This window comes from Haliotis rufescens, unplaced genomic scaffold (genome assembly GCF_023055435.1).
Source record: "Haliotis rufescens isolate VD_foot unplaced genomic scaffold, xgHalRufe1.0.p SCAF_13, whole genome shotgun sequence".
Taxonomy (NCBI): Eukaryota; Metazoa; Mollusca; class Gastropoda; order Lepetellida; family Haliotidae; genus Haliotis; species Haliotis rufescens.
This window is the reverse complement of record NW_025963813.1, coordinates 25,908,660-26,052,838: the sequence shown is the minus strand read 5'-3', so window position 1 is coordinate 26,052,838 and position 144,179 is coordinate 25,908,660. Positions and strand designations below refer to the sequence as shown.

The 144,179-nt window shown below is 42.3% G+C and overlaps 5 protein-coding genes across 9 annotated transcripts; 3 read left to right on the top strand and 2 right to left on the bottom strand.

The window, feature by feature from the left end:
* The first annotated feature begins 3,724 nt into the window (after positions 1-3,724).
* LOC124110758 (toll-like receptor 4) lies at positions 3,725-7,758 on the top strand. Its single transcript, XM_046470148.2, has one exon. It carries the CDS (start codon positions 3,725-3,727, stop codon positions 6,419-6,421), a length of 2,697 nt encoding a protein of 898 aa, XP_046326104.2. The 3' UTR covers positions 6,422-7,758.
* Positions 7,759-11,468: 3,710 nt separating this feature from the next.
* Positions 11,469-20,897, top strand: LOC124110771. 5 transcript variants are annotated; one of them, XR_006857329.2, is made up of 5 exons: positions 11,469-11,545; positions 14,217-14,267; positions 15,579-16,933; positions 18,686-18,817; positions 19,379-20,896. XR_006857329.2 is itself a non-coding variant. In XM_046470167.2 (5 exons), exons 3-5 carry the CDS (start codon positions 16,891-16,893, stop codon positions 19,981-19,983), a joined length of 780 nt encoding a protein of 259 aa, XP_046326123.2. In that variant the 5' UTR covers positions 11,469-11,545; positions 14,217-14,267; positions 15,579-16,890; the 3' UTR covers positions 19,984-20,877. The 5 variants fall into 5 exon arrangements, 3 of the variants coding, with proteins under 3 accessions (XP_046326123.2, XP_046326124.2, XP_046326125.2); XM_046470167.2 differs by having other exon boundaries at positions 19,379-20,877; XR_007220410.1 differs by lacking the exon at positions 11,469-11,545 and adding an exon at positions 12,113-12,226 and having other exon boundaries at positions 19,379-20,897.
* Positions 20,898-32,736: 11,839 nt separating this feature from the next.
* On the bottom strand, positions 32,737-42,189 carry LOC124110759. The gene is made up of 5 exons (XM_046470149.2): positions 41,864-42,189; positions 41,049-41,417; positions 40,250-40,615; positions 39,635-39,763; positions 32,737-33,220 (listed from the first exon to the last, which is right to left on the bottom strand). The coding sequence occupies exons 1-5, from the start codon at positions 41,937-41,939 to the stop codon at positions 33,096-33,098; spliced, it is 1,065 nt and encodes a 354-aa protein (XP_046326105.2). The 5' UTR covers positions 41,940-42,189; the 3' UTR covers positions 32,737-33,095.
* A 1,743-nt stretch (positions 42,190-43,932) lies between these two features.
* On the bottom strand, positions 43,933-100,588 carry LOC124110772 (ubiquitin conjugation factor E4 B-like). Its single transcript, XM_048394350.1, has 24 exons — positions 100,388-100,588; positions 99,187-99,398; positions 96,106-96,193; positions 94,769-95,061; positions 91,339-91,483; positions 89,305-89,405; positions 88,309-88,423; positions 86,015-86,155; positions 85,577-85,693; positions 83,899-83,997; positions 80,356-80,469; positions 79,665-79,754; positions 72,148-72,253; positions 70,428-70,669; positions 68,981-69,108; positions 68,420-68,518; positions 67,334-67,569; positions 59,192-59,318; positions 58,676-58,820; positions 53,328-53,462; positions 53,000-53,191; positions 49,777-49,951; positions 49,387-49,533; positions 43,933-44,871 (listed from the first exon to the last, which is right to left on the bottom strand). The coding sequence occupies exons 1-24, from the start codon at positions 100,409-100,411 to the stop codon at positions 44,810-44,812; spliced, it is 3,333 nt and encodes a 1,110-aa protein (XP_048250307.1). The 5' UTR covers positions 100,412-100,588; the 3' UTR covers positions 43,933-44,809.
* Positions 100,589-103,434: 2,846 nt separating this feature from the next.
* Positions 103,435-132,719, top strand: LOC124110773 (solute carrier family 35 member E2A-like). Its single transcript, XM_046470171.2, has 7 exons — positions 103,435-103,525; positions 106,051-106,395; positions 110,857-110,992; positions 118,280-118,528; positions 123,145-123,198; positions 123,888-124,091; positions 131,605-132,719. The coding sequence occupies exons 2-7, from the start codon at positions 106,146-106,148 to the stop codon at positions 131,810-131,812; spliced, it is 1,101 nt and encodes a 366-aa protein (XP_046326127.1). The 5' UTR covers positions 103,435-103,525; positions 106,051-106,145; the 3' UTR covers positions 131,813-132,719.
* Positions 132,720-144,179: the final 11,460 nt, after the last annotated feature.

The following is a 144,179-nucleotide window of genomic DNA, read 5'->3' as shown; positions in this document are numbered from 1 at the left end:
GACCAGTATACATGCATTACATGTTCAGACACGGTTTACACACCAATGGAAGTATTACCGACTAGTTTACATGTGTTACAAATTCCTACACAAACTGGTTTACAAACCAATGGACGTATTATCGACCAGTATACATGTGTTACAAATTCCTACACAAACTGGTTTACAACTCAATGGAAGTATTCTCGACCAGTATACATGTGTTACAAATTCCTACACAAACTGGTTTACAACTCAATGGAAGTATTCTCGACCAGTATACATGTGTTACAAATTCCTACACAAACTGGTGACAACTCAATGGAAGTATTCTCGACCAGTATACATGTGTTACAAATTCCTACACAAACTGGTTTACAACTCAATGGAAGTATTCTCGACCAGTATACATGTGTTACAAATTCCTACACAAACTGGTGACAACTCAATGGAAATCTGTACGACAGTTTACGAACCGGATTTTGATTTCGGTGCGCAATTTTGATTGGACTATGCATAGACTCGTTAGTCCAGACAAAATGCAACTCCATAATACCAGCCTAGTTCGGTAAGGGTGGGAACTGGACTTTTATAGTCAGTTAACTCTCTTGCCTCGGGAAGATGGGGGGGGGGGGGGGAAATGTGATATATTCTTCATATAGTGCCATGTCATTATGTAAGCGATTTACTTTTAAAGACTCATTTCCCGCCTCAAGAGTTTGCATAAACTCTTGTTACGCTTACAAATATTCAAACGAGGTTCTCCCAGTTTGGGTGGCACTCTGAGTGATAGAGTAAAGCTTAAATCCTAAACAAAGGGACAAACTACAATATTATTGCACATACTGATTTATTACCATTTTCAAGTGTTTTGTAAATGATATACAAGAATTTCCAGTTCAGAACCCACTAAATATAAAACCACGGAAGTATTACCGACCAGTATACATGCATTACATGTTCAGACACGGTTTACACACCAATGGAAGTATTACCGACTAGTTTACATGTGTTACAAATTCCTACACAAACTGGTTTACAAACCAATGGACGTATTATCGACCAGTATACATGTGTTACAAATTCCTACACAAACTGGTTTACAACTCAATGGAAGTATTCTCGACCAGTATACATGTGTTACAAATTCCTACACAAACTGGTTTACAACTCAATGGAAGTATTCTCGACCAGTATACATGTGTTACAAATTCCTACACAAACTGGTGACAACTCAATGGAAGTATTCTCGACCAGTATACATGTGTTACATGTTCAGACAACGGTTTACACACCAATGGAAGTATTACCGATTAGTTTACATGTGTTACACATTCCTACACAAACTGGTTTACAACTCAATGGAAGTATTCTCGACCAGTATACATGTGTTACAAATTCCTACACAAACTGGTGACAACTCAATGGAAGTATTCTCGACCAGTATACATGTGTTACATGTTCAGACACAAACTGGTTGTTACAAACCAATGGAAGTATTCTCAATATCGAACGATAGACACGGAGGCGTCAACCGCTTTCACTATTCACAGTTCTCGAACATATCGAACACACTCGGTCGAACTATAGACACAGGCGTCAACCGCTTTCACTATTCACAGTTCTCGAACATATCGAACACACTCGGTCGAACGATAGACACAGAGGCGTCAAACGCTTTCACTATTCACAGTCCTCGAACATATCTAACCCACTCGGTCGAACGATAGACACAGAGGCGTCAAACGCTTTCACTATTCACAGTCCTCGAACATATCTAATACACTCTCGGTTGACACACCGGGTCCAAAGTTTTGAAACTTCTTTAGCCTAACCAACACTGGCACACAATTTCCAGCAGAAAATATTACAAAGCTACGTGCTAAATCTATCCCATTATAACAAACATGATAACCTACTCATAAAGAAAAAATGGTGTGACTGGGCAAATAAAAAGAACAAACTACTACTAATACATTATCTTACCATACCGAACGCACGTGTGCACAGATTCCGGCAAGCCTGTCCCCGGAGCCAGACGCTGACTGAAGCTCGTGCGGCACGCACGAGCTTAAATATCCCTTTTCCAAAACCCGGATGTTCGAAACACCCGTATGAACCAAGGTAACTTCCTGTTCCGGTTGTGGCGAGTGTAGCGTGTAAACTTCCGTTACAATTATTTCTTGGTTTATTCTTCATTTGGTGCCATGTCATTATTTCTTGGACCCTCATACGAAAGAAATTATATAGATCCGGGGTAGAATAGGTCTTTAGCAACCCATGCTTGCCGTAAAAGGCGACTAACGGGATCAGGTGGTCAGGTTCGCTGACTTGGTTGATGCATGTCGTTGTATCCAAATTACATGGATCGATGCTCATGATGTCAATCACTGGATTGTCTGGTCCAGACTCGATTATTTACAGATCGCCGTCATTATATATTGGTTATTTTTCATATGGTGCCATGTCATTATTTCTTTGTAGTTCTGTTGAAAAGGGTGCCCCAAAACAATATACCTTACACAGTATTTATCGATGTACAATAAATTGGCTAAATATTACTAGATTTTTCTTTTTGCGTAAAACACACTCAACAATGACTGTTTTATAATTTGTTATAATTGCAAATCATTTTTCACCATCAATTAGGAAATTTATATTCTGTATCTCTACTCTACGTATTTGCATTGTAAGAGGTAAATGCAGTCCCACAAGAGCGGAATTGCATAATATTCATTTTCAAAAACTTCTATTTGTGTTAAAAAATAAACTCAGCACGGTGAAAGATATTTATTTTATAATGCTCATTCGTGTACTAAACACGATTTGATACTTCTAGATTGCAGGATTTGAGCATGGGATGGTAGAACATTGCTATAAAAACATCCAACTTTTACGACGATTATGCTTATGAGGAAGATTCATGTTCAACTGTTTGTTCACCGAAATGCTCTGACTGTAGAATTCCTTTGTAAACTTGTATCCCCCAATTTTTTCAAATATTATGTGCTGCTTAATCAGAAGCATTATACAAATATTTTCAACAGGTACCCTATTGATACTTGTGGACCATTTCTGGAACTAGGAGATATTAAAAGTGACAGCACCCTTTCAATAATTATTAAAGTATCTGCTAAAAGTCCATTGTACAATTCCGACTTTATCATAAGCTAAATAGGGAATTACATCAGACCTTAATTTGGTCTTTGATGCATTAAATTTGGAAAGGGCATACTCTTCTGTAACTCAAAAAGTAGTGAAATGTAAACACAAAAGGATGGAGTTCCTGGAATAGTGTTTAATATAAAGGGAAAGTTGACGGGTGAAGTCATCCCCTTTGCCATACGAACTTGTGGATAATGTTTTGTCACTATGAATCTTTATGCATGGACCTAAATATGAAATGTATGAGGCATTTTCACTGATATCATTCTCATATGTAGTAATAGTATTTCATGTTATAGTTTTGTGCATGATTTTGATATTTGTCTCCTCCTACTGATCTATTTAAAGGATGTTCATGAAGATGTTTGTTGTCGTTTGACTGGGCCAGGGATTAGGGAAAACGTAATTATTAGGCCTCACATAAAAAAACGCCCATGGTACATTTTAATAACAACGTAATAATTACTTATTTCCTAATTCCTAGCCCAGTCGGTTCATCATCACTTTACATATAACCGAGCCAATATGCCCTACTCAGCAACACATGTATCATACCTGTTCATGTTATTTCTTTACAGAAATGGAGATAAGACATTGGACAATTGTGATTTTAATCACTGTCGGGATTGGTTTCTCCGAAAGTTGCTGGGCCTCTTTCAGCTGTACCCCTTGTCTCTGTCGTGATGACGCGAAGGGTGGTATAACTGCCAACTGTTCCAACCAAGGACTAAACAAAATCCCTATCACCATTCCAGATAACGTAACCTCGTTGTTGCTAAGCCACAACATCTTCAGCCAGGTTGAGCCCGGAGCCGTTAAACGTTTTCGCAGCTTACAGCATCTGGATCTGTCTTTCAATAAAATCACCTCATTACACAGGGACTCTCTGGTCGGTGTCGAGATGTTGAAGACACTGAGTTTTCATGGGAATAACATTAACCTCACACAAACAACCTATCCCAAAGATGTATTCCTCCATCAGAAGCAATTGGTCATGCTGGACATTAGCAAAAATGATAACTCCTATTCAGGATCCGACTACCCTGACAAGACACTAATGGGTTTGACGTCTCTGCAAACACTCATTGTAGATGGACTATTGAATGCCACTTTTGGAGAGGGTTTTGCATCTCTTACAAAACTTACCCATTTGAATCTCTCTGGACAGAAAGGTTATTGCGGGATCAGACACTTGTCCAATAATGCCTTCACCAATCTGCCTTCTCTTCGGCTCCTGAATATCAGCTCCTGTAGACTCAACATTATTGACAGATCGACTTTCTCTCCTTTGAAAAGTATTTCTATCTTGGATGTATCAGATAATGAATATCTTGGATTTGATAGACTCGGAGAATCCTTTTATGGCCTTAGACATTCTTCTATTCGTGTTCTTAATGCTAATCATATCGTACCAACGTTTGCCATTGCTATAACATTGAAAGCAAAGCATGTGCAATACCTGAATGGCACAGGTATCAAACATATGGATTTTGCTTCAGACAGGATTGAACTGATTGAAACTGAAGTTTTGTCAATATTGTCATCATTGGAAACTATTAACGTGGGTGGAAACCGATTCACTTTTGGGACGTATCTTCTAGGCTTTGACAGGATGGTAACTCTGACAGAACTTCATGCTGCGAACCAATATGGTTCACATGTTCCACCTATAATAACAGACTTTCCTTACCAAAACAAAGGCATCAAGTTCCCAAAACGTATTGATGATACTAATAACATTTCACAACATACTGGGCATCTTTCCAGTTTGAACAAAATTACTTTAGATAACTCTGAAACGAACTTCATATCTGAGGACGTCAAGCGAAACATATATTGGTACAGTTTTCCTTCAACAACAGAATATTTTAAGTTGATGGATGCACAACAAAAGGGATACACATGTCTGAAAAACGTTTTGGACTTTCATATAAAAATTCCAATGCCTCCAATCTTGACATATATCAATGTGTCCAATAGTAGACTAGCTTTCGAAATCCCACAGATTGATTTATACCACAATAAAGTGAAGACACTTGACTTCTCAAAAAATCTCCTGACAAAATGGCATGGTCCCGTGTCTCCCATTGACAGATTAGAGTTCTTAGACTTGTCTCAGAACTTTTGCAATTTCATGTCCAGTCATTTTCTCAGTAAGGCCTACGCACTTCGTCAACTTAACATCAGCCACAATTACCTCGCTTTATCCTTACAGAATGACACCGTTGGCAAATTGTTTCAAAATGTAACTAATCTGCTGGTTCTAAACATTGCTTATAATTTGGCAGGAATTCTACCCTTTTCCCTCTTTAAACATCAACATCGACTAGAATATCTAGATCTCAGCTGGAATCTTATCACATCATGGACGGTCCAGATAAGTCACATGAAGAACCTTTCCTACTTGGACATGTCGAACAATCGGTTTGTAGACCTACCAATTACACTTCGAAGCCAAATTGATGAAATCATGAAGAACAGAAATGAAGACTTTCATCTGAAGATCAGTGGAAACTTGTTCAAATGTGACTGTTCAAGTTTAGATTATTTCCAGTGGATGTTGAAGAAAGATGTACTGGTGGAAGATATCAATACAACACAGTGCCAGATGGATGACGGGACATACGTCAGCCTGAAAAACCTAGAGGACATTGTGCTGAACCTTCAACTAAGATGTCACACAATACTGCCGATCATAGGTGGGTCGGTAGCAGGGATGGTGGTGTTCTTCACTATTGTAATAGCTGGCATCATCTACCGTTACCGATGGAAGCTGAGATACATGTACTACTCCACCCGGAGAAGGTACAGAGGCTACCAGAGATTGACTGGAGAGGAAGACAACTTCACTTATGATGCCTTTGTCTCATATGCTGACGAGGACAGGGACTTCGTGGTGCAGGATATGCGCAACGTTCTTGAGAGGATACATGGAGTGCGACTGTGCATACATCACCGAGATTTCATGGTTGGAGAGGCCATCACTGCCAATATCTTAAACGCCATACAATCAAGCCGTAAAACCATTGTTATTTTGTCTCCAAGTTTCCTCAAGAGTTCCTGGTGTGATTATGAAGTCCACATGGCCAAACTTGAGAGTATCCACACTGGAAGGGATGTTCTGTGCGTCGTGTGGTATATTGATGTGCCTGACAACAAAGCTTTAACTGAAGACATCTCCTTTGAAATTGAACATGGTACCTATCTCAGATACCCAAATAATGGCGAGGACGTGGAATCGTTTTGGCAAAATCTTAAAGAAGCAATAGTCCAATAAGGACAGTCGGAGATAATACACGAACTCTGATATTGTGAACTGTCTTTAATAAATGTCCTAATGTATTCTAATTAAATTTGATGTTGATATGCGTTTGATAATTGTCATGTATTCTGATCAGATTTGATGTTGACAGATGTGTTTGATATCATTATGTGATCTGACAATGCTTGATCTCGATGAGTGTTTGATGTCATTATGTCACCTAAAAAGGTTTGATGTTGACAGATGTGTTTGATATCAATATGTGATCTGACAATGCTTGATCTCGATGGGTGTTTGATATCATTATGTAACCTAACAAGGCTTGATGTTGATATGTGTTTGCCATCAATATGTGATCTGACAATGCTTGATCTCGATGAGTGTTTGATATCATTATGTCACCTAACAAGGCTTGATGTTGACAGATGTGTTTGATATCAATGCTTGATCTCGATGGGTGTTTTATGTCATTATGTCACCTAACAAGGCTTGATGTTGATATGTGTTTGCCATCAATATGTGATCTGACAATGCTTGATCTCGATGGGTGTTTGATATCATATGTAACCTAACAAGGCTTGATGTTGACAGATGTGTTTGATATCAATATGTGATCTGACAATGCTTGATCTCGATGAGTGTTTGATGTCATTATGTCACCTAACGAGGCTTGATGTTGATATGTGTTTGATATCAATATGTGATCTGACAATGCTTGATCTCGATGAGTGTTTGATATCATATGTAACCTAACAAGGCTTGATTTTGATATGTAATCCATATAGGCGAGCTGTACACGATTGCTTGGTGTACTTCCCTAGCGAGTTTTACGCAGAAGTGCTTGGTATTCTTACCTAGATTTGTCCTATAGACGAATTGTACGCAGATGCACATGGTTTACTTTCCTAGCTATGTCTTATGGGCAAGCTGTATACGGGTGCACCTGGTACAACTTTACTAGCTATGTCTAATGGGCAAGCTGTATACGGGTGCACCTGGTACAACTTTACTAGCTATGTCTTATGGGCAAGCTGTATACGGGTGCACCTGGTACAACTTTACTAGCTGTGTCTTATGGGCAAGCTGTATACGGGTGCACCTGGTACAACTTTACTAGCTGTGTCTTATGGGCAAGCTGTACACTGATGGAATACATTAGTCAGTATTATTTCTGTACTAAAATATGCTTGTTAAATTGCTTTTTTATGTAGCTTTTATGTACTGTTGACATATGTTCTTTGATTATAAATTCATAGGCTGTTACCGTCGTTGAAACAATACCGACGAATTGTTGAATAGGAATTCACTCACATTATTCAGAATTGTGTCATAATTTTGATATAGAATAACATTTTGAGCGCATTAGGACTTGTTATCATTTATCGCTTATGTTAATAAAGCTCCTAAAACATTTCGTTGATGTCTGTCAAGTACTGATGAACATTTAGCTGCACAGGTTAAGTAAAAGTAGGCCTCTCTTTTCGTCACTGTCTATATGAGTAAAATAGTCATACCTAATTAAATTCCCTTGGTCCATTTACCTATTCTGAGCAAGAAGCAAAATTCGTATGTTTGTTTACTGTTGTATTGTCTCACACAATGTATCGCACTTCAACACAAAGTAGAGAGAGTTGAGGATAATTTGACTAAGGCTTACACTCACATCGAAGAACTAGAACAATATATACACGAGACGCAGTTGATTGCGTTTCGTGAATGCTTCTATCGATGATGTCAAAACCTCAACTGATGACACAGCCATTTATTGACAGATTAGGTATTAAAATTTAGGGGAATGACCAAGGAATGACTGTGGGTAGGGTCATCAATGTCAGAGACGAAGTACTCGTCAAATTTGTATCCTACAATACGTAAAGTTATGTGAACATGTCCAAATGTAAGCTTAAGCCCAAACCTGACGAGATCTTTATAACTGAAGATCTGACAAAACATCGCCATTCACTGATTCAAAGGCTCCCAGATCCAAAGAATGCCATCTCAATGTATTCATTTTGAACCTTTGATAATATGACATCTGTATGCAAACAAGGAGGAGGGCGACTTAAGGTCAACTATCAGATAAACTCATTTGTGTATGGTTACCTCTTGACCTGTACCGTTAAGGTCTGTTACCAATGTCACCTTTATATTCTAAATATGACCTTCTTACTATTTCACAGCAACCTATTTTGTCCTATTATACACATTAGAAATGATCATCTGCCGTTACATCTTGATCACAGATATTGCTGTATTTGCCCAAAGACATCAAATGCGTTTGTTCATTTTGAACAAGGCAAAATTAAATCTGAATTGTTTTATGTTACTTGAAAATAATCTTATGTCGCTATGCAGGCCGTTATCGAAAAAAGGTATTACGAACTGGTAAAAATAAGCAATTTCGTCACTTACAAAAGGCAAAGAAACAAATTTAATAATATGAAAAAATAGCCAAAGAATTAGTTTAAAGCAACTTAGCCGAGTGGTGGTGCTAACTTGTTTTTAATTCTTAAATGTTTTTCATGTAGATATATTTCTGTTTGTTCAAAACTCAAAACAAGGAAAAAAGTTATTTATCCAAAATCAGTCTTTTGAAATTGTCCCTAAAGAAAGTTAAGTCCGACAGTTATTCACTTCCACTTGTAGATAGTACATACGCTCTACCGAAAAGAAACGAAACAGATAAGGAACACTTTATATTAATATCAGAAACACCATACACATCATGAACATTATGAACATCGTGAACATCGGTCAAATATAACCAAACTTACTCACTGGTTTACTTTATTCCCATGTGATTATTGTCTTCAGACAAATGATTACGTTCATTTACACAGTGTAGTGATTTGTAGCATTTAAACAATGGACATGAAATGACACGCATCGACAAAGTCTCCATGGACGACAATAATAGATCAAGATCAACGCCACCTTTACATTACCCCTACTATACCACAACACCTGTTTATTGTGAGCCAATACGCCATCAGGCTCCTCATGGGGGATGGAAAACATTGTATTTGCTGTTATATGAACATGTGCATTTTAGCAATCGCCAATGTTGATTGGTCAATTGACGTCGCATTGTTTCATTGTTGAAAGCAGTACAATGTCATCTATTGTTCGTGACGTCACAATATGATAGCCGTATGGTCATCTGAATAATGGCTTGACTTGGGGATGAGACATGTCGGCAAGTAGTAAACATCCCCATGGGCATCAGTTTACCTACCTGATTTACCCACCTGCAAAGAAGTTCTTGGTTTAAAATATTACAAAGAAGTTCTTGGTTTAAAGTATTACAAAGAAGTTCTTGGTTAAAAGAATTGCAAAGAACTTCCTGATTTAAAGTATTACAAAGAAGTTCTTGGTTTACAGTATTACAAAGAAGTTCTTAGTTTAAAGTATTACAAAGAAGTTCTTGGTTTAAAGAATTACAAAAAAGTTCTTGGTTTAATGTATTACAAAGATGTTCTTGATTTAAGATATAACAAAGAATTTATTGATTTAAAGAATTACAAGGAAGCTCTTTAAATTGCACAGAAGTTCTTGGTTTAAGGTATTACAAAGAAGTTCTTGGTTTAATGTTTTACAAAGAAGTTCTTGGTGTAAAGTATTACAAACATTGAAAAACGAAATATAGATTAATTGCAAAAACATTATCATAACAACGGTGCAATTGAGATATTATATAGAAGAATTTTTGTTCATCATGATTTTGGATACGTTTCGCTCAATCCAGCTGTTTATCCAAAAAACATTTTGTACGTCTTTTAAGCAAAGACAAATAGAAATATTTGTCCAAAACGGGTTTGATGACATATCTAACAACAAAACGCCTACTTTCAAAATTCAATGTAAAATCTTTTTACTTCCTATACATGATTGAAAAATTAAATTTAGAATTATCCAATTATTAGTACCATTTTTTTAACCATTTCAAACATTATATTATTTAACTCCAATCATGAGTAATTTAAAAAACATTAGATAATTTAACTCTTGTAATGAGTACTTCAAAACATTAGATAATTTAACTCTTGTGATGAGTAATTTAAAACATTAGATAATTTAACTCTTGTAATGAGTAATTTAAAACATTAGATAATTTAACTCTTGTAATGAGTAATTTAAAACATTAGATAATTTAACTCTTGTAATGAGTAATTTAAAACATTAGATAATTTAACTCTTGTAATGAGTAACCCTAAACATTAGATAATTTAACTCTTGTAATGAGTAATTTAAAACATAAGTTAATTTAACTCTTGTAATGAGTAATTTAAAACATAAGTTAATTTAACTCTTGTAACGAGTAATGTAAAACATAAGTTAATTTAACTCTTGTAATGAGTAATTTAAAACATTAGATAACTTAACTCTTGTATGACTAATTTAAAACATTAGATAATTTAACTCTTGTAATGAGAAATTTAAAACATTAGATACTTTAACTCTAGCCATGAGTAATAAAATCATAAATGATTTAGAATTAAGCATATATATTAAAGTCAAGGGTTAGTTTCCGTTATTTCCCTAAGAAAATATATACTTGGCTTCCACAATAAGTTGCTTAGTTTCTTTCAGCTGCAAAGATATCGTTCCAAAATGTCTGCCAGGTAGGAAGCAGAGGACTAAAGGTACATTCACCCATACACAATGTTGTTTTAAGGCGTCTAAAAATTGTACTTTGACCACTAGGCTGTTCCACCTTCCAATTACCTGCATAACTAAATATTTTACTACTTAGTAATATGCTTAATACTAGTATTCCATGAGATGTGTTCAGTGATATAGGTTGAGGCTACATATGCTAACTCTTTAAGTCAGATATGGATTACATTAAATGTACCTTTGAAATCTCTCAAAACAATAGATTTTTACAATTAGTATATCATACTTGTATACAACACAGGGAGATTAAACCATTTTTTATTCCAGATAAACCGAATACCTTGTCACTGAAATCGTCAGCATAGCTACTCTGTTCAGAATCAATACTCGAAGTCAATAGTGATGTCATGTCTAGCTGACTGACCAATCAAAATCCTTGTCTTCGGTCAGGCTGCAGCTGACCACGATATTCCACTGGAGCCAGTGTTTTGAGCTTACAGCCCTGGAGCAGCAGGACATCTGGTAGGTGGGACCATACAGTGTGTGTGTTTTACTGTACGTGTGTCTCCACACATCCCCAGTAGCAGTCGGGTGTACGTGTGTCTCCACACATCCCCAGTAGCAGTCGGGTGGGATGTTAGTTGATATAATCCCAATACGTATTTACCATCTATGTTGTTTTGACAGTCATGTTATACTACAGATGTACACAGCATATACAGTTCGATATGGATAATTCTGACGCCGTCCCAACATAAACCGTTGTTACAATATTTGCAAGAAACACTTTTTGGGCTACAGGTGATCTGTGAGCCAATTCCTCCTATGGTGCAGATTCCAGATTAACAAGGTTCCCGTGTTGTCCAATATGCCATAATGATATACTGGGCCACATAACTGATGCACCAACGGGAATACATGCATAAGATATTAGAAATGCAAGTTATCTCGATATAATCACTTCTTCAGAAGCTTATCCCATTCAATATTGTGTCAAGATGGCAAATTTTCAAAATTGTACCCCATGTTGCTGGCTTTAAAAGAATGACGCAGTGTCTGGAAGTTAACCAATCAGAAGTAAGCATGACGCATTAATTCAAGACTGAAACGCAATTTGTTAGTTCCATCTACATGTTCAGTCTTTGGAGGAAGTGTGATACCACATATGTTCACAGCCTGAGCGCTAACGTCTTGTGCACATAGGTATGATTTAATCAATGTTAAAGTAGCATATTTTATATGCCTTTTTTTAAGACCACTGGATAAAGAAACATGGGGTATCATGCTTAGCGTTCTTTATTCCAGCTCTCTCAAGGTCATGATTATCGGTAAGCCTTCCCAAAGAGTACTTATGGATGTCACACACTCGTGGCATTCTGTTTTGTCATATGGTTCTTCTAATGATATCCCTTAGGCATGTATGTTTCAGTTTGACAACAGTCACAGACTACTATGGTTCGCCAATGATAGGATTTGCTTTATTGTGCCAGGTGAAATCAATACTGTGTTCCAGCATATAAGCTGGTTTTTATGGGAAAAGACAATCTGTCAAATGATCAACAAATGATCAACAAATGATCAAATATGCTGTTCCGAATGAAGAATTAAAGAGACAGGTTTTTAGTGGCGTTCGTTTCTTCCTGTCTATTGGGTATAATACACAACCGTCATCGATATGATACATGTAAATGTCAGGCTCAGAGAACACTATATGGTGACACTAATTTCATATTCCCAAGTAAACATTAATCAGTTGGAGTGTTTGTCATGGTTCATATAATGTATAATCCATTTTAAATCACAAGACAAACCGAATCTCTTTTCATTAAGCAAAAACATTCGAGTTACCAAACGTTTGCCAGTGAATGTTCCAACTGCAAAATATTTACTATTTGAAATCTAAACATGGTAAGAATTAATAGTGTATATATTTCCTACACTATAATGACAATGTCATATATTATTACAAGGGTAATTACAATAACAGTGAGTGAGTGAATATTTATAGTCTACAATATTTCAGCCATATTGTGAGAAAATCAAGTTATACAGTAATAATACATACAGTTTGATTATAAAAACTGTCGACAAAGGACTGTAAAACACAACTAGGTTATCACAGATCTATATTTCACAACTAGTATGAAACCATAAAAAGATATCACGATAAATAACAATATGTCAAAAAACGGGCTATAGATCGCATTAGGCCACCTTACTAGGGACCGTGTGGACTGACGGTACATCTGCTACCTGGACGGTTCTCCAGCAGGATTTACACCAATCTCTCTAGCTGCTAGTGATTAGCATCAAGTATTGATAACCCTTTAAAGGGGAAGCTCCTACTTGCCACTTTGATCCAGAACGTCTCAGACACTCGTTGGTCAGTCAGACAGTTTACACACTGTTTACCGTTGATGAACATTGACAACTATAAATGTTACAGGGTCATACTTTTATTCCAAGTGCATCAGTATACGTGTGCGTATAAACGCAGCTATATATATGGTAACTGGAGGTAAAAACATGGACTCAAGAAGTATATATGTATACCATTCACTACTCCAACATTAGTTTGTAATGTATGGAAAGCATCTTGTATCAACATGAGTTGAATTCAATAAAGAACGTGACTTGTATGTGTGTGCGCCCAAACAACTATGATCTAAGTTGGCAAAAATATCAATGACTACTGTCTCATCTTATTTATTTTAAAAAAAATATTTATTATTAATTCAGAATAAATATACATCATCTGAGTTTCAGTAGAATATTTTAATTCAATTCATGTTTAATCATCATCGAAGCCATATTTACCTGGTATTATAAACTAAAGGACTTCCTTTTCGCGAGACCGATCAGAAGGTCTTCCCACCATCGAGATCGATATCTGTGACCTACATCACCACCCATGTTATCTTGCTGCAGACACTTGTAGTCGCCGTTTGCATGGTGGCCGCCAGGGGAATACTCACACCATAGACCATGTATTATTCATATGTCAACCATGGCATGGACAGCGGAATGTAAACTTAGGTGCTAGATTATTGTTATATGCCTATGAATTGATCACAAGCTGGAATTAATCATAAACATGTACAATGGTGTTTGATGTTCATACACTAAACACTAATTTTAGTTTATGTATCATGTGTTCTATGTTTTTATTTTATCATTGTTTATCTTGTTTCAGATCCCGGTTGACGTACACCAAACATAACAAGACAATCGCCAAACATGACAGGTATAGTGAAAGGTAAACTGCCGGGCAAAAGAAACATACACCATATTTGAGAGTGTCTAACAAGAAAACAAACAAGTAATCGCTATTTGATAGAATATCCTCCTTGTGTTTTGGACTTAAGTTTGCAGTGTTTTCAGCATAGATACGTTTTGATGACGTTTGTATATTGGTCAAATCCAATTTTCAAGTGTCTACTTTCTTTTGCCCGGTAGTTTATTTGATTTTTCTCTTTTTTAATAAACCATGAAATGTGTAGTGACGGAAACAAATCATATAAGACACACCATTAGATCATTATGTTGGTTCATCACTTGGTAATTGAAATGAAAATGGCACGTGTTATATTATTAGCATCGATATTTAACTGGACTTTGAAACCTTTGTGAGTGAGTGAGTGAGTGAGTGAGTGAGTATGGTTTTACGCCGCTTTTAGCAATATTCCAGCAATATCACGGCGGGGGACACCAGAAATGGGCTTCACACATTGTACCCATGTCGGGAATCGAACCCGGGTCTTCGGCGTGGCGAGCGAACACTTTAACCACTAGGCTACCCGACCGCCCCTTTGAAACCTTTGTGTTGGTTGTGTTCTATAATGACAGAAACCAGTTTATGACATACGACAAAGGTTTCCCTAGACCAGTGTGTACAGATATCCATCAAATCTGGAAGTGACTGAGTGATTTTTGTTTTACCCCCCATCAATAATTGTAAAACTATATCAGGACGACATGCAAATAATCGAGTCTGACCCAGGTAAACTAGTGGACGATAGCATGAGCAACGATTACACGCCGTCGGGGTACGATGGCACACATTCATCCTGGTCTTATTGTAACCACTCGATCCTCATCAGCCGGCACTTACCACGAGTAGGAATGCAAGAGGCATGGTTTATTGGCTATTGTGGTAGTCATCTGGGATCTTCACATACATAATTAATTCTCATAAAATCACAAACGGTTCATTCAACTTATAAGATATGTAAACTGAAGGATGTGGCCAATACCGTGACCACTGAGCCGACTTCAGTTTACAAAGTGTGTCGTGAACCCCAATCGGACACTGAAGAAAAGAATAAGTTTGTGAAAATATAAGTTTCCTCTACGTAGCTTGCAAACACGTTGGTCTGAAATACCATGTGTGTAATTCCATATAACAATTTTATCAATTTTAACTTCAACATAATAATGATTACCAGTTACTTTAACGACATGTATGAACTCAGATTTCTCCTAGTGGTGTTACGAAGTTGTTTGGTTTCGACAGACATGGCCACGTGAAGTACATGGTGCCCAATGTTTGTTCCAGACGAATGCCAGGTTTGTCTGCATGCTGCGCGTGACGTCACTACGGCAGAGACAGTTACAACATTTGACATGGAGAAGGCCGTAGTATATGGATCTGGGCGCAGAGTGACCAACTTGAAGACCCGGAGGAGAGAGCTATTGGCGAAATTCTGTAACCGTGTCTGTGCTCTAAGAAACTCTGGCGGAGGTATTTTGTTGATTCACTTCCAGGGAAACAACGAGACCCAAAGTAAAGATCTGAATGCATTTGATGAGTTGGTCGACTTGAAGCTCAACGCCATGATAGAAGATGACACATTATTTGTAGACAATTATGAAAGAAGCTGGCTTGACGATAATGTTGTAATCCTGAAGGTTAAGTCCTCGCCGTCTTGCTCAACATCAGACTTCAAGACAAAGATCCCCCTGGACAACTGCCTTAGTGACCCCTCAGCTAGGAACATCCCGCAGTTGTATAATCTCACGCCTGAAGACAGGAGCTCTCAGATGCAACCGCAACCGCAGGTCTTCATAGACTGGTCAACGAATTTTGTTCCTTTGCATGAAAGTCGGAATACTGAATTGAAGAGTTTTGGAATAGGATTTGTTGTGCCAACAGATATTCAAGAAAAAGCACTCCTGATCTGGGAAGCACTTAAGTTAAGAGAAAATGTAACAGCTATGACAAAACTTCTTAGTGGTGGTTCATTTTTTTGTGGAATAGAGGAAGAACTGGTAGATACGGGTGACTATAAGGTGAAGAGGTCAAAGGTATGTGGTATGACCCTTGCTGAAGATGAACTGGAAGAACTTAGACGTTTTCTACTGGAAAAGGTGCGAACAGACATGATGTGGACCAACCGAACCAACGAGAGCATTGAGCCCCCAATTGATGCCGTAGATATACTATTCCATAAGGTTAGAGAGGAGACATTCGTGATGGAGGTTGTAATCAAGTTCTTTGATGGTTTGGTATTTTATGATAAAGATGGGCCAGAATGTTATGTAGTAAACAGTGACCTGAAACTGAGACGGGTAGAATTCGCAGAGTGGATACAGCGCGTGAGACCAGAATAAATCACTCATGGGTATCCTAAACCAATGTCTACATTTCCCATCATGATGTTTACGTATTACAGAGACTATGTTATTATGATTCAGCATCCTGACAATCAGAGACTTTCTGCAGCAGGGACGTTGTGATTCATTGTTGGCTTGATCATGCATTACTTCCTACATTATGACGGAGATCCAATGCTTCTAGTGTTATATGGTGTCATTTGTGTGTGCATGCTGGAGACGTGTGGAGGAATACACTACATGTATATGTGTTCATGAAACTGATGACAGTAGCGGTGATCAACATTTATCGATCATGTAAGAAGACCTAATTTTGTCAGTCTTTAAATAGTATTCAATTATGTATAGATTACAGATAGTTAACTGGTCAATGGCGTCGCTTTCAACAGTGCAGATTCTTTTACCTTTTGCCCTACAAGGATGCGCCTGTTCTGGGTTCAAATCTCGGATTCGCCCTTATTATTATCTTTGGTCTGTCATCACCATATCCTTTGTCTTCCTCACACATTAGGGGCTTCGGGGAAGCCTAGTGGTAAAAGATCCGGGTTCGATTCCCGACATGGGTACAATGTGTGAAGCCCATTTCTGGTATCCCCCAACCGTGATATTGCTGGAATATTGCTAAAAGCGGCGTAAAACATACCCACTCACTCCTCACACATTAAGCTGGCACGCGTAGACATAACTGATATAATGTTAAAAGTTGTATTAAATCCAATCATCCACCCATTCACTCAACCAGAAGGGTCTTTGTCTAAGTAGTAGAATCACCATTGAAAGAAGGAATACTGGTTTGCTAGAGAGTCAGCCTATCATATCTCTGAACACCGGGTCATCAAAAAATATTCTTATCTATTGAAGCCTTCTTGGGGATTTAAACAATACTGTAATAGGATGAAAAACACGATGACAATTCTTTGTTAATCGATCGTCTTAAAGTATATCTTCAGCTCCTACATAACAGATGACGTCAAACGTGACTGCTTCATATCGCGTTTTGGAGGAGGGTCACTAGACCATGATGTTCGTCGTCCTCTTTACAAGTCCCCAGTATTCCATATCATATCGGGTGGTCTGGGTCGATGAGTGGGTTGATTGTTTGATAGTTGCTCATACATTCAGTCACTGGCTTGCATGGTACAGACTCCATTATTTAATAAGCGGAATATTGGTGATTGCGTCCTTCAGCAACATTCACTCATTTGCTCACTTTGGACACTCGTGTTATGACCATAATATGACGTCATCGTCGCTAAAACATGGATTCTGATCATGAGGTGTGCTATATCTAAGCAGTAACTTATCGTCAAAGGCTATTGCAAAAATGAATCATTGTCTCACACACACTCGATAATACATCAACCGTGAATACTAACACTCTGGATACGCAAGGTTAAGGGTAAACGCGTTAGATGCATATATGCTTGACTCAGCGTCTAAAGTAAATTTCCTTTCATTTTCCTATTGCATATATTTTGATTTTAGAAGCAAACAATACACGTCTTATATCTTTTTCCTTCCACATTTGAAGTGTTCTGTCTTTTCATTGAGCAGAATACGCTTTATAAAGAACAGTTTAATTGTTTTCAAATTCAAATTCAAATTTTCATTACATTTACGCCTCCTTTATAACAAAATGAAATGTTTGGTTATCTTAATTCCGGGAGTACAGCAATTTGAAAATGAAATAAAAACAAACATCTTACTTTTTCCCTTCCTTCCCAACATAATAGCGCCGGACTACACGGGTTTGTCTTGATAAACGCCTTACACAAATGACTGGTAAATCTGGAAATCAATATACGCCATATCATTACGATGTATCATTTTCAGTACTCAATAAATGTAAATGACTATACAGCTACTACATTTGACTAACATCTTGTCTTAATAAAAATTTAATAAAAGGGAGCACAGAGAATCTCTTCATTTTGATACAGCAGTAATCTAGACTTGCCAAACATTATAGACTTGCATGGGCTGTATTTGATATATTTGTATCAGGGTATGTAAGACAACTACTACTATATATACTGTTATCTGTTCCAGACACCACGAGGATGGGAGAAGAGTCCACTTTGACTTGCCTGCGAGGCTGCTACAGTTTCGGACCGGCCATCAAACACTCCGGGGAGTCCTTCATGGAAATTCTAGACTACTTCAAATCCCTCCAAGAAGAAGGTAACAATATTGCCTCATTTGAAGTGTATGTCCCTTGCAGAAAGGACACAGTGAAACATTAAAAAAGGTCTGACTTTTTCCTTAACTACAGCCTTGCTATCATGTTACATACAATCGTATTATTGTTGAACGTAGTATTTTCAGTCGCAGTTTGGACCCACGAAGATCCGGGGTATGCTTGCCGTAAAAGGCGACTACGCTTGTCGTAAGAGGCGACTAACGGGATCGAATGGTCAGGCTCGCTGACTTGGTTTGATGCCTGTCATCGATCTCAATTACGTGGATCGATGCTCATGATGTCAATCGCTGGATTTTCTGGTCCAGACTCGATTATTTTGCAGACCGCCGCCATATAGCTGGAATATTGCTGAACAAACAAACAAACAAACAAACAGTAACAGTTTGACCCCTACTATTATTTTGAGGTATTTCACATGAGTTCGCGTTACATGTACATACACTTGTGACTAATCTCAATAAAACATGCACTATTTTTATAAGACCTTTGCTATATTTCGACTACACTATACGTTTTACACATGGATCCGTTTTCTGCTTCAGAAAAGGGGATCAACTTCACCTTGTTTCCCCCGTCATTTGAACAAGAGCTTCAGGAGGACCAGCTGCACATCACCGACACTGTCAGGCAATACCTTGTAGCGAACAAAGGAGGGGTTGCGTTCTTTCACAAATCTCTTTCCAACCTCGTGGCTCTGAAGACTCCGACTGACGTCATCTGTGACGTCATCATTCTCACTCCCACTGACGTCCCGTACCTGTTGACCATCGCGAAGGACAAGAAAGCGTCCCGGTCGTACAACCAAGCCATGGCTAAACATGTTCTACGCAATCTAAGGCTCTTTGTTAGCGTGGACTTCACTCTAGCGTTTGGAGTAGTTGGTCTGGAGAGCAATATTGTAGATTTGAAACTGTTCTCCGAACAGCTGAAGCTTGTTAAGTCAGCCTCCACGGCGTTCGCTCTAAAAACATACAAGATCATGACTAATTCCAAGTATGAGAGCCTTGTGCGCGGATTGATTGCCATGTTTGCCATTGCCAAAACACCGACTGAAAACGGTTTCCATGGCAACAATTGCAAACATAATTCTAAAGTCATCTGGTTAATGCAGAAAGATGCCTTTAAAACTATGTTTGCAGTTGGATAAATCGCAGGAACGAAATTCTGACTACAGCTTCTAAAATATGTTGTATATCTCGCTCAAGTGTTATGACAGTTTAAACTTAAGTATAGACCTTCCAGATAGTAATAACGGAGTTACTCGGTTAAATGTTTTGGAGTGAATGACCGTCCAATCTAAACCAAATGGGTGGTAATTTGACTGTACGTATCACACAGCAAGTAAGTTTCCAAGTATGAACCGTAAAATGTACATTATTTAGTTAACGTTATCAATGAATGAAACATCACTACGAAATATACAAAATGGTTGACGGGAAATGGTTGACTCTATGTAGTTACTTCTACAGCCGACTGTAGCCGAGGAGATCCAATGATACAGGTACATATTTACGGTAGGATAACAGTCACTTCGCCTTGATGATATGGCCTAATTATGTCTGAATCATATGTCTTTGAGATCAACAGAAAAGTGAAGTGACAATAACGTAATTTGATTGGACAGTCATGCAGGCTCTCAAAACATTTTCAGCCTGACCAGGAAGTGAGACAACTGACACATTTAATGTCATGTTACTTGTATCTTTGTTCTAATACTTGGTATTAACATTTATAGTTCATGATCTCCTGCTTGTTTTAGGAGTTTATAATATTATGGTACATGTTATCTTTGTCCCGACAGTATTGATCTGACAAGAAAGGTTCTCACGCTACCTCCGATAATTTACTGTTGTAACTGCTTCTGCCAGACTGCGCGTGATGTTTGTTCCATGTTTGTATTGAAATAATCCGCTGAATAAATAGTTCGTCTGGTCACACAGTCCTGTTTTTGAAGAATGTGGGAATGGGTAGGCAAGTTAGCACTAGTATGACGGTGCTAAACGCATTTCCACAGGCCAACCCGCGGTCGGCAGGGTCATCTAAACGTTAGAAGGGTGAACAGTTTTTATAGACATTAGGATGCACGGGTGGCCCAGTCTTCTAAGGCGCCGCTTTGCTGAGTTACGTCGCTTGGGTACGCCAGAAACCAGTTCGCCCTGATTATGTATCTAGCTTTGTCAGCACCATACACGTGCACGTGGGTTTCACCAAAGTTGTTAAACGTTGAAGACCTGCATCACTTCAGGTTTTTCTCCCACATCAAGCTGACTGGAATACGGTTCAAAGCGGCGTTAACCAAACTCACTGAAGAACCTTCATACATATATATCATTGCCTACTGTGAGTGTGTATATATATAGCACACGAGGAAACGCCTTGCCTCGTAGTCTTTGTGTTCTGGTATTGGGTAGTTCACGACAATGTGAATGTGTATTCATTACAGTAAGTAGGACTACGCCCTCTCTTACATATGTTGCATATTGTTCATGTTTTACACATGTTAAGTACTACTTTTTAAACGTCTCACAGAAATAATCATGAGCGCATTTGGACATGACTATTTGTTGCCTGTTGTTAATCCATAGAATACAAATATTTCCAGGCAATTCACAATAAAAGGATTCCTCGTAGTAAACAGCGTACATAGTTTTCAATAGAATATGTGAAGTGTTGTCTCTCAGGTCAGCGTTAACTGGACTCCGTAACATAAAATGAGATCCACACTATTGTGGCCACCATTAGCATTGATCACTGTCACACATCTCCTGTACATTGAGTGGATCAGACGATTTGTGAAGGCCCTTGGGATCCTCCTGCCCACATCCAGAGCAGCTGTTCGTAGTTCATCGGCAGTTGTAGGGACTGGTCGCACATTGTGCAGACGCCTTTGAACCTCATCCCACAAGTGTTCGATGGGGTTCAGATCCGGGCTGAGGGCTGGCCACGGTAGAACACAGATGTTGTGTTGTTGCAGAAAGGCCATGATAGCTCTGGCAATATGGGAACGAGCGTTGTCCTGCTGGAAAATGTGTTGTTGTTGTTGTGCAAAAAATGGAACAACGTGGGGTCTGATCACTTGGTCGATATACCGCTGAGCAGTGACGCCGTGTCCCCGACCTTGACCAACATTAAGAAAGCACATGGGTCCAAGTCTCGCATTGAGTCCAATCCCTGCCCATATCATGACGCTAGGTCCACCCCATGGATCCCTTTCCACAATGTTTCTGTCAGCGAAACGATCACCTCGACTCTACCGACTCTTCCGTCTGCATGGGAGACACAAAAGCGACTTTCATCAGAGAAGATGACACGCCTCCACTCACGATGACGCCAATTGCGATGACCCTGTTCCCACTGAAGTCGTGCTTGTCGATGCCGTGGTTGGAGAACAGGACTACGTGCTGGTCGGTGACATCTGAGGTTGTTGGAACGGAGACGGCGGATCATAGTTAATGTGTCGATTATGTGTTCCTATGGTCTGTCAAGCACTTTCACTTGCAGTTAGGAACGGATGTCGCTGGTGTTGACGGGTAATCTGCCGATCTTGTCGAGGTGTGGTGACCCTAGGACGACCGCTCAGAGAAAGGTCATCTGTGGTCTGTGTAGCATTGTAACGATGCAGGAGACGGTAAATTGTGGTTATGTTAACGTTGAAATGACGGGCAACATCTTCCAAACGTCCGATAGACTGGTTTCTCTGAATTTGAGTTAGGCGTGGCATTGTTGACCAAGGAGTGGTAGGTCCAAGAATCGGCCACAGTTTTATACCCACTACAGTTCGTGACAGTTCGTGCATTTTCGATTTCGCGAGAAATGGGTGCATGATACCCACATATTCAATGAAATGGCGATTCGTTTTTTATGTTGCGTTTTTACTCGGGGCTTCCAAAATGCAACCAAAAATATTGATAACACCATCAGGCTTCACTACATGCTAAAACTCGTATCAATTTATGGTTCCGTGTTTGTTACCTATTTGCGTTTCTTTTGCGTGTGAGTATATGTACTTACATCAGTGCCAATTGCTTATCCCTTTACGAATTGCGAAATGTGTTTTATGCAATTTTTATACAGTATGTTACTCTATGCATTCTAGCATTTGTACAGTACTTGTGGTTTTGAAGCTTTTCGTTCAACGAAACGAACAGACAGAACAAAATACTGTTATCTTGATCAGGATTATATTTGCTCATAATAGGCCCATCGACATGGGCAAGTAATAGGAGGTTGATAAATGTGCTCGAGTTGGTCCAAAATGAATGGTATACTTGCCCCGGGACATGCATTTCATAACCCAAATCGGCTAAGTACGAGGTGCACGTGCAAAAGGCTCGAGGAACACATTTCACGTGCTTCACGCAGAGCTGACTCACACAGTTTTCTCACATTTGAACATAGAGTTCCTGAATATCTTTGGCTTCCGTTGAATCAAGTATACATTCTTATAAATTAATAAGATAGGTTTTCAGTCTGAAACGATATTGCTCCTATGTACAGTAGGCTAGGGAGAGTCGCGTGGTTTATCATCACCATGTGATAGTGATTCATAACCACATGCGCATGATACAGTCGGCATTGTACAATGGACTCTGCTTTTAGCAGAGATTTGTTGTGGCTATCGAAGGGGTCTTGTCGCTTTTATTAACACTGACTTAATGCAGTTTGGAACAGTATCCGTTATATCATGGCCAGCCCAGTCTTTATAATCAGATCTTAGTTCTCGCTCCTGACAATATTTAATCTCAATGTAACTTCGCAGGCTTATGAACTCAATAAGCTTGATGAGAGGCATGGACGTTTCCAGCAGGTCTACTCTCGTCACAATATTTCTATCAACCCGATAAAGGGTGCTGGGTAAACGTCTCCACAGGGCATGCAATCACGCTTTGTTCAAGCGAGATGTGGCGGTCCCTGTGGGATACCACTGTGTTTCTGTAAGTGTTGAACCGCAAATTCATATCTGGATAATATCGGCCAACCCAAACACATTAAATACGTGCTTCTCTGAAAATTGTATTGATAAATACAGCAGCGTGCAAGAGTCACGGATTGTAGAGACACACTTCTGGAGACTGACATGTATTAACTTGGAAGCCCTTGGTGTTGATGTGGTGCTTTTGTAACCATCGCAGCGCAGCATATACAAAGTTGGGTGAAACTGACAGACAGTTCCATCATGAACATAGATAAACATTTGATTCTAAACACGTTTATTATGAACATGTTTTGAATCTAAAATGTACATTCTATACAATGTATGCTATGTTTTGTCAATATGGCAATCTTCCATTTACCTATGACAGAACATTTCGGAGCATACACGATTTCAAGGGTACTGAAATCTGGGTCCCATATGTATGGAATCTTAGAAGGGACATTGTCGCGTTGTCGCATTGTCGCCCTTACAAAAACAAGCAAAAAGTGTCGCGTTGGCGCGCATTTTAACGCCTTTTTTTTACACATTTGTGATAGGGCGACAACGCGACATATTTTGACCTTGAAAAATGTCGCGTTGTCGCCATTTGGTAAAATAAAAAAGATTATTCAAAGCGCGACAATTCGACAAAATGGCCTAAATGTCGCGTTGTCGCATTGTCGCGCTTTGGTTTATTTTGACTGTTTTTGATTGTCTTTGTAAGGGCGGCAATGCGACAACGCGATAATGTCCCTTCTAGGATGTCATTCATATGTACAACAGTTACGAGTATTGCATACGCAAGAAACTACATGAAAACAATGACCATATTTACACACCACTGTAATATGTGTTCATAGTGACTTGAATATTCTCCTATTTCAAGACCAGCGTTAACATGTATATGCGTTAACATCAATTTCATGATGAACGGACAGAGGCATGCAGTCATGGCAGAATTAATGTAAACATATTCAAATTTAGGTATTCCCCTTACTTAAGATACTTCAATCTGAGGTCAGTATACAATGGACAGACTGCAAATATATGGAGCTCATATTCTATCAAGCATACTTATTTCTGGAAACAATATAAACAACATCTCCGGTAGAATGGAATGCCTTTAAATATCTCAATTTGACGTATTATCTTTTAAAGTGGAGATCCTTATCAAATTTTGGGTGGTATAACTAAAAGCACAAACAAAATGAACAATTTTCCGGCTTCTACGATAGAGCATAGACAACGTTTCCACATATGGCCTTTATGTAAGAGTGGTTCTTAAGATCGGCGACGTAACAAGGTGTTGATTGACATTAATAGACAGCCCTGGAGGTTATGGGCCCTACCAAAAGGAGGCTTATGATTAGAGGTAATATGCTGAATGTTTGCTCGATATGTTAAACACCACACCGACCCCCTCTCTCACACACATACACACACCCCTAACCTCCGAATACGGGTGTTCCAATCGTTTTAGGCGCGGAAGAGAATGTATCACATTTCTCGGCAAGCTGGTCAAGATTGTAATGCGGAGTGACGGGTGTGAGGCAATGCCCTTACTGTACCAACGTGGACCAATCTTCCTTTGGCAACCATACAGACACTTACTGGGAGCATGAGACGACGGTGCCTGGGTGTGATCGTATTATGTGGTACACGACAATGGACTTTTGTTCATGGAATATGTCAAGCATTGTTGACGGCGGCTATTTCAAGAGATTCAGCCAATTTGACGTACTGCGTTTTAAAAAAGTGATCCTAGCAACTTTTGAGTAGTATATACTGTAGATCTGTAATTGTTCGTGCCATGTAATTATTGCGAGTTGGAGGCAAAAGCCGGGGAAAAACGAAAGCCGTTGTGGATAAAAGCCTCATAGGTCAAAAGCCCACCCGGATATAATCCCTATAGGATAAAAGCCCCACTAGGACAAAAGCCCACCCGGATATAATCCCTAGAGGATAAAAGCCTCATAGGTCAAAAGCCCACCCGGGTATAATCCCTATAGGATAAAAGCCTCATAGGTCAAAAGCCCACCCGGGTATAATCCCTATAGGATAAAAGCCTCATAGATCAAAAGCCCACCTGGGTATAATCTTTATGGGATAAAAGCCCCACTAGGACAAAAGTCGTGTATTTGTTAAGGAAAACATGAAATATGTTGAAATCAAATACTAGTATAATATTGTATTTTTCAACAACAATCATTGACAATGTTGCATGAACATTCAATCATCAACACAAACAAATGTTGTGCCCCACACCATTCAGAACGTCCTCTGCAATGTCACTGTAGCTGTGGTCTGCGCGCAGGTGTTGCCGTCTCTTCCTTGTGAGTTCTCTGTGCTTCCTTGATCTTTTGGTTGGTCTGATGCCTCTGGCATTCTGATGTAGCATAGTGCTGACCAAGGTTCCATCGTGCTGAAAGCCTTGCCCAAGAGTCCAAACTGTGAGGTCATGTGGCCAATCAGACCTTTTCAGATGGTTTTTTTTATGAGTAGGAAGCAGCGTGGTGCAAGGTGTCAGTGAGTGGGTATGTGTTTTTCCTATAGATGTGTTGTTTTAGTTCACAAGGAAGGTTGGAGTAGCGTGTTTATATAAACGTACTTAGTTTTATAAGGCTTACACATATTCTGACTATTCAATGTCATGTAAGGAGATTGACGAGCTTACCTGATTAAACTTAGTGGCAATGTGACAACTATATTTGTATTGCAGGCCTCGTGGCCCAAAGGACTGCATACACAAAGCATTAACAGTGCCAGTGGGTAATATAGTAACAGGATGCGAGGGAGTATATACTTATTCACGTTCCAGCTTGGTTAACAGTATGAGAAAGTGAATAAACGAGTGAGTGAGTATGGTTTTACGCCGCTTTTAGCAATATTCCAGCAATATCACGGCGGGTGACACCAGAAATGGGCTTCACACGTTCTACCAATGTTGGGAATCGAGCCCGGGTCTTCGGCATGACGAGGGAACGCTTTTTCCACTAGGCTACCCGACCGCCACGAATAAACGAAATATACCTCCTTATATTATTTTGTTGTTGTTATGCAAACATAACAGCGTCATGAAAATATTCCAAGAGTGTGCTGCTCGCAGTTTTCGCAGGACTTTGAAGAAACCCATTGAGGTTGTTTCAACTAAGACACAACAAAGAGTTAGTAAATGTGTCAAACGATCTTCTACAGACATTATGAAATGCCACGACAGCTGCTATACTTACACTATATGAGATACTGAGATATCTATAATCATGATTATGGCTTGACTGTCCATAGTCGTGATGCCTCTATAAGTATATGGCTTTACTGTCCATAGTCGTGACGCCTCTATCAGTATACGGCTTTATTGTCCATAGTTGTGACGCCTCTATAAGTATACGGCTTTACTGTCCATAGTTGTGACGCCTCTATAAGTATATGGCTTTACTGTCCATAGTTGTGACGCCTCTATAAGTATATGGCTTTACTGTCCACAGTCGTGACGCCTCTTTAAGTATATGGCTGGACTGTCCATAGTTGTGACGCCTCTATAAGTATATGGCTGGACTGTCCATAGTTGTGACGCCTCTATAAGTATATGGCTGGACTGTCCACAGTTGTGACGCCTCTATAAGTATATGGCTTTACTGTCCATAGTTGTGACGCCTCTATAAGTATATGGCTTTACTGTCCATAGTTGTGACGCCTCTATAAGTATATGGCTTTACTGTCCATAGTTGTGACGCCTCTATAAGTATATGGCTTTACTGCCCACAGTTGTGACGCCTCTATAAGTATATGGCTTTACTGCCCACAGTTGTGACGCCTCTATAAGTATACGGCCATCAACAAGCAACCTACAAGCATCAGCTAGCAACCTACAACTATAAACTAGCAACCTACAACCATTAGCTAGCAACCTACAACCATCAGCTAGCAACCTACAACCATTATTTAGCAACCTACAACCATCAGCTAGCAACCTACAACATTCAGCTAGCATCCTACAACCATAAACTAGCAACCTACAACCATTAGCTAGCAACCTACAACCATCAACTAGCAACCTACAACCATCAGCTAGCAACCTACAACCATCAGCTAGCAACCTACAACCATCAGCTAACAACCTACAACCATTATTTAGCAACCTACAACCATCAGCTAGCAACCTACAACCATTAGCTAGCAACCTACAACCACCAGCTAGCAACAACTAGCAACCTACAACCATCAACTAGCAACCTACAACCATCAACTAGCAACCTACAACCATCAACTAGCAACCTACAACGATCAGCTAGCAACAACTAGCAACCTACAACCATCAACTAGCAACCTACAACGATCAGCTAGCAACCTACAACCATCAGCTAGCAACCTACAACCATCAGCTAGCAACCTACAACCATCAGCCAGCAACCTGGAGCCATCAACTAGCATCAATTAGCAACCCCAAATCATATAGTAGCAACCTGCAAGTATGAATAAGCAACGTGCAGTGACTGTTTATCAAGTGGATTTGACTGCAGTATTTCTTCGGCTGAAACTGCACCATGCCGGTTTTACTCTGTACCACGGTGACGTGCATAAAGCTGGTGATGTACTGGAGCTTCATCCATGTATGTTCCATTCCATCTCAAAGAATATGTTTCCTAAGGATTCAAAAGACTGTTTTGGTTCTATTCAAACTGATAACGACGTGATATGACGATACTCGGATTGTATAGTATCCAGAAGTTTGTTTATGTCAACCCAACACTCTCGTGCATCTTGTAGTAGTTAGGTTGCGAAGGGCACTACCAATTGTAATGTGTTTAAATCAACTGTCGATATGCACAGATTAACATTTACTTTCTCAGTATCTTTGTGTAAACTGTAAACATGGAGGCTATACTTTTGTTTCGGCTGTTTGTGAAGTTTGTGCTGTTTTTGTAAACATCTTTGGTGCATTTTCATTATACCTAACGTTATATGTTTACTTAGATTTCCCTTTGTTTAGATAATACTCAGGTCACAACCTCTTGGTAATAGTCTATTAATTATATAATTATAAGTACAGATTTTCTTTGTGTTTCGAAGATATACGAAGATGAAACCACAAACCTATCCGCAAGGATACCTGAACCACGATGTACGTTTGTTACAAAATCCATTTATGATGCTTCAGTGTATAGTTTTTTTCTCTTCTCTCCTATTACCATGCTACGTATGCTCATAATAGAAAAGTGTCGGCAGTAATGTTTTGTACTGTTGTTGTTTAAGTCATCAGCGTATGCCGAATGACAGGCAGTTGTGCATAATCATGTTGACATCTGACACTAGCTATCTCAGAGGGTTCACACAACTAGAACACAACCTCCCAGGCTATAGATCCTTGACACAAGCTGCATACGTTCTGGTCAGAGAGGTCACTATTTACAATAAAACAAAGCGGAGGATTCCGTGGTCAGTGAGGTCACCCTTTCGAGGAAGATGCCGGTCTATGTGTACAGCCTTAAGCCAACTGGTTGTTTGTTGTTTAACGCCGCACTCAGCAATATTCCAGCTATATGACGGCGGTCTGTAAATAATCGAGTCTGGACCAGACAATCCAGTAATTGACATCATGAGCATCGATCCACGCAATTGGGATACGATGACATGCATCCACCTAGTCAGTGAGCCTGACCACTCGATCCCGTTAGTCGCCTGTTACGACAAGCATAGTCGCCTTTTACGGCAAGCATGGGTTGCTGAAGATCTATTCTACCCCGGAATCTAATTGCTGTATACTGGCTATGATAATTAAACTACAATGGAAATATCAATATCCAGATGGATCAGATAGATAAGTGGGGCGTCAACTATAATCTAATTTATTATATTTCCATTCGAATATTATAAATATCCTAGGCCAAACCCCAACCATAGCTTCGTCTCAAGTCGCCCCACTAATATAAATCAGTCCAATCATTTCAAACTCAAGTGCGATAGAAAAACTCTGCGGGAAAGGGCTGATAAGCTAAATTGATACGGTGAATGCATGAAGCTGTGGAAGAGAATGGGTCCTGGCTATTTATCATAAACGAAAAGAGAGGAGTACACGAAGTTCTCACGAATTAATATCCCAGCTACGCCACACGACTGTGTGTCCCTGGACTGGTGCTAAATAATAGTCACGGCATCAAGAAAAGTGTAGGTGGTGGATGTAATAATGTACTCAAAAATAAAAGCAAGGGATCATTAAAGATGTATGTCAAAAGAAAGATCAGAACAATGACTTCCAGAACCAACACCTAACGCCCCAACACACACGAAACATGGTACGTGAACCATGCAATTCTTCGTGCACGTGTGTTGGGGAGACATTCTTGCTTTTATGCAGTATTTGTGATCAGAATGGGAATGCGGCGTCTACAGCGTGATGAACGCCTACAGGTTATGGCATACTTAAAACTAGTACAGCTCAGCCAATAAGTTTAAAGTGTTACAGTCTGTGATTTGCAGGCTTTGGAACAGGTTTCTGCAGACACAAGTTCATGATCAGCCCCGCACACGGCGCCCGAGGTATAGATGATAGATTAATCAGAAACCAGGCTTTAAGGGATCGAGCTCAAACAGACAATGTAATTGCTGTTCACTTGCGCCTGGACACCGGAGTTTAAGTTACTGACCGGACGATTTCGGCAACCACGTGTTGTATCGCCGTTAACAAATCGACACATTTTAGCCAGACGCCAGTGGTGTCTTGAGCGTAGAAACTTGGGAAATCGCCGAACGAACTCGGAAGGTCAACGTAAGGCAACATGACAGATTTGGGTTGGGTCTGTAATGATATGGTTCGGGATCCATGACTGCCAGAATGCAACTGTATATTGTGTCACTTGACAGTACTACCGAGACAACATACTGGCGCGAACAGACGTGCCGTCTGCGCGCCATTTCCTTGTATTGTCTTCCCAGACGATAACGCTCGTGGCCACCGTTCAGGCCAGCCATGGTCGCCGTGCCAACCTGTAGTGCTAAGGTCGCAATCGTAAGGCAATCTGACCTCGTCTGCTGAAAGTGTTACTCGACAACTGTGCTAAAACACGACAGTTTAAGATGTTACTGCCTATTTCTATCATAATTTGTTGGTGCCGATTTTTCAAAATCGTCAAACCGAATTTCTGAACATAAACGGTTACGAAACTACAGTTATCTTCCAGCACATTCTAACCTACATTCATTGCATGACTACATGCATCTTCCCGAGGCAAGAGAGTTAACTGACTGAAAATATCCAGTTTCCACCTTTGCCGAACTCGACTGGAGTTTCTGGGCTCGATCGTAGCTCCACCAGTGGCTATTACGAGTTATTAATTGTGTTTATCTATTTCTGTATAATGGGCCTCATGGCCTACAGTACAAAAGATCCATTCATATTTTATAGAACAAATGTGAAATTGCATCCATAACAACATACATGCATGCATGTGTGGAACAAAATGTCATACAATGAAAAGTTTGTTCAGTTTCAAACTATAAAGAAATTAAATTTCTCTTAAGGAACAGAGCAATTCCTTTTTGTACATGTACATCACTAATTGCCATTAACAATTTAAACTTATCCTCTGAAGGAAATTTATGAAAATATGATGGAATAAATTGTTGGCGACTATTTCTGTATGCCGGGCATAAAAAATGATACTCATCTTCTTTAACTGCCAAATCACATTTTTCACATAAACTTTCTAATACATTTGAGGAATTAAAATCGTTTGAGGATCGTAAATTTTGAATATTCAAGTGGTGAGAAGAGCATCTAAATTTACACAAAATCCTAATCAAATCCTTGTGTTCTAAATGTAGAGTATGGGATTCGGGAGTTAACAGTGTCTTAAAACTAGAATAACTTTCTTAAAAAAGAGAATTTTCTACTTTACTATGCCAATTTTGAATTCCAATATCCTTACACCATTGTTTGAACTGCTGCAGAAATGCATCCACATCCCTATACGATTGCATAACCCAAACATATAAAAAACCTGTATTGAACAAAAGTTCCCGAACGTGACTGACCCAGTTTCCTCTTCCTAACTCATCATATGATTTCAACATGGCATAACAAGCCCTGGGATATCTACCACAATCTAAGGTTAAAAGTTTACACCAATATTTAATAACTTTTGTGAAACACTCAACATATATATAATTTCTTCCACAGTCTCCGAGAACCGCATTGCTGGAAGAATATTTAGATAAACCTATGAATTTTTTAAAATACCAACTTTGAACCTTTTCTATTTTATCGTTATAGTTGAATCCCAAAATCTCGGAACCATATGTCAAAATCGGTAATATTTTAGTAACAAAAATTCTACATGCAACAGAAAAGGAAATATTTGGAAACTTTACGAGTTATGTCCCTTTCTTTGTCCCTCCTATTGACTGATCAGATTCCACCTCTTATATCACTTGCATTTGCTTCAAAATGGCGGCGCCCAGTCAAGACGATCTAATCGATAATCAAGATCTATAATGTAACATAAAGGGTGTTACTTCACGAGGTGCATCAATTTACGCGGGCACCTTAATTAAAACATAAAAAGATTTGGAAAATATCCGTTGACGCCCAGTTGGCGTACACATGCTTTGCAAATCCTGAAATCGACCGAAATATCGGCACGGCAGCTTACGAACCGGATGTCGATTTTGTAACGCGATTTTGATTGGACTATGCATAGACTCGTTAGTCCAGCCAAAATATTACTCCATAATTCCAGCCTAGTTCGACAAGTGTGGATACTGGACTTTATAGTCAGTTAACTCACTTGCCTCGGGAAGATTCACTACGTGTTGCTTGATATCAATGTATGCATATGATAATGAGCTCTGTGTAATTCATCGTAAGGACAAACACAAAGCACAACACATTCTAGATAAATAAGACGTTAACAAATTAGAGTAGTTCCCCTTGATGTACCAAACTACGAACCCAATAATGGAAAGAATATCAAGACAAAAACGAAACGCTTCAACTGAAAATATATATAAGTATAATCATCACAGATTTCTTGATAGTGTTGATTTTCTTTGTGTATGGGTTGATAATTCTCAAACATGGATAGCAATGTCGGTTGTTGTCATGTTCTATGTGGGTCACGAAGAAATACATTGCAAATTAATGTAGAACATGATCTCGAACGATGTCGTCCCAGTAGCTGCCGTGACAACCATATTAAATATCGGATCCAAATGCCCCAAAATATTTCAGAAATATAATCCTAAATTTATTAAGCGGGCGCTTTTCTTTGCTTCTGACATGTACATCTACATTTATCAAACGCATTGCATTTGTTAACATCATGAGCAATAAAATTTCCGTAAGTCATCTAAATGATAGAATCTGACACGGGAGCTTTCAGACTGTCCCCATACATCGCAGTGTCAACGCTGGGGTACGATATAAACTGCAGCCCTGTCTCCTGGGGTCCCGTGTAGCGAGCCACCACGGCATCTGCAGAACAGACAAACAAACGTCTTATTTGTAATCTGATCCGGTTGTTTAAACTCCTGGAAATAAACATAACAGTTTGTAGAATTTAATACAAACATATCAACGCACTTTCAGTATATTCACAACAGTAAAACTTTAAAACAATTAATCGTGACTAAACACTTGGATAATTGATTGCAGTCCACTTTGCTCACAAATAATTAACTGAAGGCCGCAGGTAATGCCTATTTGATATATAATAATTATTACTTAACATTACCATCAAATCAACAGACGATGTACAAACAGGCCATACATTAACTCTGGGAAATTGAGCTGAAGAGCCGATATTTAGGGCTCAAAGCCTGAAAGACTAAGAGCCCTATTGTAATTGTTGTGTTCATTATCATTATTCTTCTTTTTCCGCCGTTTTTTGTAACAGACCTACAAAAACAACCAGTGGCCAGAATGGCTTCAAAATCGACAGCAACATCGGCACCAACGTGACGCAGTAACCAGCAAAACCCCAATGACTAAGGGCAGATAACTCATCAAAGTTTCAACTTCAGCAGCAATATTCTTCGACATAATTGTCAAATGACTTCCAGATTTGCCATGCGGCAGCGCAATCAGATCCCCATCATTTTGTACTGCAGGACCATGGTAGCTACAACGCACCGTTTGGCAGCCATATTGGATTTAAAGGTTTTGGCACTTCTTTTCACCATTTTTCTCAGTACTTGTCTCTCCAAATCTGCTCAGCTCAAACTACCAGCTCAAAAGCTTCCAAACTTTCCATACTTTGTGTCCAAGTACCTGATACCTCATGTCCTGGCGATTCCAGAACACCAAACCGTTTGACTGTCGCTAAACGGACAACGAAACTACAGCGTTTTAAAGAGGGAACTCTTTGGCACCGTCCATAAACTTGCCATATAGCAGAACTCGAAACACTAATATTTCGACTAATACTGGTCCGATTTCGACCAAATTTCGTGTGTGTATGTATACCAGCCTCGCATGAAGCTTCTCATTCATAAATTGTGTGACCAGTGTCCCGTATTTATGATATGTTAGGGAAGATGTGTTGTACATTTGTTATTTTAAAAGGGAGTTATTTCAGAGAGGATATATATGGGTATTCCCCTCATTAAACCTTTCTTTCGTTGGTGTCTATTAAACGTATCCGGTATTTAATACATTTGAATGATGTAGGAAAGTATGTGCGTGTAGATGTTGTACCTATATCCGAACACGAATGTATGACACCTTTCAATAGATCAATTACGGTTCTAACCACGACACGCAACATGACTATGACCGTGGTTAGCAGTTCATATTTATAAAAACATCGTAAATGACAGATTTCTGATGAATGAACTCGCCCGCACACATGTCTATAGGGTTATGTTCGCCCGAACTGTAAACAGTGACACATTGGATAACAGGAAGGGTGTGTGGAATGCACTCGTCCTTGTAAGGGAAAAAATACGCGTTTAAACTCACCATTTAAATGATGATGACATTACTTTTTAGATGTATTGGTATCAGTGAGTGAGTGAATTTAGTTTTACTCGTCATTATTCCAGCTCTAGGACGGTGGTCTGTCAATAAACGAGCTTGGACCAGACAATCCAGTTGATCAACAGCATGAGCAGCGATCTGTGCAACTAGGAACCGATGGCACGTGTCATCCGAGTCGGCGAGACTGACCAACCGATCCCCGTCAGTCGCCGATAAGCATGGGTTACTGAAGGTCGATTCTATAACCCGGACCTTCACGGGTGTAGTATGACGAAGACTATATACTAATATGATTGCTTTTTTAACATACTCACAAGTGTGCTGTGAGGAAAAGAGTGTCTTCCAAGATTCCCTGCACGTGTAAGACAGTATAAACTCTACTGTAGTGTAGCCCGACAAACAGTTTTACTCTCGCAAGCAAACGGATTGGACGTGAACAACATGAAGAAAGCATCAGAGATTAGACTTGACCCTAGAGATATATTTAGGAAGACTACGTTGAGAAATTCACAACAGAGAAAGAAACCACAAGCAGCCAAGAAGAGACAGGTAACACCTAAAATGAAAACGATGACAACCAAACAGGGATCAAAGACAACACCCCAACCCGTGAAAATACAACATGTGTCGGAGGTGAAGGCTGTGGTGGAACGGGCACTTGCTGCCTTGAAGCGTCAACAGAGTCAAGGGTATAAAAGAAAGCTTCATACCCTCTAATTGCACACCGTATTGGATCCGGACTGTGAAAAAGTGTTTTCAAGGAGAGATGTCATGTTACGACACAGGAGAAATAAACATAGCATACCGCCGCCGTTACAAGCACACCTGCCGCCGCAAGTCCACTCGCCATTACAAGCCCACCCGCTAACGCCGCCGCCGCAAGCCCATCCGCTACCGCCGCCGCCGCCGCAAATCCACCGGCCATTACAGGTCCACCCGCTAACGCCGCCGCCGCGGCTACGTCAAGCCAACCCGCTGTTACAAGCACATCCGCCGCCGCCGCCGCCGCCGCCGCCATCGCAAGTCCACTCATGGCTGCCTCATTTACCATGTATATCTGATCTTCGAGAACAATTCAAGTTCCTGATTCCCTCAAATGCGCTCGTTGTGGGACCCAGTGGTTGTGGAAAGTCTGTGTTTATGTCTCATGTACTCCGGCATGGCCTGATCCAACCCCAACCTACCCGCATCGTTTGGTGTTATACTCAATGGCAGCCATTATATAAGGACCTCGGTGAGCAGCTGCCTCAGCTGACCTTTGTAAAAGGAATTCCCTACGATATCTTGGACGAGGATTACTTTGATGCTCGTCAACAGAACGTGTTGGTCCTGGATGATTTCCTGGCCGAAGCAAAGCACGACAAGCGTATTTCGCGGCTGTTTACTCAAACCTCACATCACAAGAATGTATTGATCTTTCTCTTGATACAAAATCTGTTTCCGAGAGGTAAGGAATCGAGAGACATTGCTTTGAACGTGCATTATGTCACCCTGTTTCATTCCCCCATAGATAAACAGCAAATCAAACTCTTCGCTCGTAGAATTTTCCCCGAACATATGGAACACTTTATGGCTATGTATGAAAAGGTTGCTGAAACACCCTATGGACAACTAACCAACGATCTAAAACCTACCACCAAAGATAAGGATCGACTGCATGTTAACCTCATAAATGAGGAAAACAGGAGAACAACAGCACAGTCTGAACCTGATCTGCGTAGGGAGAAGTTGACTACGACAGAATCTCTGGATAGTCCTCTGACACAAGAAGAGAGATTGCCCCAACATCAGCTCACTCCAATTGAAACCGATTCAGACACGAGTAGTGAGACATCATTGACTATGGCCACGGCTTGCGCAGATTGCGGGGTGCTGATAGATAACATGCACGATCTACAGCGACATATCAAACACTGGTGTCCGGCCAATAGCCTTCAACCTAAGAGAAAGCGTGCCAGACTCGAGAGTGATGACGATGACAGTGACTTTGACGACCTAGCCTCTTCCCAGAAAGGCAGTGGTCTTGCCGTCAAACTTCCACGTGGGAAGTCAACATTCACTAATATGGAAGCCGAGGAGTGGCAAAATGTAGGCTTACAACGCATCTGGAAGCAGGTGTACGATACGTTTCATGACAAGATGAAACTGCAGAAAAAACAGTACAAGCGACAGGGACGAACGCAAGAATGGATAGAGAGAAGATTGAAACTGAGGTGGGAGGATCTAGTGCGTAGTACTCTCAACTATGCGATGGAATATACCACGTACTTTAAAGAGGCACCTCTGTTTCAAAACATGCTATACAACCTGGGAGACATGAATCCTTCCACGGAACAATTCGTTCTCAAAAATAAAATAAAACTCCTCCTAAAACCCAAGATGAAAGAGATTCTGCCTTTGATGGATATGCCGGAAATAGAAAGTGAGTCTGAATCTGATAGCGTTGCAGAGGATAACGACGGTGATGACGAGGAGGAGGATGATGATCGTGAGCAGAACGATTAGGCATAAATACCCATCACTACTCTATCAGTCTTACAGTCAGAAGAGAATGCCGAGTCAACGCCACGCGTCTAGTTTGATTCATATTTTGAAAACACCTCGTAAACTGAGGCGTTTGAACGATAAGAAACGCCGAATTTCCCTCTACGTGAGAGGAATTGTGAAACTGGGACCTCCTGGACGGAAATCGTTACAAGCAATGGATAAAGCATAGACTATAGACAACCATTCAACCTTAAAACAGCGTAGGAAAGGAAACATTCAACAGTGCGAAATGTGTTTCAAAACATGGACTCGCTGTTTAAACAATAGGGCCTTCGAGCAGCAGCAGCAGCATGTGTATATGAGTGACTAAATAATGTTCCAGAGTGAATACTATTGTCCATTCGTATATCACGGCTTTGTATGGAACCGATTGACTCGAATCAATAAATGATACGAATGAATTGTTTGTTTTTTCTAAGTTTTCGATCATATTAGTATAAAGGCTTCGTCATACTACACCCGTGAAGGTCCGGGTTACAGAATCGACCTTCAGTAACCCATGCTTATCGGCGACTGACGGGGATCGGTTGGTCAGTCTCGCCGACTCGGATGACACGTGCCATCGGTTCCTAGTTGCACAGATCGCTGCTCATGCTGTTGATCAACTGGATTGTCTGGTCCAAGCTCGTTTATTGACAGACCACCGTCCTAGAGCTGGAATAATGACGAGTGTGGCGTAAAACTAAATTCACTCACTCACTGATACCAATACATCTAAAAAGTAATGTCATCATCATTTAAATGGTGAGTTTAAACGCGTATTTTTTCCCTTACAAGGACGAGTGCATTCCACACACCCTTCCTGTTATCCAATGTGTCACTGTTTACAGTTCGGGCGAACATAACCCTATAGACATGTGTGCGGGCGAGTTCATTCATCAGAAATCTGTCATTTACGATGTGTTTATAAATATGAACTGCTAACCACGGTCATAGTCATGTTGCGTGTCGTGGTTAGAACCGTAATTGATCTATTGAAAGGTGTCATACATTCGTGTTCGGATATAGGTACAACATCTACACGCACATACTTTCCTACATCATTCAAATGTATTAAATACCGGATACGTTTAATAGACACCAACGAAAGAAAGGTTTAATGAGGGGAATACCCATATATATCCTCTCTGAAATAACTCCCTTTTAAAATAACAAATGTACAACACATCTTCCCTAACATATCATAAATACGGGACACTGGTCACACAATTTATGAATGGGAAGCTTCAGGCGAGGCTGGTATGTTGACATTAATTGTAAGGCCGGGGTATGTTGACATTGTTATGGGCGGTCGGTCGCTTAGTTCCCCATCGTCTAACTTCTTCAATCTCAGGAAGACACTTACAACAACCATCCTTAGTCGCAAAAACCAACAGACGACTATCCTAAAGCAGACGAACTATTTTCTTATTCGCAACTAACCCGTTGAAGACGGGGGAACCGGTAGCAGACGACGAACGGGAAACCGCTAGCAGACGACGAGCACCTGTGTCAACACCTTCACTCCGCTTGTATCAATACCATCCTTTGTTACCACATCTTTAGGGAGGTTGCAACGGTCTAACGCACATTCAAGTGCCCCCCTCCATTGTACACTCGCTCGCGCTTCATGGCTTTCCTTTGAAATTGGGAGGCAAATGCTATTGCTGTCATGGACTACTAAGTTTTCCTCTACTAATACTTATTACATGAAACTTCACCATCGCATCAACTGACGACCACACTTGGAGGTCAAGGCCACTGAAGGCCGTGAGACATTGAATGACGTGATAGAAGAGGTTGGAGCAGAGAAACCCGGATGAAGATTATACGATAGCATGGAAATAATATCTCCGTTAAAAAATAAATATTTTACCTTGTATAAATGAATTATGAATAGTTGTACTTTTAATGAATAAATGATAGTTAGTTATACCTTGAACAAATAATAAATAAATAGGTATACCTTGAATGAATAAATAATGAATAGTTATACCTTGAATAAAAAATGCAGAACAGCTAACTTCTTTAAGTGGCACTGGAAGTTAGTATGATGAGCAAAGGAGATAGTTCTATGGATATATACAACTTCTATATGACAATTAATGCGACGTTTCGGTGTAGATACTAACATCGTTATCAAGCAAGTCAATAGACAATCAACAAATAATGAATAGTTAAACCTAAAATAAATAGTGTTTGTTTGTTTGTTGTTTAACGCCACTCTCAGCAATATTCAAGCTATATGACGACGGTCTGTAAATAATCGAGTCTGGATCAGACAATCCAGTGATTGACACCATAAGCATCGACCGACGCAATTGGGATACGATGGCATGCATCAACCAAGACAGCGAACTTTAAATACATAATGAAAAGCGATACCTTGCAGTTTTGACCGACGCCGTCTCAACGTCAGACAGAGTGCTGTCACACCAAGCCCAGTGACCAGGAGACTGCACACAGTACACACGAGGAGAGTTAACGTGGCATGATGTAGGCTTGGCTGACCATCTGCAATATAAACAGTACTCTGTAGCCTACTATGGTGTTTTCAGCAAAATATATGTTTACCAGTCAGAGGGAGTTCCTGTGAAAATGTTAAAGCTTTAAGGGACTGATACAGGAATTAACTTTCAATCAACAGAATGATTATCGATCACAAAACTCGGTAATGTTTTTGAATGCAAGATGGCGGTCTATACGGTGTTACTCATTCATCACCACTCGTAATCTACATTCGGCTTGTCTCGGAATGGGACGAGTTTGTCACGAATGTGTGGATTGGCTGATTAGAATACCACGACGCTGATTGGTAAATTATAAAGATCCCTTTCGCGATTTCCTTTAAGAAGTCTTCTGATCTTCAAGCAGAGGGGTATCGTAGGACCAGAGACCATATGCCGATATAGGTATATGGCCTGTGGTAGTACTCAAAGATCTAAAGTTAATTAGATTGGTTATCAAATGTGCATACTCTATATCAAAATGCACACTGACCTTGGGAACACTGATGAAGGGTATCCAGCAGACGTATGGTGACTTCATCACTGTACTTGGCAACACCGATGGAACATCGTATCCGGCGACAGTCGTCCAGGTCGGTGATGGTGTGGGTGAGCGTGCTGGCTGCCTGGAGTTCACACTTACTGACCGGGTCCTGGCTCGGACGTTCATGTCTGATCCTTTCCAAGTGTGGGTAATCTGTCCAGCTGTTTGACTCGTTTGCGTTGCGCCACTCCCATCTCCACAAGCTAGAGTTGAATTGGCTGCCAACTCGTCCACTACACCTAATGTGGAGGTCAAGGCCGGTATGATATCGAGAACCACGAGGCGTCACCCTCATGTAAGGGATGTGGGGAGTTGCTGAAACACGGCACAGCTAACTGTTGTATAATGTCCATAGAATAACTTATATTTAAATTACGCATGAAAGGCGGTCTTTGTTAGTGACGCAATAAAATGTATCGAATTTGCCAGCTTATGAATGAGTGAGTGAGTTATTCCATTTATATCACGATGATGCAGGTCTTAGACGTATAACTCTTTAATAAAACCCACGAGCACGTGTATGGTGCTAACGAACCTAGAAATATAATCGGGTCGAACCGGGATTCAAACCCAAAATGATAGGTTTCTGGCATACCCAAGGGACGCAACTCTGCACAGCAAATTGCGGCGCCTTAGACGACTAGGCCACCCGTGCCCCGCCTGCGTATGAAGATACATATATTATCATTCATGTAAATTCAGTTCACACCTTATTCAATTTGTAATATATCTGTCGGGCAGTGGTTACCTGTGACCGTGACATTGCGGTACAACACGTTGGTTCTGTTGTGGGTGGAGTTTGATCTGCAGTAGTATGTCCCTCGGTCATCACACATGAGCTGATACAAGCTGATGTGAATAGAACCACCCACATCAGTGATGATCCCGGAAGAAGAAGCACGTTTTCTTATTGAGTCATCAACAATCTGAGGCCCTCGGTCTCCATGTCGGAGTGTCGCCATCTTTTTTCTCTTGTTATCAAGAATCTTGCCGACCTCCATCGCCTGGATTGCCCTTCCTTCTGGGTGTGAACATGTTAAACTCAGCCGGTTTGTTTGGCCCAGGCCACCAAGTACGATTCGTCCTGGGCTGACTTTGAATGATATGTTAGAATTGGCTGAATAAAAGATAACGAATAATATGTTACTTACTTAATCGGTGGAAATAAAGACTGCGTTATGAAGGTGGGATTTAATCTTTTTAGATGTTCAGTGCCTGGTATTTGTTCCCTCACGGCGCTTGTTTTAAGTGCAGTCAGTCTCTGTTTTCAGAAAACTTCACTTTGATGTATACTACTCAAAAAAAGAAAAGAACATCCGATTCTCCCATCTTACTATAGTAATTTCAAAGAATCTGGTATCATTTTAACTTTAACTGGGTAACATCATTTTGAGTCTTAAAGTCCAGTGAGCTAGCACTATAAAATCTGTCAAGCTTATTATGATGATCTTCTGAGATTCTGTGCCAAGCATGTATTAATTACTTAACCATAACAAGGCGTCTGAATTTCCACGAATCTTCAAAAACGAACTCGAAAATCGTATGAAAAACACATTAACTTACCTGGTTGTTGGTCTGACAAAGTTGTCAACATCAACAATATGGAGATCCAAATTGGCACGTTAGTGTTGATATCCATGCTGTCATTTAACACAAACGCTCTGCAGGTAGTTCAGTCTGTGCTATCCGACAATAGTGTAGCTCTAGTTATATAGCCTTCTCAACGTCCACCGAATTACTTTATGGATGCAATAAAAAGGAGAACAATGTTTCGAATATGATTTATGGTCTGGTGCATGGTTTCCTTAAAATAGGTTTGACTGTAAACAAGTTCAAATACCACTCCAAGTATCGACGTCCGGTCTGGTTTTCTACATGCAAAGCACGTACAACGGTCGGGGCCCCGTTTCACAAAGCGATCGTAGTGCCACGACAGCCGTAAGTCTATACTAGAGTATGGGAGTTACGATCACCTTAGCGCTACGATTGCTTCGTGGAACGGACATTGACACTAACTGATTTGAACTCCAAACCACACTACTACGATATATATCGCGATGCTAAAATCACTATGCACTATTCACCATGCTCCTGACTGCATTTCTATGTTGAAATAGTGAGTGAGTGAGTTAGTTGGGTTACACCCAAGAGATGCAACTCTGGTATCGGCAGGATGCCTCATATTCTATTGTATTTGACTAACTAGTCTTCGCTAAAGCGAAAATGTAATATTGTTATTACCTGGAATAAAACCTTGACAAATAATGTGCGAAGGTACTCCGCTGGAGTGGCTAAGTTTATTTAGTTTATTTCAAACCATTGAAAGCACTTAAAACATTTGTAATTGGATCACTGAGTGAGTGAGTGAGTTTGGTTTAACACCGCTTTTAACAGTATTACAGTTATATCACGACCTGTCAGCTTAATGTGGGAGAAAAGCCTGAAGTGATGCAGGTCTCAGACGTTTACCACTTCGGTGAAACCCACGAGCACGGGTATGGTGCTGACAAACCTAGAAACATAATCGGCGTGAAATGGGATTCGAACCCACAATCATCGATTTCTGGCGTGCCCAAGGAACGCAACTCTGCACAGCAAAATCGCAGCACCTTACAGACGACTGGGCCCCCAACTGGATCACTGAAGTGCTGTGTTATTGTAGGAATTCAAGTAGGAATACCAACTGGATCACTGAAGTGCTGTGTTATTGTAGGGATTCAAGTAGGAATACCAATTGGATCACTGAAGTGCTGTGTTATTGTAGGAATTCAAGTAGGAATACCAACTGGATCACTGAAGTACTGTGTTATTGTAGGAATTCAAGTAGGAATACCAACTGGATCACTGAAGTGCTGTGTTATTGTAGGAATTCAAGTAGGAATACCAACTGGATCACTGAAGTACTGTGTTATTGTAGGGATTCAAGTAGGAATACCAACTGAATCACTGAAGTGCTGTGTTATTGTAGGGATTCAAGTAGGAATACCAACTGGATCACTGAAGTACTGTGTTATTGTAGGAATTCAAGTAGGAATACCAACTGGATCACTGAAGTACTGTGTTATTGTAGGGATTCAAGTAGGAATACCAACTGGATCACTGAAGTATTGTGTTATTGTAGGAATTCAAGTAGGAATACCAACCTGGATCACTGAAGTGGTGTGTTATTGTAGGGATTCAAGTAGGAATACCTCTCACTCGGTGGAATGTGCTTTGTCAGTCCATATTCTCGTTTTTAGCAGGAAATTATTGACTCTTTTGCAACTGGTCATTTAATTATTGGTGTTTATACTGGAATGAAAAAGAGTTGTGAAGGCTGCCTCAGAAAGTTTGACCTACTTTATAATGATGGATATGAAGGATAGTTATCAAGGTTTGGGCCAAGCAAAGTATGTATCTCCCCCCAAGTCATTGAGGTAGCCAGCCTCCTTGGGTGGATCAGGTTGTCCGGATGGCTGACTTAGTTGATTGTGTGTCATCCTACTTAATGGCATGGCATGGGATGTCACTTATAACATCAACCACATCAATAGTTTCATGTCGCCATGTTATACCTTGAATATTGCTGTCAAACACATAAAAGTCGGTTCCAAGTTTAGTACATCAACACAAAAAATCAACAAACTTCATGATTACTGGAAAATGTCTTTACTATCATACCGGTGGTACAAACTCAGATGCTGACAATTTCCTGATAGATGTAACACGTTAACAAAATATTTATAAATTATCATAGTCATAAATATCATACACAAACATTGTTTTAGTTTCTTCAGATAAAGCTGTCTACAAAAAAAACAGAATCTTTCAACCCAAAAGTTAGAAATAGTACCAGTCACACGTTTCAACTAATGAAAGTACCGAAATTAATGTTCCACGTGTCAACTCTTGGACGAGTGATTTGTTTTCTGAAGTTGACATATGACATGACGAACTGGGCAAACATCATGACACATATATCCTGAAACATGTTCTTTTTAAGAAGTACATTACTCTGAGAATTAATTTCATCAAGAAACTAACTGCCTTGAATACATTTCAATAATAAAGTGGTGCTCTTTCAGGATCAAAACATCAATTTAATGAATCACATTTATAATAACCACAAAATGAGAATATGAATGAATGCATCAGTGATAGTAAAACTGCTTTATTAATGATAAAAACAAGCAAGATCAGGATTTTTTTTCATGTTTTACAAAGAATGAAAATGATTTATTGATTTTTAATACATAAAAATGCAGAATCACAAATAAAGATCTTTTTCTTGGATTTTTCTAAATGCATATCCTACAATGCCACTTTTCAATGATTGTTTACAAGTGTTGAGGCTTGTGGTCGGTGAAGATCTCCCTGTGCAAATTACAATTATGAATGAAAACACAGTTTCCTATACATTTCATTGAGTAAGGAAATAGCTTTCATTGGAGTCAGTGACAAGGTCAGGGTTGCCCACTGTTGCCATGGCTACATAATCGTTGTTCGCAAACATGTGTTGCTTTTGGTGGTTCACGTTGAATCGCCTCTCTTGGACTTTTTCCACGCTTGTATTTTCTTCTTTAGTTCAAGGTCTGTAAGTAAAAGCATGGAACCAAGATATTTGACTGGCACAAAGGATGTGGAAAACAGAATATGGGTGCTGCAGGTATAGAAGAATTTTACTATTTATTTGTCCGTAGACAAGTTGGATATTCTGCAAAACCATAAATGAATAGACACATACCACATACATTACACATGCATACATATACACATACACATGCATACATATACACATACACATGCATACATATACATATGCATACATATTCACATGCATACATATTCACATACACATGCATACATATACACATACATACACATGCATACATATACACATACATACACATGCATACACATACACATGCATACATATACACATACACATGCATACATACACATATACACATAAATACGTATAGACATACACATAGACATACATACGCATAGACATACACATAGACATACAAATAGACATACATACGCATAGACATACACATAGACATACATACGCAGACATACACATAGACATACACATAGACATACATACACATAGACATACATACACATAGACATACACATAGACATACATACGCATAGACATACACATAGACATACACATAGACATACATACGCATAGACATACATACACATAGACATACACATAGACATACATACGCATAGACATACACATAGACATACACATAGACATACATACACATAGACATACACATAGACATACACATAGACATACATACACATAGACATACACATAGACATACATACGCATAGACATACACATAGACAAACATACGCAGACATACACATAGACATACATACGCATAGACATACATACACATAGACATACACATAGACATACATACGCAGACATACACATAGACATACATACGCATAGACATACACATACACATACATACGCATAGACATACACAGACATACGCATAGACATACATACGCATAGACATACATACGCATAGACATACATACGCATAGACATACATACGCATAGACACACACATAGACATACACATAGACATACATACGCATAGACATACATACGCATAGACATACACATAGACATACATACGCATAGACATACACATAGACATACATACGCATAGACATACACAGACATATGCATAGACACACACATAGACATACATACACATAGACACACACATAGACATACATACTCATAGACATACACATAGACATACATACTCATAGACATACACATAGACATACATACATATATACATACATATACACATGCATACATATACACATGCATACATATACACATACATACATATACACATACACATGCATACATATACACATACATACATATACACATACATACATATACACATACATACATATACACATGCATACATATACACATACATACATATACACATACATACATATACACATACACATGCATACATATACACATGCATACATATACACATGCATACATATACACATACATACATATACACATACACATGCATACATATACACATACATACATATACACATACATACATATACACATACATACATATACACATGCATACATATACACATACATACATATACACATGCATACATATACACATGCATACATATACACATACATACATGCATACATATACACATGCATACATAAACACATGTATACATATACACATACATACATATACACATACATACATATACACATACATACATATACACATGCACACATATACACATGCATACATATACACATACACACAAATACACATGCATACATATACACATACACATGCATACATATACACATACACATGCATACATATACACATACATACATATACACATGCATACATATACACATGCATACATATACACATACATACATGCATACATATACACATGCATACATAAACACATGTATACATATACACATACATACATATACACATACATACATATACACATACATACATGCATACATATACACATGCATACATATACACATGTATACATATACACATACATACATATACACATACATACATATACACATACATACATATACACATGCACACATATACACATGCATACATATACACATACACACAAATACACATGCATACATATACACATACACATGCATACATATACACATGCATACATATACACATGCATACATATACACATACATACACATATACACATGCATACATATACACATACATACATATACACATGCATACATATACACATGCATACATATTCACATGCATACACATGCATACACATACACATATAGCCATGCATACACACATACATGCACATGCACATGCACATGCACATGCACATGCACATACATATACACATACACATACACATACACATATACATACACATACATACGAGGGATGTTCAATAACTTTTGCAACTTGGGCATTTGTGTTTACACAAACAATGTCAACTTGTGGCAGGTGTGACACTAGTCATAACATAAGGTTGACACGTGTTATAACAAGTTCCAGACACAACAATAAGCTAAATGTGATGGCTTCATTCACCTAAGGGTGGTCACAATCATTGATTCTCTCAAACATCAACAACGGGTTGTAAAAAAGATCCTTACCAAGGACGGATGCAAAGCAAAAGAAATCCATGATAGCATTTGTTAAGTGATGAGTAAGGATGCTCTTGACTATTCCACAGTTTGCCGTTGGTCTCTACAGTTTAAAAGGGGTAGGGAGTCCATAGACGATGACCCAAGGTCAGGCAGGCCTTCAGATGCCCCCCAACCATTGCTGCTATAGAAAGAAGTATTTTGTCTGACCGACGAGTGAAAGTATCCAAACTTTCTAGGGAATTCCAAATATCAGTTGGAACTGTTGCAACCATTATTCATGAGCATCTTGGTATGTCCAAGGTATCTCTAAGATGGGTACCTAGAAACCCCAGAGCTCAAGATCGCCATCAGAGAACTGAAAGTTGTCAAGATCTCCTGGATCTCTATACTGCTGATGAAGCCGGATTTCTTTCTTGTCTAGTGACAGGTGATGAAACATGGATCCACCACTGGGACCCAGAAAGTAAATTGGAATCCATGCCATGGAAGCACCCCAATTCTCTGCTTCCGTTTCGCACTCAACCATTGGCTGGCTAGATAATGGCCACCATATTTTGGGATGCAAGAGGCATATTACTGATTGATTACATGCCACCAAATACTACAATCAATGGACAGTATTATGCTAGTGTAATGAAAGAATTGCTAAAATCTTTTCGCTAGAAATACCAGGGGATGTTAACACGTGGTATTCTCCTTTTGCATGACAACGCCCCGGTTCCAAAATCGAGAATTGCACAGGCCCCCATATGTGAATGTGGATTCAAACAGTTAAATCACCCACCCTACAGCCCAGACATAGCCCCCAGTGACTATTTCCTGTTCCAGCTAATGAAATCTGCCCTACGTGGAAGACGCTTCCAGGATGACGAGGACATAAACGCTGCCACAGAGGCGTGGTTAGAAGGCCAATCTGCAGATTTCTTTTAAAGTGGTATTAAAAGCTTGAAGGACAAATGGAATAAGTGTATTGAGGTGAATTGAGATTATATTGAAAAAAAGATATTCTGCGACTTGGTCTTATATTGAAGTTGCAAAACGTATTGAACGCCCCTCGTACACATACGCATATGCATACGCATACGCATACGCATACGCATACACATACACATACGCATACGCATACGCATACACATACAGGATTTACTTGTACAGAGAAATCAACTTGGAAGGCATGTTCAAGTTTTAATAAAGAGACATTACCTTGGGAACATTTTAGAGTAACGTATGTAAAACAGAACACCATCAGGTTTCCCGACAACTGATGGGGGCTCAACAGCACCTGGTAGTTTGAAAGTGACTAGCTGCATGACAACGGCAAGAACTAGCCACCAAGAGATAACCCCATATCAGTTGTGCACATTTGCTCCGATCTGTTGATATCAAGCACTTGACCCAGGTTACACACCAGGTGTGTGTCACATATTCTATCAGTTTTTATTGATGTCAACATTTGACATGGTGGCACGTGGTCCTGTGCACAGCATAGAGGTGAAGTTAAGCAACATTTGTCGCGGCAAGTCCTTAGATGGGTGACCGTGTTCAGTAGCTTGGCTCTGGAGTTTCTAGGGCTTCAGGCCTGCATAAACACTGAAGCACATGTAATACATCTGTTCACCCAGCAGTGAATGGGTACCCAGTAGGATGAGATGGGAATGTGGCTGTTAACCTTCTGGTGCATCACAGGCTGCATGGGTTGTATACTCCCAAGGGAGAAGAGAATGATTGTTGAGTGCAAAATGATCCATTCACCGGGGTAATAACTGCGCCTTGAGCAACCACAGACGATGGAAAACAGTGCCTGACAAATGAATTTATTATTATTGTTATTACTATCATTATTATTGATGTACTAGCCATATACAGCTGCCACTGTGGCACCCACCTGGTGTTAGCTGCTCCTCTGTGAGGGGCTGTCGGTTGAAGGGGTCAGTCTGTGAGTTGAGGAGGTGGCGGATGATGATCGGCCGGTCCATGATGTGACCACTGGGCAGTAATACTGGGTCCTCCATCAGAGTGTCCATCAACGGGTCTACAACACCATCAACATTCCATTTGTCAGCTCTTTGCATTAGGACTAAGACATATCATCATCATATCAACTCAGTTTTAAGATATATTACTGATCTAATGCCTTTGTTAAGTTCCAACATCAGAACATGATTGCTCTCCAACCAGTCTTCACTTAAATAAATATTAAGAGAAGTAAACAACCGATGAACATAAAGAGGAAATATAGATGGGGTATATTAAATTGTTTAAGATTTCCTGATACCTTTAAATTCATCTGGTATGTCACCATAGTCTAACTCTGCTTTTGTTTTCTGTGTTACAAGATCATCCACACTGTTCTGGAGCTGACGGAACTTGGTAATCTCTGCCTCTGTCTTTATACAAGCTTTGATCATCCGTAACACAGCATCTTCAAACAGTTCCTTCCTGTAGGATCTCTGCAAACATAATAAGGAACTAGAAAGTGTTTTTACTCGTAAAAACATATGTCTCCCCCCACTCCCCTAACCCCCATTCATTCGTTTACTTCACGTTAAACCCCATCTCTTCATTCCCACCCTCCATTACTAAATAACAGAGACAAAAATAGAACTCCTAGAAATTTCAAACAACTAATGGGCACCACTTCAGTGCTGGGTTAATGTGTATACAAAGTTTCGCGAAAAAATATTAAACGGTTTCTGAGTTATGGTCAGGAAACAAAGCTTACCCCCATTCAGAGCTTTGTTCAACTTATCTCCATGGAAACGAGAAAAAATAAAAATGTCAAAAATCTGTAAATAGCAAAAGGCACCACTTCAGTGCTGGGTTAATGTGTATACAAAGTTTCTCGAAAAAATATTAAACGGTTTCTGAGTTATGGTCAGGAAACAAAGCTTACCCCCATTCAGAGCCTATGTTCAACTTATCTCCATGGAAACGAGAAAAAATAAAAATGTCAAAAATCTCTAAATAGCAAAAGGCACCACTTCAGTGCTGGGTTAATGTGTATACAAAGTTTCGCGAAAAAATATTAAACGGTTTCTGAGTTATGGTCAGGAAACAAAGCTTACCCCCATTCAGAGCCTATGTTCAACTTATCTCCATGGAAACGAGAAAAAATAAAAATGTCAAAAATCTCTAAATAGCAAAAGGCACCACTTCAGTGCTGGGTTAATGTGTATACAAAGTTTCGCGAAAAAATATTAAACGGTTTCCGAGTTATGGTCCGGAAACCAAGCTTACCCCCATTCAGAGTCTGTTCAAGTTATCTCCATGGAAACGAGAAAAATAAAAATGTCAAAAATCTCTAAATAGCAAAAGGCACCACTTCAGTGCTGGGTTAATGTGTATACAAAGTTTCGCGAAAAAATATTAAACGGTTTCCGAGTTATGGTCTGGAAACCAAGCTCACCCCCATTCAGAGTCTATGTTCAAGTTATCTCCATGGAAACGAGAAAAAATAAAAATGTCAAAAATCTGTAAATAGCAAAAGGCACCACTTCAGTGCTGGGTTAATGTGTATACAAAGTTTCGCGAAAAAATATTAAACGGTTTCTGAGTTATGGTCAGGAAACAAAGCTTACCCCCATTCAGAGCCTATGTTCAAGTTATCTCCATGGAAACGAGAAAAAATAAAAATGTCAAAAATCTGTAAATAGCAAAAGGCACCACTTCAGTGCTGGGTTAATGTGTATACAAAGTTTCCCGAAAAAATATTAAACGGTTTCCGAGAAATGGTCCGGAAACCAAGCTTACCCCCATTCAGAGTCTATGTTCAAGTTATCTCCATGGAAACGAGAAAAAATAAAAATGTCAAAAATCTCTAAATAGTAAAAGGCACCACTTCAGTGCTGGGTTAATGTGTATACAAAGTTTCGCGAAAAAATATTAAACGGTTTCTGAGTTATGGTCCGGAAACGGTGGGAACGCAGACGCCGACGCCAACGCCGAAGCCGACGCCGACGCCGACGGGAACTGTGCCAAAAACAATATGTCTCCCTCCGTTCTGGGGGAGACATAATGACCATATGAGATGTCAGTCAGTAGCAGGATAGAGGATGGCCGCGCGAGATGTCAGTCAGTAGCAGGATAGAGGATGACCATGTGAGATGTCAGTCAGTAGCAGGATAGAGGATGACCATGTGAGATGTCAGTCAGTAGCAGGATAGAGGATGACCATGTGAGATGTCAGTCAGTAGCAGGATAGAGGATGGCCGTGTGATGTCAGTCAGTAGCAGGATAGAGGATGACCATGTGAGATGTCAGTCAGTAGCAGGATAGAGGATGACCATGTGAGATGTCAGTCAGTAGCAGGATAGAGGATGACCATGTGAGATGTCAGTCAGTAGCAGGATAGAGGATGACCATATCAGATGTCAGACAGTAGCAGGATAGAGGATGACCACATGAGATGTCAGTCAGCAGCAGGATAGAGGATGACCACCTGAGATGTCAGTCAGTAGCACGATAGAGGATGACCATATGAGATGTCAGTCAGTAGCACGATCAGGGATGGCCGTGTGAGATGTCAGTCAGTAGCAGGATAGAGGATGACCGTGTGAGATGTCAGTCAGTAGCACGATAGAGGATGACCGTGTGAGATATCAGTCAGTAACAGAATAAGGGATGTCCTTGTGAGATGTCAGTCAGTAACCGAATAAGGGATGGCCTTGTGAGATGTCAGTCAGTAACAGAATAAGGGATGGCCGTATGAGATGTCAGTCAGTAACAGAATCAGGGATGGACGTGTGAGATGTCAGTCAGTAACAGAATAAGGGATGGACGTGTGAGATGTCAGTCAGCTTCACGATCAGGGATGGACGTGTGAGATGTCAGTCAGTTACACGATCAGGGATGGGCGTGTGAGATGTCAGTCAGTAACAGAATAAGGGATGGCCTTGTGAGATGTCAGTCAGTACCAGAATAAGGGATGGCCGTGTGAGATGTCAGTCAGTAACAGAATAAGGGATGGCCGTGTGAGATGTCAGTCAGTAACAGAATAAGGGATGGCCGTATGAAACGTCAGTCAGTAACAGAATAAGGGATGGCCTTGTGAGATGTCAGTCAGTAACAGAATAAGGGATGGCCGTGTGAGATGTCAGTCAGTTACACGATCAGGGATGGACGTGTGAGATGTCAGTCAGTACCAGAATAAGGGATGGTCGTGTGAAACCTCAGTCAGTAACAGGATGAAGCATGGAGGGATGGCCGTGTGAGATGTCAGTCAGTAACAGGATCAGGGATGGCCGTGTGAGATGTCAGTCAGTAACACGATCAGGGATGGCCGTGTGAGATGTCAGTCAGTAACAGGATCAGGGATGGCCGTGTGAGATGTCAGTCAGTAACACGATCAGGGATGGCCGTGTGAGATGTCAGTCAGTAACAGAATAAGGGATGGCCGTGTGAGAAATAGGATCAGGGATGGCCATCAAAGCAGTAATGTCCATGGACATTTAGTTCAAGTCTGATCTCTCGGAGTGGCCATACAGTCTACAACTACTCACCTCATCATTGGCTATAGCCTTTGCAAAGTCTTCACAGTCGAGGTGCAGGTAGATGTCGGTCAGGCTGTTGAGCAGCTTCTTGGGCTCCCAGCCATACTTCTCTTGGTTCTTCACCTTCAGATTCTTACACTTGGAGCCACAAAGTTGCTGCAGGTTAAAGTTCAACATTGCTGCCAGTCGGTCTGCTAGTTCCTAAAACATAGCAAACAAGTAAGTCCTGGTCCCTCATTCAATATTGTCCAAGCCAAGACAAAACGACTGTTCTAAGAGGATACTGATAATCACAGAGAACCAAGTGCAATAATTGTATTCCTGTGAAAAAACTTACTGGTATGAGGAAGGGGCGCTGTATTTTTTCTGTGAGATAGTGAAACATGTCAACTGTCTCTGTGGCTAGTGTTAGATAGGACCGACATTGGCGTTCATCCATAGCTAGCTGTCTTTGTCGAGACTGTTGTTGATCCTGAAATGTATCACAAAATATATCAAAACTTGTGAAACAAATGAGGCAAAAACTAGAAGAGTGTGAGTATGTTAGCTGAGATGTGTAGGGAATGGTTGGAGGTAGTGGACAGGGACGGGGTATGAACATTGGCTCAAATGGCTAGAGATGTTTCATGGTGAGGGTAGAGATGTTTCATGGTGAGGGTAGAGATGTTTCAGGGTGAGAGTAGAGATGTTTCAGGGTGAGGGTAGAGAGATCGATGAGGTAGAGATACAGGTGTGGGTAGAGAGATGGATGAGGGTAGAGAGATGGAAGCGAGTAGAAGGGTGTGGGTAGGGAGATGGGTGAGGGTAGAGAGATGGATGAGGTAGAGATACAGGTGTGGGTAGAGAGATGGATGAGGGTAGAGAGATGGGTGAGGGTAGAAGGGTGTGGGTAGAGAGATGGGTGCGGGTAGAAGGGTGTGGGTAGGGAGATGGGTGGGGGTAGAAGGGTGTGGGTAGGGAGATGTGTGAGGGTAGAGAGAGGGTGATGTAGAGATACAGGTGAGGGTAAAGAGAAGGGTGAGGGTAGAGAGATGGGTGTGGGTAGAGAGAGGGTGAGGTAGAGATACAGGTGAGGGTAGAGAGATGGGTGAGGGTAGAAACATGGATGAGGGTAGAGAGATGGATGAGGGTAGAGAGATGGATGAGGGTAGAGAGATGGGTGTGGGTAGAGAGATGGGTGAGGGTAGAAACATGGATGAGGGTAGAGAGATGGATGAGGGTAGAAACATGGATGAGGGTAGAGAGATGGATGAGGGTAGAGAGATGGATGAGGGTAGAGAGATGGATGAGGGTAGAGAGATGGATGAGGGTAGAGAGATGGGTGAGGGTAGAGAGATGGGTGAGGGTAGAAAATGGATGAGGGTAGAGAGATGGATGAGGGTAGAGAGATGGGTGAGGGTAGAGAGATGGTTGAGGGTAGAGAGATGGTTGAGGGTAGAAACATGGATGAGGGTAGAGAGATGGGTGAGGGTAGAGACATGGGTGAGGGTAGAGAGATGGATGAGGGTAGAGAGATGGGTGAGGGAAGAAACATGGTTGAGGGTAGAGAGATGGTTGAGGGTAGAAACATGGATGAGGGTAGAGAGATGGGTGAGGGTAGAGACATGGGTGAGGGTAGAGAGATGGATGAGGGTAGAGAGATGGGTGAGGGTAGAAACATGGATGAGGGTAGAGAGATGGGTGAGGGTAGAAACATGGATGAGGGTAGAGAGATGGGTGAGGGTAGAGAGATGGGTGAGGGTAGAGAGATGGGTGAGGGTAGAAACATGGATGAGGGTAGAGAGATGGGTGAGGGTAGAGAGATGGGTGAGGGTAGAAATATGGATGAGGGTAGAGAGATGGGTGAGGGTAGAGAGATGGGTGAGGGTAGAAACATGGATGAGGGTAGAGAGATGGGTGAGGGTAGAGAGATGGGTGAGGGTAGAAACATGGATGAGGGTAGAGAGATGGGTGAGGGTAGAGAGATGGGTGAGGGTAGAAATATGGATGAGGGTAGAGAGATGGGTGAGGGTAGAGAGATGGGTGAGGGTAGAAACATGGATGAGGGTAGAGAGATGGGTGAGGGTAGAGAGATGGGTGAGGGTAGAAACATGGATGAGGGTAGAGAGATGGGTGAGGGTAGAGAGATGGGTGAGGGTAGAAACATGGATGAGGGTAGAGAGATGGGTGAGGGTAGAGAGATGGGTGAGGGTAGAAACATGGATGAGGGTAGAGAGATGGTTGAGGGTGGAGAGATGGGTGAGGGCAGAGAGATGGGTGAGGGTAGAAACATGGATGAGGGTAGAGAGATGGATGAGGGTAGAGAGATGGGTGAGGGTAGAAACATGGATGAGGGTAGAGAGATGGTTGAGGGCGGAGAGATGGGTGAGGGTAGAAACATGGATGAGGGTAGAGAGATGGATGAGGGTAGAGAGATGGGTGAGGGTAGAAACATGGATGAGGGTAGAGAGATGGATGAGGGTAGAGAGATGGTTGAGGGTAGAGAGATGGTTCAGGGTAGAAACATGGATGAGGGTAGAGAGATGGTTGAGGGTGGAGAGATGGGTGAGGGCAGAGAGATGGGTGAGGGTAGAAACATGGATGAGGGTAGAGAGATGGATGAGGGTAGAGAGATGGGTGAGGGTAGAAACATGGATGAGGGTAGAGAGATGGGTGAGGGTAGAGAGATGGGTGAGGGTAGAAACATGGATGAGGTTAGAGAGATGGGTGAGGGTAGAAACATGAATGAGGGTAGAGAGATGGATGAGGGTAGAGAGATGGATGAGGGAAGAGAGATGGGTGAGGGTAGAAACATGGATGAGGGTAGAGTGATGGATGAGGGAAGAGAGATGGGTGAGGGTAGAAACATGGATGAGGGTAGAGAGATGGGTGAGATAGAGATGGGTGAGGGTAGAAACATGAATGAGGGAAGAGAGATGGGTGAGGGTAGAGACATGGATGAGGGTAGAGAGATGGGTGAGGGTAGAGAGATGGATGAGGGTAGAGAGATGGATGAGGGAAGAGAGATGGATGAGGGAAGAGAGATGGGTGAGGGTAGAAACATGGATGAGGGTAGAGAGATGGATGAGGGTAGAGAGATGGGTGAGGGTAGAGAGATGGATGAGGGTAGAGAGATGGATGAGGGAAGAGAGATGGATGAGGGTAGAGAGATGGGTGAGATAGAGATGGGTGAGGGTAGAAACATGAATGAGGGTAGAGAGATGGATGAGGGTAGAGAGATGGATGAGGGAAGAGAGATGGGTGAGGGTAGAAACATGGATGAGGGTAGAGAGATGGATGAGGGAAGAGAGATGGGTGAGGGTAGAAACATGGATGAGGGTAGAGAGATGGGTGAGATAGAGATGGGTGAGGGTAGAAACATGAATGAGGGAAGAGAGATGGGTGAGGGTAGAGACATGGATGAGGGTAGAGAGATGGGTGAGGGTAGAGAGATGGATGAGGGTAGAGAGATGGATGAGGGAAGAGAGATGGATGAGGGAAGAGAGATGGGTGAGGGTAGAAACATGGATGAGGGAAGAGAGATGGATGAGGGTAGAGAGATGGGTGAGGATAGAAACATTGATGAGGAAAGAGAGATGGGTGAGGGTAGAGAGATGGGTGAGGGTAGAGAGATGGGTGAGGGTAGAAACATGGATGAGGGTAGAAAATTGATGAGGGTAGAGAGATGGATGAGGGTAGAGAGATGGATGAGGGTAGACAGATGGGTGAGGGTAGAAACATGGATGAGGGTAGAGAGATGGGTGAGGGTAGAAACATGGATGAGGGTAGAGAGATGGGTGAGGGTAGAGAGATGGGTGAGGGTAGAGAGATGGGTGAGGGTAGAAACATGGATGAGGGTAGAGAGATGGGTGAGGGTAGAAACATGGATGAGGGTAGAGAGATGGGTGAGGGTAGAGAGATGGGTGAGGGTAGAGAGATGGGTGAGGGTAGAAACATGGATGAGGGTAGAAAATTGATGAGGGTAGAGAGATGGATGAGGGTAGAGAGATGGATGAGGGTAGAGAGATGGGTGAGGGTAGAAACATGGATGAGGGTAGAGAGATGGATGAGGGTAGAGAGATGGATGAGGGTAGAGAGATGGATGAGGGTAGAGAGATGGGTGAGGGTAGAAACATGGATGAGGGTAGAGAGATGGATGAGGGTAGAGAGATGGATGAGGGTAGAAACATGGATGAGGGTAGAGAGATGGGTGAGGATAGAGAGATTGTTAAAAGTAGAAATGTTTAAGGATGAGGGTACAGATGTTTGAGGGTGATGATAGGGAAAGGTTGTAGTGTGATGATAGGGAGAGGTTGTAGTGTGATTATAGGGAGAGGTTGTTGGGTGATGATAGGGAGAGGTTGTAGTTTGATGATAGGGAGAGGTTGTTGGGTGATGATAGGGAGAGGTTGTTGGGTGATGATTGGGAGAGGTTGTAGGGTGATGATAGGGAGAGGTTGTAGGGTGATGACAGGGAGAGGTTGTTGGGTGATGATAGGGAGAGGTTGTAGGGTGATGATAGGGAGAGGTTGTAGTGTGATGATAGGGAGAGGTTGTAGTTTGATGATAGGGAGAGGTTGTAGGGTGAAGATAGGGAGAGGTTGTTGGGTGATGATAGGGAGAGGTTGTTGGGTGATGATAGGGAGAGGCTGTAGGATGATGATAGGGAGAGGTTGTAGGGTGATGATAGGGAGAGGTTGTAGGGTGATAATATGGAGAGGTTGTTGGGTGATGATAAGGAGAGGCTGTAGGATGATGATAGGGAGAGGCTGTAGGGTGATGATAGGGAGAGGTTGTAGGGTGATGATAGGGAGAGGCTGTAGGGTGATGATAGGGAGAGGTTGTAGGGTGATGATAGGGAGAGGTTGTAGGGTGATGATAGGGAGAGGTTGTAGGGTGATGATAGGGAGAGGTTGTTGGGTGATGATAGGGAGAGGTTGTAGGGTGATGATAGGGAGAGGTTGTAGGGTGAAGATAGGTGAGGTGAGGTGAAATTGGGTTTAACATCGCGTCCAAGATTATTGCACTTATATAGCGACGTGCATGCACGTGTATGTGTGTGTGTGGCTGCTTGTACTAGTCCGGACTGATGCCGATTTATAGTGCTAGCTCACTGAGATACCATGCCGCAGTTTCACATGAATACCCCACTCAGACACAGTATACTGACTCCGAGCCGACCAGTCCTTGTTTTAGCCCCTTAATGCCGAGCGGCAGACAGGGTAACAACAAGTACAATCTTTTAACGTCTTTTTGTATGACGCGGCCCGGGATCGAACCCTGGACCTTCCACTCTCCGGGCGGACGCTCTACCACAAGACCACAGAGGCGGTCAGGGTGAAGATAGGGAGAGGTTGTTGGTTGATGATAGGGAGAGGTTGTAGGGTGATGATAGGGAGAGGTTGTAGGGTGATGATAGGGAGAGGTTGTTGGGTGATGATAGGGAGAGGCTGTAGGATGTTGATAGGGAGAGGCTGTAGGGTGATGATAGGGAGAGGTTGTAGGGTGAAGATAGGGAGAGGTTGTAGGGTGATGATAAGGAGAGGTTGTAGGGTGATGATAGGGAAAGCTTGTTGGTCGACTGATAGGGAGAGGCTGTAGGATGATGATAGGGAGAGGTTGTAGGGTGATGATAGGGAAGGAGTTGCAGATGTTGTCTGAGGTGGTTTGAGAGCATATACTTATTTGAATGAAGCTGAATTTCACCTTTGGCTGGGCATCCCACTGAGCCTTGTTGTCCATGAGCTCCTGGACTTCGTGGATTCTTTTCAGACAGTCCAAACTCTCGTCCAGCAAGAAGGTGGTGTCATTCATCAACATGTTAACAAACTTTACAAAGTGCTTGTTGTTACTGAAACAGGAAAATAGAAGAACTGTAGCTTGCCTATTTACACATTTACACAAAACGAAATAATTTAAACTGTTATTTCTTTCTACTTGATGATGAATACTGAATAAAAGTACAAGGTACAAAATCACAAAGCCTGCAAAATCATTTCCAATTAAGGACAAATAGAATATATTGTGGGAATATATACTGATACATGTAAAGTCTTTAAAGATTGACACATGACTGACCGGACAACAGTCAAAGCTTCAAGACACAGATTCACACTGACTTGGTCAGGTTGAGCTGACAGAAGACTGCTAGAATCAAGAGTTTTTAGTTATTGACATTGACCCTTCCTGATCAAATACAACTTTGTGAGGTGAGTGTCTTACTTTGCCTCTTCCACGAGTCGCGACTGATGGGCCGGCATGCCCCACATTGTCTTGAAGATGATACTCAGGTGATATCTGATGGTGAACTTGTCATAGAATTCACTACTGGCACCGGTTGTTTCAATTTCTGCAACAAAATTCAATTTCACATATGATGTTCATTACGTACCCTGACGCTAATCTTTGACCAAGCATTTTGCTCAGACAAGGTACACATCCTTAAATCAAGTATTCTACCACTTGGCTCATTTGTCGATCAGTGGTTTCAAACCACTATAAACCCTGTTTGAAAAAGGTGACTTAACAGATAATTCACTGTGGAGGCTAATATTTCTGGGAAAAACTACTCAATCCATCATGGACAGTACCCTGTTCCAAATACTGATATACACTAAAGTAGGTTATAAAACAACACTGCACAGCAACTACCATATTTTCTTGAGTATAGTGCGCACCCAAGTATAATGCGCACCCCCCTCTAACGAATTCAGTATTTTGGAGAAAAAAAAATGAATATAATGCGCAGAAAAAAATTACACTGTACCCCTTCAGCGAATTCCGGTAAACGAACGGGCGATGAGAAACTTGGTCAGTACAAATTTGAAATTAAAGATAAAAAAATCACCAGACATGTTGATTTACCGTTTAAATTGTATTTTTTTGTTCTGCTAGGCATTGTTTTACATCCAGGAATTAAGATTACCTTGTGTATTTTATCGTAAACTAAGCCGGAAACAGCAATCAGCTGTACACACATTTTCTTGGAATCTACCGGTGATTCGGTCAAGACACACCCAATGATAGAACTTTACAGGATTTTAATGCAAGGATTGGCAAAAATTGTATCTGAAACTATTTTTTTTTATCAGGAATAATATATTTCAATATCTTGTTATTTTAGTTATAATTATAACCCAAAGCGAAGCAGCTGATCGCTATTGACGGTTATTATTTTTTACATGGAACCAGTTTGAATTGAATTGAGTTTGAACCAGGAATTTTTAATAAAATTTATGAAATAAGTAACAAACATAAGTCCAGATATACAAAGTATACTATTTATAGCCAGACTGTGTTATTACATGAATAATTTGCGTACTTTAGTATGGATTTGTTGACATGGCAGTTCCAGGGTTACGTGCTCACGGTAATGTCTTTCCATTTGGGGAAAAAAACATCCAAACTCTTTATTGCGTGTATAAAGCGCACCCCCTTCTACACAGCTGTGTTGTTTTGGAAAAAAAGTGTGCACTATACTCAAGAAAATACAGTTCATGTGTCAACAGGAGATAGCGTATACTTAATTCACTAGAAAGATCAACAAGAGTTTGCCACTAACGTGGCTATATCCCCCGCCCCTGTTGCAGAATTTATGACATAATTAATCTAAATAAATCCTAACCTTTTTTAACCGAGGTGGAACTTGTCATGGAAATTGTAAAAAAAAGAAGAGTTTGGAACCTAAGTCCATCTTGTTGCCGTGGAAACGTAACAAAATGGGTTTTTCAGATTAAAAACAATGTTTTATTGGTCTGTTTTCAGTCGTACAAATGGGTATCTCTCATACCCTCACATCTAGAGCACGTTTAAGAGGAAGCCAGAACCTGGAATGTAAACATTAAACTTGTTTCCGTCCGGTTGCGCACGCACCTCCCTATGACATGTCACAAATCTCGAAGAATAAGCCATCAAGCAGGACTGGACTGGATTACTTCCCTGTGGGGATGGCTTGGTGGAAACGTACGACTGAAAACAGACCAATAAAACATCGTTTAATCTGAAAAACCCATGTTTTAGTCTGTTTTCAGTCGTACAAATGGGTAGAATTCGACGGAACACTGGAAGGAGGGTCGGGAAATTAATCAGGCAGTGACCTCTTCCACATCGAATGTACCAAGTTCCTCACCCCTGTAGTGACAATAGAACATTCGACCAGATGCACGGACGAGACAAGTTGTTTATCACGAACGCACAGCATGGTTAATGCTCTTCGACACACAACTAATTATCGATGCAAGCAGGACAACTGCATGCGTCAGTTGAACTGCGATCGAAGTGTGGTCGACTAATAGTTTAGTTACAGAGCAACTCGCAGTATACAAGGTAACTAAAACAGCATGTTTAATGCTCTTCAACACACAACTAATTATCGATGCGACAGGACAACTGCACACGTCAGTTGAACCGCGATCGAAGTGAGGTCAGCGCATAATTTAGTTACAGAGCAACTCGCCATAGTCAAGGTAACTAAAAATAGCATGGTTAATGCTCTTCGACACACAACTAATTATCGATGCGACAGGACAACTGCACACGTCAGTTGAACCGCGATCGAAGTTAGGTCGGCGCATAATTTAGTTACAGAGCAACTCGCAGTATACAAGGTAACTAAAAAATACGAGCAGTACTATAAAGTATGGGAAGACGATGCATACACCGAAGAACCATAATAAAAAAGCAGAAGTACTGCACGCAACAAAAAACCATAAGAATGCGTACATTCACCAACAGCTTTTATTGTAACATGTTATATGGCACGAAGTGTCGAGCAAAAACTCCAAAGTGAATAAAACACAAATTCACTGTCTTTTCTGGGAGATCTGTTGTGCCACCACGATTGGACCAAACTGTTTGTTCTTCAACATCTTCTGTTGAGATATCTCTGAGATAATGCGAAACAAACACTGAAGTAGATCTCCAAAAGCAGCCCTCCATAATAGCTTGCACCGAACAATTACTGTGGAGTGCTAATGTTGAAGCGATGGCTCGAACTTCATGCGGATGAGAGGAGGTGGGAGGTGCGAGTCCTTGCTCCTCGTAAGCTCTGAGAATTACGGCTCTCAACCAAAAGGAGAGAGTATTACGTGTAATCTCTTTCTTTGCATTGGTTGAGAGCGGTATGAACAGCCATCGAAAATGTTATCGTCGCTGTTCAGAACGTTGCAGGTAAATACGAAGCGCACGAACTGGGCACAGGGTGAGATCAGCGTGATCATGAGGGCCCATAATGGCAGACAAGGAAGGAATGTGGAACATTCTCGGATCTTGGCCAGGAAGTTGATTTTTCGCTAAAAAATCCCATCTGAGACCAAGATGGACTTTGCCATGGTTACGCTGATCGAACGTAATCCAACCGACGTCAATGGCATGTATTTCCGAAACTCTCGCTGCCGTAGCCAGTGAGAGAAGGAAAGCCGTTTTCTGAGACAATAAGTCGAACGCGACCTGATCGAGAGGCTCGTAAGCCTGACTAGACAGGTTGTGCAGAATGACATCGAGGTCCCAGGCCGGCGGTCGGAATTTACGTGACTGATCTTCAACCATGTAGGCACTTTAGTGAGTTTGTCGCCCGTAGGAGACGGCACCACTGAAGCCAGAGCTGCCAGATAAGTCGAGATCGTCGACCCTTTCAGACGCCGAGATGACCGGAGATAGACTAGGAACTCCGCCACCTGTGGTGGGGTCGCTACCGCCGGGTTGAAGCCATGAGACCTGGCGAAAATGGAGAAAGTGGTCCACTTGTCATCGTACAGCTTACGAGTTGTAACTCGATGTGCCGACGAGACAAGCGCTGCCGCTTTAGCCGAATAGCCTTTCTTCATTAACGAGGTCTTAAGCAAGCCCAGGCGTGAAGCTGGAAGTTCTTTATCCACGGATGCAAGTCGTTGGTGTGAGGATGAAGAAGGAGGTCGTCTTGATCTGGCAACGGGAAAGGTGGTTGATATATGATCTGAAGAAGTTCCGGGAACCACGTTCTGGCCGGCCAATAAGGCGCGACCAAAAGCAGACTTAGGTTGGCAGTTTGACGAACTTTCACCAGTATCGATGGTAACAGCACCATTGGCGGAAACGCGTAAGCGTCTAGACCCTCCCACGATATCGCTAGAGCGTCGTGGTCCCATGCCCGTGGGTCTGGAACCGAATCGAGGGAGGCGGTTGTTGTACCGGGTTGCAAAGAGATCTACTTGGGGCAACCAGAGTCGATCTGTCAGCAGATGAAAGACTGTCGGATGGATCATCCACTCCGTGGGAGACGGCCTCTATTATCTCGACAGGGCGTCGGCTATCACATTCTTGGCCCCCGGGATGTGACGGGCGCGTACGCCAATGTCCAAGTCGTCTACGAGGGCGAAGAACCTGAATGTCCGGTCCAGAAGGGCCGCCTACCGAGTCGTTCCCTGTTTGTTGACACAGTGGACGACTGTGGAGTTGTCCGACTGTATCATCAGCCGTTTCCAACGGAGTCAAAGTTTCCAAAACTCGACCGCCCGAATCACTGCTTCCATCTCGAGGCAGTTGATGTGGAGGATCTTTTCTTCTGGCGACCACAGCCCGGCCGCTTGGTCGTCCCCGAAGTGCGCTCCCCAGCCTTCCAATGACCCGTCTACGAATAGGTGTAGTATGAACGCAGGCTCGCTCATAAAGACGCCTTCACAAACGTTCGATGGCTGGAGCCTGCACATAGCTGCGCCGGAAGTGGAACCAGAAGGTTGGGAAACTCCAGGTGGGGGTCTTGAGGTACCTGGACCAGATTGACTCCCGTCTGGAAGCGTAGCCCAATGTACTGTAGATCCCGAGTTGGTACCAAGTCCGACTTTTGAAAGTTGACGATCCACCCGAGGTACCATAGTAGACTGAGGGTGGTCCCCAATTCTTCTTGAAGGGCTTCTGTGAATTGGTGACCTTGGAGCCCGTCGTCTAGGTAGAAGGCGACCCTGATCGCCTGCCGATGGAGCCATTCTACGACCGTCTTCATGATCCGTGTGAAAAAGCACGGGGCCGTAGAAATTCCAAACGGGAGGGACGCCCGCTGGTAATGAATACCTTGGTATTCGAATCGAAGGTACTTCTGGAACTCGGAAGCTATTGGTACATGTAGATACGCGTCCTGAAGGTCTATCGAGACGAGGAAGTCGTTCGGTAATATCATCTGACGCAGAGAGCTGAGGGATATCATGGTGATTGTGTCGGGTTGTTGGAGGTATGTTGCGTTGAACTTTTTGAGATTGAAAATAAGCCGCATCTTTGTGGAGTTTTTCTTGGGTACTAGAAAGACGGGCGAGTAGTACCCCGACGATGGTGCCGATGTCCCTAGGCGAAGTACGGCCGCCTTTTCCACCAACAAATCGATGGCCTCCGTCAACCGATCTGTTGGTGGAATGTGGAATGTTGGGGATGACGTCAGTGGTGGCGTCGATCTCAGGCGTGGGGTGTAGCCTGTTGTCAAAATGTTCTGAACGTAAGGGTCGTTGAGGAAAACCCACTTGTGGGCATAGTGATGAAGTCTCCCCCCTACCGGAAGCTCGTCTAAAGGTAGTGTCACCGGGGGAGACTCGAACCACGGCGACGGCGGGGGAAGGGACCTCACTTCCTCCCCCACTGGCACTTTCCCCCTCTGGGATACTTGGAAAAGGAGACCTGGCGACCTTTCCTGTCGGAATCTCTCTTGCGGGACGGCTGTCGAGGCACGTCCCTACGGAAGGCCTGTTGCACATTCTCGTTTCGGTAACGTTGTCCTGGGGTGTTCGAAACCGGTGGCCGTCTGGACAGGTTGTGTGAAGCCGAAATGATGATGTCACACTCGGCTTCCCTGTAGTACTTGTCCAGCATAGCAAGAGGTTGTAGCTGTTGACGAACAGCAGTGTCCATGGATTCCAAATGCCTGTCTTCTACAAGAATTTTGGAGGGCGCTGGTTTCTTGAAGAGTAGCCCCAATCCAAATCCCTAGTCATGGGTGACGAAAATGGCATGCCATAGATCGGGTAACGAGAGCGACCAGGTGGCTTGAAGAAGCTCTGTCCAGGCAGAGCAGAGGCAAAGTTCTGGTGCATATCGTGAGCCATGGCTCTGAAGACATCGGGAGGAGAAAACTGAAGAGACTGCGGTGTATCTCTGACCTTAAACCCTGCACGCGTCGGTTTGTCATCGTCTTGTGATAACTCGGGTAGAAAATTAGATAGCCAAGCAAACAACTCAATGTCTTTGGGAGGCCTAGGAGGGCTGTCGTCACAATCCATCGTCGACGTCGATTGTGGAGGCGTAGATGAAGGAGCTGGTGTACTAGTTGACGGGCCATGGAACCCCGACGTAGTCGTATCCTTCTTGGTCGACGCCGTCGAGGGACCGCCGCCGTGATCTGGGCTATCAAAGCCGGGTCGATATGAAAGTGAGACGAGGTCGTAGTTCTGTCACTATCTTCACTACGACGCTGAACTCCCCAAAACTCCCTGCGAGAACGTTGCATGTCCCCGTGGGGACGAGGGCTACGATCTCTAACTGTAGAAGTACTATGATCCCCATCGTAGTTATCGTCCGAATCGTACCTACAACAACCACGCCCTCGTGTCGTGTACTGTCTCTCGACGAGGCACTCGACCTGTCATCCCGACTTGAACGGGAACGACTTCTGTGTCCACTGTCGTCCCGCACGATGTCCCTATCGTCGTTGGTAGAACGAGATACGGACCGACTGGGGACCGTAGTCCCCTCATGGTCCTCGTCACCACCCGGTCCCGTCGTAACAGGGGAGGCTGAGTGCGGTCTCGATCAACCGATTGACGAAGATCAGTCGTGCGGGTAGTGTCATCAGCAGGTGAACGGTCACATGTCTTGTCGAAAACAGAAGTTGACTGAGGCGGGTCTTTATCAACTGATTTCTTAGGTGTGGCTGACTCGCCACCCCCAGGGCCTGATGTGGAGGGTGCAGAGTCCAAGGATCCAACCGATGACCTTCTCTGCTTGTAGCGCTGGTCAGCGGCCCGCTTCGCCAACGCACGAAGATACAAGTTAAAGTTTATTGAAGACAAGTTCTCACATTCTTTACAACGTTTATCCCATGAACACGTTGAAAACCCGTCCTTAATGATGCAGGATGGACAATACTTGTGAGGGTCTACTTTAGACAGTTTTCTTTGACACGAGGCACAAATGCCCGACATGTTGCCACGTGTGTAATCACTGTCAAACAGCGAAACACACGTTGAATACAAACAATGGATTACCAAGGATTACATTCCAGGAGTCTACAGATAAGACATATCATTGTTATTACTTTATTAGAACAACTGTAGATAAGCGATAAGTACTAGTAGATTACAAACTAGCAGTCTACCGCGAAAGACTTTCTCGAGCGACCAGCTCAGAGGCACGCTGAGAGATTTGTTACATGTCATAGGGAGGTGTGTGCGCAACCGGACGGAAACAAGTTTAACGGACGGAAACAAGTTTAATGTTTATATTCCAGCTTCTGGCTTCCTCTTAAACATGCGACTAGACGTGAGGGTATGAGAGATACCCATTTGTACGACTGAAAACAGACTAAAACATAAAAAATTCTAAAATTTCTAAATAGCAAAAGGCACCAGTTCAGCATGTACCTGACAGACCTGCAAAGTTTGATGAAAAAATATTGAACGGTTTCTGAATAATGCTCTGGAAACGAACCCTACCTTCACAGAACCTAAGTCCATCTTGTTGCCATGGAAACGTAAAAAAATAAAAATTTCTATAATTTCTAAATAGCAAAAGGCACCAGTTCAGCATGTACCTGACAGACCTGCAAAGTTTGATGAAAAAAAACACCTATCTACATGGCACACAGCTCTACATTCAACCACCTATCTACATGGCACACAGCTCTACATTCAACCACCTATCTACAGGTCACACAGCTCTACATTCAACCACGTATCTACAGGTCACACAGCTCTACATTCAACCACCTATCTACAGGTCACACAGCTCTACATTCAACCACCTATCTACAGGTCACACAGCTCTACATTCAACCACTTATCTACAGGTCACACAGCTCTACATTCAACCACCTATCTACAGGTCACACAGCTCTACATTCAACCACCTATCTACAGGTCACACAGCTCTACATTCAACCACCTATCTACAGGTCACACAGCTCTACATTCAACCACCTATCTACATGGCACACAGCTCTACATTCAACCACCTATCTACAGGTCACACAGCTCTACATTCAACCACCTATCTACAGGTCACACAGCTCCACATTCAACCACCTATCTACAGGTCACACAGCTCTACATTCAACCACCTATCTACAGGTCACACAGCTCTACATCATGAAAGCTGCCAACCCAACGGATGTTGTTGTCCCCGACTGACCTGTATAGAACAGCATGAGAGCTGGAGACAGGAACTCCAGGGCTAGAGGGTGCAGCAGCAAGGCTTCATTGAGCTTCTCTGCCTTGGGCTGCACTGTGGGCTGCAGGACGAACATCACCTCCACCAGCTTGGCCACTAGGTAGGGGTTGCTGATGTACGACCCGTTACACACCAGCACGATGAGGAGCTGCAGGATCTTGGTGGTCGCTGGGTCATCCAGAATCTGTGGATTGTACCTGGTGCACACACAGAGTATGGTTAGCCATCCGTGACAGGGTATGGTTTTGCTCTTCTGTTACCTTGACAGGGCCCTACTCTGATATCCAGTCTCCAATCGTTTATAATTGACACTGCAGATTAGTAAGTTAGCATTTAATATTGACATTTATTATTAATCGCCAGTGAGACAGTAAAATGTATCTAAATCCCCTGTATCTGCTGAGTGACGATAGACTGATATCATCTCAAGTGTGTAAGAGTGTTGATAACATATATATATTGCCACTGGTCAAAGTTCAAGGTCTCTTGTTATGACTCAAGGTCAGGATTGGCAAAGTGGCTTGACACATTGTGGCTTGAACAGATACCTGGACATTGGCTAAGGAAACTTGGTACTTCATGTTTGACCATGTGGCTGGCCTGTTTGTATTCCCAAACATTTTCTGACGATCATATTGTCTGCTTAGTTCTTTCTCTATTAATGACACATGCTGAATGTTTACAAATGGCCAAACTGCTGTTCTAATATCAACACTATATCTTACATGAAAACAACATTGATAATTGTAAGATTTTCTTATGCATTACATATATTCAAGGGTGTCAGGAATGTGTTCCTCTTCAGTTTAGAGTTAAGTTGTATGAAATATTTTTCACAATTTTTCAATTTGTCACAAAAGTAAGAACTGGAGAATAAGGGAAACTACATATTCAACCAGCAGACATAATTCTACTTCCATGCAAATAAATGCAAAAAAGGGGAAATTGTATACAAATGAAAGATGCTGTTATTTTGTGGTGTGTACATGGTGAGTGAAACAGTAACATCCCAACAAGCCCCCTCGTGGTAGCAGCAAGAGCACCTACTGGAGAACAAAGAGGAGGAAGTCGGCTATGTCCTCCACGTAGAACTCGGGTAATGCTGAAAATTGCATAGGAACTTCTGTAGGCAGTGGAAGGCGAGACCTGCAACGATATGACAGATGCTGGACACTACTACTAGTAACCACATGGAGCGCTCATAACTTACTTCCACAAGAAAAACAGGAAAATGCAACATTAATAATATCTGATTAACCAGTCATCAATTAATCATCACGATCAACAGATTAAATATAACTCTTAGTACATACACAAGTGCGCAAGCAAGTTGGATTAAATGCGGCTTTCAACAGCTTCACATGGAAGGAAAGTCTAAAGTGATGCTAGTCATAAAAGCAGAACCCGAGAGGAAAAGTATGGTGCTGAAAAAGTAGGACCTGGCAGCTAAGGGACACAACTCTACACTGCTAGGACCTGCACACAACTTACTTTGTGACATGTAATCACAGAACCTGACTATGTCCTCAAGATTCCTCACATATAAGCTACAGCTATCAAACTAAAGATGCATCTGTTAAGATATTGCATATACAAAACCCCTTTTACCCATGCTTTTGTGGATCTGCTGCCTTGATGACAAACTCGGCTACCAAGGTGTAGAACTGGAGACACTTGCGCAACATGTTGGCATCCAACACTCCAGCATCTGCACACAGCTTGCTCTTCTGTAGCCTCTGAAAATATTAACCAAAGATGTTTCAAAATGGCATATTTTCAATTAAAACATCATTTAACATGTTTTTATACTTTTGCAAACTCCTTGTACATAAGGAGAATTATTGTCTAACTGATTACTGATACATGCTGAAAGATAATAATACAGCAGAGAACGACTACTGAACTGATTCCCAACATGAGCCTGAGCCATCACCCAAGCAGCAGAAGGACCAGCGGGAGCTAGTGGTATACTCTTTCATCTGCACCTCTGGCATAACTACACATACCTCACTATGACATCTCCTGGACCCACCCTATCGACACTGCAGCCTTCACCCACCTGGACCTCAGACTTCTACTTCTGGATCATCTCCTGGACCCCCCCACACCTGACTGCAACCTTCCCCTACCTGGACCTGAGCATCTCCTGGAGCATCTCCTGGACCCACCCACCAGGATCCATACACCTGACTGCAGCCTTCACCCACCTGGGCCTCAGACTTCTACTTCTGGAGCATCTCCTGGACCCACCCACACCTGACTGCAACCTTCCCCCACCTGGACCTGAGCATCTCCTGGAGCATCTCCTGGACCCACCCACCAGGACCCATACACCTGACTGCAGCCTTCACCCACCTGGGCCTGAGACTTCTACTTCTGGAGCATCTCCTGGATCCACCCACACCTGACTGCAACCTTCACCAACCTGGACCCGAGACTTCTACTTCTGTCCTATCTCCTGGACCCACCCACACCTGACTGCAGCCTTCACCCACCTGGACCTGAGACTTCCACTCTTGGAGCATCTCCTGGACCCGTCCACACCTGACACTGCAGCCTGCACCCACCTGGACCTGAGACTTCTACTTCTGGAGCATCTCCTGGACCCACCCACCTGACACTGCAGCCTGCACCCACCTGGACCTGAGACTTCTACTTCTGGAGCATCTCCTGGACCCACCCACCTGACACTGCAGCCTTCACCCACCTGGACCCGAGACTTCTACTTCTGGAGCATCTCCTGGACCCGCCCACCTGACTGCAGCCTTCACCCACCTGGACCTGAGACTTCCACTCTTGGAGCATCTCCTGGACACCAACACCTGACACTGCAGCCTGCACCCACCTGGACCTGAGACTTCTACTTCTGAAGCATCTCCTGGACCCACCCACCTGATACTGCAGCCTTCACCCACCTGGACCTGAGACTTCTACTTCTGGAGCATCTCCTGGACCCACCCACCTGACACTGCAGCCTGCACCCACCTGGACCTGAGACTTCTACTTCTGAAGCATCTCCTGGACCCACCCACCTGACACTGCAGCCTTCACCCACCTGGACCTGAGACTTCCACTTCTTGAGCATGTCCCTGTTCCTGCCCGCTGTAGGCAGGATCTTCCACTGTGGCTCTGTGCCCTCCATCTCCTCCACCATGCGGTTGAGATCTCGGATTGCACGAAGTCGGCGCTGATATTTACGCATGATGGGAGTAATAGACAAGTGATGACAGTGAAGGGTGAGGAAGAAACACTCGGTTGGAAACTTGGGATCTTGCCATGGTGGGTTAGGTTTACTATCTGCAAGATTACACAACAGAACTTGATGAGTGCAGAACAATTTACAGACAACACAAGAGGTATTAAGGCTCACACAGTTAAGTCACTTATTTAAATCTTTATACAGAACTGATCATCTGTGTGTCAAAAGGATAACCAATCAAAGGAAGGCTGCATACAGAGTGAACTTCATGGTTTTGTCCTGCTGGTCTTCAAGCAGGTCATCTCCCCTAAATACTGTGTCAACTGGTAAAGCAATGGAAAGATTGTGTGAAAAACTTGATGCTGTTAATGTTTACAAGTTAGGTGTCAAACCAAACCTATAGAGATGAAAGGATATATTGGTGCACCGATGCAACACAAATTTTCATGTGCCGATATGATACACAATACATTTTTTTCTGTATTGATACAAGATGATACATTTGCTAAATTATAATACTTCTAATGTTATGACCCCCCGCGCATTTGTCAGTCAAAAATTGCAAAATGAGTTGTAATTAAGTTCACTACTAAAAATAGCCACAACAAACATGTGTCCACAGCTCGTTTTTCCTTTTGAACCTGCTCTAAAATATTTAAAATCAAGATGTTTCCACAGGATTTGCTGTAAATATGTGTATCAGGATATGTATCACACTGTGTCCTTTTGTATCATGATACCTATCCATTTGTGACCTTACTGTATCATTTCACCCCGACAAACCAACCATCCCACACAATAATTTCACATGTGAACACCCACAGTAAGATGATTGTTGCAAATAACGGGATCATCAGTATGTTTCAACAAGGAAACAGCATTATCACTATTCATGTAACTTCAGTAGTTTTTGAGAAAAATACCCTTTTCATGCAGTATGCACTTTGTTAAAAAGCATGGAGCAAGGACCATAACTCTGTAAGAAATGAAGTTAAGACACCAATTTTCGAACTCATTTGAGATCGTAACCAGTAACATTAGTGTGTAAAATTTCATTTATCAACTTAAATAATTTTTGAGAAAATTTGACCCCAAAGCCTTAAATAGAGAAAATAAACAGGATTTTTTGACTGCATTAACATCAATGTCCAACATAACGGCCTGCCTGCCTGCTGGCCTGCCCGTGGCTGGTAACTTTTCTATCGGGCTGCATGAAATCTTCCTTCACCTGCCAGATTGTCTGGCAGAGAATTTAAAGACGACTTACGTACTCAATTTTACTAAACTCCTCATAGATTCTCAAGTAGTTGTTTGCATTATTTCAACTGAATCACAACATGATTTGTCAGTTTTGTTTTTTTAAATATTAATAGTGTCTGAAGGAAACTTTGAAGATGGATAGGCAACACTCACCTGCCCAACTGTGTTTTGGGGTCTTAAAATTATTTGAAACACTAATTAACATTCTTGTAAAGTTTAATCTCAGCTCAGGTGGCATTGTGTATATTCTACTTGATAATGGACTATTGTGTCATGTATGTTGGCATGCAGTGAGATGTTACCCCTGTTGTCTTACTGAGATCATCCATCCATTTGTCTGCTTCAGCTGTTGTACTGTGGAGGCGAGATTCCGACTTGGTGGACACCCTGGCCTTGGGGTGGAATGGATAGTAGGGGTCAACCTGGACAACACAAGCAGAGCTACTCACTCAGCTGGACAGTCAAACACAAGGAACACAGCAGAGCTACTCACTCAGCTGGATAGTCAAACACAAGGAACACAGCAGAGCTACTCACTCAGCTGGATAGTCAAACACAAGGAACACAGCAGAGCTACTCACTCAGCTGGACAGTCAGACACAAGGAACACAGCAGAGCTACTCACTCAGCTGGATAGTCAAACACAAGGAACACAGCAGAGCTACTCACTCAGCTGGATAGCCAAACACAAGGAACACAACAGAGCTACTCACTCAGCTGGACAGTCAAACACAAGGAACACAGCAGAGCTACTCACTCAGCTGGACAGTCAAACACAAGGAACACAGCAGAGCTAGTCACTCAGCTGGACAGTCAGACACAAGGAACACAGCAGAGCTACTCACTCAGCTGGATAGTCAAACACAAGGAACACAACAGAGCTACTCACTCAGCTGGACAGTCAAACACAAGGAACACAGCAGAGCTACTCACTCAGCTGGAGAGTCAGACACAAGGAACACAGCAGAGCTACTCACTCAGCTGGACAGTCAAACACAATGAACACAGCAGAGCTACTCACTCCGCTGGACAGTCAGACACAAGGAACACAGCAGAGCTACTCAATCAGCTGGACAGTCAAACACAATGAACACAGCAGAGCTACTCACTCGGCTGGACAGTCAAACACAAGGAACACAGCGGAGCTACTCACTCAGCTGCACAGTCGAACACAAGGAACACAGCAGAGCTACTCACTCAGCTGGACAGTCAGACACAAGGAACACAGCAGAGCTACTCACTCAGCTGGACAGTCAAACACAAGGCACAAAGCAGAGCTAGTCACTCAGCTGGACAGTCAAACACAAGGAACACAGCAGAGCTACTAACTCAGCTGGATAGTCAAACACAAGGAACACAGCAGAGCTACTCACTCAGCTGGACAGTCAAACACAAGGAACACAGCAGAGGTACTAACTCAGCTGGACAGTCAAACACAAGGCACATAGCTACTCACTCAGCTGGACAGTCAGACACAAGGAACACAGCAGAGCTACCCACTCAGCTGGACAGTCAAACACAAGGCACAAAGCAGAGCTAGTCACTCAGCTGGACAGTCAAACACAAGGCACAAAGCAGAGCTAGTCACTCAGCTGGACAGTCAAACACAATGAACACAGCAGAGCTACTCACTCAGCTGGACAGTCAAACACAAGGAACACAGCAGAGCTACTCACTCGGCTGGACAGTCAAACACAAGGAACACAGCGGAGCTACTCGCTCAGCTCGACAGTCAAACACAAGGCACACAGCAGAGCTACTCACTCAGCTGGATAGTGGGACACAAGGAACACAGCAGAGCTACTCACTCCGCTGGACAGTCAAACACTACGCACACAGCAGGGCTACTCACTCAGCTGGACAGTCAAACACAAGGAACACAGCAGAGGTACTCACTCAGCTGGATAGTCAAACACAAGGAACACAGCAGAGGTACTCACTCAGCTGGACAGTCAAACACAAGGCACAAAGCAGAGCTAGTCACTCAGCTCGACAGTCAAACACAAGGAACACAGCAGAGCTACTAACTCAGCTGGACAGTCAAACACAAGGAACACAGCAGAGCTACTCACTCAACTGGACAGTCAAACACAAGGCACACAGCAGAGCTACTCACTCAGCTGGATAGTCAAACACAAGGAACATAGCTACTCACTCAGCTGGACAGTCAGACACAAGGAACACAGCAGAGCTACCCACTCAGCTGGACAGTCAAACACAAGGCACACAGCAGAGCTACTCACTCAGCTGGACAGTCAAACACAAGGCACAAAGCAGAGCTAGTCACTCAGCTGGACAGTCAAACACAAGGAACACAGCAGAGCTAGTCACTCAGCTGGACAGTCAAACACAAGGAACACAGCAGAGCTACTCACTCAGCTGGACAGTCAAACACAAGGAACACAGCAGAGCTACTCACTCAGCTGGACAGTCAAACACAAGGCACATATCTACTCACTCAGCTGGACAGTCAGACACAAGGAACACAGCAGAGCTACCCACTCAGCTGGACAGTCAAACACAAGGCACACAGCAGAGGTACTCACTCAGCTGGACAGTCAGACACAAGGCACACAGCAGAGCTACTCACTCAGCTGGACAGTCAGACACAAGGAACACAGCAGAGCTACTCACTCAGCTGGACAGTCAAACACAATGAACACAGCTGAGCTACTCACTCGGCTGGACAGTCAAACAGAAAGAACACAGCGGAGCTACTCACTCAGCTGGACAGTCAAACACAAGGCACACAGCAGAGCTACTCACTAAGCTGGATAGTCAAACACGAACACAGCAGAGCTACCCACTCAGCTGGATAGTCAAACACTAAGAACACAGCAGAGCTACTCACTCAGCTGAATAGTCAAACACAACACACACAGCAGAGCTACTCACTCAGCTGGACAGTCAAATACAACACGCACAGCAGAGCTACTAACTCAGCTGGATAGTCAAACACAAGGAACACAGGAGAGCTACTCATTCAGCTGGACAGTCAAACACAAGGAACACAGCAGAGCTACTCACTCAGCTGGACAGTCGGACACAAGGAACACAGCAGAGCTACTCACTCAGCTGGACAGTCAAACACAACGCACACAGCAGGGCTACTCACTCAGCTGGACAGTCGGACACAAGGAACACAGCAGAGCTACTAATTCAGCTGGACAGTCAAACACAAGGCACAGCAAAACTACTCACTCAGCTGGACAGTCAAACACAACGCACACAGCAGAGCTACTCACTCAGCTGGACAGTCAAACACAATGAACACAGCAGAGCTACTCACTCAGCTGGACAGTCAAACACAAGGAACACAGCAGAGCTACTCACTCGGCTGGACAGTCAAACACAAGGAACACAGCGGAGCTACTCGCTCAGCTCGACAGTCAAACACAAGGCACACAGCAGAGCTACTCACTCAGCTGGATAGTCGGACACAAGGAACACAGCAGAGCTACTCACTCAGCTGGACAGTCAAACACTACGCACACAGCAGGGCTACTCACTCAGCTGGACAGTCAAACACAAGGAACACAGCAGAGGTACTCACTCAGCTGGATAGTCAAACACAAGGAACACAGCAGAGGTACTCACTCAGCTGGACAGTCAAACACAAGGCACAAAGCAGAGCTAGTCACTCAGCTCGACAGTCAAACACAAGGAACACAGCAGAGCTACTAACTCAGCTGGACAGTCAAACACAAGGAACACAGCAGAGCTACTCACTCAACTGGACAGTCAAACACAAGGCACACAGCAGAGCTACTCACTCAGCTGGATAGTCAAACACAAGGAACATAGCTACTCCCTCAGCTGGACAGTCAGACACAAGGAACACAGCAGAGCTACCCACTCAGCTGGACAGTCAAACACAAGGCACACAGCAGAGCTACTCACTCAGCTGGACAGTCAAACACAAGGCACAAAGCAGAGCTAGTCACTCAGCTGGACAGTCAAACACAAGGAACACAGCAGAGCTAGTCACTCAGCTGGACAGTCAAACACAAGGAACACAGCAGAGCTACTCACTCAGCTGGACAGTCAAACACAAGGAACACAGCAGAGCTACTCACTCAGCTGGACAGTCAAACACAAGGCACATATCTACTCACTCAGCTGGACAGTCAGACACAAGGAACACAGCAGAGCTACCCACTCAGCTGGACAGTCAAACACAAGGCACACAGCAGAGGTACTCACTCAGCTGGACAGTCAGACACAAGGCACACAGCAGAGCTACTCACTCAGCTGGACAGTCAGACACAAGGAACACAGCAGAGCTACTCACTCAGCTGGACAGTCAAACACAATGAACACAGCTGAGCTACTCACTCGGCTGGACAGTCAAACAGAAAGAACACAGCGGAGCTACTCACTCAGCTGGACAGTCAAACACAAGGCACACAGCAGAGCTACTCACTAAGCTGGATAGTCAAACACGAACACAGCAGAGCTACCCACTCAGCTGGATAGTCAAACACTAAGAACACAGCAGAGCTACTCACTCAGCTGAATAGTCAAACACAACACACACAGCAGAGCTACTCACTCAGCTGGACAGTCAAATACAACACGCACAGCAGAGCTACTAACTCAGCTGGATAGTCAAACACAAGGAACACAGGAGAGCTACTCATTCAGCTGGACAGTCAAACACAAGGAACACAGCAGAGCTACTCACTCAGCTGGACAGTCGGACACAAGGAACACAGCAGAGCTACTCACTCAGCTGGACAGTCAAACACAACGCACACAGCAGGGCTACTCACTCAGCTGGACAGTCGGACACAAGGAACACAGCAGAGCTACTAATTCAGCTGGACAGTCAAACACAAGGCACAGCAAAACTACTCACTCAGCTGGACAGTCAAACACAACGCACACAGCAGAGCTACTCACTCAGCTGGACAGTCAAACACAATGAACACAGCAGAGCTACTCACTCCGCTGGACAGTCAGACACAAGGAACACAGCAGAGCTACTCAATCAGCTGGACAGTCAAACACAATGAACACAGCAGAGCTACTCACTCGGCTGGACAGTCAAACACAAGGAACACAGCGGAGCTACTCACTCAGCTGCACAGTCGAACACAAGGAACACAGCAGAGCTACTCACTCAGCTGGACAGTCAGACACAAGGAACACAGCAGAGCTACTCACTCAGCTGGACAGTCAAACACAAGGCACAAAGCAGAGCTAGTCACTCAGCTGGACAGTCAAACACAAGGAACACAGCAGAGCTACTAACTCAGCTGGATAGTCAAACACAAGGAACACAGCAGAGCTACTCACTCAGCTGGACAGTCAAACACAAGGAACACAGCAGAGGTACTAACTCAGCTGGACAGTCAAACACAAGGCACATAGCTACTCACTCAGCTGGACAGTCAGACACAAGGAACACAGCAGAGCTACCCACTCAGCTGGACAGTCAAACACAAGGCACAAAGCAGAGCTAGTCACTCAGCTGGACAGTCAAACACAAGGCACAAAGCAGAGCTAGTCACTCAGCTGGACAGTCAAACACAATGAACACAGCAGAGCTACTCACTCAGCTGGACAGTCAAACACAAGGAACACAGCAGAGCTACTCACTCCGCTGGACAGTCAAACACAAGGAACACAGCGGAGCTACTCGCTCAGCTCGACAGTCAAACACAAGGCACACAGCAGAGCTACTCACTCAGCTGGATAGTCGGACACAAGGAACACAGCAGAGCTACTCACTCAGCTGGATAGTCAAACACTACGCACACAGCAGGGCTACTCACTCAGCTGGACAGTCAAACACAAGGAACACAGCAGAGGTACTCACTCAGCTGGATAGTCAAACACAAGGAACACAGCAGAGGTACTCACTCAGCTGGACAGTCAAACACAAGGCACAAAGCAGAGCTAGTCACTCAGCTGGACAGTCAAACACAAGGAACACAGCAGAGCTACTAACTCAGCTGGACAGTCAAACACAAGGAACACAGCAGAGCTACTCATTCAACTGGACAGTCAAACACAAGGCACACAGCAGAGCTACTCACTCAGCTGGATAGTCAAACACAAGGAACATAGCTACTCACTCAGCTGGACAGTCAGACACAAGGAACACAGCAGAGCTACCCACTCAGCTGGACAGTCAAACACAAGGCACACAGCAGAGCTACTCACTCAGCTGGACAGTCAAACACAAGGCACAAAGCAGAGCTAGTCACTCAGCTGGACAGTCAAACACAAGGAACACAGCAGAGCTAGTCACTCAGCTGGACAGTCAAACACAAGGAACACAGCAGAGCTACTCACTCAGCTGGACAGTCAAACACAAGGCACACAGCAGAGCTACTCACTCAGCTGGACAGTCAAACACAAGGCACATATCTACTCACTCAGCTGGACAGTCAGACACAAGGAACACAGCAGAGCTACCCACTCAGCTGGACAGTCAAACACAAGGCACACAGCAGAGCTACTCACTCAGCTGGACAGTCAGACACAAGGCACACAGCAGAGCTACTCACTCAGCTGGACAGTCAGACACAAGGAACACAGCAGAGCTACTCACTCAGCTGGACAGTCAAACACAATGAACACAGCTGAGCTACTCACTCGGCTGGACAGTCAAACAGAAAGAACACAGCGGAGCTACTCACTCAGCTGGACAGTCAAACACAAGGCACACAGCAGAGCTACTCACTAAGCTGGATAGTCAAACACAAGGAACACAGCAGAGCTACCCACTCAGCTGGATAGTCAAACACTAGGAACACAGCAGAGCTACTCACTCAGCTGAATAGTCAAACACAACACACACAGCAGAGCTACTCACTCAGCTGGACAGTCAAATACAACACGCACAGCAGAGCTACTAACTCAGCTGGATAGTCAAACACAAGGAACACAGGAGAGCTACTCATTCAGCTGGACAGTCAAACACAAGGAACACAGCAGAGCTACTCACTCAGCTGGACAGTCGGACACAAGGAACACAGCAGAGCTACTCACTCAGCTGGACAGTCAAACACAACGCACACAGCAGGGCTACTCACTCAGCTGGACAGTCGGACACAAGGAACACAGCAGAGCTACTAATTCAGCTGGACAGTCAAACACAAGGCACAGCAAAACTACTCACTCAGCTGGACAGTCAAACACAACGCACACAGCAGAGCTACTCACTCAGCTGGACAGTCAAACACAAGGAACCACAGCAGTGAGTGAATGTTGTTGTACACCATGGTCAGCAATACTCCAGCTACATCATGATGATCTGTAAATACTAGAATCTGAACCAGACAAACTGGTGGTTGATATTACAGGCAACATCCAAGACCCTTTGAGTATGATGACATACAATCAGCCAAGTCACCGATCCAGACTACCTGATCGGGTGGCACATGGTCCTGTACACAGCGCAAGGGTCACAAAATCAGTCACAGTGAGTCCTTAGATTGGTGACCATGCTCGCCAGCTTGACTCCTGAGTTTGTAGGGCTTCAGTCCCACATTAAAGACATGTAGCACGTGTGGTGTCACATTTGGCAAGTTCATTAATAAGCCTCCTACCCTGTAGGATGAGATGGTGATGTGACAGTTAACTTCTAGCGCCTCAGAGGCAGCTTTGGTTAGATACTCCCCAGAAAGCTGAGAATGAATAGAGTGCACACCAATCCATTGACCAGGGTAGTAAGTGCTCAGAGCCTGCCTATGCATGGAGTACAACATAAATGGACTATTACTATTAGTATTATCCTATTACATCAGGTCTAACAACTGTAGGAGTCCTGGGAGACAGGGGTAAGGGATGCTGTGTATAAACAACAGGGTCCATGTGACTCACCTTGTCCAACATTATCTTCACCGACAGCTGCTGTAGCACAGACATAAGGTTGAGTATGAAGCCATCGCCTGACACAAACCTTTCATCAACCTGCCCAACCAAGAAACGCCACATACTCAGGGGCACCATTTCAACACATCTCAAGCTGTTTCATCTAAAAGGTTCTCAGACAAAACTTGTAACAATATTAACATCCTTAATGTACACTTAATCAAGTAAAAGATGGGTGCCAGCTGCAACAATTCTGAAGGAAAGGTTTCTGACTTAGTTCTCCAATGAAGAAAGCTTAGAAAAAGCTGATAAGCAACAAGTCTATGTCTTGATGCCCAGTTAAAGTTAACTTGATTTACAAATGAATGATGCTCTTTGTCAATGTTTAATGCTGCACTCAGCAGTATTACAGCTATATGACAGCATTCTGTAAATTTTCAAATCTGGACCAGACAATCAAGTGATTGTAATTGTTTGCAACAATCCACACCGTTAGATTATGATCACACGCAATCAACCAAGTCACCGAGTCTGATCACCTGATCCATTTGGTCGCCTCTTACAACCAGCATAGTTGCTGGGGACCTCATCTGTCCCTGATTCCAAGGGCCTTTGTCGAGGGTAAACATTTAATCATTACTGTAAGCATCTACATTTACATCCCAACATATCTCAAAGGCTACATAAAAAAGAAGCTTACATGGATCTGTGAGCGTTTGGCATTTCTCATGAGAGCGGACGCCAGGAAGGACATGGCTGAATCCCTGGTTTCCACATTTACTAGGAGGGAGTGGACGACTTTGAAAACTTCAGACTGAAAAGAAAGCACCATTAGTTAGCTCCATATTCTAATAATTCATACAAACCTGTAGAGGTTATGGATTCTCTGATGAAATCCTCCTTGGGGCACTTATTGCATTTTCCTTGCTCAAGAAAATCTACATGACATAGTTGTCCTTAATAAAAAATGTTACCACACAAAACACAATGTTTTTGTATGATATATGACCACCCCAACGGGGCCTCACCCTCTACAGGCGACACACACCAAGGGGAGCAACTCTCACCCAAATCACTTTTCCAATGTTTCATAGCAGACGGAATGTGGGGAGGCGGGCGGCCGTGCCCCAAGGTGGATTTCATCAGAGAATCCATAACCTCTACAGGTTTGTACGATTCTTTTTCAGATTGTATCCTTCTTGGGGCACTTATTGCATCAAGATAGACTCCTAAAGATAATAAAGGAAGTGGCATCCGTCTGCAACAAGCGTAAATAAACACATCGTTTTACAAGACTTAGAGAATTCAAAATATGGAACCCACCTAATTGTGAGGCACCACTGTCGAGAGGCGGGGGCTTGAGACAGGGCGTGGTCTGACCATAGGCTATGAAAAAAGCCGCAGTAGTGGGCTTTATCATAAAACAAAAGAACACCCCACACACACATACAAGCGAAAACGGGGACAATAATCGCTAGGGACAATACCCCTGGTAGCTATGCAGGCTTTAGGGTCCCGTAGGATCGAGCGAGTGTCGTGTGCAAAACGAGTGCATTATCGATTAGTAATGGCTACTGAAGAATCCTCATTCCCGGAGAGAAGAGAGGAGATGGAGCATTACAAAGCCAAGAAAACCGGAGGACATTCTAAAATCTCGAAGACTCAATCGGTTAGAGATGTAGAACTCTGCCCAGTGCGGAGAACTGACTGACTGAACCGAGCACCCTCCCTAGAGTGTTTATCGATTTGGTAATGTTTGATGAACGTACGCGGCCGGCTCCAAATAGCCGCGGAGCAGATCTCCTCAATGGGCAGAGCTGCGGCATACGCTTTTGACGTAGCCACTGCCCTAACCGAATGAGCCTTCAACCCCTCAGGGGGGTCCCTCCCTTTGTAGGCTGAACAGATAGCAGAGACAATCCACCGTGAAATAGATTGTTTGCTCGCAGGGGAGTCAGCCTTCCCACCGCCGTAACAGCAGAATCATTGGTTATCCTTACGGATATCCTTAGTCTTGCTGATATAGACCTTGAGAATCTTGTGGACATCCAAGACATGAGCATGTCTTGCAGAGGTCCCCGACGAGGAAGGCTGTGAAAGAGCAGGTAGCTCGATAGGAGCCGTCACATGGAAAGTGTGTGTGACCTTGGGACGGTAAGAGTCCGGTAGGCAAATACTGACTGTCCCGGTGAAAGACGGTCAGCTCGGGAATGGCGGACATTGCGTGAATGTCGCCTACCCGTCTACCTGACGTCACCTCCACAAGGAACGCCGCCTTCCAGCTCAACAGCTGAAGGGAGAGAGACGACAGATCCCGAAAGGAAGGATCGGAAAGCCAATCAAGAACAATTGACAAGTCCCAAGGAGGACTGATCTGCCGGACAGGCGGTCGGATCCTGTCCACGCCTGCCAAAAAGCGCTGCACTAAAGGGGGCGCACTCAGAAGTGCCCCGTCAATAGGGACGTGAAAAGCCGCAATGGCTGTTGAGTACCCCCTGACTGTCGATGCGGCGAGGCCGGCATCAAGTCGTGATTGGAGGAACTCTTACACCGTGACTAGATTTGCAGAAAAGGGATCTGCATGCCCTCTATCGACACACCAGCGCGCATAGCAGGCCCATCTATCCTCATATTGAACATTTGTCGAATCCCTCCACGAAGCCAGTATTGTGTCTGCAACTCGTGCAGGAATACCGCTCTCCTGGAGGCGATTCCTGACAGTGGCCAAGCCACCCACTGAATCCTGGGATTCGGGTGGAGTGCCCCGTTCTTGGATAGGAGGTCCAGTCGTAAAGGTAATAGAACAGGAGGCTGAGCCAGAAACCTGGGTATTACGGGAAACCAACTCTGCGCCGACCAAAGAGGTGCCAGTAGCACAAGAAGCCGCGCAGGCTGAGTGGCTAGCTGAGAAATCAGCTGAATGACCCTGGGAATCAGAGGAACTGGTGGGAAGACCGCCAGAACTCTGTCCGTCCAATCTAGCTGGAAGGCGTCCGGTGCCGCCGCCTGGCATTCCACAAGGCCCCGCGGCCGCATCCGGCGCAAACTCCTGGGGAAGCCCCGCCCGCAGCTCCTCTCAGAGCTGGGACTTGACATCCTCGAACATAAACGCCATCTGCGACCGCAGAAGCGCCGAAATATCAGCAAGGTTAATAGGTGCAGGGGAGGGGGGAACCTCGGGGACCCGAGAGCCCTCACCCCCGGACTGCGATAAAGGCGCAGTGGAGGTGGAAGGAACCGGGGTGGAAGACTTGGTCTTCTTGCCCTTAACCTTTGACAGGGGTGGGGGCAGATTTCGCCAAACGTATGTCTACCCCCGCCTCCAATAACCCCGCAAAATGTATCAAGTCAGCGTGCCGACGCTTTCTGGCCTTGGGGGTGAAGTCTCCACATATGGCACACGACTGATCATCATGGCAATCCTCCGCCAAGCAGCAAATGCATTTAGGGTGTGGATCTTGCGGTGGTATCGCCGCGTCACATCCCATACAAACTTTGAAAGTCTGCAACAGACCGTTAAAACTAAACGGACGGGGAACGGGGGTGAATGTATCAGTGCGAATTGTGAAAATTGCAGAAAGTTACATGCATAATTACAAAACAACATATGCAAAGGCGTAACGAAAAAGGCGACACGCGATATCGATAGCCAAGGCTGTGTATACATTTGTAACATATAAAGGGAGCGTAGTAATTTTTAAAGTTACAGACGGGTTGAAAAGGAAACAATGTAGTGAAATAATGTTAAGATAAAAAAGCCATGTCAGTTGTACATGAACAGGGAATTTACCAGAACAGAATAAGCTACTCAGCGGCCGCCATTACGTGAAACGAACGTGGCATGTGCACGTGGCGGCCAAGTTACAACATATAAAAAACTATAAAATGCAAGGAATTACGCCTTTGCAAGAAAGAAAAGGAAATATACCACACATACAGTTTGAGCCATGTCTTCAGTATCAACCCGATAACCCTTATCTTAGAGGGTGAGGCCCCGTTGGGGTGGTCATATATCATACAAAAACGTTGTTTTTTGTAACATTTTTTATTAAGGAAAATGGTTACAACTATGTCAAGTAGATTTTCTTGAGCAAGGAAAATGCAATAAGTGCCCCAAGGAGGATTTAATCTGAAAGAGAATGTTAAGTATGAAGCATGGGGCTTCAAGGTTAAAGTGAATGGCTATGCTAAATCTACTGATGCAAACACCTTACTGTTGCTACATGTAAATGTGAACACCTACCCTGACATATTCCAGCCTATGCTGTAGAGACTGGTTGATGAGACGGGTACTGTCTGTTGTCAGCTGATGCCCAGAGAAGAACTGCTCCACTACTTTGACCTGAAACAGAAACAACCCATTCAACTACAAATGTAGCCAGCATCACCTTCCCTAGAATCTTGTGACATGGCCCTGTTCAGATACGTGATCCAGATTCTTGACAATTGTGTGCAAGGACAACGAATACCTATCAATGCAGAAAAACTGTTTCTTGAATGCTTAGGGACAGGGGTTTACCAGGGAACAGAGCTCAACCTGACAGTAGTGGAGTGAGTGAGTGAGTGAATATTGCTTAACTCTGCATCAGCAATCTTGCAGCTATTCTCGGGGAGACACAGTAGTGGTATGTCAGTGGTGTGTCAGCCTTACAACAGATGATACACAACACTGACTGGACCAGGCAAGCAATGGTTCCCAGATGATACACAACACTGATTGGACCAGGCAAGCAATGGTTCCCAGATGATACACAACACTGATTGGACCAGGCAAGCAATGGTTCCCAGATGATACAACACACAACACAGTGAAAGTCACCAAAGTCACCCAGGGAAGGAAGCTCCCTGAATGGAGACTCCAAAATCAAAATCAAAATCCAAGGGCAAGCTTACTCTACCATTTCCCCAGTTTTTCAAAACTTATGAAAATGTAAGTATAGGATTATTGTAAGCTTCTTTCTGCTCCAAAACAAAACATCAATAGAGGACAATCAGTACTTCGTAATAACAAGTGATTTCTTTGACAAAACACCAACACATGGGTTCTGCTTCTTGTCCAATACAGTGTTGACAGAGTTTGGGGTCAGGACTCAAGTACTTGTCAACCCTTTTCTTTCATTTCTGTCTTCATCTGTACAGTTAACAACACTGGCCAGTGTCCACGGCTTATTTACTGTATTGACATGACAGTGAGAAAGACAACCTCTCTTACCCAGAATTCCATGTGGCCAGCATATTACCTCTGGCACAGGCAAGTACCATGTGATGATTCATCACATCTTACACAGTCCATTCAAGATATTGCATATGTTTTTCATCTGTTTCATTTTTGATGAGTCTATACATCTAGACAAACTAAAGGTCATAGAATGGTTAACTTTAACTGAAAAAAATCCTAAAACGTGAAAAACTATTTCCATTTGCCTTGTTATCCTTTACATTGGTTGTACAGCTCCAAGTGCTATCATTGAAGCCCTACGGAGAGCTAGCGATACGGTCACTTTGATGTATAAAAACAATCTCATGCACCTCACTGTCACAGTTGTTATAGTATATCTGTATAATTATGCAAAACAATATGTAAAGCACACCGAAAGGCTTGCATCAGGCCAGTCTGTTCTCATTTCAGAATAACTGTGCTTGTTTACAAACAAGAGAAAAGTCTGGTCATGTACTAAACAAATTAGCCTGTGGCAGTGGTGTTAGAAAGACTGACATCAAACTCCTTATTTAGTTATCTAACTAAAGGGTCAGCTGAACAGTTGGATGTGGGATAGAGATCTTAGTTTCTTTAGTTTTGGGAAGGACAGGTCTGCATGGTGATCGAATTGCAGTATTAAACAAAAACAAATGATTTAATAGACTCCACCAATTGCAATGTCATGTGAACCAGTTATACAGTATGTGGAAAGATGACGTACATTATCCTCAGCGAAGACTGAGAGGCCGAGGACTGGTCCAAGGAAAGACAACTTCTCAAGCTCCATCCCACTGGCTTGACTCACAACTTCCGGCAGCCAGTTCTTCTGTTCTATCATCTGCAGAGAGCAGTCATCAGCGTACATCAGAGAGTCAACTCCAGGAGCAACACAGTTACAAACAAATCTTGCAAGTTACTGCCTATTGATATCGTTTATACTAACTTTACAAACTCTTAAACACGTTAAGCCTGTAATATGTATAAAATGTATCAAAGCGTCAGTGACGTGTTGACTTGTTACCACAGAGTTTGAGGCTTCACAATAAAAGATGAAGACTTCATCATGTGAGTAATTGAATGGTAACAACTCCAAAATACTAATTCCTTGTCTGTTTCCAGCATTGGGAACACAAACATGGACGTAGAGCTGCCAACTTACTAAGTTACATATAGGCCGAGCATTGCCGCTCCTAATATCACACAACTCAGCTATCACAGAGAGGGGGTCGCGGTAGTCATCAGTGTCCAGGGACATGGTCTGTATCAACCTCATCAAGCTCTGGAGGATCGGCGTAAATACCTGCAAGGTGACAGACACAGCATCAGCATCTTCCTAGCTTTAAGTTTGGTTTCATTACATAATGTTCTATTTGTTGGAAAATGATGATAATGAAAATGAAAATGAAATAAGAAAATATAACATAATTTTAAAATCAAATAATTTTAAGAACAAAGACTGCATAACAGCCTTAGACTGATATTGTACAAAGTTTCACAGAGGAGCACATAACAGAACTAATTGCTTCCATTCAATTCAAGTCTAATTCATAAAATGGGGGAATCATATACATTGTATAGCCAAAAGCACATCTACACTATATGGTGATTGTGTTTACCAAGTTTCTAAAAGATAGCAATCTCTAAACTACATTTCCAGACCTGCCCCAGATAGGAAACCCACTGCTTTCATTCAGTTCAGTCTAAACACATAAAATTTATATAAAAGAAAAGAAATATTCAGGGGTAACCATCTATACCAAAGGTCACATCTACATTATATGGTGAATGTGTGTGCTAAGTTTCATAAAGATATCTCATATAATTTTCCAGTTATGCTCCGGAAATGAAACCCACTGCTTCCATTCAGTTCCGAGACTAAATCCAAATTTCAATAAATTATACAAAATATATTAAAAAATGCAAGGGAAACCTAAATAGCACAAGGCACATCTACACCACATGGTAAAAGTGTGTACCAAGTTTTGTAAAATAATATCTTATGGTTTCCAAGTTCTGCCCCAATATCACTCTCATAGAGATAGAATTAAAGGATACTGACAACCATATTTTATATACCGTATTTTCTTGAGTATAGTGTGCACTTTTTTTCGAAAAAAACACAGCTGTGTAGAAGGGGGTGAGCATTATACACGAATTATGAGTTTGGATGTTTTTTCCCCCAATGGAAAGACATTACCGTGAGCACGAAACACCGGAAATAACCATGTCAACAAATCCATACTGAAGTACGCAAAATAATCATGTGTTCTTTGTATATCTGGACTTATGTTTGTAACTTATTTCATTAATTTTATTCAAAATTCCTTATAATATTGTTTTTATTAATTTCGGCGAAATCATGTGTGAAGCGATCGGAAGATCACACAACTCACCGCTATTGACGCCTTGAAACTAACTTTAGTTGACAGAGAATGGATACATATATCATAAATGACATACTTTGACTCGTTAAAAGTCATATTTGTTTTTGTTAGACGATTCTATGTCAACATGAAATTCTCGCGATCACGTACGCGTGAGCCTTGACGGTGACTGGTCAGACTGGTTCCATGTAAAAAATAATACCCGGGAATAGCGATCAGCTGCTTCGCTTAGGGTTATTATTATTTTAAATATGTTTAGTAAAGGCTGCATAGAATTAAGAAAATAATGGAATATATTATTCCTGATAAATAAAAATAGTTTCAGATACAATTGTTGCCGATCCTTGCATTAAAAATCCTATAAAGTTATATCATTGGGTGTGTCTTGACCGAATCACCGGTCAATTCCAAGAAAACGTGTGTACAGCTGATTGCTGTTTCCGGCTTAGTTTACGAGAAAATACACAAGGTAATCTTAATCCCTAGATATAAAACAATGCCTAGCAGAACAATAAATACTATATAAACATGTCTGGTGATTTTTTATCTCAAATTTCGAATTTGTACTGACGAAGTTTCTCAGCACCCGTTCGTTTACCGGACTTCGCTGAAAGGGTACGGTGTAAATTTTTTCTGCGTATAATATTCAAATTTCTTTTTTTCCAACATATTGAACCCGCTAGAGGGGGGTGCGCATTATACATGGGTGCGCACTATACTCAAGAAAATACGGTACACAAAACATGTGTGAAGAGACGTGTGTTACCATTTGGACCACATTCCTAACTTGACCTTTACCACCAAATTAAGCATGAACACATGAAAGGACTTGATGACATGGTGAACACTTAAAGCCAATGTATATGAGGCACGTGGAAGTACTTCTCATGCTGTAACAATCCCAGTGATACAACCTGGTATAGACGGCTTTCAGTCCCAGACAAGTGAAGATCTGGGGGGACTAGTTATTTTATCCTCCTATCTAGTTGTACTGTGTGTTTATTACTGCACTGGTGTTACGACGCATGTACTGAATCAGCCATGTAGATCAGTCTGCTGCTGGGCTCACCCTGCGGAAACTGTCCCTATCATGGTAGATGGTCTGCACCAACTCGGGGAGAAATCCCCGCGGTAAGTTGTGAGCCAGGAGAAACGGCAGCAGATTAGACACTCCATTCAGTGACCTGAAACATGTCATCAACATCATCAGTATCACCAACGCATCAGTGTCAGTGTCGTCAGTGTCAGTGTCAGTGTTAATAGTGTCAGTGTCATCAGTGACAGTGTCAGTGTCACCAGTGTCAGTGCCACCAGTGTCAGTGCCATCAGTGTCAGTGCCATCAGTGACAGTGTCATCAGTGACAGTGCCATCAGTGTCAGTGTCATCAATGTCAGTGACGTTAGTGTCATCAGTGTCAGTGTCATCAGTGACAGTGTCATCAGTGTCAGTGTCATCATTGTCATCATTGTCAGTGTCACCAGTGTCAGTGTCATCAGTGTCAGTAGTTACAGTGTCATCAGTGTCAGTGTCATCAGTGTCAGTGACGTTTGTGTCACCAGTTTCAGTGCCACCAGTGTCAGTGCCACCAGTGTCAGTGCCATCAGTGTCAGTGTCACCAGTGTCAGTAGTGACAGTGTCATCAGTGTCAGTGTCACCAGTGTCAGTGACGTTTGTGTCATCAGTGTCAGTGTCGTCAGTGTCACCAGTTTCAGTGCCACCAGTGTCAGTGTCATCAGTGACAATGCCACCAGTGTCAGTGTCATCAGTGTCAGTGTCACCAGTGTCAGTGCCATCAGTGACGTTTGTGTCATCAGTGTCAGTGTCGTCAGTGTCATCATTGTTAGTGTCATCAGTGTCAGTGTCACCAGTGTCAGTGCCATCAGTGCCATCAGTGTCAGTGTCATCAGTGTCAACGACCTCATGGTAATGGTGTCAATAGATAGGAAGCTGGGCTTCACAGAAGGCTAAAGAATTATGCATGATTCTCAGGCCCTTTCAAGATTATAAACTTTCGACAATATCATTTCAAGTAAGGAAAGTGAGGTTCCTAACACTCGGTCTCACCTTTGTTGTACAAAAGCACCTTGTAATACGAGTGCTGTATGACAAATACACTGACTTCTGGCTGTAGACAACATGTCACTCATTGGAGGAATGCTGCATCGCTGAAACACACAGGTAAGGCTGTAGCCTCAACAGCAATAAGCAATCAGTTCCAAGCTGAAAAAATACATACCACTATCAATTCTGCAAAGTTTTGCATGGAAAACACACATGTAACTTAGAAAGACATTTGTGTAAATGGATGTACTCATGTGGGGAATTGACCCCAGGGTGTTGAGCATTTTAAGTTCTAGAAGGTTGTTCGGGTAGAAAACAAGCAATATATCTCTAAAACATTGTTTACTGTACTTTAACATGTCAAGCATACACAGCTTGCTATCATCATCCTACTTAAATCCTCTCCTCTCTCCCCCTTGTCACACAGTCAACAGGTAGACAGTCTTACCTTTGGGGCAGTCCTTTTTCTCCCTCCTCCTTGTAACACAGTCAACAGGAAGACAGTCTTACCTTGGGGGCAGTCCTCTCCTCTCTCCTCCTTGTCACACAGTCAACAGGAAGACAGTCTTACCTTGGGGGCAGTCCTCTCCTCTCCCCTCCTTGTCACACAATCAACAGGAAGACAGTCTTACCTTGGGGGCAGTCCTCTCCTCCTTGTAACACAGTCAACAGGAAGACAGTCTTACCTTGGGGGCAGTCCTCTCCTCCTTGTAACACAGTCAACAGGAAGACAGTCTTACCTTGGGGGCAGTCCTCTCCTCCTTGTCACACAGTCAACAGGTAGACAGTCTTACCTTGGGGGCAGTCCACTCCTTGTCACACAGTTTAATAGGTAGACAGTCTTACCTTGGGGGCAGTCCTCTCCTCCCCCCTCCTTGTCACACAGTCAACAGGTAGACAGTCTTACCTTGGGGGCAGTCCACTCCTTGTCACACAGTTTAATAGGTAGACAGTCTTACCTTGGGGGCAGTCCTCTCCTCCCCCCTCCTTGTCACACAGTCAACAGGTAGACAGTCTTACCTTGGGGGCAGTCCTCTCCTCTCCCCTCCTTGTCACACAGTCAACAGGTAGACAGTCTTACCTTGGGGGCAGTCCTCTCCTCTCCCCTCCTTGTCACACAGTCAACAGGAAGACAGTCTTACCTTGGGGGCAGTCCTCTCCTCCTTGTCACACAGTCTAATAGGTAGACAGTCTTACCTTGGGGGCAGTCCTCTCCTCCCTCCTCCTTGTCACACAGTCAACAGGTAGACAGTCTTACCTTGGGGGCAGTTCTCTCCTCTCCCCTCCTTGTCACACAGTCAACAGGTAGACAGTCTTACCTTGGGGGCAGTCCTCTCCTCTCCTCTCCTTGTCACACAGTCAACAGGTAGACAGTCTTTCCTTGGGGGCAGTCCACTCCTTGTCACACAGTCAACAGGTCGACTGTCTTACCTTGGGGGCAGTTCTCTCCTCTCCCCTCCTTGTCACACAGTCAACAGGTAGACAGTCTTACCTTGGGAGCAGTCCTCTCCTCTCTCCTCTCTCCTCCTTATCACACAGTCTAACAGGTAGACAGTCTTACCTTGGGGGCAGTCCTCTCCTCTCTCCTCTCTCCTCCTTATCACACAGTCTAACAGGTAGACAGTCTTACCTTGGGGGCAGTTCTCTCCTCTCCCCTCCTTGTCACACAGTCAACAGGTAGACAGTCTTTCCTTGGGGGCAGTCCACTCCTTGTCACACAGTCAACAGGTCGACTGTCTTACCTTGGGGGCAGTTCTCTCCTCTCCCCTCCTTGTCACACAGTCAACAGGTAGACAGTCTTACCTTGGGAGCAGTCCTCTCCTCTCCTCTCCTTGTCACACAGTCAACAGGTAGTCAGTCTTACCTTGGGGGCAGTCCACTCCTTGTCACACAGTCAACAGGTAGACAGTCTTACCTTGGGAGCAATCCTCTCCTCTCTCCTCCTTATCACACAGTCAACAGGTAGACAGTCTTACCTTTGGAGCAGTCCTCTCCTCTCTCCTCCTTATCACACAGTCAACAGGTAGACAGTCTTACCTTGGGGGCAGTCCTCTCCTCCACTGCTACTCTGTCATAACAATCTAACAGGTAGTTCAGCATGTCTACTTCTTTACATTTGGCAAGAGGAAATTTTTCTGAGAATTCTCTATTGAAGTGTTCTGGAGACATCATCGGACTTATACTGCAAGTTGGAAATAAAACAGATTCTATACCAGCATGTCATGGTGAAACTGATTGAGACCGGGGAGTTACCATACAGAATGCCGTAAATGATAGCATATATACAAATTACAAACAGTGTTTGCAAGACGTACACAGCCCTTGCACTTTCATTTCTAGAAGGCCCCAGTAAACATCACATACCACAATGGCTTTCAGTCTGATACCATAACACATGTTTCAGGGACATACACATCTACAGCCTCAATCTACATGGAAGGACAAACACATGCCCAATCAAGTACAATTTTACATCAGAAAGTTCTATGGATATCCAGGTTTACAACCTCTTCCCTCAATTTCACATGGCTTATTTCCAGCTGGAAACACAGAGTGCCAGCCCTTGCAAGCATGTCCTACCACGGGCTGGATCAGTACACAAACAAGCACCAGTCAATGAAAGTGCATATGCATCACCACCTCACCACTTCAATGCCCCACCCAAAGGATGACATATATATACTAAAGTAGACGTTTCTTGAGCTGCCATGAACATAATACAGTTTGAGTGTCTGGCTTTGTGAGTAAATTTGACCTTCACTATCACATAGAACAGATTCAAGAACAATCCTAAGGGTATAGAGCAAAACAACCAAATATGGTGTCCCTTGGCATAATTCAATGAAAACACAATTGTGCTATTCATTGAAAGTAGGTCATCAACATGATCAAGACCAACTATTGGCCGGATAACACTGTCATCACTGGCAAATCATCAACTACTACAAGTAAAGTAAGATATATGGTTGAAAAACGTCTGTATTACAATTGTAAAAACTTCTAAATGCCTCTCAAAGAGGTTAACCACTTCAAGTATCAGATTAAACCACATCTACAGGAAAATGTGGACAAGGAACAAGGAATGATCACTACCATGGCACTGACCTTATTGTTATATAGCTGACTGTATTGTTATATAGCTCACAACTATTCCTAATCATTGACCTTGTTATATAGCTGACTCACAACTATTCCTAATCACTGACCGTATTGTTATATAGCTGACTCACAATTCCTAATCATTGACCGTATTGTTATATAGCTGACTCACAACTATTCAAAATCACTGACCTTATTGTTATATAGCTGACTAACAACTATTCCTAATCATTGACCGTATTGTTATATAGCTAACTCACAACTATTCCTAATCAATGACCCAACTGTTATATAGCTGACTCACAACTATTCCTAATCATTGACCTTGTTATATAGCTGACTCACAACTATTCCTAATCACTGACCGTATTGTTATATAGCTGACTCACAACTATTCCTAATCATGGCCTTGCCCTAACACTAGTACACCAAGTTGCACTGACTAAAATTAAATGCTTCTTGTGTTTGGCAGAAAACAAACTTTTTTTCATGCTTCACCTACAGGATACCCTTGAGCCTTACAATCACAAAATGACCCAGCTTAGAAAGGAGACATACTTGAGATAATATCCCCGCCATGATGTCCATACATTACATTGTTTCAAAGTGTGACGTGGTCAGATTATTACATCAGTGTGGAGACTCCAGGTGAATACACAGATCCCCAGCCACCTGGTGTCATACAAGGCGACTCAATGGATCGGGTGGTCAGACTTGCTTGATTACATGTCATTCTAATCTTATTACAGTCAAATTAATCCCACATAGTTGGTTGCATATGATTATGTTGGATAAACAAAAATAAGTTGTATCAACCTTTGTAATCGAAAATCGGACAACCACACTATAGATAATGATACAAACACGTAATATAAAAAAATGAAAAAATGAAATATTCATATTGTTTGATACGTTGTTAGCAGAATATTTTTTCTTATCATGCAACCTCTGAAGCTTAACACAAAACTACTATCAACTGATTCAAAATACTTTTGAAAGAATAGTCTGGAATGGGAGTCGCCAGTTTGAAACTAGTGCCGCAGAGCTCAAGAAAGCAGCTTTCTTAGTGGCTAATGTAGGCTTCCTGTTAGTCATTTCATTGGTCAGTCAAAATTCCCTGTAATGGGATGTCTTCAGCGGTTGCGAGAACTTGTATCTGATTTTATGAGATTGAGGTAATCTTAGCATGTGTTTTTTTTTATATCCTGTTTTGTTTATTCAAAGCATTAATTGTTTATTGTTAAGCAAGTCTTTCTCTGCAGCCGTTGTAATATGCAGCTACCAGCCGACTCGTTTCGCATCAAAACACGTAGCTGTGTTCTCGCATGCAGATGACCACAGAGTATGCTGATCACTTGTCGCATTAACAAGACTGATTAACGTCGGATTAACGGGTCTAAATAGCACCGATTTAATTGGTTCCCATCATTTGTGTCGGACAAAGCCGACTGTCGGATCAACGAGACTTGACTGTACATGGATTGGTGCACATGATGTCAATCACTGGATTGTCTGGTCCAGACGATTTTATTTACAGACCATTGTCATATATTCCTGAGCCTGGTGTTAAAAAATAAACAAAAAGCTTAATAATTATGATAGGCAGAAAATAATCAAGAATATTCAAGACCAATGAGTTCCATGTTATCTTTAGTTCAACTGGTGTACTCTTTCATCTATGACCATGTTTAAGGCACAGGGTTTTTACACCCATCAATTTAATTTAATCTCTGAAATGCCATGTTCACAATAACAACAAGCTTCACACTTGAGACATTCACAGATGCACGGCATCATGTCACATTATCAGATATGCACTAATTCATCCCAAAATGGAAAATTCTGTTCCAAAACATGACTATGTTTCAATTCATAAACATGCACTGTCCATCGATAAGTTTCCACATTACACTGAGTGAGTGAGTTGGGTTAAACGCTTCTTTGAACAGTATTCCAGATATATCACGGCATGTCAAAAGCCCAAAGTGATGCAGGCCTTAGACGTTTACCACTTAGGTGAAACCCACAAGCATGGTGCTGACACCACATTACCATGACTACAGCTTGCTGGGCCAAAACAAACAGCCTCAGGCCATCAAGCATCAGTGAAACACTCTGACATGATCATTTTCTGTTCTATATTTCAATCTGTGTAAACATTCTACAGAAAAGAACAAATCTCGCTGCCTGCACACACTTGTGTTTCAAACTTTAATAACTGAGAACCAACTTTCTTTCTGTTGTGGAGTGTAGTTAGGAGAACATAATGACAATATATTGGCCAGTCAAGCACATCTCCATACCCTTACAATACCACACCTTGAAACCACAATGGTACCACCAAAAACCTGTAGCTGCTGCTGCTTACCTTCTTGGGCTGCTGCTGTAGGACTTGAGGGGGGACAGAGCTGGGGGATGTGTGCGTAACAACAGCACAGGGTTCTCCTGGCTGTCCCTCATCAGCATGAGAACCTCCATGAGCACCTGGCTGACAACGTCACTATAGTCAATGTTACCCCCACTACATGCCTCGTCTACCACCTCCACTAACTGAGGCAAATGAAGAGTTTCACACGATTTCTCTCTCCAGGAAGTCACAAACACACGACTGACAGCCGATAACACTTGTTCCTCACTTGCTTCAGATCCAAAGCTGACATCCTGGAAATTGACAAAGTGCTGATTGATATTATTTCAAGTATTCACCTGTCTACTTCATGTGTGATGCCTGTGACATAACAATGATATAGAGCGCAGACAATATCTGAACCTACCGCCAATGTAACGTGATCAGTAAACACAAATGTCAGACTCAGAAAAAGAATACCAGTACACTCTCGGGACCCACAACAATAGTCTTAGTACCTACAGCACATCATGGGCAGTTTTGGACATCTGTCGTCATATCCACCAGTCATGACCAATGTCCACATGATTCATTCCAGGCTCCAAAGTAATTATCAAATCCTACAGTACATGATACCACTTCACTACTTTACAGGACCCTCATAATGCCCGCAAGGACACTTACCATTGTGTTAGTGAAGGTAAAACCCTGATGTGGTCATGACAACTAAGCCAGGAACAGAGTGACCAGGGGCTGACAGAGTGACAACAACCCACACCATTATTACCATGATTACACCATTATAAACAAGATGGCGAGGCCTGTTGCTCTTTTAACATGTCCTAGTCATTGCTAGAAGAGGTGTTTTTTGGCACTGTATAGTAGAATATACCCTCTGAATTTTGGTTATTATACTTATTCTTATTTACATGAAGATTAAAGAGAAACAATTATCTAAAAATATATGGTCAAACATTTATCATTCTTGAATGCTTTTTGTTTAACAACCAGTGATTAATCTTGAAAGCCCTACCAATCCCAGCTCTATCGTGGTTATTGTGATCATGAAACATTGTTTGTTCTTTAACGATGCACTCAGCAATATTCCAGCTATATGACGGTGGTATGTAAATAATCGAATCTGTACCATGAGCATAAATCTACACAAATGGGATACGATGGCATGCATCAACCAAATCAGACAGCCTGACCACCCGATCCTCTTAGTCGCCTCTTATGACAAGCATAGTTGCCTCTTAAGGCAAGCATGGGTTGCTGAAAACGGTCCTGAAATAAAACTATTCCTTGTCAAGTCAATTCTTATATAAATTGAAACTGAAGCAAGTTTTCGCAGTTACCCTTTTCCTCTTGATTTCAGGTCTGGGTTCTGGTTCTTCGACCTCCATTGTCTCGATGCCAGAATCCACATCCATCTGAGACTGGGAGCTACAAACACAGACACACACTCAGTATCTAGGTAACACACACCAGACACACTCGACATCCAGGTAACACACACCAGACACACTCAACATCCAGGTAACACACACAAGACACACTCGACATCCAGGTAACACACACCAGACACACTCAACATCCAGGTAACACACACAAGACACACTCGACATCCAGGTAACACACACAGACACACTCAACATCTAGGTAACACACAGACACACTCAACATCTAGGTAACACACACAGACACACTCAACATCTAGGTAACACACACAGACACACTCAACATCTAGGTAACACACACAGACACACTTAACATCTAGGTAACACACACAGACACACTCAACATCTAGGTAACACACACAGACACACTTAACATCTAGGTAACACACACAGACACACTCAACATCTAGGTAACACTCACAGACACACTCAACATCCAGGTAACACACACAAGACACACTCAACATCCAGGTAACACACACAGACACACTCAACATCCAGGTAACACACACAGACACACTCAACATCCAGGTAACACACACAGACACACTCAACATCTAGGTAACACACACAGACACACTCAACATCCAGGTAACACACACAGACACACTCAACATCCAGGTAACACACACAAGACACACTCAATATCTAGGTAACACACACAGACACACTCAACATCCAGGTAACACACACAAGACACACTCGACATCCAGGTAACACACACAGACACACTCAACATCTAGGTAACACACAGACACACTCAACATCTAGGTAACACACACAGACACACTCAACATCTAGGTAACACACACAGACACACTCAACATCTAGGTAACACACACAGACACACTTAACATCTAGGTAACACACACAGACACACTCAACATCTAGGTAACACACACAGACACACTTAACATCTAGGTAACACACACAGACACACTCAACATCTAGGTAACACTCACAGACACACTCAACATCCAGGTAACACACACAAGACACACTCAACATCCATGTAACACACACAGACACACTCAACATCCAGGTAACACACACAGACACACTCAACATCCAGGTAACACACACAGACACACTCAACATCTAGGTAACACACACAGACACACTCAACATCCAGGTAACACACACAGACACACTCAACATCCAGGTAACACACACAAGACACACTCAATATCTAGGTAACACACACAGACACACTCAACATCCAGGTAACACACACAAGACACACTCAATATCTAGGTAACACACACAGACACACTCAACATCCAGGTAACACACACAGACACACTCAACATCCACGTAACACACACAGACACACTCAACATCTAGGTAACACACACAGACACACTCAACATCTAGGTAACACACACAGACACACTCAACATCTAGGTAACACACACAGACACACTCAACATCTAGGTAACACACACAGACACACTTAACATCTAGGTAACACACACAGACACACTCAACATCTAGGTAACACTCACAGACACACTCAACATCCAGGTAACACACACCAGACACACTCAACATCCAGGTAACACACCAGACACACTCAACATCCAGGGACACAAACTATAACACTGTGCATAACCTTTTAAGATTAATTGGGAAATTTGTAATTCCAATATTGGAATGTTTAACTGATATTTGTTGCAGACATGGGGCAGGCTTGGGTTCAATATCAGACTCTGAGTTGCCACCCAACTTTTCACTGATTTTGTGTATGGAGTCAAAATTAAATTTTACTGATGTGTCTCCAGATGTTTCACTATCATAGAACTCTCTAGATCAACAGGTTGACTGTGCCAACATCTGATAATGCTCATGACATGAGGAATAAGACCACGTATCCCCAGTACTATGTGTATTATTACTACAATTACCATGCATCGGTGAATCACAACTTTTAAATTCACGATACAAGTATAAATCACCGTGGAACACTTAGTCTAAAATATCAATACATACCTAAAATGTTTGCTGTAAAAACTGTTACACTAAACACGAAATAGCATGACCAGGAGTGAAAAACAGTAGTGAAAACATAAATATTTTCATCCATTGCACCATACTTGACACTGCCAACTGTGAATTGTCAGTGTACCAGGTATTTGCGAATCATGTCTATGAAAAAGATGGCTTACGCACCACAGATAAGAGCACATGCAAGTACAATGACACTTGTGAACAAAGTATCGCGATACTTATTGGATCGCAGTTGATGTATCGACCCAGCCCTAATTATTACACTAATGCTGACAAGAAATTATCAGTAGACACCTGTTAGTCAACATGGATACTGTTGTGGGAGAAGTTTTTTTCTTTTGTTTGTTTGTTTGTTGTTTAATGCCACACTAAGCAATATTCCAGCTATATGACGGCAGCCTGAAAATAATTGAGTCTGGACCAGACAATCCAGTGATTGACATCATGAGCATCGATTTACGCAATTGGGATACGATGATATGCATCAACCATGTCATCGAGTCTGACCATGTGATCCCATTAGTTGCCTATTACGACAAAGCAACCCATGCTTGCCGTAAAAGGCGACTCTGCTTGTCGTAAGAGGCAACTAACGGGATCGGATGGTCAGACATGTCATCGATCCTAATTGCGTGGATCAATGCTTATGATGTCATTCACTGGATTGTCGGGTCCAGACTCAATTATTTACAGACCACCGTCGTATAGCTGGAATATTGCTGCGTGCAGCTTAAAACAACAAACCAACCAACCTTACGACAAGCAATAGGTGCTAAAGACCTATGCTAACCAAGATCTTCACAGGTCACTTTACTTTTCAATTGCTGTTGCTACAGTGGTCAGTCACCCTAGGACCTGAATCTTTGCTGCCTGGGACCCCCAAAACCATGACTGAGACTCTCCACAACTCACAAATAAAAGGGGCTGGCTGGGTAGAACCCTGTTAAATATTAAAAATGACAAAAATCCTACTTTTTTTCGGAGCAAAATTCGGTGTCCATGTCCATGGTCTGAGGAGTAGCTGCTGGGCAATCAACACCAAGGCTGCCAGATGAGGATGCTGTACTTTGAGATGACTGCTGGCTCTCAGAGCCCTGCTGCATGGGTGATGCTTGACTAGCTTCATTCCTTTCTACAGGACTGGACTGGTTGCCTCCAAGGCGGGCAAGGCGTCTCCTCCGAATCTGGAATGGCAAACACGCTGACATTCCCATTTCATGTGTATTTGCAAATTATTGCAAAACTATATGACAACAGCAGTGATAGAAACAGTTTTAGTCCACTAGTTCTTTTTATGATAACATATAGCAAAACTCTTAAAAAGGTCAAATCTCTACTAGTCCTAATGATATCTTAAGTATTGGGCAGTTTGGCAAGGACAATAGGACTAATGCCAATTTCTATCACTGAATGCTTATCCTACACACAGTTTCAGATGACAGAGATTCCCTGAACTACAAATAGGCATAAACGAACATGAAGATGGACATAAACCTGATAAGACAATACCAACATAAAAGCCAAGCATAATAATAATAATATTTAAAGAAACATCTCTAAAAGAATGTCATCTGGTTTACATGTTGAGGAACAGTTCCTTTTTTAAAAAATTACAAGTAAAAAGTAGTATTAAAGTCAATCATTTAAGAAACTTGGTCAAGAAAATCCAAGAAACGATTTAAATTAATAATCACCGAGCATCTTTGTTTGACTGATGATAAGGCCAATGAAATATTGAAAACTTGATCATTTGGTCTTACCACCCAACTGTTAACATGCTTTTGTAATCAGCGTATGATAACATGAAGTATGAACAGTATCATTTAAGATGTACTTTATATTCTTCACACTGTGTGACTTCATTACAAATTTCACAGCATGAACTATACATCAGTCCTCATAGAAACAATTAAAAAAAACTTATGGCAGCCGAGTAATCTGACAGATGGTTGAATTTCCCACTGAGGGAAGTAGCTGGAATAATGACCAAATATACTCAATTATGTCTTGTAATTGGTTAATTCGGGCTCAAAGCAATCGAAATGAGCAGAAGGACCAAAAAAGGTATGAAGCAACGTGTAATTCGAAAAAACCCAGCTGATTTGTAACCAACAAACAATGACACGCAAAAAGTCAAAACAGCAGAAGCAAGAGTGTTGTTATTTCAAATCACCTCGTCGGGAGTTAATTCACTCATCGCTTCTGAGTGATGCCTAACGATGTGTTAGAATGTTGCCTCCTGTGAACGAAACTTAAAAGAAAGGGTAGAGAACAAGTTTGAAAAAATATACAAAGATGACGCTAGAAACAATTCACGACCAGGATTTTCTAATTTTCTGTGACGTCAATTCCGGATTACACAGTAGCCTCCCATGACTGAATTGTCAGTTCCGGTTTTGGAGTTGTCTCCCTGTTAAATGCAACTATTTCCTTAAGAACTAGTATCATTTATTTAAGCCTAACAGGCGCCATGTGGCGGCCTCACCTGTAAACGACATGTAAATCGGCTGCTTTCAGGGACTTTTTAATTGATGCTATAATAAACTTTACAACTGAACCATAAAAGTGTTCGTAATTTTAATTTAAAAATTGCAGCTTTTCACTTCATTTTATGGGATGGTTAGAAGCAATGTTTGCACTCCTGAAAGATTACAGATAACCTATTCGTTTATCAGCGAATCGCCACCGCCTTAGGGTTTATGATGTAAGGCTACAGGCGACGCTGGCTAGGAGGCATTTTAATGCATCAATGAAAATTAACTAAGCGCGCAAAGGACATTATTGTATCGCTCACTGTCTGGACTTGTATCACGTTTCACTGAATGTGTCGTTACTAATCCCCTAGACATCGAGCAATATTTATAAAATATTGAACTTATATCCATGACCGAAGCGTTCAGTCTAAAACGCGTATCGTCGGATCACAGATTTTTGAACGTCATTAGATTTCGGACGGCCATCTTTTATAAGTGAATGAGATGTTTTACAGTTGTTGTATGATTAGAGAGAAAACTACGAATGTTGCTTTAGCGACTGAAAACCCATAACACGTGGATATAATCTACGCATATTGTTATTTCATCCCAAATCATAACAGGATGCCTGTATTTTGATGTATTAATAATTAAAGCACTTTTCACCCATGACTATTTTGGTAGTGTGATTTATATTTTATGTTTCGTGACCACTGTTGATTTATCAGACACATAAACAGCTGCACATCAGTCCAGGCACCCTCGTGCGTAACTACTGCTATCTCTTTAACATCAGATCTTGGTGTTTGCTTCCACCAGACACAGACATTTTATGTTATGGCTATTCGCTGTGGAGAGAAGCGCCCCTGAGGTGTGTCATGACCCCAAGATAGTTGGTTCGAATCCCAATGACGGTATAATTGTGAAATCCTGTCCCAAACTGCGTAAAACAGAAGTAATTCAACACCACTACTTCTACCACTGATGCTAAATGGAGGCGTTTGGGTAGCCTCGTGGTTAAAGCGTTTGCTCGTCACGCAGTAGGCTCGAGTTCGATTCCCAACATGTGTACAATGTCTGAAGCCCATTTATTGTGTCTCCGCCGTGATATTGTTAAAAACAGTGTAAAACCATACTCACTCACTATTGTCATAAATGGTATTATAAACAAATAAATAAATAAATAAATGTTTAATGTCTGATTTATCATCGTCTTAATCTCCAAATTGATCTCATGATAAATCTATTCCCAATGGCTAGCGGGTGATTTGGAAAAAGGAGTCATCTCAATACTGTAGATAAGGTTGAGTCGTCAATGTCCCCCAACGTACCCGATGATCACGTGATGCAGCTGCCTCGGGTGATGTCGTCGACTTGAGAGACATTACTCTGACATTACCCTGGGTGTATACCGCATTGCTTTCCCGAGCACGTATCTCAGTGCACGAACTGACGGGATAAGCGAGCATCGCATATACACATTGGTGACTTCAAAATGTATGGAATGTGACGAGGTTGGTCTAACATTTTGCATAAACACAATTATGTATTATTATCTTGACGCTGTTAGTTGACTTTATAACACCTTCCTTAAATTGTCTCTGTTAAACATCTTGACGCTGTAAGTCGTCTATAACACCGTATCCTTGTCACTTTTAACATCTTGACGCTGTAAGTCGTGTCACTGTTAAACATCTTGACGCTGTAAGTCGTCCATAACACCGTATCCTTGTCACTGTTAAACATCTTGACGCTGTAAGTCGTCCATAACACCGTATCCTTGTCACTGTTAAACATCTTGACGCTGTAAGTCGTCTATAACACCGTATCCTTGTCACTGTTAAACATCTTGACGCTGTAAGTCGTCCATAACACCGTATCCTTGTCACTGTTAAACATCTTGACGCTGTAAGTCGTCCATAACACCGTATCCTTGTCACTGTTAAACATCTTGACGCTGTAAGTCGTCTATAACACCGTATCCTTGTCACTGTTAAACATCTTGACGCTGTAAATCGTCCATAACACCGTATCCTTGTCACTGTTAAACATCTTGACGCTGTAAGTCGTCTATAACACCGTATCCTTGTCACTGTTAAACATCTTGACGCTGTAAGTCGTCCATAACACCGTATCCTTGTCACTGTTAAACATCTTGACGCTGTAAGTCGTCTATAACACCGTATCCTTGTCACTGTTAAACATCTTGACGCTGTAAGTCGTCCATAACACCGTATCCTTGTCACTGTTAAACATCTTGACAGGTATGACTGTGAAATGTTTCATCGCTACATCTAACTACTCAATAGCTTCAGTTGTCCCATCAGAATCAGGAATAAATATTGATTATAGACGGCGAGTGTCGTTTTTTTTTTACATTTTGATTGAAGGAATCTATGTCATGACATGTCTGTAATTCAATCATAGATTTTGTTATAGTCAATAACATTTGTTTCTATTAATGTATGTGAATGTTTGCTATTGAACAATATGGCCATGTTGATTTCTGTAACTATGCATGATTAAATGATTTATGCATCATTATTTCAATGTGTGCGTAACCACATATATCATCTGATTCTTTAACTAATTGTTTTACATACACCGCGTCCTACGTTTGTATTTAACATGTGATTTTTTAAATTTATTGTTAGGTTATTTTTGTTTTACATCGTCCGAGAACCTGCATAAACTAACTGAATGAATATTAGTTGTAACACTATCTGTATTTTAATATTCAGTCGTAAGAGGAAACTCGTTCCGACAGATGCCATGGTTTGAACGAAGTCATGTCAAAATACGTGGCAGGAGTTTGAATAACCGAATTTCAGACAAAGGTACATCCAAAGGGACATCTGCTACTTCTTTCACATTTTTGTTTGTTCATTCACGTTGTGGTTATGTTTTTGCAACTGAATGTAAACAGTCGGAGCAACCGGCCTCCACAGCCACGTTGTCAGGTAGCTGGGATGGTGTGTTGACAGTTCGGCCGCTGTGCTCAAAAGCAAGTGGTTCACTGATTGTGTTGATACAATGATGTCTTTTCTTCAGTGTTTTGGTGCGGATGATGTTGTATTACGCAAACATTAATTTGCGTCATTGTTTGTTATTTTTGACCGAGAGAAATATTGTTGACATGAATCGGTGACAGCATATTTATATCCACTAGGCCTACATCTACTGCTAGTGCTACACCATTCACAGATGCTGTGCACTATCACATCAAGGTTTGAAACTTCCACCAAATTGTATCTATATCTATATTACCTGTGATGTAGTTCAGGTGCAACTGGTGTCATAGACATTAATAGTTAACAAGAGCTGTTTTGAAATATAAATTTATTTTTTTAAGCTGAAAAATAAACAGAATGAAGAACACATTATCCATCATGTAATGTAGACAGGGGAACCAGGATGCAAGTTTGAAAGGTGCAAGATTCTGATGAATATCATTTGAGTATGTGTTAGAATGTGTGACCTGTCTCACTGACTTACTGTGAGTTACCGATGGCTGTTTTCTCCTGATATACAATTCTGCCCCCTTGTCTTGCTTATAGCTAACTGCTGTGTAAAATGACAGATGGTCGTTAACACTAACAGCGCTTGTTTGCAGGTGGGGGATAACCACAGATGAAATATGATATGTCAGTCAAAGCATAATACCCCACGATGATGAAATCTGTTAGGTAAGACTTCAGCCCATATCTCCCTCCAAAATATATATAATTAAAAAGATTGAGAGGTAATCATATATGTTTTTAGATTTTGGAGGAGGGGGATATGGTAGGAAGTCTTACCCACTGTTATGTATCAAATTGCACTCGTTTCTGAGATTTGGAAATTGTCAGCAATAAATGGTTATGTTACACACCCATTTGTAAGAGCTTGGTTTTTTTTATTTAGGGTAGATGTTTTCTCAAGAAAATGTTGGTTCAAATGGATGATTTTATCAATGAATGATGGTAAACATGGTAAAAGGGAGGAATAAACAACTGCACTAAAACTTGAATGTTTCCCAACTGAAATAAAATACTTTGATTGGCCTGTTATCCCCTGATCTATGTTTATCCCCATGCTTGACAGTTTTCTACTTTATAAACTGTGACACTTTGATGATTCAGACTGAGAATAGGTCTCCAGTATGCCACCACCTTACTCATGAAATCTAATCTTGGTTCTTGCTAAGGCTAAACAAAGATCTGAGGACATCCCACTAGGGGTCACCATCAGAGCTCCTCGCTAAGGCTACACAAAGATCTGAGGACATCCCACTAGGGGTCACCATCAGAGCTCCTCGCTAAGACTAAACAAAGATCTGAAGACATCCCACTAGGGGTCACATCAGAGCTTCTCCCTAAAGCTAAACAAAGATCTGAGGACATCCCACTAGGGGTCACATCAGAGCTTCTCCCTAAAGCTAAACAAAAATCTGAGGACATCCCACTAGGGGTCACCATCAGAGCTCCTCGCTAAAGCTAAACAAAGATCTGAGGACATCCCACTAGGGGTCACATCAGAGCTTCTCGCTAAGGCTAAACAAAGATCTGAGGACATCCCACTAGGGGTCACATCAGAGCTTCTCCCTAAAGCTAAACAAAGATCTGAGGACATCCCACTAGGGGTCACCATCAGAGTTCCTCGCTAAAGCTTAACAAAGATCTGAGGACATCCCACTAGGGGTCACATCAGAGCTTCTCGCTAAGGCTAAACAAAGATCTGAGGAAATCCCACTAGGGGTCACCATCAGAGCTTCTCCCTAAAGCTAAACAAAGATCTGAGGACATCCCACTAGGAGTCACCATCAGAGCTTTGCTCACCAGATTGAGAAAGTCATGCCAACTCAAAATGGCTAAAACTGGGTATTCCGAATGACAGTAAAAAGAAAATCATGGTCTATCTCTCTTTAAATGGGATAAACATTTGAAACGGAAGAGACTTCCCATGACCCATGGAAAGTACTGCCATGCAATCTTGGCCATCTATTAGACATTTCAGAATTTTCTTTGTTCTGTTTTTAATTTTTGAATCAATATTTTTCAAAGAGTTGTCTGTAATGAAAGTAACCAGTTTGAAACTTTGTCCTGTAAACCGTGTGAAAGCTGTTTTCTGATTGGCTAATGTTATTCTTGTTAGTCATTTCATTGGGCGGTCAAAGATTGCGAAAGGTCGTTCTGATTCGACCTGTATTGGATGTCCCACAGATCTGCATTTAGCGGTAGCAAGAACTAAGATCCGATTTTAATGAGATTGTGACCTACTTTTCAGTGATCTCAGTAAGATTTATTTTTTTATGTTTCACTGAAAATAATTTTTAGAAAGTACATATATATATGATATCTATATTTATATTTATTTTTTTCAGATGTGTTCTTAATAGCATCATCAAAGTAACTGTCGTGATAAACGATGAGCCCATGAGAACTCTGTTGTGAGAAGTTGACTCTTCTCAATAGGATCATGAGCTCATCAGATGGTAATGGTCCATCTGTCAGAATACATGAGGATCACTTGAAGCAAGAAGAAGCAAACATGAAAAAGTTATCGCTCCGAACTCGGAAGATTAGTACAAGTGATGATTTGGAGAAACAGGGTCTGCTGAACATCCGAGCCTTTCTGTTCCTTGTGCTGTGGTACTTCTTCAGCTTCTGTACTTTGTTCTTGAACAAATACATCCTGGCCACACTCAAGGGCGACCCGACATTGCTAGGTGAGTTGGAGTGCATGTTCTTTGGTGTAGAGAGTATTGGAGTTAAACATGTAAAACTTAGTGTTGTAAAGATTTCATTTGCACAGCGTACATGAATTAAGAATTTAGACAGTTTGTTAAAGTAGCTCTGGAAACATTCAAATGTTTTATAAAAGTACGTCTTTTGTAGTTTTTAGCTAGCTACTGTCCATTACTTTCTCCCGAAAATCTGTAAACAAGAAAAACGTGTCTGAAGATAAATTAGATATCTATTCAAAATCTATTGAATTAAGTATACAACATGTACAGTGGTATAAAATCAATGATAATTATCAGGTACTATATTTTCAATTACTTTGACAATGATGTGTGTCAGGACCTGTCAGGCAAGAAGAGCTGAAGGAAGGTGTCATCTCAAATCTATAAAATGCTTCAATTCCACCAACAACAGCAATAGTCTGGTCAGTGGAATAATGATTTATAAAGGGACTATGCTGCAATTTTAGAACACTTGCAATACTATTGCAAAATAGGTCAACTGTTTCAATAGCATTGCATAGTTTGATGGGTATGTATAATGTCCTACAATATTTCTTAACTTTATTCGACTTGTTTACAAGCCCTTTCATGTGACTGAGAAGTTGTTACAGTTCTAAGAGAGGTCTAAGGGCAAGGCATGGTAAGAAGGGCCTTTGCTTTATATTACAAGATCTGCAAAACTTTTATACAAGTAGTAAGTTTTGTTATCCAAAACAGCCTTCCACAGGAGATATTGCTTGGGTGATATCAAGCGATATCTCCAAGAATATTGCACCACAATGAAATATAGCTTCTATGAAATTGCATAACAGTGCATTGCAGTCCATTGTGAAGACATTGGTTACCATGACCTCACAATCAAATGCCATTGCTAATCTCAGCCACTGAACTGGGTAGATGTCCTGTTTACACTCAAGACATTGGTTATTTGTGTTTTACAAATCTGAAAAAGTTTGAAGAATGACCATGCAGCTTAAAACCTTGTTTTGCAATATTGTGAATTTTGACAATGATTGAGCCTTTGCAGAACAATAGTTGGTGTCACCAAAGTGAAAATACTGTCATGGGCAATCATGTTTCCTGAAATTATCTGCATACATTGGGAATCAATGGCAAAAGTTACTGAGGTTTTCACTTATGGTTGCCATGGTAACCAACCTTGACTTTGAAGAGAACTGGTCCAGTTTCCCCATCTTATGTCATTTGATATGATATAATATACCTATAAACTGCATTCCTGTGCATTATAATGAACATTAATGAATCGAAAAAATAATATATGTCTATTACTTCCCATTTATGATCATTTTAGCCACTTGAATTCCAATTTTATTTTTTTTAAATATTGAGAACAAAAGTGCTTTCATAAATTAGTGCTTGCTATAAAATGCGCCGCCGCAGGTTTTATTTAGCAAACAAATATTCAAAACTCTCAACATCGTTGGGCGTCTTCATTGACATTGCGTGTAGAGATGATAGATCACTAGGAGGAGCTTATGCGCACTCGATGACCCCTGACCTCACAGGGTATTGTTTCGCCGTTTTGAAACAGCGCATGGTTTCTGGTCACGATACGATACGTATCTCGATACGCAATGATAAAAAAAGAGTACTCCAGTACTCAGGCATATATTAAATTTCAAGGCTTCAAGCATGTCAGGATTGGACCTTTCATGCTTTTGGAACAGTCAAAATTATTATATAATAACAAGACTACTTGTCAAGCTTCAAAGTGGAACTTTCTCTCATCCTCCGTCAAAACATGTCAAATTTAAAAAAAGCAGGAAACTTCAAAGTTCAAACACCAGAAAATAATCAATGCTCTTTGCAGTGTGAATAGTTCAACTTCAGGTTCTTTTTCAGAAAAATTAAAATGTCAACATCGTCAGGGGCCAGTGATACCCTCACTTAACGGAGGTGGAGTCGTAGGGGGTAGATGACCAACACAACAGTACATGCTCTGCCTACCTAACATGATCTACGATGTACGCCTCAGGGTTTGAAACAGGATTAGAATAACAGTTGTTTATGATTCATAGTGTAAGAAACATATTTATCGAGTGTTATGCGCTTTTAAAAAACCACATAGTATCCCTTCAGCAAATTCAGGTGAATAAACAGGTATTACAAACCTGGTCAATAAAAATATGAAATTTGATATAAAACATCACCAGACACGATGATTTACCATTAACATTTTATTTCCTGCTCTCCAAGGCATTGTTTTATATGCAAAGATTAAGATTATCGTGTGTATAGTCTCGTAAACTAAGCTGGAAATAGCAACCAGCTGTACACGCTTTTCCTCCCGATCTACTGGTGATTCAGTTAAAAAGTACCCAGTGATTCAACTTCAAAGAATTTCAGAAGAAATTGTATCTGAAATTATTGTTTTATCAGGAATAATATATTTCAATATCGTGTTACTTTATATGCAACTTTATATATCTTTAAAATTATAAGAAGCATAAGCGTAGCAGTTTGGTACAGGTGATTGCTATTGCAGACTATTTTTACGTATGGTACATTTTGACCAGTCTCCGTAGAGAGTTCCGGCACTACATGTATTTCGATTGCGAAAACATCAAGTTGCCACAAATATGTTTTTGGAAGGGTCAAAGTATGGCATTTATAATATATGTATCCATTCACTGGCAACAAAAGTTCGTTGCAACCTGCAATCTGACCGTGGTTGCTGTAAATAACGGTGAGTTGTGCGATCTACTGATCACTTCACATACGATTTCGCCGAAATTAATGTAAACAATATTGAATGAAATTTTAAATAAAATTAATAAAATATATTACAAACATGAGTCCAGATAGTATAATAATAGGATTGAATTGCATACTTAAAGTCAGATTTTTTTACTGGTATTTCCGGTGTTCCCTGCTTGCGCTGATAATGTTGCTTTTTTGTGATTTGGAAAAACATCGTTGTCTGTGAAGAAACTTGAGCTTATTAAAATGTAAGTTAGTTTTGGGAGCCATGAGTTACCACACTCAATAACAGAGTTAGCGCTATATTGGGTGCAATAGCCAGGGAACATTGTACTAAGATGTGCATTCCGTATTGGGGCGTATCGATAAAGAGACCCACGTGTATCGTGTATCGTATCGTTGGTCCAGTATCCCGATGCATCGGAATATCGGTGTATCTTTTCACCCTTACTAATTACGTCATAGAGTATTGTGACGTGTTTGAAAAGTTTGTGGTACTGTATTCTAAAGGTAGGCCGGATTTTGCTATATGTTATCATTATGAGGACTGGTGGACAAAAAATGTTAGTTTCTGTTGCTGGGAATGTTTTTCATGATGGCAGCTAGCTATATATGCATGATATGCAAGAGTGCAGTGAACAGCTAGCTATATATGCATGATATGCAAGAGTGCAGTGAACAGCTAGCTATATATGCATGATATGCAAGAGTGCAGTGAACAGCTAGCTATATATGCATGATATGCAAGAGTGCAGTGAACAGCTAGCTATATATGCATGATATGCAAGAGTGCAGTGAACAGCTAGCTATATATGCATGATATGCAAGAGTGCAGTGAACAGCTAGCTATATATGCATGATATGCAAGAGTGCAGTGAACAGCTTGCTCACAACTATTCTACAGCACTAACCTTAGACCTAGCACGCCAGTTATAGAGCACTGGGTTCAAGCTATCTCTGTGAAGAGCTGGAGGCAGGGGTAGGTCAGGGAGATGTTCTTCTGTTTATCCATATGTTTTTTTCTGCTCTGGTGTCAAAAGTATGCATGTTTTGATGAACATACATAGTTTAGATAACTTGGCATACATCAATATGTACACCAAATTTGCACAGCATTTACAGTCATCTGTTTTCAGGCTTTGTTATATAGAAATATAGTATATAGAAATGTATGCTCCTGGAAAATTGTGACTCTAAAGATTACCAGGGTCCCCCTAATTCTTGTCAGTCCCAACTTTTAACAATTACAAAAACATATGGAAAATTACCTGGTTTTAATTCTTTCAACATCATGTTCAGTACAATGATGTCATCTCTGAAGTAACTACGTTAGATCTACATGTTATTCACACAAAGTCATTTTCTATTTTCATTTTGAATAAATCGAGACTTAAATCGCTGCAAATATATATTCAACCTTGAAGCAAAGTGAAATGTTATTTCCTTTCTCTAAAAATAGACAAGGGGATATCCTGATGGTAACAGACAAGCTGACTTCATTCGAAAATATATTTATATGAATATCGCCAATGTTTTGTTCAATAACAAAGATTTGTAAGGTACTTTCAGGACTGGCAGTCACATGAATTACCGATCTAAACCTAATTTGTCTGGTAAAAAGATGGTAATTATCGGTAAACTAGAACACTGCCATGATCCAGCTGGTACATTGATATATGTGGCATAGAACAACATTGACCCCTCCCCCTTCCAATGTTTCAGGCGCCATGCAGATGGTGATGACGACGGTGCTGGGGTTCATACAGATGTATCTGCCCCTGGGCATGTACAAGCCCGTGCAGAGGGAGGGCAAGCCACCCAACTTCTGGAGGAACATGATCCTGGTGGGAACCATGAGGTGAGAGGCGGGAGGAGGAGAACCAATACATCCTTTTTTCTTTTGTCGGAATAACAAAATAGTCAAAGTCCTTATGTTAAGAGTTATTTACAAATGCAGCCAAATACTGTAGTCATGACATTAATGGTTCACTGCACATACCAGAAGCATTGGCATATCACATGTTCCCAATCACATAGAGCAGCACCCACTCAGCACCATTGCCTTGACTGTCTGTTACTGGGCACTCAACATTGTTCCCCTTGACTGTGTCAATCAATCAATCAATCTGGGAGATTTAACGTGCACTTTCCGACTAATGCGTATTTCGCACACGGGGAAGCACTTATACTATTGGGGAAAAAAAGCGTAATGAATAAATAAAGAAGTGCAACCCAAAAAAATGAAAAACTTTTCAGACCTTAAACTAATAAAGCTAAAGGGGGTGGGGGTTGGCTGGGAGGGAGTGGGGGATAAAAGAATATACAATAATATGGAAAAGGTTGGGCATGGGTTGGAGGGGAGGGGGTCAAGCGTGGGAAGGCACGGCGTCGGCTGGCGAGCGTGTGTGGCGACTTGAGGCTGTTACTCCATCTGGCCGCTGAGGAGTTTGCAGGCGAGTGACTGTGTCTGTTACTGGGCACTACTCAACACCGTACCCCTTGACTGTGTCTGTCACTGGGCACTCAACACCGTACCCCTTGACTGTGTCTGTCACTGGGCACTACTCAACACCGTACCCCTTGACTGTGTCTGTCACTGGGCACTCAACACCGTACCCCTTGACTGTGTCTGTCACTGGGCACTACTCAACACCGTACCCCTTGACTGTGTCTGTTACTGGGCACTACTCAACACCGTACCCCTTGACTGTGTCTGTTACTGGGCACTCAACACCGTACCACTGTTACTGGGCACTACTCAACACCGTACCCCTTGACTGTGTCTGTTACTGGGCACTACTCAACACCGTACCCCTTGACTGTGTCTGTTACTGGGCACTACTCAACACCGTACCCCTTGACTGTGTCTGTTACTGGGCACTACTCAACACCGTACCCCTTGACTGTGTCTGTTACTGGGCACTACTCAACACCGTACCCCTTGACTGTGTCTGTTACTGGGCACTACTCAACACCGTACCCCTTGACTGTGTCTGTTACTGGGCACTACTCAACACCGTACCCCTTGACTGTGTCTGTTACTGGGCACTACTCAACACCGTACCCCTTGACTGTGTCTGTTACTGGGCACTACTCAACACCGTACCCCTTGACTGTGTCTGTTACTGGGCACTACTCAACACCGTACCCCTTGACTGTGTCTGTTACTGTGTCTGTTACTGGGCACTCAACACCGTACCCCTTGACTGTGTCTGTTACTGGGCACTCAACACCGTACCCCTTGACTGTGTCTGTTACTGGGCACTACTCAACACCGTACCCCTTGACTGTGTCTGTCACTGTGTCTGTTACTGGGCACTACTCAACACCGTACCCCTTGACTGTGTCTGTCACTGTGTCTGTTACTGGGCACTCAACACCGTACCCCTTGACTGTGTCTGTCACTGTGTCTGTTACTGGGCACTCAACACTGTACCCCTTGACTGTGTCTGTCACTGTGTCTGTTACTGGGCACTACTCAACACCGTACCCCTTGACTGTGTCTGTCACTGGGCACTCAACACCGTACCCCTTGACTGTGTCTGTTACTGTGTCTGTTACTGGGCACTCAACACTGTACCCCTTGACTGTGTCTGTCACTGTGTCTGTTACTGGGCACTACTCAACACCGTACCCCTTGACTGTGTCTGTCACTGGGCATTCAACACCGTACCCCTTGACTGTGTCTGTCACTGGGCACTCAACACCATACCCCTTGACTGTGTCTGTCACTGGGCACTACTCAACACCGTACCCCTTGACTGTGTCTGTCACTGGGCACTACTCAACACCGTACCCCTTGACTGTGTCTGTCACTGGGCACTCAACACAGTACCCCTTGACTGTGTCTGTTACTGGGCACTCAACACTGTACCCCTTGACTGTGTCTGTCACTGGGCACTACTCAACACCGTACCCCTTGACTGTGTCTGTTACTGGGCACTCAACACCGTACCCCTTGACTGTGTCTGTCACTGTGTCTGTTACTGGGCACTCAACACTGTACCCCTTGACTGTGTCTGTCACTGGGCACTACTCAACACTGTACCCCTTGACTGTGTCTGTTACTGGGCACTCAACACCGTACCCCTTGACTGTGTCTGTCACTGTGTCTGTTACTGGGCACTCAACACTGTACCCCTTGACTGTGTCTGTCACTGTGTCTGTTACTGGGCACTACTCAACACCGTACCCCTTGACTGTGTCTGTTACTGGGCACTCAACACCGTACCCCTTGACTGTGTCTGTCACTGTGTCTGTTACTGGGCACTCAACACTGTACCCCTTGACTGTGTCTGTCACTGTGTCTGTTACTGGGCACTACTCAACACCGTACCCCTTGACTGTGTCTGTCACTGGGCACTCGACACCGTACCCCTTGACTGTGTCTGTCACTGGGCACTCAACACCGTACCCCTTGACTGTGTCTGTCACTGGGCACTCAACACCGTACCCCTTGACTGTGTCTGTAACTGTGTCTGTCACTGGGCACTCAACACTGTACCCCTTGACTAGGGCTGCAACGATACAGGAAGGTCACGATACGATACGCATCTCGATATTCTGGTCACGATACGATACGTATCTCGATATGCAATGATAAAAAAAGAAAGACTTAAAGCATGTAAAGATTGAACCTTTCATGATTTTGGAACAGTCAAAATTATTTTATAATAACAAGACTACTGAAGTTGTTCAACTTTCCTTCAAAACAATTCAAAGTTCAAACACCAGAAAATAATTAATGTACTCCACCAGTGATACAACTTCAAAGAATTTTGATGCAATGGTCGAAGAAATTGTATGTGAAATTATTGTTTTATCAGGAATAATTTATTCCAATATCGTGTTACCTTAGTTGCAGCTTAATTATATATTTATAATTATAAGAACCACAAGTGTAGCATTTTGGTACTGGTGATTGCTGTTGCAGGATATTTTTACGAATGGAACAATTTGACCAGTCACCCTAGGGACTTCCCGTGCTACATGTATTTCGATTGCGATAACGTTATGTTGACATATATTAGCCAAATTGCCACAAATATGACTTTTAACGCGTCAAAGTATGGCATTTTTAATATATGTATCCATTCTCTAGCAACTTGAACTAAAGTTCGTTTCAATGCGTCAAAAGTGGTAATCTGACCGTGGTTGCTGTATCTCTTCACACACGATTTCACATAACTTAATGAAAACAATATAAATGAAATTTTGAATAAAATTAATAAAATATATTACAGACACAAGTCCAGATATACAATGAACACGTTTTAATAACAAGATAGTATAATAATGGTATTGAATTGCGTACTTCAGTTCGTATTTTCGGTGTTATATATGTGCTTGTGGTGATCAGCTGATAATGTTTTATAAGATGGGAAAAAAACATCTGTCCGTGTAAAACCTGAGCTTATTAAAATGGAAGTACGTTTTAAGGAGCCATGCGTTAGCGCGCGCTATAACCAAGTTAGCGGTTTATTGAAAGGCACAATACCGAGGAAACGCTGTACTTGAGATAAATGGGCCCACGTTTATCGTATATCGTATCGTGGGTCAAGTATCGCGATGCATCGGAATATCGGTGTATCGTTTCACCCTTACCCTTGACTGTGTCTGTCACTGGGCACTCTACATTGTACCCCTTGACTGTGTCTGTCACTGGGCACTCTACATTGTACCCCTTGACTGTGTCTGTCACTGGGCACTCTACATTGTACCCCTTGACAGTGTCTGTAACTGGGCACTCTACATTGTACCCCTTGACTGTGTCTGTCACTGGGCACTCTACATTGTACCCCTTGACTGTGTCTGTCACTGGGCACTCTACATTGTACCCTTTGACTGTGTCTGTCACTGGGCACTCAACACCATACCCCTTGACTGTGTCTGTCACTGGGCACTCAACACCATACCCCTTGACTGTGTCTGTAACTGGGCACTCTACATTGTACCCCTTGACTGTGTCTGTCACTGGGCACTCTACATTGTACCCCTTGACTGTGTCTGTCACTGGGCACTCTACATTGTACCCCTTGACTGTGTCTGTCACTGGGCACTCTACATTGTACCCCTTGACTGTGTCTGTCACTGGGCACTCTACATTGTACCCCTTGACTGTGTCTGTCACTGGGCACTCTACATTGTACCCCTTGACTGTGTCTGTCACTGGGCACTCTACATTGTACCCCTTGACTTTGTCTGTCACTGGGCACTCTACCTTGTACCCTTTGACTGTGTCTGTCACTGGGCACTCAACACCATACCCCTTGACTGTGTCTGTCACTAGGCACTCAACACCATACCCCTTGACTGTGTCTGTCACTAGGCACTCTACACCGTACCCCTTGACTGTGTCTGTCACTGGGCACTACTCAACACCGTACCCCTTGACTGTGTCTGTCACTGGGCATTCAACACTGTACCCCTTGACTGTGTCTGTCACTGGGCACTCAACACCATACCCCTTGACTGTGTCTGTCACTTGGCACTCAACACCATACCTCTTGACTGTGTCTGTCACTGGGCACTCAACACCGTACCCCTTGACTGTGTCTGTAACTGGGCACTCTACACCGTACCCCTTGACTGTGTCTGTCACTGGGCACTACTCAACACCATACCCCTTGACTGTGTCTGTCACTGGGCACTCAACACCGTACCCCTTGACTGTGTCTGTCACTGGGCACTCTACACCATACCCCTTGACTGTGTCTGTCACTGGGCACTACTCAACACCGTACCCCTTGACTGTGTCTGTCACTGGGCACTCAACACCGTACCCCTTGACTGTGTCTGTCACTGGGCACTCAACACCGTACCCCTTGACTGTGTCTGTAACTGGGCACTCTACACCGTACCCCTTGACTGTGTCTGTCACTGGGCACTACTCAACACCATACCCCTTGACTGTGTCTGTCACTGGGCACTCAACACCGTACCCCTTGACTGTGTCTGTCACTGGGCACTACTCAACACCGTACCCCTTGACTGTGTCTGTCACTGGGCACTCAACACCGTACCCCTTGACTGTGTCTGTCACTGGGCACTCAACACCGTACCCCTTGACTGTGCCTGTCACTGTGTCAACTGTGTCAAGTCAGGTTGCTGTTTAGACAAGATGAAGGAGTTACGACAGTCCGATGGCCACATATGACAGTGTCTATATTCTTGCTATATAAAATATCATTACCATGATTACTATCAAAACACTGCTCACCCTCAAAGTTTGTGAGGAAATGTTAACACAATTACTAACTCCAAACATCAATAATATTATTAAGACTTCTTCGTTAAACTTGTCACAAATATATAAAAAGGGGTATTGTTGAGAATTTTGGCACTTGAGCTCACCAGAGATCACAAACCAAGATAATGGCCTTCACTATATCCTATTTACAATTTACATCAGCTATAATGAATTAGCTGTTCAACACCTGTCATGTTTCTCATTTCAAACAAGGTCAATGTTGATATCAGGAGATAAGGTTAGCTGAATCTCTCTGTCCTTTACAACTATGTGGTTTTGTACATTTGAAAACAGACATGGTGGTGGTATAAATGAAAAAGAAAATTAGAGATTGAGGATTGAATTTAGCAACTAGATCTATAATTGGGTGAATAGGCTGATTGTGTATTGTCCCTTTGAGCATGTGGAGAGGACAGGATGTCTGACTTTACTTTGCCTGTGCTTTCAATCATGTATAAGAAATGTACATTGAACCTGTTCCGATTACGCTATGATTAAGTAGGATGAAGTGTAGGATTCATTTTGAGAAAAGTCAACATTTGTATTGAGGGAAATGTGTATTTACTTGGGATGTTACGCTGTGTCTGAAATAACTGCCTGCCCATCTGCCAGTGGCTGGTAACGTTTCTGTCGGGCTGCATGAAATTTTCTCCACCTGCCAGATAATTTTAAGACTATTTACGGATTCAGTTCATTAAAACTCCTTGCACATTCTCAAGTAATTGTTTGCATTATTTTTTTAACTGAATCATGACACGATTTGTCACTTATTTTTGCGACCACCAGTCTGTACTGGAGCCCCTTGATGGTACGAACCTGAACTTGGCGCTCAGCATCATTTTCTATCCTCTTTACTACTACATCTGAGCTTACTAGACTGAACAAAGTTGTACAAAATGTAAATGTGCCACCAAAACATCATGAAGGACAACAGAGGAGACCAAAGTGTCTTCTGAATATGAAAGCCTCGCACAATGCTCAGTGTGTCACAATCGTAACATCCGTTAGGGGTGGATCACACAAATATTTGTCTTCGTTTAAGTCCATGGCTACAAAACAACAAAATCTCATTTTTAAGCCCACAAGTTGAAAAATGGAGGGGCTTAAATGTGTGCATTCCTGGTAAAATGAGATGTTGTTGAGGTCATTATTACTCCAATGATATGACTTCACTGTGAACACACAATGCCTTTTAGAAAGCGGTCAAATGTAACAAATGTTATATTTGGGATAACACTTTCTGAGTTAAGTACAGATTCTTGTACTTTTTTGGGTTCAGCCCCGTCCAGTATTCAAACCTACACTGCCAGAGTGAGGCACCTAATCGCCAGCACAATAAGTCACCGATCTAACCTGCTCAGCCAACGAGGCTTCCATAAAAATGCAAGTTTGACAATTGTACTTTTCTCAGAAAGTGTTATCCCAAATATATCATTTGTTAGACTTCACGAGTGTTAGGCCATGACCCGTGAAGACCCGGGGTAGAATAGGTCTTCAGCAACCCTTGCTTGCCGTGACCCGTGAAGACCCGGGGTAGAATAGGTCTTCAGCAACCCTTGCTTGCCGTGACCCGTGAAGACCCGGGGTAGAATAGGTCTTCAGCAACCCATGCTTGCTGTGACCCGTGAAGACCCGGGGTAGTATAGGTGTTCAGCAACCCTTGCTTGCCGCAAGAAGCGACTTTGCTTGTCGTAAGAGGCGACTAATGGGATTGGGTGGTAAGGCTCGCTGACTTAGTTGATCCCAGTTGTGTAGATCAATCCTCATGATGTCAACCACTGGATTGTCTGGTACAGACCATTATTTACAGACTGACGTCATATAGCTGGAATATTGCTGAGTGCAGTGTTAAAACAAACAAACGAACAAACATTTATTCCATGTGATTTATTTCAGATTTTCAACAGTTGTTCTGGGACTGGTAGCCCTCAAGTTTGTGGCCGTGTCCTTCACAGAGACTGTGAAGAGTTCTGCACCCTTGTTCACAGTGATTATATCACGAGTCCTCATCGGAGAGTACACTGGCCTTTATACCTTCCTGTCACTCATCCCCATCATGTTCGGGCTGGCCTTGTGTTCAGCCTATGAACTCAGTTTTAATATACAGGGCTTCGTGGCAGCTCTGGCCACCAACTTAACAGAGTGGTAAGTACCAACAGTGGACTCTTCACTAATCCGGATCTATGTCTATACCGGACCAAATTTACGTAATCCCCGAAGTTATATATATGACACAACAAAACTTTTTGTTTGATACAAAAAATATATTATCTAGATAAGGCCAAATGTTGAAAACTTCTGTTTTCCCTTTGTATTTCATCAAGTAAAGAAAAGAAGGTAGGACACACGGTTTTCTTCACCTGTTTGAACCTGGGGACAATAGTTTGATGTGAGGTTGGGATATACATCTAATTAGGAGATAAACCCACTATGTTTTCAATGTAGAGCTAGGTTACCTGTAGATTTAACTGCGCTAAATTGAATTTGGAACCGAACGCGCAGCGTGACCAATCAGAATTGAGTAAATTCCAAATTCATGGTAGAATTTATTATGAACCTTCCTTTAAAATGTGTCCACCATTTCAATATTCAACAAGTCGAAAGGAGGACTGGTTGTAACTATATTTTTATTCTTTATACAATTATAGTTCCACATTGAATTTCTTCTGATCATTACATTTAAATTCATTTGAGGTTTATTTTCGGTATGTCTACACTGAACAACCTGGCGATCATGGGATCAAAGTGTGTGTACAACTGATTGCTCATTCCGGCTTTTGTTTTCAGGACAATTTCACAATATGATAATACTAATCTGTGTGCATGATTAAATACCTAGCGTGACAGGAAGTACAACTGAAATTTTAAGTCATCATGCTATCTGCACTATGTTCATTGACATAGTTTGTTTCCCCGTTTGTTCACTGGAAGCAATAGGATGTAGGTTTTGACTGCGCATTATCACGTTTCGGACATTCTTGGACATGTTGAATATGAATCACCTGACTCATTCAACCTTCAAACATTTTCTTCACCTGAAGTTAGGGGTGTATAGGTAGCCTAGTGGTTTCAGCATTTCTTTGTCAAGCGGAAGACCTGGGTTCGACTCCCATGTGTGATGCCCATAATTCCTTCGAATATTGTTTGATTTCTGGTGTTCCGTGCCCAGATATTGCTTGAATATTGCTAAGAGTGGTGTAATACCATCCACACTCACTCACTGACAAAACCAAAGTATTTGCTGGATGCCTTGCTGTGGTATTGTCAAATCAGCAGACATCCCTATTCATGTCAAAGCTAATGATGTGAATCCTTCCTCTTGTTCATTATTGAATTGTTGACAGCTGAGTGAAAGTTGACAGCTGTGGTTGCCAGTGTATTGATTTATTACCAGTGAGTGTTGGGAGGGCAGCATAACAGTGACAGATTGCCAGGATGGAATTACTCTTTCCTCCAAATGTGTTGGATTTTGTGCTAATTTAACATGATGAACCGTATTGAACACACCTGGCATTGCCTTCCCCTTCCAGCTGCTGACAGGCTGGACACATACTTTCTAACCTCAGTTTTGTGGTTTAATTTCAGCCATTGTCCTGTGTTAGCACATGCACAGAGCCTATCTCTGACAGAACTTCTTCCAGTCATAGAATAATTAATGTGTAAGAGCTGCAAATAATGTGTTTGCTTGAATTTGATCTGTGCTACAGCAATTGGTTTTCTCAGCTGCATGCTTATAACTGAAGTTTGAGATTCCATACCTCATGGCATTGAAGGTCATGGTCACTCAGTATGAAGTGAAAAAAAAGATTCTGTACACAATACATTGAGTATTAATGAAAGAAATTTGAAACTTTATCATGTTTTTATGTATGATCTTTGTGGTGAGAACTCAATTGTTTCACTATCAATGATCTATGAAACATGGTTTTCATGAAATCGCATACAATAGAATCTCAGTAATTAATAATATGTGTCATATGCCATATACAGGGTCACCTGGAACGGCATTCACTCATGATATGACTTGTAATCAGTTTCATTCAGAAAGTATTGACACAGTGATATGGTCCTGTCATTCTTGTAACACCACCTCAGTGCAACAAATAATGTTCTCACATGTAAATGGATGAGATCGAAGGTCAAGGTCACTCAGTGTGATTTGAGCTTCAACAAAGTTTGAGTACAAAATGGATTGAGTATTAATCAAATTTAACGTCATTTTAATAGTGTACAGGATCTCAAAGGCAGGATCATTATCACATCAACTTTGGGTCAAGGTCAAATAATGAAACATGGTCAAAATTTTGCTTTGAAGGTCATTCACTCATGAAATGGCTTGTAAATAGTGAATTATTGTTAGCATGGTATGGAGACTTCATATTTGCAACAAGAAATGCTATCACGGGATTGGATGATGTGGAAGTTGACATACTAGAAAGCATCTTTATAATTGGAATTTTGAAGAAACTTTATAAGCATGATCACAAGGGAGTTTATGGCTATGATTGAAGGTCAATGACATGAAATCAAACGTGCATTTGTTATGACTTATCATAGTTTACTGTTTACTTCTCTGGGCATGTGTTTTCCCCGAATGGAAATGTTGTTGTTTAACCGGTAGTGCTTGAAACTTTGTTATTAATGTAGCTAGCAGCATGGGACTCTCTGTTTCAAAGTTGTACTGCATTTATTCATTTGGTCACAGCAAGCTTGAACTTGCTAGACATTCCATTTTGATAATTAAAAAGATTGAAATTTGCCTGATGACATAACTTTAATAAGTGTCCATCTTTGTAAAGTGCCCAGGGTGCTTGTTATGGCAAATATGGTATATCATTTATAAAGATCAGTTCTAGCCAAGGAGTCCTTTGCTACCCCACAGCCGGGTTTTGTCTTTCCATTCATAACAAATGATCTTTCTGTCTCAAGGTTACATTGCTCTGAGTGTTGTTACATTATTCATGTTTCTATCTGATTGTTACATTGTCCTTCTTTCTGTCTGATTGTTACATTGTGCTTCTTTCTGCTGGATTGTTACATTGTGCTTCTTTCTGTCTGATTGTTACATTGTGCTTCTTTCTGCTGGATTGTTACATTGTGCTTCTTTCTGTCTGATTGTTACATTGTGCTTCTTTCTGCTGGATTGTTACATTGTGCTTCTTTCTGTCTGATTGTGTACATTGTGCTTCTTTCTGCTGGATTGTTACATTGTGCTTCTTTCTGCTGGATTGTTACATTGTGCTTCTTTCTGCTGGATTGTTACATTGTGCTTTTTTCTGTCTGATTCTTACGTTCATCTTTCTGTCTGATTGTTACACTGTTCTTGTTTGTCTGATTGTTACATTGTTCTTGTTTGTCTGATTTTGTTACATTGTTCTTGTTTGTCTGATTGTTACATTGTGCTTTTTTCTGCTGGATTGTTACATTGTGCTTTTTTCTGTCTGATTCTTACGTTCATCTTTCTGTCTGATTGTTACACTGTTCTTGTTTGTCTGATTGTTACATTGTTCTTGTTTGTCTGATTTTGTTACATTGTTCTTGTTTGTCTGATTGTTACATTGTGCTTTTTTCTGCTGGATTGTTACATTGTGCTTCTTTCTGTCTGATTCTTACGTTCATCTTTCTGTCTGATTGTTACATTGTTCTTGTTTGTCTGATTGTTACATTGTTCTTGTTTGTCTGATTTTGTTACATTGTTCTTGTTTGTCTGATTGTTACATTGTGCTTTTTTCTGCTGGATTGTTACATTGTGCTTCTTTCTGTCTGATTCTTACGTTCATCTTTCTGTCTGATTGTTACATTGTTCTTGTTTGTCTGATTGTTACATTGTTCTTGTTTGTCTGATTTTGTTACATTGTTCTTGTTTGTCTGATTGTTACATTGTGCTTTTTTCTGCTGGATTGTTACATTGTGCTTCTTTCTGCCTGATTGTTACATTTCCATCCTTCTGTCTGATTGTTACATTGTTTTTCCTTCTGTCTGATTGTTACATTTCCATCCTTCTGTCTGATTGTTACATTGTTCTTCTTTCTGTCTGATTGTTACATTTCCATCCTTCTGCCTGATTGTGACATTGTTTTTCCTTCTGCCTGATTGTTACATTGTTCTTCTTTCTGTCTGATTGTTACATTGTTCTTGTTTGTCTGATTGTTACATTATTCTTCTTTCTGTCTGATTGTTACATTGTTCTTCCTTCTGCCAGATTGTTACGTTGTTCTTCTTTCTGTTAGTTACATTCTTCATCTTTCTGCCTGATTGTTACATTGTTCTTCCTTCTGTCTGATTGTTACATTGTTCTTCTTTCTGTTTGTTACTTTCTTCATCTTTCTTCTTGATTGTTACATTGTTCTTTTTTCTGTCTGATTGTTACATTATTCATCTTTCTGTCTGATTGTTACATTGTTCTTCTTTCTGTTTGTTACATTCTTCGTCTTTCTGCCTGATTGTTACATTCTTCATCTTTCTGCCTGATTGTTACATTGTTCTTCCTTCTGCCTGATTGTTACATTGTTCTTCTTTCTGTTTGTTACATTCTTCATCTTTCTGCCTGATTGTTACATTTTTCTTCCTTGTCTGATTGTTACATTGTTCTTCTTTCTGTTTGTTACATTCTTCATCTTTCTGTCTGATTGTGACATTGTTCTTTTTTCTGTCTGATTGTTACAGTGTTCTTTCTGTATGATTGTTCATTGTTCTGAGTGTTGCTAAGCTGTTCATTTCTCTGTGTAATTGTTGTTAAATTGTTGATCTTTCTGTTTCAGTTTACAGAATGTATATTCAAAGCTTCTAATAAGTGGTGAAAAATATAAATATACGTAAGTATGATGTTGGAATGTTGTTCAGGCTAATCATGTAATCTGACAAAGTGGAAACATTAATTGTGTGAGATTTGACTCTTTCAATATGGAAACGTAGAAGCTCATTAATGTTTCTCTCCACAGCTAATGTACCTTCTGTGTGAAGTGTGAGGGTTGACCAAGAACATAGAAGCAGATATAATGTTTGTCGTATGTGTCGTTTTAAAAAGAAAAATCCATGTTGACAATATTGTTTGTTACATATTTTGTATGCCACCTTCAAAATGCACTTGAAGATCAATGATAGAACTAGTTCTATAGACCCTACCAAGGTGCCCAACAGTTAAGGTATCCTTTAAGCACCAGTAGAAATTTGCAATTTTTAAGGGTTTTGCTATATATCATTAGAATGACCAGTGGACTAAAAATGTTAGTTTCTATTGCTGAAGATAAAATCTTGTAGTATGACTTGATGTTATTGGCAGGGTTAGAACTTAACACTGGCACACTAGCCTCGGGCTAGTACAAATTGCTGTAGTCTAGTACAAATTTCCCAATTTCCCCTTTTTTTAAACATTACAAGGACATTTTATCCTTTTCCTGGGCTAGTAAAGTGAGTGAGTTTAGTTTTAACCCTGTATAGGACATTAATATCCTGTCAGAACTTGATATCCCATGTATTTAGTTGAGACTGTTCATGCTTGCAGGCCTGCTGAGCTCCAGTTCTACACAAGCATAGCATCTGTGGTGGTTCAGATCCCAGCGTGCTTTGTAATGATGGACCTCCCGGCGGTGCGGCAGTCCCTGGACTACACATTACTATCTACACTTGTTCTCAATGGCATATTCTTCCATTTTCAAAGCATCACAGCATACGTCCTCATGGGATACATTTCACCTGTTACTCACAGGTAAGTACCGGGGCCGGGTTGGCCATGCCTACAGATCACTGTGATGATCCAGGCTGCTTGTTTGTTGTTTAAAGCCGCACTCAGTAACGTTCAAGCTGTCTGACGACAATCTGTAAATAATTGAGTCCAGACTAGACAATCCAGTAATTGATAACGTTATTTTCATCTACGCAACTGCAATACGATGACATGCTTCAACTAAGCCAGCAAGTCTGACCACCCAATCCTGTTAGTCGCCTCTTAAGACAAGCATGGGTTGCTGAAGACCAATTCCATCCTGGAATGAGTGGGGTGTGATGATCCAAACTGATCTGATCTATAAGTTATATATACTCACAAGGAAAAGAAACGCAAGTGGTTTTAAGCAAATAGGTAACAAACACTGAAACCTGAAGCCTGATGGTGTTATCAATATTTTTGGTTGCATTTTGGAAGCCCCGAGTAAAAACGCAACATAAAAAACGAATCGCCAAAACGCACCATTTCAATAAATATGTGGGTATCATGCACCCATTTCTTGCAAAATAAAAAATGCACAGACTGTCACGAACTGTAGTGGGTATAAAACTGTGGCCGATTTTGGACCTACCACTCCTTGGTCAACAATGCCACGCCTAACTCAAATTCAGAGAAACCAGGCTATCGGACGTTTAGAAGCTGGAGAGTCTGTCCAAGATGTTGCCCGTCATTTCAATGTTAACATAACCACAATTTACCGTCTCCTGCATCGATACAATGCTACACAGACCACAGATGACCTTCCTCAGAGCAGTCGTCCTAGGGTCACCACACCTCGACAAGATCGGCAGATTACCCGTCGACACCAGCGACATCCGTTCCTAACTGCAAGTGAAAGTGCTTGACAGACCATAGGAACACATAATCGACACATTAGCCATTATCCGACGTCTCCGTTCCAACAACCTCAGATGTTGTCGACCAGCACGTTGTCCTGTTCTCCAACCACGGCATCAACAAGCACGACTTCAGTGGGCACAGGGTCATCGCAATTGGCGTCATCGTGAGTGGAGGCGTGTCATCTTCTCTGATGAAAGTCGCTTTTGTGTCTCCCATGCAGACGGAAGAGTCAGAATTTGGCGGAGTCGAGGTGATCATTTTGCTGACAGAAATGTTGTGGAATGGGATCCATTGGGTGGACCTAGCGTCATGATATGGGCAGGGATTGGACTTAATGCGAGACTTGGACCCATGTGCTTACTGAATGTTGGTCAAGGTCGGGGACACGGCGTCACTGCTCAGCGGTATATCGACCAAGTGATCAGACCCCACGTTGTTCCTTCTCTTTCAGATTAACTCCTCCTTGTGGCACTTATTGCATTTTCCTTGCTCGAGAAAATCTACATGACATAGTTGTAACCATTTTCCTTAATAAAAAATGTTACCACACAAAAAACAGCGTTTTTGTATGATATACGATCACCCCAACGGGGCCTCACCCTCTACAGGCGACACACGCCAAGGGGAGCGACACTCACCCAAATCACTTTTCCTTATGTCATCAGACTGTACAGACGTACTTCTAAGACCGCTGAGAATTGAACTTCGTCCTACTTATAGTGGTATATTGAAGACATGGCTCAATCTGTATGTGTGGTATTTTTTCCCTTTCTTTCTTGCAAAGGCGTAATTCCTCGCATTTATGGTTTTTATATGTTGTACCTCGGCTGCCACGTGCTCATTTCATGTATGGTGGCCGCTGTGTAGCTTATTCTATTTTGGTAAATTCCATGTTCGGGTACTTTATATCGCTACATTGTTTCCTTTTCAACCCGGCTGTAACTTTAATAAATTGCCCTGCGGGCGCAAGTTGCTGTGTTTGTTTCCGCTCGGGGGGGTGAGGTTTACTACGCTCCCTTTATATGTTACAAATGTATACACGGCCTTGGCTATCGATTTCGCATGTCGCATTTTCGTTACGCCTTTGCATATGTTGTGTTGTAATTATGCATGTATCTTTCTGCAATTTCGCAATTCGCACTGTTCCCTATCCGTTTAGTGTTGTCGGTCTGTTGCAGACTTTCAAAGGTTGTTTGGGGTGCGACGTGGCGATACCTCCGCAGGATTCCTACCCTAAGTGCATTCGCTGCTTGGCGGAGGAGGGCCACGATGACCAGTCGTGTGCCATATGTGGCGCCTTCACTCCCAGGGCCAGAAAGCGTAGGCACGCTGACCTAATTAATTTTACGGGATTATTGGAGGTAAAGGGCAAGAAGACCAAGTCTTCCGCCCCGGTCCCTTCCACCTCCACTGCGCCTGTATCGCAGGGTTAGGGTTCTCGGGTCCCGAGGTACCCCCCTCCCCTGCACCTTTTAACTTTGCTGATGTTTCGACGCTTCTGCGGTCGCAGATGGTATCGATGTTTGAGGATGTCAAGTCCCAGCTCCGAGAGGAGCTGCGGGCTGGGCTTCCCCAGGCGTCAGCGTCGGATGCGGCCGCGGGGCCTCGTAGAATGCCCGGCGTCGGCCGTGGCAGGCCACTTGGCCTCGGGGACGACTCGTGTCTGGGCTTCGACTGGTTCACAGTCGCTCCCCGCTTATGTTTCCCTGGCGGAGCCGGAGGCTTTTATCGCGCCCAAGGCGTCATCCAGTGGACCCGTGCCCGTGAGCCAGGTGGGTTCTCATGAACCCCCAGCACCTCGGGACCGGGGACCCGGTGTCGGACTGGGGACAGTCGGGGGGATGCGAGGGCCCATCTACTTCCTCTCTCGCCGAGGAGTCGGAGGCTACCTTCGGCTCAGAGTCGAGGGATGAGGAGTTGATGGAGGAGGGAGGTTATGACTTGCAGGCTCCGGGGAGTTTTCCTTCGCATCCTCGCTGAGGCATGTCAGGGATAAGATTGTCCAAGTATTGCCTCAGGTGGCTGCCCCTATGCCCGTCTCGGATCCGTCTAAGTTCCGCCTTCCGGGAGATGCTTTTGCTCCGTGCAAAGCGCCCCAGGTGCGGCTCCACATTCTGACCTCGCTGGTACACGAGGTCATCGGTCCTCTGCTATCGGGTGCCCGTAAAAGGTTCGATCTTCCCGAACTTACTAGGCTGTACCTGTTGGCGGAGGACCGTGACCGGTCGTGGACGAGTGCGTCTAGATTTCGGTGACCCTGGGGGTGTCTTCGACCCCCCACTTAGACAAGGCTAAGCAGGGCGGGCGTTTGCCACCCTTCCCTATGTGCGGGGTGGAGCTGAAGGCGGCTTACGTCTGCTTTGAGGAGCAGTACCGTAATGCTTGCCAATAGCTCTGTATCGCCGTCCACTCAGCTTACCTGTCTGCTGTGCAGCGGGAGCTGGTGGCGTAGGGGCAGTCCGACTCCTTGTAGTTGGCGGGCCAACTCACCGAGGTCCACAGTCATCCGGCAAGGATGCTATCTGTAGCTGCGCCTCCCAGATGATGAGCGCAGTCATGGGCATGCGCCGGCTGTGGATGTCCCTGTCCAAGTACTCGACATCCACACACCAAGAACTACTTGCGCTCCCGTATAAGTTGGGTTCTACCCTCTTCCCTGGGGCGCAGCAGGTAGTTCGGGAGGCCGCTGTGTTATACGCATCCATCAAGGACTCTAAGGCCTTGTTGGAGGTGCCTAGCACCAAGCTGCACAAGCGAGCCCCCCTTGCCTCCTCCTATGCCGATACGCCGGATCGGAAGTCCAAGCCTGCTTGGAAGCAGCCGCTTGCAGGGGCAAGAAGGGCAAGGGCCGGGGCAAGGCAGCTCCACGGCCCCGAGTGTGTTCACCAAGCTGATGTTGATACCTGCCCAAGTGGCCAGGTCGCAGGGTCGGTTCTGTCATCCATACCTTGACGACTGGCTGCTAAGAGCGCTATATCATCAGATGAGTCAGATTGCTACACAAGCGGTGTTAGACATTCAGGTATCTCTCGGGTGGATAGTCAACCTAACGAAGTCAGATCTGAACCCTACTCAGTCTCTGGTCTTCTTAGGGGCGAATTTCAACACAGAGAACGGGCTTGTCTCCCTCTCACAAGACCACATTGTCAAGGTCAGGAGTGTAACTGCACAGTTCCTTCTTTCCGAGAGACGCACTGCTAGCACTTGGCTCCAGTTACTGGGCAATATGGCCGCGACAGTGGATGTGGTTTGGCGAGCACGTTTGCGAATGAGACCCATTCAGCAGGCGTTGCGTCGGTTGTGGGCGAACTCGGAGGATCTCGAGAATGTTCTTGAGACCCCGTAGTGGCTCATTCCACACCTTCAGTGGTGGACCGAGGGAGGGAATCTGTCCCGGGGGCTCCCCCTTGACACTCCCGTTCCGTCTCTCACTGTTCAGACAGATGCGTCACTCTCCGGCTGGGGAGGCGTTCTGAACGATCACACTGCCTCGGGACTGTGGTCCCTGCAGGAGATCGAGCTGCACATCAATGTGCTGGAACTGAGAGCGGTCAGGTTGGTGTTCGAACGCTTCTCGGATCTGCTTTGTGGCCAGGTGGTTCGTCTAGAAATGGACAACCAGACGGCGATGACTTACATCTGGAAGCAGGGGGGAATGGTGTCTCCGTCACTTCTCCAAGAGACGTTGCAGTTCCTCCTATGGTGTGACCTTCACGCTATCAGGGTGATACCTGTTTATCTCCCGGGGGTGGACAACGTCCATGCGGACACTCTGTCTTGCTGGATCCTCGCTCCTCACGAGTGGAGGCTCGACCCGGGGATATTCGGGATTATCTCCTGATTATACGGGTCGTTCCAGATGGATCTGTTTGCGTCTGGGGTGAACCACCAGACACCAGTGTTCTGCTCCCGAGTCCCCGACCCAAGGTCGGCAGCACTGGATGCCTTCCAGCTAGATTGGACGGACAGTGTTCTGTGGGCCTTCCCACCAGTTCCTCTGATTCCCAGGGTCCTTTCTCAGCTAGCCACTCAGCCTGCGTGGCTTCTTGTGCTACTGGCACCTCTTTGGTGGGCGCAGAGTTGGTTTCCCGTAATACTCAGGTTTCTGGCTCAGCCTCCTGTTCTATTACCTTTACGACCGGACCTCCTATCCCAGAACGGGGCACTCCACCTGAATCCCAGGATTCAGTGGGTGGCTTGGCCACTGTCAGGAATCGCCTCCAGGAGAGCGGTATTCCTGCACGAGTTGCAGACAAAATACTGGCTTCGCGGAGGGATTCGACAAACGTTCAATTTGAGGATAGATGGGCCTGCTATGCGCACTGATGTGTCGATAGAGGGCATGCAGATCCCTTTTCTGCAGATCTAGTCGCGGTGTTAGAGTTCCTCCAATCACGACTTGATGCCGGCCTGCCCGCTTCGACAGTCAGGGGGTACTCGACAGCTATTGCAGCCTTTCACGTCCCTATCGACGGGGCACTTCTGAGTGCGCACCCTTTAGTGCAGCGCTTTTTGGCAGGCGTGGACAGGATCCGACCGTCTGTCCGGCGGATCGGTCCCCCTTGGGACTTGTCAATCGTTCTTGATTGGCTGTCCGGTCCTACCTCTCGGGATCTGTCGTCTATCTCACTTCAGCTGTTGAGCTGGAAGTCGGCGTTCCTTGTGGCAGTGACGTCAGGTAGACGGTTAGGCGACATTCACGCAATGTCCGCCGATCACGGGCTGACAGTCTTTCACCGGGACAGAGTCAGTATTGGCCTACCGGACTCTTACCGACCCAAGGTCGCACACGCTTTCCACGTGACGGCTCCTATCGAGCTACCTGCTCTTTCACAGCCTTCCTCGTCGGGGACCTCTGCAAGACATGCTCATGTCTTGGATGTCTGCAAGACTAAGGATATCCGTAAGGATAACCAATTATTCTGCTGTTACGGCGGTCGGAAGGCTGACTCCCCTGTGAGCAAACAATCTATTTCACGGTGGATTGTCTTTGCTATCTATTTGGCGTATACAAACAAAGGGAGGGACCCCCCTGATGGGTTGAAGGCTCATTCGGTTAGGGCAGTGGCTACGTCGAAGGCGTATGCCGCAGCTCTGCCCATTGAGGAGATCTATTTGGAGCCGGCCGAGTACGTTCATCAAACACTACCAAATCGATAAACACTCCAGGGAGTGTGCTCGGTTCGGTCAGTCAGTTCTCCGCACTGGGCAGAGTTCTACATCTCTAGCCGATTGAGTCTTCGAGATTTTAGAATGTCCTCCGGTTTTCTTGACTTTGTAATGCTCAGTCTCATCTCCCCTCTCCGGGAATGACGATTCTTCGGTAGTCATTACTAATCGATAATGCACTCGTTTTGCAAACAGCACTCGCTCGATCCAACAGGACCCTACAGCCTGCATAGCTACCAGGCATAATGTCCCTAGCGATTATTGTCCCCGTTATCGCTTGTACAAAAGTGTGTGTGGGGGGTGTTCTTGAGTTTTCACTCGTTTAATGATAAAGCCCACTACTGCGGCTTTTTTCATAGCGTATGGTCAGACCTGTCTCAAGCCCCCGCCTCTCGACGGTGGTGCCTCACGATAAGGTGGGTTCCATTTTTTTAATTCTCTATTGTCTTGTAATACGATGTATTTATTTACGCTTGTTGCAGACGGATGCCACTTCCTAGATTATCTTTAGGAGTCTATCTTGATGCAATAAGTGCCCCAAGGAGGATACAATCTGAAAGAGAATCGTACAAACCTGTAGAGGTTATGGATTCTCTGATGAAATCCTCCTTGGGGCACGGCCGCCCGCCTCCCCACATTCCGTCTGCTATGAGACATTGGAAAAGTGATTTGGGTGAGAGTCGCTCCCCTTGGTGTATGTCGCCTGTAGAGGGTGAGGCCCCGTTGGGGTGGTCGTATATCATACAAAAACGCTGTTTTTTGTGTGGTAACCTTTTTTTATTAAGGAAAATGGTTACAACTATGTCATGTAGATTTTCTTGAGCAAGGAAAATGCAATAAGTGCCACAAGGAGGATTTCATCAAAGAATCCATAACCTCTACAGGTTTGTACGAATTTTTTGCGCAGCATCAACCAACAACACATTTTCCAGCAGGACAACGCTCGTCCCCATGTTGCCAGAGCTACCATGGCCTTTCTGCAACAACACAACATCCGTGTTCTACCTTGGCCAGCCCTCAGCCTGATCTGAACCCCATCGAACACAATGTGCGCCCAGTCCCTACAACTGCCGATGAACTACGCACAACTGCTCTGGATGTGTGCAGGAGGATCCCTAGGGCCTTCACAAATCGTCTGATCCACTCAATGTACAGGAGATGTGTGGCAGTGATCAATGCTAATGGTGGTCACACCAGGTATTGACTGACATTTTGGGTATTGACCCGAAACTGTGTAAGCCCTTAACATTTATATCATCTGCCTTTTAATCCATTAAACTGTCTTCAGTCAAATTTTGTCAATCTTGCCCTATTAGTATTTCTTGTCTTTACTGTTGAAAATAAATAACATGTATACTGCATACTCGACTTGTGTTTCTTTTGCATGTGAGTATATGTTTAAACCATTTATTCTGAGATTAACAATGTAATTGGTTTGAGTTTCTGTGTGAAGACAACTTTTGTAATAGCAACTGTTTGGTTTCAGTGTCGCGAATACAGTGAAGAGAGCATTCCTGATCTGGTTATCTGTGATAACATTCGGTAACCCGGTGACTATCCTCAGTGGTGTAGGGACCATCACTGTTACGGTTGGTGTGCTGTTCTACACTAAAGCCAAAGAGTATGACTCCAACAGACGAGAACACATAGCCCAGTATTCACGGACACCTGAACCAGTGACCAAGGAAGTTTGATGTTAGTAGCTGGCTAGACTCGAATGCCTCATTCATTCCACATCCGTCACCAAGGAGACAGTGTTGATGAGGAGAGGCTGATGTGTTGTTTCATGCATGGCAAACTGAGGATTTCCACACAGGGATCAAAACATTGTGAAACATTGTTGCTGAATTTAGCTTACTGGCGGCAAGCACCAAGTGTTTAGTTACTTGTTTTAAAGGTTTTACAGCCATTTGATATAGGCCTGATGGAGGGTGCTCTGACACAGCCTCCTGCCTCAATTAGTGGAAGTAACTGATGCCTTAAAACTCATATCAACATGAAAAGACTGTCCAATGATTTAGTTTAGGTTTCAGAAATATATTGAATATGTTTTTTAGTTCAAGTCTAGAATAGATTAACAGCAGGTTTTGTAAGATAATTTGTCCAGATTCAAGATTCAAGATTCAAGATTATTCAACTGTGGTCTTTCTTGTCTGTCATAGGCATTAAACAATTCAAATCCCAAAGAACCCAACAATAGGATTGAAATAATTGTTTTCTGTGCGTTTCTGGTTGGAATAATGCAAACAGAACTTCAACATACTAGTCCATCTTGGTATGTAATTTGTGGAATGTGTTTTATGAATGATCAGGGTATTTATTGTACCACTCTCTCTCAGAGTTTGGATTATGTGTCTCTTTAAATCATGTCATCAAGAAATATATTCTGCTGCCATGTAAATAACAACAAAGACTTTTTTTTACCATTACTATTTTTAGTATAACAGTTGCATTTATTTCCTTGTATTGAATTATTATTGTAAATAAATGAAGTTTGCAGGGTATCTGCATGGCATACGGTTCATGCAACTTCTGTTGGTCAGTAGCGTGGAGCCTGCATGTCCATAGCAGTTCTCATGCTGGCTTCACAATCTTCATGAACTTTGTGTTACAAAACGCTTAAAAACCTTTGATTTTATGGATAAGTAGTATTTTTTACTGTATTTGTCAATAGGATCATCTCTTAGTGATTGTTACTCTCATATATTGTGTACATGAAGGCAGTTTCATCTTGACATATTCATTTTCCATTGCTGTGGGTGTGTGGTTAAAGGTGAAGGTGATGACCTTTACAAAGAACATAGCTGTCGGGGAGTGAAGGTGATGACCTTTACAAAGAACATAGCTGTGGGGGTTGAAGGTGATCACCTTTACAAAGGACATATCTGTGGGGTGTGTGTGTTTGTGTGAAGGTGATGATGACCTTTACAAAGAACATAGCTGTAGGGGGCGTGAAGGTGATGACCTTTACAAAGGACATATCTGTGGGGTGTGTGTGTTTGTGTGAAGGTGATGACCTTTACAAAGAACATAGCTGTGGGGGCGTGAAGGTGATGACCTTTACAAAGGACATATCTGTGGGGTGTGTGTGTGTGTGCGCGAAGGTGATGACCTTTACAAAGAACATAGCTGTGGGGGCGTGAAGGTGATCACCTTTACAAAGAACATAGCTGTGGGTGGGGGTGGAGGTGATGACCTTTACAAAGAACATAGCTGTGGGGGTTGAAGGTGATGACCTTTACAAAGAACATAGCTGTGTGTGCGAAGGTGATGACCTTTACAAAGAACATAGCTGTGGGGGCGTGAAGGTGATCACCTTTACAAAGAACATAGCTGTGGGTGGGGGTGGAGGTGATGACCTTTACAAAGAACATAGCTGTGGGGGTTGAAGGTGATGACCTTTACAAAGAACATAGCTGTGTGTGCGAAGGTGATGACCTTTACAAAGAACATAGCATAGCATTTGCATTGTCTTTACATGATACAGTCAAGTCTCGTTAATCCGACATCGTTGGTTGCACATGATTGTGTCGGATTAACGAGTATGTCGGATTGACGAAATTAACGATGGATAATAACCGTGTGTTTCCTCGTGTAAATGCAAGTGCTACTGTCTTAACAACTTGCTTCATCTACTTAAAATAGTCTGTCAGTGTTTTCTGTTTCTCACATTTTGAAGGCACATTTCTCAAAGTCCCCTGTTCGCTTGACGTCTAGGGCTCGTGGTTCTTCAGCATCAACATTGTCGAGGTGTAATTTCATTTGTTTCTTATAATAAAGCTTGAAATTCTTTATGATCCCGGCATCTAGTGTTAATTGTTAAAGTTAATCTCTGCAGCCAGTGCGTGTCAAAACACGGGGTTGTGTACTTGCGGGCAGATGACCACGGAGTACGCTGACCACTGTGTCTGATTAACGAGACTGATTAATGAGTGATTTCGGTAATTCGTTGCAAATTAGGTGTGTCGGAGTCGGAGTGCGAGAATGTCGGATTAACAGGACTAAATAGCGCTGAATCAATCGGTTCCCATCATTTGTGTCGGATAAAGCCGAGTGGCAAATTAACGAGACTTGACTGTATATGTTATTGATATTCATTAAGCCTCGAAATCAGAAAACATTAGGTTTGATCTGTCTCCCATATGATCCCTAAGGTCAAGCTCCTCACAGGAAGGGCCAGTTCCCAGGTAGCTGTACTATCACTGACACCCTTTCCTCCCCTGTCTAGTAATTACCATAGTAAAAATGTAAGGGGGAAGGTGGGTGCTTTTCCGTTAGTATACAATGTCAAATCTGATTAAATCAACATCAATAAGGCTGATGTCAGTGGTTTACTACATCAGCCTGTCAGTGATTCACTCCATAAGCCTGTCAGTGGTTCACTCCATCAGTCTGTCAGTGGTTCACTCCATCAGCCTGTCAGTGGTTCACTCCATCAGTCTGTCAGTGGTTCACTCCATCAGTCTGTCAGTGGTTCACTCCATCAGCCTGTCAGTGGTTCACTCCATCAGCCTGTCAGTGGTTCACTCCATCAGTCTGTCAGTGGTTCACTCCATCAGTCTGTCAGTGGTTCACTCCATCAGTCTGTCAGTGGTTCACTCCATCAGCCTGTCAGTGGTTCACTCCATCAGCCTGTCAGTGGTTCACTCCGTCAGTCTGTCAGTGGTTCACTCCATCAGCCTGTCAGTGGTTCACTCCATCAGCCTGTCAGTGGTTCACTCCATCAGTCTGTCAGTGGTTCACTCCATCAGCATGTCAGTGGTTCACTCCATCAGCCTGTCAGTGGTTCACTCCATCAGTCTGTCAGTGGTTCACTCCACCACTCTGTCAGTGGTTCACTCCATCAGTCTGTCAGTGGTTCACTCCATCAGTCTGTCAGTGGTTCACCTCATCAGTCTGTCAGTGATTCACTCCATCAGCCTGTCAGTGGTTCACTCCATCAGCCTGTCAGTGGTTCACTCCATCAGCCTGTCAGTGGTTCACTCCATCAGCCTGTCAGTGGTTCACTCCATCAGCCTGTCAGTGGTTCACTCCATCAGCCTGTCAGTGGTTCACTCCATCAGCCTGTCAGTGGTTCACTCCATCAGCCTGTCAGTGGTTCACTCCATCAGCCTGTCAGTGGTTCACTCCATCAGCCTGTCAGTGGTTCACTCCATCAGCCTGTCAGTGGTTCACTCCATCAGCCTGGACAGTGCAAAGATATTGTAGGATAAAGCTATGATGTACCCCTATGCTGATTACTCCCTGTAATACTTGGTTCTGATAAGTAAAGTGTAGGTTTCAATCACAGGTTCCAGGCTTTCCATTCTACAAATAGTTCTGTTTTATAAATATTTATAGTTTACTTGAACAAACAGCAACCAATCCTAGGGATTGGGCCGGTATTTTTGTTAAGCAATTAATTTTCATGTGAAAAATTTGTTTGAAGGATCTGATTAAAGCACAAATGTTATTCATCCACTTATGCTGAGTGGCATTAAACCATTTTAGATCTCATATTGATAAATTCTAAATCAGATTGATAAATTTCAGAGCTAAGTTCAGATGACCTGTTGTTACCCAGGGTTGTGAGTCCAGGTCATAATACCACAGGTCATATAGGTGCAAAGAACAGTTTAACAATAGTAACATAAGTTCTCACTGAACAAAAATAGTTTGTGTTTGTTTTTTGTAGAATTTATTTAGCATAAAATAACAAATTATTTAGAAGATAAGATTAATTTTCATAATTTTTAAGCTACCAAGTCCATAGATTGTATGAAACAAGCATCCTTCTTGACTGTTGATATGTTGGAATGGCCTGCACCTGTTTCTATCTGCGATAATGTTGAAGGATGGCTTGAACCAGTGCAGTAGATGTTGCCCTGGCAACCCAGGGTGGTGGCAAGGACAGCTGACTGTGGAGGAAGTGGCTGAAGCTAACATGATTCCTGTACAAAATTCTTCAACATGTAAAATGAAATCTTGTTAATCCAAACACTTTAGTATGGAAAGCACATCTTGACTGACCCTACCCGGGTACCCTACCCCATTACCTGACCTACCCGGTACCCTCTGTAGATGGATACAAAATGTCCAATTGGGAATTCCTTGACCAGAGCCTTGGCAAATAGTACTTAGATACGCTATAAAACGATCTGGTCATGCATACACTGAAGTTGACTGAAGCTTTGTCTTTATTCATCACATGAAAGTCAGAAGATGTACAAACATTAGTCACTTGTAGTGTAACCATGGAGTTCTTGATATTTTTTGTCATTAAACAATAAATCACGTGACTAACCACGGATCTGGGTAGTTCTGTAGGTACCCGGGTCCTACTCAGTACCCACCTGACCCAAGGACCCGAGTTACCTGTCCTCGCCCTACGAGGCAGGTAATTTAAGTGTCAGCTGATAAGTGAGAAAAAGCAAGGCTCCGACTGAGGCAGTATGGAGCCTCAAAGGGCACCATTGTAACACAGCCCTGGACTGAAGTATATGGCATTGGCTGCTGTGACATTCTTGGTAAGTCATGAACAGACCTAATGGTTTGCAAGGGTCATTTCTGATGTTTGTTGATTATAACATTGTATTGTAGTTGTACTACACAGGATAACAGGTTATTGTTTATGTGTATATATATGTATATACATACATATATGTGTGTATATTGTGGGATGTCATGTCAAATTATGAAAGTTATGTAAAAAAAAATAGAGTATTAAACATTTTATTTATTTTCTGTTGGTGTTATGGTTCACTTCATGCAGATGTAGGTCAAATATATGACGGAGGATCTCATAAATCATCAGTATGAATCTGATCATTAAACATTGGTGGAGTTTCTCTTGACAGTCTGGCCTTATGTTGCAAGGCAGGCTGGGATTCAGAGCAATGTGTTCTGGCTGGTTGAACGACTCTATAGTTGATAAAACAATCATTATAGGATACTGGGATTGAGCAAGACATTGAGTAACAGATTCAATAACTCTAGCTGCAAAACTGTCCTTTGAAAGCCCTCAGCACACCTGAATAATATTGAATTTAAACATACATTGGCAGGCCTTGTAGCACACCTGAATAATATTGAATTTAAACATACATTGGCAGGCCTTGTAGCACACCTGAATCATATTGAATTTAAACATACATTGGCAGGCCTTGTAGCACACCTGAATCATATTGAATTTAAACATACATTGACAGGCCTTGTAGCACACCTGAATCATATTGAATTTAAACATACATTGGCAGGCCTTGTAGCACACCTGAATCATATTGAATTTAAACATACATTGACAGGCCTTGTAGCACACCTGAATCATATTGAATTTAAACATACATTGACAGGCCTTGTAGCACACCTGAATCATATTGAATTTAACATACATTGACAGGCCTTGTAGCACACCTGAATCATATTGAATTTAAACATACATTGGCAGGCCTTGTAGCACACCTGAATCATATTGAATTTAAACATACATTGGCAGGCCTTGTAGCACACCTGAATCATATTGAATTTAAACATACATTGACAGGCCTTGTAGCACACCTGAATCATATTGAATTTAAACATACATTGACAGGCCTTGTAGCACACCTGAATCATATTGAATTTAAACATACATTGACAGGCCTTGTAGCACGCCTGAATTTAAACATGCACTGAAAGGCCTTGTAGCACACCTGAATCATATTGAATTTAAACATACATTGACAGGCCTTGTAGCACACCTGAATCATATTGAATTTAAACATACATTGACAGGCCTTGTAGCACACCTGAATCATATTGAATTTAAACATACATTGGCAGGCCTTGTAGCACACCTGAATCATATTGAATTTAAACATACATTGACAGGCCTTGTAGCACACCTGAATCATATTGAATTTAAACATACATTGACAGGCCTTGTAGCACACCTGAATCATATTGAATTTAAACATACATTGACAGGCCTTGTAGCACACATGAATCATATTGAATTTAAACATACATTGACAGGCCTTGTAGCACGCCTGAATTTAAACATGCACTGAAAGGCCTTGTAGCACACCTGAATCATATTGAATTTAAACATTCATTGAAAGGCATTGTAGAATACCTCAATCATATTGGATGTTGGCATGCAATAAAAGCCTTGTACTTGATATTCAAATATTTGAATTTAATTTTGTTGAATTTATGACTGTAACCTCATTCATGCTATGTGAAGACAAAGCATATATGAGTTAAAGCATATATGGTTCAATAGATTCTGAGACAGGAGAAAAACTTGTTTTGGAAGATTGTCTCAACTTGAATCCTGTAGAGGATGTTTTTGCAGGTAACATTGTGTTTTAAGAAAATGGTCAGATCAAGGTCAAAATCTTCATACGACCCTCCTGTTGAGATGGTCGTATAAATGACTGGTTCCTAACCAGAAGTTTTTGTTGGGGAAGTTGGTCAAGATAACTCGATATACTGCCGGGCGCCACCTGCTTATAGACGAAAAGAGTATGGCCGCCTGTAGTGCGCACACACCACCATATAAGTGCAATAATCTTGGACATGCTTGTTGTAAGAGGCAACTAACGGGATCGGGTGGTCAGGCTCGCTGACTTGGTTGATGCATGTCATCGTATGCCAATTTCGTGTAATGATCCTCATGATGTCAATCACTGGGTTGTCTGGTTCAGACTCGATTATTTACAGACTGCCGTCATATAGCTGGAATATTGCTCATATTGAGTCAGTATACTCTGTCTGGGTGGGGTATTCATGTTAAACTGCGGGTTGGTATCTCAGTGGGCTAGCTCTATAAATCAGCATCAGTCCGGACTAGTACAAGCAGCAACATACACACACGTGCATGCACGTCGTTACTTGCATATAAGAGCAATAATCTTGGACGCGAAGTTAAACCCAATTTCACCTCACCACAGCTGAAGCATCTTCTGTGAGTCATCATGATCACAAGTCAGATAAGAGAATACACAGATGCACAAGAAAAATATTTATTCTGTCCTTTGTAAGCTGCACCAGTATATATTTTGATTGACACAGTCCAGTTGGTTATATACAGTATATACAATATAATACACTTCTCCTATACCAAGTGGGCATGTCACCATTTGTTGAGCACACTGCACTGCTCGAGGAAGTCAACTTTTGCCGACTACTTGCAGAAAATACCTAGCATTTCTATGAAACTTAAGCATGTTGCCCAGTATCCTGCATGCAAGCTGCCATTTCATTGAAATACCAAAATGTGACCATTCAATTTAACTAAATAAAAGAATAACTTACATTAAATACCCTGTTCAATGGACAAGTGTACATGTAATTTGCATTATCAGCTGACAAGGGAATATCCAACCCACACTGCCCTGTAAATGTATGCGTTCACATTTCCATCTCATCCTACTTGGTACCCAGCAGGCAAAGTTACTTTCCTGTGGGACCCTTGCCCTTGCCCTTGCCCTTGCCCTTGCCCTTGGCAGCCCAAGTAATGGCTGTTTTGGCTTTGCCCAGCCAAGGGGTAAGTGACACACTGGTAAAAAACGCTGGCCTGCTGTATGAGGACAGTTTGGGCCTGCTTGAACTTGTTTCACTTGTATATCCTTTATAAAAAGGTGTATAATGGTGGAACTTTGCCTGGACCATCCTACCAACAGTTAAGTTTGGTTTCCATGACAACCATATGCAAAGGACCTACTTTTTTTCTTGGCTCTCCGTTGTATTGGCTAGTGTGTGTGGTAGGGTCAAAGATGTTGCACCTACTTCAATTTTCATTGCCCATGACAGCATTATTGAAACTATTGAAACCAACTATTTTGCTACAAAGGTTGAATCAAGGCCAAAATTAATAATATTGCTAGATTGACCACACATACTATACCAAATTTCAATACTTTTTTTAAAAAAAATGGCCAATTTATAGCCATTAATTGGTTTGTAAACATGGTTGCAGTCAAAGGTGGTACCTGGATCAAATATCAAAAGATGTGCCAAAAATGTATTATTTGATTTAAAAAAAAACACCAGCTTGCTGCACATGAAATGTCATAATGATACATGCAGAAATGGCTTAAGAAGTCACCACATGTTTTAGTGACCTTTAGTTCTTGTGTTAAATCCACAGATCAATTCTGACTTATGATTTATGCAACAAAACTAGTTTTGGGGACAAGTAGTCCTTCTAGATGTCCACTCATTTGTTCACACTCTGGCTCAGTGGTGATTTAGCATAACACCACAGCCACAAGATAATTTGCATATCACCTGACCAGACTTCTCTTGTTTGTAAACAAATGCGCTTATTCAGAAATCAGAACAGAATAACCTCATGCAAGTATTTCAGGGAGTTTTACATTATGTCTTGCATAATTTTATAGATATGCTACCACAATATATGTGCATGACAATATATGTTAACACATCAAAGTGACCCAACATGCACTACATAGGCTTGGTGCTCTCTGGGCTCAAGTTTGTACATGAAGCAACAACTCTCCAAACATGGCCGACACCACCAAGCCTTGTACAGTAGGTACATTCTTAGCATATGTTTCACACAGCTGATACAGAAAACCAGAAACAGGCAACAAAACACATGCACATGATGTTCCTAGGAGTGGAATAAGCCTACTGACATCTACTTGAACAAGTTTAAGAACATTTTATACATGTATTTTGTTCTGTTAAGGCAATTATTCAGTATGGACATATTGCAACTGTTCCTTCTGCACTAGAGAGGTGACAACTAGAGTGAGTGAGTGAGTATGTTTTACGCCCCTTTTAGCAATATTCCAGCGATATCACGGCGGGGGACACCAGAAATGGGCTTCACACATTGTACCCATGTCGGGAATCGAACCCGGGTTTTCGGCGTGATGAGCGAACGCTTTAACCACTAGGCTAACCGACCGCCCCGGTGACAACTAGAAGCCAGTAGGCTTCCCACACATGTAGCTCAGCCTTAGTGTTATATGAACCCTTACTATCAAGGTTGATAAAGGAAATCTTTCAACTAGTCCTCAATAATGCTTTATTTTTTTTCTCAACACTTATTTATTGATATAAAGAATACTGAGAGTGTAAGGTCTTCTGGTGTATACTCTCAGCTGTTCCTTTTGATGTAAACTAATGATTAGGAAAAACTTTAATTTATAAAATGCCTCTTTCCAAACAACCTACATATACTCACCACCAAAAGACATGTGAACCATAGAAACATATAGAAAAGTATGTACCAAAGTATCAAGAAGACAACAGTATGTTAGTTTGTGCATCGAACCAATCTAATCTCTCTTAAATATGAGTAATTCTTCACATATTAACCAACATCTATGGTATTCGTGTTTCTTTTGGCAGTGAGTATAAATATATAGTGTTCTATATTTGATCAATAACAAGAAAGGCAACAGTTGCATTACGTGTCTTGTCACAAAAGGATGGAATTATTTTCCTCTTTTCACACACAAACATGTAGAAGGGTAAAAAATACTTTCCTATTATACCTAGAAAATATGTTCTTTAGGTACAGTTTAACATGGAATTGTTTTTGATTGGCATCACAACAAAGCCTTATTCCGGCTCACAAATGCAGTTTTGGCATCTATACCTGTTGTGTAAAACCTTCAATATAGATTCAACAAAATAGAGCCTCAAGGCCCTGCAGCTCACCTGACTTATAAAGTAACAGTTTCATTACACTTCAACCTTATTTTGGTGCAAGCATCTTTAGTGCGTCTTCACTTTGGTGGCACCAACTCGAATGGTTGAATCAATGTCACAATTCATAAAATTGCGAAAAATTGAACATATTTGTCAGGCCCCACTACCAACTACACCGATGTCAAATTTCAACATATGTTTTTAAAAAGATGGCCAATTAATAGCCATTTATGGTTTTCTAAACATGGCTGCAATGAAAGTCAAAGGTCGTAACTGGACAAAAAATAAAACTATGCCCAAAAATGTATTATATGTTCTAAAAAAACACATACTCGCGTCATATCAAATTTCACAATGAGAGATTTGTGAAATCGGGTTCTGTGAGCACTTTTAAGAGACCCCATAGATGGGATCATTCATGCACTGTTTCATCTCGTAGTTGTAGAGGACGAAAATCATAACTTAGCAGAAGGACAACTGGCTAGACGACCAACTTTCAGTCAGGTGAGCTAAAAACCAAACCAAACAGAGTGTGTGAGTCAACAGAAAAACCCCGACACTGACAATATATAACACAAGGCAGAGCATTTAGAAAGAGCAACTTACAGACAGAAAGATATGGATGAAATTCTACTACTACACCCACATTTACAGTGTGGAAACTACGTGTATCAGCAAATACATAAATAACTGTTGTATGGCTTGCAGCAGCATTTATAGTGTTACCAGAGTAAAACAATACGTTTCTGCATTTAGACGCTGTGAGTGTATTACTTTGACCATGACTAAGATAGATTTTCCTATGAGGTATCAGGTAGATTATCATAAAATAGATGACTACCATCAACATGGTTTAAAAAAATTATATTTTTCCTGCCAAGACAATTTCATGCATGAGCCAAACTTGGTCAGAAGCAATGCAGTTCTTCTCATGGAGTCTACCATTGTCAGCCTTCATGTCCATGACCAAATCTAGAGTACAAAAACTTAATCTGTCCAATCACATATCAGCTACTTCAAACATGTAATACCAATCAAGTACTTATACTCAAGTAAAACATGCACTGTGTTGGGCAAGATAGGAATATGTAAGAATATCGGTTTATTCAGACAGGCTCTTAACATGCTAAGGATGTCTTTGGATGAAATTTGACACCAGTAGCAAGTTCTACCCAACAAATACTGTGACCCTATTAGAATGGGCTTACAGTGGTCCTGTTGACAGCTTACAGAAAAGGACTTCTAAGTACGATCAACAAAATTTGAACATAAGCATATGTATCACTGTTGACAAAGTTGAATAGAAATAAAGAAAAACTTGGTGCAATAAAACATAAGTGCATGAATACTCAAAAACAGAATACATTGTCATAGTGAAGATCTTCAACTGTGGAAGATTGATTTGTGTAAACCACATGTATTTACAATAACCATGGTAACTGAAAAATAATATCATTCAATAATATCACTGTAGGATACCCTAGCCATATTTCATGGTCCAAATTTCACAACTTTTCAAGTCTTTTGTATATGGCATATCTCACTATGACACCAATCTTAGATTGTCCTTTGGCAAGATGCATGTGTGCAAACATCTATGTGTTTAGAGTAACAGATGGGATAACTAGGTGTGAAAAGGGTTTTTGTAAAATTAAAGAAAACTGTCATCATATTTCTCTGATGCAAGATCAGAGTGCCAGAGAACTAAGAATGTCATCTCTGATACTGGATCAGCTGGATAATGAGACTCGAGACAAAGCTGTCACACAGTGGCCATGTGGCTTCTGATCCCACCTTCCCTGACACTATTTGAAGCCATAACAGGCTGAACCTGTGTGTAATGTAATAACAATCCTACAACAAAGTCAACAAACACACACAAGGTAGTCTCAGTTACTTCAGTTTCCCTGATTATTTCTCCAGTTAAATATATCTATATCTTCAAAACTCTACACAGCATTATAAATATAGGAATAAATTGAGCACACAATTATTGCATCAGGTTGTTCTCAATAACAATCATGTGGTGTTCTGCGGAGTACGTCAACACATCACATCTGCAGTGGCAGGACCACAATGACAACACAAGACCTTGTCTGCCTCACAGCCAGTGGCAGCAGCTGAACAAGGATGACAGGGAGCAGACAGAAGAGATTCAACCAGTGAATTTCGTGAGCTGTAGAACCAGGGCAAAATAGGGATAAATAGAGTGTCCCTAACACCCTTGCAAATACATGGAGTTTGGGGGGCTAGGGGGCTGGCAGTTTGTTTATTAATGTTTTTGTCATTGTTATTTGCCCAAGGAACAGCCCTGCAGCTCGTAGGGTCTCTGCAGACCCAAGTCAGGGTGAGAGTTATCCTCCAATCAGGTTACCCCCTTCATGAGGGTGAGAGTTACTCCACCCACCGCCACTC

Bases quoted from the DNA above. Each gene is read 5' to 3' on its own strand.
- LOC124110772 (XM_048394350.1), bottom strand. From the start codon at position 100,411: ATGAGTGAATTAACTCCCGACGAG. The intron at 88,424-89,304 runs GTGAGACCGAGT...GACATGTTTCAG, and splicing joins GGTGCTTTTGTACAACAAAG to GTCACTGAATGGAGTGTCTA. The intron at 70,670-72,147 runs GTAAGACAACAG...GTAATCTTGCAG, and splicing joins CAAATGGATGGATGATCTCA to ATAGTAAACCTAACCCACCA.
- LOC124110758 (XM_046470148.2), top strand. From the start codon at position 3,725: ATGGAGATAAGACATTGGACAATTGTGATTTTAATCACTGTCGGGATT.
- LOC124110773 (XM_046470171.2), top strand. From the start codon at position 106,146: ATGAGCTCATCAGATGGTAATGGTCCATCTGTCAGAATACATGAGGAT. The intron at 123,199-123,887 runs GTAAGTATGATG...TCATGCTTGCAG, and splicing joins GGTGAAAAATATAAATATAC to GCCTGCTGAGCTCCAGTTCT. The intron at 124,092-131,604 runs GTAAGTACCGGG...GTTTGGTTTCAG, and splicing joins ATTTCACCTGTTACTCACAG to TGTCGCGAATACAGTGAAGA.
- LOC124110759 (XM_046470149.2), bottom strand. From the start codon at position 41,939: ATGGATATCAACACTAACGTGCCAATTTGGATCTCCATATTGTTGATG. The intron at 41,418-41,863 runs GTAAGTTAATGT...TCTTTTATTCAG, and splicing joins TTTGTCAGACCAACAACCAG to CCAATTCTAACATATCATTC. The intron at 33,221-39,634 runs GTATCGCTTTTC...TCTGTTCTGCAG, and splicing joins GCGTCGGTCAAAACTGCAAG to ATGCCGTGGTGGCTCGCTAC.
- LOC124110771 (XM_046470167.2), top strand. From the start codon at position 16,891: ATGAAACTGATGACAGTAGCGGTGATCAACATTTATCGATCAT. The intron at 16,934-18,685 runs GTAAGAAGACCT...TATCTGTTCCAG, and splicing joins GATCAACATTTATCGATCAT to ACACCACGAGGATGGGAGAA. The intron at 18,818-19,378 runs GTAACAATATTG...TTTCTGCTTCAG, and splicing joins CAAATCCCTCCAAGAAGAAG to AAAAGGGGATCAACTTCACC.